The 137,500-nt window shown below is 38.8% G+C and overlaps 4 protein-coding genes across 5 annotated transcripts in view; 3 read left to right on the top strand and 1 right to left on the bottom strand.

Annotated features, from left to right (window-relative positions):
- The window catches only part of slc30a6 (solute carrier family 30 member 6), a 22,019-nt gene extending 5,186 nt beyond the window's left edge, over window positions 1-16,833 (top strand). The window contains exons 1-12 of one of the 2 annotated variants that reach the window (XM_058795990.1): window positions 1-2,432; window positions 5,872-5,914; window positions 6,191-6,256; window positions 7,398-7,478; window positions 7,793-7,828; window positions 9,693-9,787; window positions 12,352-12,400; window positions 12,485-12,604; window positions 14,577-14,679; window positions 14,781-14,828; window positions 14,975-15,043; window positions 16,174-16,833. The exon at window positions 1-2,432 is cut by the window's left edge and continues 618 nt beyond it. In XM_058795990.1, the coding sequence (XP_058651973.1) occupies window positions 2,426-2,432; window positions 5,872-5,914; window positions 6,191-6,256; window positions 7,398-7,478; window positions 7,793-7,828; window positions 9,693-9,787; window positions 12,352-12,400; window positions 12,485-12,604; window positions 14,577-14,679; window positions 14,781-14,828; window positions 14,975-15,043; window positions 16,174-16,698 (1,242 nt within the window). In that variant the 5' untranslated portion in view covers window positions 1-2,425 and the 3' untranslated portion in view covers window positions 16,699-16,833. The remainder of the gene's footprint in view (window positions 2,433-5,871; window positions 5,915-6,190; window positions 6,257-7,397; window positions 7,479-7,792; window positions 7,829-9,692; window positions 9,788-12,351; window positions 12,401-12,484; window positions 12,605-14,576; window positions 14,680-14,780; window positions 14,829-14,974; window positions 15,044-16,173) is intronic. The other variant, XM_058795989.1, reaches the window with a different exon arrangement.
- A 21,560-nt stretch (window positions 16,834-38,393) lies between these two features.
- foxg1d (forkhead box G1d) lies at window positions 38,394-40,872 on the bottom strand. Its single transcript, XM_058796053.1, has one exon. The coding sequence runs from the start codon at window positions 40,753-40,755 to the stop codon at window positions 39,802-39,804; it is 954 nt and encodes a 317-aa protein (XP_058652036.1). The 5' UTR covers window positions 40,756-40,872; the 3' UTR covers window positions 38,394-39,801.
- Window positions 40,873-48,391: 7,519 nt separating this feature from the next.
- Window positions 48,392-99,663, top strand: LOC131552409 (inactive phospholipase D5). The gene is made up of 10 exons (XM_058796179.1): window positions 48,392-48,481; window positions 73,107-73,237; window positions 87,712-87,889; window positions 88,018-88,126; window positions 90,237-90,364; window positions 90,558-90,755; window positions 91,652-91,788; window positions 92,404-92,572; window positions 97,271-97,361; window positions 97,466-99,663. Exons 1-10 carry the CDS (start codon window positions 48,476-48,478, stop codon window positions 97,687-97,689), a joined length of 1,371 nt encoding a protein of 456 aa, XP_058652162.1. The 5' UTR covers window positions 48,392-48,475; the 3' UTR covers window positions 97,690-99,663.
- A 1,829-nt stretch (window positions 99,664-101,492) lies between these two features.
- cfap36 (cilia and flagella associated protein 36) lies at window positions 101,493-118,592 on the top strand. The gene is made up of 10 exons (XM_058796553.1): window positions 101,493-101,834; window positions 105,469-105,533; window positions 105,625-105,723; window positions 107,887-108,001; window positions 110,667-110,754; window positions 112,246-112,351; window positions 115,618-115,705; window positions 116,891-117,012; window positions 117,243-117,380; window positions 118,266-118,592. Exons 1-10 carry the CDS (start codon window positions 101,732-101,734, stop codon window positions 118,347-118,349), a joined length of 1,008 nt encoding a protein of 335 aa, XP_058652536.1. The 5' UTR covers window positions 101,493-101,731; the 3' UTR covers window positions 118,350-118,592.
- The last annotated feature ends 18,908 nt before the right edge of the window (window positions 118,593-137,500 follow it).

Raw genomic sequence — 137,500 nt, 5'->3', positions numbered from 1 at the left:
AGTCATTTAGCAGATGCTTTTATCCAAAGCGACTTACAAATGAGGACAATAGAAGCAATCAAAACTAATAAAAGAGCAATGATATGCAAGTGTTATAACAAGTCTGTTAGCTTGAACACTTAGCAAGGTTTTTTATATATATATATACACAAACAAAAATCTATACTGTTTAATGCAAAAAAAAAAATATTTACATTATAAAATATTATTAAACATTACAATTCCCCCAATCTGGACAGTTACAGATGTTCTCTCACTTAAACAACTCTCAAAATAAAGTGTATTTAACAAAACAGATGTCATTTCCCTCTGTTTATAAATGGTCATTTTTCCCCCTAACCTTATGAAATATGTCATCTTTCACATCAAATTCTTACATTGTATCAATTAATTCAGTTAAAATAATAAGAAACTGTAAACTGCATCTCTCCTGCAGCAAACACAGAAGCTGCATCTGAAGTGGCATTAGATGCATTTACACACTGTTCAATGAAGCATAAATGCATTTATGCCACACAATTTCAAATGCAAAAATAATTAATGTTTTAAATATTTTATAAACATACAAATAAGATATGTTGGGAAAAATGCAATGATAGTTTTAAATATGAAACTAAACCAGTAGGTGGCGTGGATTCATTCAGTAACAAAACACCTGTGTGTGTTGCTCAGAGACACAACAGTTCTGCTGTGGCTTTGACCGGAACTATTTTCATCAGTGAAATTGAGCAAAAACAGTCAATATTGTGTCTAAAATGTAAGTCACTTCATTTGACAGCTTGTTTATTGAACTACTATTGCGTAAAACCACATTGCAGTTGTGTTGAAACATTTTGGTCGTGCAATGTTGGATACCTAAATCATATAATATAATTTTTTTTCTCGTTTACCGCAGTATGCATCTATAAGTTTCTGTGTGTGCTGTTGCACTCATTTGTTTTGTTTTCTGCACGAGTCTCTCTCACACACTCACTCAGGCTGCGCGAGCATCATCTGGCGTGACATCTATACGTTATCAGTCGCCGTAAGTGTGACGTTAAAACAGACCGCAGGGCTTGCAAAATCTCTGGCCCGACGTCCCGGGGCTGTTGTGTTTTCCAGTCGGGCTACCAAAATGTATCACCGCCTGCCCGACGGGCTCCTTAAATACAGACCTCCCGCGGGTCCTTAAAAACTCTGAAAGTGAGTTGTATCAAAAATAAGGCCAAGAGTAATTTTATGGCTCAATACTGTATGTTACTATAGACACTGTCCAGCCCCGCTCATTCTGTGTTCATTTTACTTGTGCGGCTCTTAAAATGGGTCATAAATTGCCTTAAATATATTTTTTAAAATTCTGCAGATACCCTGTAAATAGTGAAATAAAATTCCTTCCTTCATATTTGTTGATATTTGTGTATTGAAAATATTTTTGATTGACATTTAAACTCCTATCTGATTTTCTATATTTAAAAAAAATAAAAAATAAAATAAAATAGTAATTTTTTAATTCTGGCTAGTTAAATTAATTTTCGGGCTTCCAAAATCTGAAGAGTACCTGCCCGAAGGGCTACCAGGGATTTTGAAATTTTGCGAGCCCTGGACCGGCAGTCACCGGCGCGGGCGATCATGTAGAAAACCGGCTAATTCCGGTCCCTGGCCGGTCGATCGGTGCATCATATTATTGTTAAGTTCTATTATAGTAAAATGTACTTCTCAAAATAAAAATATCACAGTGCATTGAAACACGTAATTTTTTTTTTAAATATCACAATTTATCTTCCACGTTTTAATTTGACAGTAAATCTCTGTTGTGCAGGACTGTTTGCCAAACAATAAAAGGAATTGTTCAAATTTAATTTGGTTACCTTTTAAAAGATCACAATTTTTTAACACAAATGTGCATCAATTCATGAAATATAGAATCCAGAAAAGTTAGAACAGACAACACAATTTCTAAAAAAAAAACATTGCGTAGTGCACTATTATTGTTATTGTTTTAATACATTTATTTTTTATGACTACATTTGCTGAAATGTGCTAAAATCACTGTAATGCACTGCGTCTTGTTGCTGAATGTGATGTTTTGTAAGTTTCTCTGCTGATCTGCTCTCTCTCTCTGTCTGTGTGTGTGTGTGAGAGAGAGAGAGAGAGAGTGTTTGTGAGTGTTTCTTTGTGAGTGAATGCGTGAGCTTACGAGTGTGAGTGGATGTGTGTGTGTGTGCGTGTGTGTGTGTGTGTGTGTGTGTGTGTGCGTGTGTGTAGTATCACTGCGCACCGCTGTGTCTTGAGCAGGAGGAACGTGATACTCATGTATTGAGCTCTCCAGTAAAACCGATCTTAATGTCAATGGCCACTGCATGTAAGAAGCACCTTCAGACCTCCTCTGTCCCACAGACGGCAGGCGCAGCCCGCGACCATGATTTGAGGATCAGACTCTGTCTTAATGTTCGGTGAGAAAGGAACCAAAAAATGATGTGTAATGTAGAGAATGATGAGCTTGGCTGTGTGCGTTCACGAGAGCGGCAGTTCTCATGCTTAAATCCTGAGTTCGTTGATACAGCCCAAACTGAGCAAGACTGTTTGAGCCACTGTTCATAATAAGACCCGTAATATATAATAAGAAAACAAGTCAGGTCAAGTTTGAACTCATGCTGAATAAACCCTAGAATTCATCCGATAACTTTGATTGTCCAGTGGCACAGTTAGAATGAGCAGCGCAAGCTAACTGCATGTAAACCGATAGCTGTACGACTGCAAATAATGCACTGCGCTCACTCCAGTGATTCATCATGGTTTAAATGATAGGTTCACCCCGAAACTGAAGATTAGCTGATATGTAAGCCATCTGAGATCAGGATGAGTGTGTTTCTTCATCAGGTTTGTAGAGATGTGTCTCTGCATCAGTGTCTCAGCAATGGATGCTCTGCAGTGAATGGGTGCCGTCAGAATGAGAGTCTGATAAAAACATCACTGTAATCCACAGCACTCCAGTCCATCAGTTAACATCTGGAGAAGACAAAAGCTGAAACTAATCCAGCATTAAGACGTTTTTAACTAAAATGTGAGTCCATAATCCATAATAACGCTTCCTCAGTGAAAAAGAGCATCTGCTGTTGTCTCTCACATTAAAATCCAGCCGCATATCTGTTTAGAGCTGTTTTGTCTTGATCTGAGCAGATTTCTCTCCTGATTCAGACTTTTCACTGGAGAAAGCGTTATTATGGATGTAACTTATGTGGAATGTGTCTGTTCTGCGCATGTATCAGATATTTTACAATCAGTTCAACTGTAATGTGATGCATTGGTTTTGTGAAGGTCGACAAGTGAATGTGGGCATGTGCAGCGTCTCGTAGATCTTGCGTGTGTCTGTAGATGCGTTTGCTGTGTGATCTGAAGCAGCTCGCAGTGTTTCGTCGTTACTGTTCCCTGCGACGCGAGCGTCGGGATGAGCCGCAGTAAAATCCCTCCACGCGTCGCTGTGATACGAGTCTGCTGTGGTTTGTGTTGTAGGTGGCTGTTGTGTAAGCGCAAGGTTTTGATGTGATCGCAGGGCAGGATGTTTTTATCGTGCTGCTCGGCCGTTATTTCTTGCAGGAGAAGCAGTCTCAGTTTACTTCCTCCCACCGGTTTCCATTTTCCCGCCAGGTGTTAGTTTGTAGTTTGTCAATAAAGCTTTTAGTTTACATCTGGAGCTATCTATTGTTATTTTAATGTGCCGCGTTGACAGACACCCGAGCCGAGCCGCTCGATACGTGTTCCAGAACTCAATGACAGCTGAGCGCTGCAGTTTGCAAATCTTTTTTACCGAAAGTACCAGCTAGCAGAGAAAGCCGATACTCGCTCTGGGCCGCTGCGACTGTGGCCGCGCTCGCAGGCTCCTGAGCGTTTCGCTTGTGTTTCGGATAACCGCTCGGCGCTGAGTGCTTTAATGGGGCCGAGCTCCCGCGAGGCCTGCAGTGAGACGGCTGAAGGTCAGGGTTCGAGGACGATCAGATGTGTTTTGATGCTCTGGCCTGTAGATGTTATTAAATATTCAGCTAAAGATCCTGGCTTGGTTTACCACTGCGTCTTCATCTCCTCTTCTTCTTCATTGATTAGGTCTGTAAACATACACAAGTCACCATAATCTGCACACTGTGTGCTACAAGATGTGTGTCTTCTGCGTCCCAGCTCTGGGATTTATTCACGCATCTGTCTTTTACCCAGCACACGCGTTTCTTTCAGTCTTGTAGGATTTCAGGTTTGGCTGTTTGGACTGTGTGGATGGGCTCAAATGCTGTGCTTTGTGAATGACTGAACTCTGGTGTATTCATACCTGCAAACTAGTCGCCAGATTAATACCCCGCTAGTCTATACCGATACCGATACATCGATACAATGTCGATGCCGATACAATGCTTCTAAACTGAACTTTAAAATTATGAAATGTATTAAATTATGAAATTACTAAGAGTAAAATGGGTAATAATACCCACTTAACTTTATATCTGAAACACATTTTTACATTCAATACGCCTTAATTGCAACTTATCACATGATATTTTTGTTTACACATGGTTACAGTGTTTAAGGTTGTGGTAACCATGGAAATCTACTACAAATAGTTGAACTACGGTCACTTTAGTAAAGCAATTTTCATAAGGCCTGCCAGGCTGTTGCATGCATAAAATACAACCTTTTTATTCTCACAGTGTATGATTTATATTAACATTACAGAATAGAACATGATCAATATGAACTTTTAACGTTCAATTTAAATAAATGTAATTGCACAAACTATGTAGGCTACAATTTCAATTTGTTTATTGTGAAATAACTCAAACATATGTTTTTCTGTCCTCTAAGCATTGTTCTGGGCTGCCGTTCCTAAAAACATCAATGCTTTCTTATGAAACGCAGCCCTGTTTGAATGCGCTGTCAGAAGTGAACGCTTTCTGTGATTGATTGATTCTGTCTTGAAACATTTGCATGTGTTCAGATGAGCAGGAAAATATTCTGTCTTACACAATTATTTGCTAACATAGGTTATTTGTCCAATTCAATGCATATTGTTGATTAATAACCAGCTGCTTTTATGTAGACTGTAAACATGTGCTCACGTCATTATTAGGGCTGTAATACGAATACAATTATTAATCTGTTCAGTTATATGATGTGCCGATTAATTAATAAAATTAATGACAAATAAGTCACACAATTTTGGTTGAGAAAATACCCCAAAAGATCATTTAAAGCCATTATTGTGTTAGATGAGAAAAGCATTGAATAGACACTACAAAAAGTAGCTGTAGAAAGAAATCATTTGATTCAACATTGAATTTATTACGCATTAATTTTTAAAGTTATTATGTGGCCTAATGTTGTTTTCAGAAGCCGCATCTGAAGTGGCATTTAGGTATATTTACTCAGACTGAATGCATTTATACTTCAATTAGAATTGCATAAATAATGCTGTGAGATTAATGTTTTTTGAGGAATATTGAAATCTGACTTTTAAATGAAATGAAACTAATCAGTGACTCAATCGATCTACAGCCCAACTAAGTATGTTTTTCCATATATGCATGGCGTCGCCACAGCTTGAATCTGTCTACAGGACATTTGAACTTTGTGTCAGTAGCCTACCTCAATAAGACAAGGCATCAGTTAATATGAATTATATATATATATATATAACAACACCGTGCCATTACGGTTGTTATATTGGAGTTGAATGAGTTTGTCACGTGTGAGGTTCTTCTCATCTGTTCTCTCTGGCACTTCTGTGCACTGATCCTCCAGAAAGTGAACGTTTGTGTCACGGGATATAAATGACATGCTGGTTTCTCTCACATGTGTTCACGAGTGTGTGACAGTGCTGTTTTGAACATCCTATGTCTTCTGTTTCAGCCTTAACCGCATACACATACCTCACCATCTTCGATCTCTTCAGGTGAGTGTCATTAAAAGCTTGTACAATTGTGTTTAGCAGATACTGATACTCAAAGACTTTACTGCTTTCTTTTGATTCACCTGTTACCCCAGTGATTCACAAACATCTTAGACTTATAAAGACAGTATATCAGTGTGTCATTAGCCATTAGTGGGCTTAAGTGTTTAAAATCAGCTAGATGCACTTCAAGGCGATGCTGCATAGAGTTGTGTTGCATTTCATTGTTCATCACAGTGGTTGTTCAGCATCTCATGCTAGTGTCTTTGGCTCTCACAGTTTGATCACCTGTCTGCTGAGTTTCTGGGTGACCATGAAGAAACCCAGTCAGGTGTACTCCTTTGGGTAAGAACAGCTCATACTTCAGATATCAGTGTGCTTGGTTTTTTCTGTGATTTTCTGAATTTATTTTGTGAATTTCCCTGAATGTGACCTGCACTTGTTGATCCGGTCTGTCTCGTTGCTGGTGAAGCTGGTGTTGTACACAGAGTTGTCTGCATTTTGAGTGAAGAGATCGATCTGTTTAATGTGTTGTTCGTTTCTCTTCAAAATTGGTGGAAAAAACAGGAAGTAGGCCAATCTCTGCAACTCTTTGGTGTATTTCCACAATGTCCTGATATCACTTTTTTTGGTGGCAGCATGTTACCAGTCAAAAGTTATAGATGATAGTAATGTATTCTTAGTCTTTAAATCGGTTTCTTAATATTATCACCAGGGGCCAGTTGTTCAGAAAGTTTAATCTGGATCAGAATGATCTGGGTTGGGAAATCCCATGTTTTGCTATCCAGGATCAGGAACACATCTCACTTTTGTGCCGGCTTTTCAAAGCAAAATCGGATTGGATCACCCCGATCCAGATACACACTTTTCCAGATTTCCAAATCTGGATTCCTAGTGCTCTACGGAGCCCCTAAAGGGACATGATGATGGAGGAAAAAAAAAATAAATCCCAATGTTTTGCATTCTAGTTTTGCATTGCATTTACACAAATAACTACTTCTGACTGCTCCCTCTCTGATGATTGTGCCAATGTCGTTTACGATGAGTGATTTAAAAAAAAAAAAAAAAACTTTAAGTTATAATATTTTTGTTTTTGGACCAGTTTTAAAGTTTTATTAAATTTTTGTTCCTGAAATCCACTCTTCTGCTGGGATCAGAATAATCAATTTTTTTGGGATCAAAAGTATCCCAATCTTACGTTATATATAACATTTTGAACAACACAAATTTCGGATTTAATCCAGATCAAAACCAAGATTGTATTTTGTGATCTAATCCAAATTCAGAATCCTTTTTCTTTTCTTTTTTTTCTTTTGAACAACCCATTTTCAAGATTTGATCCAAACCGATGACCAAAATCTGATCAGATGACACTTGAACGACTGGCCCCAGGGCTTCAATGATAAACCATCTGGTCTTCCAGTGGATGTGCCAGTTGTGTGTGTAATGTCAGGTGTTTGTGTTGATGTGTGTTTTGTGGTCTCAGCTTCGAGCGTTTTGAAGTGCTGGCGGTGTTTGCCTCCACTGTGCTGGTTCAGCTGGGCGCTCTCTTCATCCTGAAGGAAAGGTGAGATCCGTGTGTCTCTGCAGAACTTGATCCCGTCGATATTTCGCTGCTGTGGGAATGCAGTGACCCGACTGACTCGCGTTCACATTCGGCTGATCCACACACACGCATATGAACGAGCTTGCTGATGCTGGTTTGGTGGTTTCTCCTCACCGTAGTGTTTCAGGAAAGGCACTGGCATGATGTTATGAAGTGCCTCTGTTATTCAGCATAACCTCACAGATTTGCTCCATTGTTACTGGATTGAGTTGTTTGTGTATTTGTCTCTGTTTGTGTGTGTGTGTGTGCTAACTGTGTGTTTCTTCCTTCCTCAGCGTGGAGCGTTTCGTAGAGCAGCCCGAGGTGCACACGTGAGTACTACAATCACTGACCTGATCCTCACACAAACCTTTCTGCATTTTTATAAGTTCATTAACATTAGTTTTTCTTTTCACCATATGCTCTCCACAAGTTTCTACACACATACACACACACACACACACACACACACACACACACATACACACACATGAAACTGAAAACATGACTAATGATGAAAAAGTACTGCATAAGTCCCATATAAAAAGTGGATTGGCGATGGCAATGTACATATTATACAGCTTGTGCCCATTTCTTTTGTGGAACAAGTTTGCCCATTCTTTTTATCACTATGTCAAAAGCATAAAATTAGAGAGATGTCTAAATTAGTGGAACATCATTAAAGATGAATGACACGCCTTCATTGAAGCTCATACCCTGTTCTGGTTTGGTCGTAAGCAATTTCGCACTCGCACCAACGGGCCTGACGCCAATTTAACATACACTGAATCAGACAAACTGCCACTGACGTGTGGAAAAAGCTTGGCACTTGGTGTTTCCCAGCCTTTAGACCTCTGACAAGCTATCGAAGTCCAATCTGAGGCTGAACATGACAAACCTGCCAGTATCTCAATATCTGGGAGAAATGTTTGCCCAGTAGGGATGTAACGATATTATCAATATCGTGTTAGCAAAACTGTCTCGATATTATTGTGGTCACATGAGGATATGAAACGATAGGTCTTCTGGGCAAAAAGTGTAGTTTTTAAAATATATTTGTTTTGGGTCATTATGCTTGGCACAGTATCTGTCGAATGAACTAAAACCCGAAAGCACAATAAGGCTTAATCTCTTCATCAAGTCTGTTTTCGAAGCGAAGCGCACACTTCGTTCTGACGATCAGCTCGTGATCCGGTGGTTTTGTAGTCAGATGTGGTTTTGTAGGCATGCTGTCACTGAAGCTGGAGATTTCCTTCAAAATAAAAGCTTAAAGTGCAGTATGAATTACTGACAGCTAGCGGTTTAAATGCAGACCAAATTCAAAATATCTCTTTCAAGTCTTGAAATTAGGAAAGTTGTATTGTAATTTCCCTGCTGTAAAGCAAAAATAATAGACCTATGAAATACTCATTTTAATTTATTTTACAGTCCAATTGTTTTACAATATATGGCAACTGCTGTCATTGTTGGTATTAAAAGGGGAAGTCGTGGCTTAATGGTTAGAGAGTCGGACTTGTAACCCGAAGGTCACAGGTTCAAGTCTGAGGTCCGGCAGGGATTGTAGGTGGGGGGAGTGAATGTCCAGCGCTCTCTCCACCCTCAATACCACGACTGAGGTGCCCTTGAGCACCTAACCCCCAACTGCTCCCCGGGCGCCGCAGCACTGCTCTGGGTGTGTGTTCAAGGTGTGTGTATGTGTTCACTGCTGTGAATGTAATTTAGACTGAGACAGTATATCACAAATAAAAAGAGGTTGTGTTCCCTTTAAAGTTCAGGTACACTGATTTTTTTCTGACTTAGGTTTTCTTAGTTCAGAACATGGGTTGGAGCTCTTAATTTTGAACTCTCAAAGTGCACTAGATAGAATAATTTAACTTTAAAATGTATAAAATTATAATTTTTTCCCAATTTTTCATTTTTTTTTTTTTATGTATATCGCAATAAATATCGTATCGTGGACTTCATATCACAATATTATGGTATCGTGAGATTTTGATATCATTACGTCCCCATTACCCAGTCCTCCATACAGATGTAAGAGACTAATAGATAAAGGACGCAATACCATCCACTTTTTCCACAAAAGACAATTGAAATCTTGTATTAAAAAATATCTACAGAAATTCAAAGTCAAATTTACACTGTTCATCCATCTTTGCTGAGCGGTGTGTGTGGTTGTTTCTGTGTTTGTTTTAGGGGGCGTCTGCTGGTGGGAACATTTGTGGCTCTGTTCTTTAATCTCTTGACTCTACTGTCTGTCAAGAACAAGCCCTTCGTCTTCGTGTCTGAAGGTAAGATCATTTCCACAGACAGCTGTTTCTAAGTGTGGCCGGACCAGACCCGGCGCTACGGGCATTGCCCCCCAGAAAGAATTTGTGCCCCCCCAGTTTTCTTAACCAACTTTAATTATTTAGATCGGGAATAGATAATTATTTTGAGGAGCATGTGCGCATATGATGCATTTTGATTTGCGCAGATCGATCAGCGTCTGACTTGAAGCAGTGCGTGTCAATACTCACCGTATTTCATGTCGTGCTTTAAAATGGTAACAAACTCTTGTAAAAATTCTAGTTATATTAATGCTATCAGGGACGCCTGCAGGATTTCTTCCGAGGGTACGCACTTATCAGAATTACCCGAGCCCATCTTCCCCTTCTCCCAAAACAGCTTATAGCCTACTAGCTACTGTTATTAAAATAGTTCAGTTTTGTATGTAATGGAAAAGTGATTGTTTCATTTTTTTTTTTTTTCCATAAAGTTAATTTAGAAAAAACGATTGGAGTATTTTTTGTTCTTTATTCGTTAAATGCATTTTTTTAAGCAAGGACCAAGCAGTCAGCGGCAGCAGTGAGTTAATCATAGCCTGTGTTTGATTAATTTAGCCGTATCAAATCATAACGACTTGCCTAAAATAAAATCTTTAGATATAAAACAGTTCAAACATATCCCAATGTTAGTTTAAATGCTTAACCTATATAAATGTGCGCTGTTAGACGCATATCCAACAGTTTGTGTGGAGAGTGTAAGATCGCAGGACATGGAGGCGCCAGCACGATCACTTGCATTTTTAAACTTAAATTAGGCATACGCCATCATTTTTGCTACTTAAGGTAAGAGTAATACATCATTCGGAACTTTAAAGGATCTACTTTTATTTGTGTGCACTCACAATATCAACAAAATGTTGTGCTTTTATAAAATAGCCTAAATAGGAAAACTGAGGATGCGCTTTCTGCCGGAAACAGGAGAGCTTCACAATGATGAACCGAAACTCAGCGAAACTGACTCTCAGATATGACAGATATATCTATAGAAAGCTTTAAATTACCATTTTGAAACGAAATAATTAAAATCGAAAGCAAAAACTCTTTCATTATGTAATTCGTAAAGATGCTTTTCTCTCTAAAGGCACGTACAATGAGGAGATGGCCAGTCATTTTTTCCATCACGTGACACCGTCTAAAATATTAAAAAATGGAAAAGCTTAAAACAGGCCCGATAATAATTTGCTTTTTATTTTATAGTTGTATAAAACACAAATTATAATGGCATATGTAAAACTTTGCCCTTTAATTGTATAGCTGTGTATATTTTCTGATATTTGTGTTGCTCTGTCCTGAATACTGTTAAATTTAAAGGATTATTTTAACTAGCTAGTTGTAGCCTACTATTTTTCATTAGTTTTCTGAATACCGTTAAATTTAAAGGATTATTTTAACTAGCTAGTTGTAGCCTACTATTTTTCATTAGTTTTCTGAATAACGTTAAATTTAAAGGATTTATCATCAAGTGAGAAAAACTAAAAAAGCTTTTAGAAATGTTTATCTGTGTTTATAATGTAAGTATATATCAGCATTTTACATTAGGCTATTCATGAATGTAATAATAAAATGAGACTTGGCCTTAGCCTACCTTTTTTTTTTTTCTTCTTCTTTTTGGTCACTCACAAATGCGATTTTATCAAAGTTATTTTTAATCCATGCAGCAAACATTTAAAAAATCTCTTTAAAAATGTACTTTAAAAACTATTAACTTTTTTTATGTGTGCGCACATGCGCTGTGTCTGTTTTGTCATTGCGCAAATAAGTAGTGGCGCCCCCCCATGGGATTGAAATGCCCCCCCAGGTATAACATCCTGGCGCCGGGCCTGGGCCGGACACTGCTGTTTCTGCACTGTTTGGTCCGTGTCAGATCTGAGAGCCTTTTCATGAGTATGCATGACCGTTCAGCAGTTGATTTTATTCCAGATGTCTACAGGTTCAGTTCTACAGTAATTTAAGGTTCAGTGATGATAATTCACAATTCAACCCTACATCCTTCCAGTTACCAACCAGACACAGTTTCATAATGAATATTTTTACGCTTCTCATAATAACATAAAAGATCTATAACATTGTGTTTTGCATAATTGTGTTGGTAAAGCATGTCAGTCAAACTCAAATCAAAATCGATTTCTAATGAGGCACCATTTGTAAGCTGAAGGTCCATCACAATCCTGTGGAAACACTGAGACAGACTAGACTGGAACTGAACCTGCTTTGGTTAGTCTCCTGAGCACATTTACCTGACGGTGTAGAAACCTGTACTGAAAGTCATGTGCATGACAATCAGCATGCAACAAGACATCAAGTGAAGTAACAATATACTCTTTGAATTTTCACTACTTAAGTCAACCCACTCATGTGCTGTTGTCCACGCAAAGACAAAAATATGTGTATGGACATGTCTGAAACAGAACACAGGACAGACTTCTGCGTGCAAACCATAAAGTCTGTTACTGTGTGTGTTGTTAGCTGCTGTTAGTGCTGTACAGACGACTGAGGTGTGTGATCTGTGTTTCTCTGTGTGTCTTCAGCCGCGAGCACCAGCTGGCTTCAGGAGCACGTGGCAGACCTGAGCCGGAGGTAGCGCATGCTTCTCACTCTGTATGATGTACGCCGAGTTATTCAGTGCAGATGATGCATAGATGTGTGAATGTTTGTGTGCAGTCTGTGCGGACTCATCCCGGCGCTCAGCAGCATTCTCCTGCCCAGAATGAACCCGTTTGTGCTGATCAACCTCGCTGGAGCTTTTGCTTTGGGCATCACATACATGCTCATCGAAATCAAGTGAGGAGACCACACTGTGTTATGTATGATGTCCAGTCACAAACAACACTTATTATCTGTCACCGCTACTGTAGCAGTTCTAGCAGTACATTTATTGCTGTAACTGTACATCCCTACCACAACAGTGTATTTTTACTGCTGCATATATTATTACTTTTACTACTAAATCTTTAGCCCTATTCAGACGATAATTGTTTCTCACGGGGATGTAAGTTATTTTCACTATTTACAGGGGGTAATCGGTCATTTTATTGCCGTCTGAATCCAGAATGTCGGTGTTTATCTCTCACCACCCACGTAAAAATCTGATGAATCCCTGAATTACCTACTGTTTTTGACAAACACTAAGGTCGTAATTTAATTGCCGTCTGAATCCACATCTCTGATTTACGAGAAGAAATAGATATAAAAATTTATTTTGTCCACTGCTGAACACCGTACTTTTGTACTTTGCTGTAATTTGCATACATATTTATTTCTGAAATGCTGGAAAGTATTTACAAGAACAATATTTCATAACTGCTCCACCACAGCGAATGGCAGCAGAAAGAGAAGAAAAACATGTAAACATTCAAAACGGGTCTTTATTATGGCAGCAGCAGGGTATGCAATACAATTTTAAAATGTGTATTATATACAGTTATATACATAACATTATACACAACTATAGTGCGTCTATTTTCCTATTTTTAAACTGGAGATTTAAATAATCAAATAATAAATAGGATTATATATTATAAAATACGCTTGGAATAATAATAATAATACATTTTACGCAAGTCATTTTTAAAATACATTTTACACAATAATAAGAAAAAATTGGTAAATAAAATTTGTTTTATTTACAGCAGACAGTCATGTGACTGGCCACGTGAGCAGCGTGTACCTGGGTTCGTAGGATCACAGAACTGGCTTCTCCATTGTGAATAAATCACCGCCCGAATCCATGAGTTTTTATAACTGAGACGCCATGTACATTTATTTTTACAGACGTCCACATGAGAAACAATTACCGTCCGAATCAGGCTTTAGCCTATAGTTATATTCAGGGCTCCAGACTGTGACCATTTTTCCTGCCTGTGTGACTAGTTTTGTGAGCGATCGCACTGGTGCAACCACCGCGTTGTTCAACTCATAAGCGTTGCCATTTCTGTTGCATATGAGAAACATCACACGGCAAACAAAACTGCGAGAATGAGAATCATTCAAATTCTGCACAGAATTCTCTGTCATAAACAATGCTGACATACATCAGAAAACCAGAAGTATTAATGCTAACTATAACCATGGTGTTGTGGTAGAAATAGTCAAATGTTATTACATTATTAATTTCAGGGTTTGTACAACCTTTTGAGAGAGAAATTCAAGCACTTTTCAATGACTTTCAAGCATTTCGCACAACTGTTTCCAGCAATTTAAAGCTCTGAAATGATCCAATTTGAATGTTTTTTTTTTTAATAGGATGACCAAAATATACTTTGTGGTAAACAAACACTTGTGTAAAATTTTAAATTAAAAAAATACATCAATTCACAATTATAACCAGTAGACGGCAGCAGAGGAGTGCTTATTGGCTTATTAGTCATTCATTTCTACTTTTTTTCTATATTTTGAAATTATAAAATCATTATTATAAAATATCATCCCAACTCAAATTTGTATAAACAAGAAATGAACATGTAATATTATTAGTAACTGTACTTATTAATGCAAAACAATAGTAATTTTATGATTAAATGGATCTATATTTTAATACCCCCTCACACCAGCCCCATGGCTACCAAATCTGCTCCTGGTGCCACCATCTGTAGCTCTCCAATGTTAGTCTGGAGCCCTGTATATTCCACTTCCACATTAGCACCTGTGTGGCGGTGCTAGCTCGTGTTGCTAACGGAGAGGCTCACTGGTGTGTGCTCTGAAGCTGAGATGATGCCACTGAGTCACATGATGATCTTGTGTTGTTGTTGTGCAGTAACTATAATGCGATGGACACCGCGTCTGCCGTTGCCATCGCCCTCATGACCTTTGGCACTATGTACCCCATGAGCGTGTACAGCGGGAAGGTGCTGCTGCAGGTGTGTTTCAGTGTGCGATGCTGTAATTAATCCTGTGTCGTATGTCTGGTCAGATGATCGGCTGGAACTGTCCTATCATGGTTGTTCTCTCTTTCCCGCAGACCACCCCCTCTCATGTCATCGGTCAGCTTGACAAACTGCTCCGAGAGGTCAGTTCATATACAGCCCACATAATCTATCACATGCATATTGACTTTTTGAAAATCTGCGGTGCACGTGTTCTCGATCGTGCCTCCAGTTCTTCCAGTTCTTACTTGGCAAGATCTTCAACTGATTGGTTCTTGATGTTTTTCAGGTGTCCACATTGGATGGAGTTCTTGAAGTCAGAAATGAACACTTCTGGACCATTGGCTTTGGCTCTTTGGTGTGTAGATATTCTTTCATGATGGCCTTTATTTCTAGCACACGTGTAGTGTTAAAGAATACTGGAATGATTTTGCCTGACACAGGTTTGGGGTTTGTACAAACTTGGATGTGGCCCTAAACACTTTGTACGTTTCCCTAATCAAACACACCTGATTCAGATCACCGGCTCAGCAATACAGACTCCAAGACCTGAATGTGTGGGAGAGGTGTGCACTGATGAGGGTCCTTCATGACCAATCTGAACACTTCAGCAGTGGCATAATAAAGCCAGTACACCTAACTACAGTCTCCCTCCAACCTTCACAAGGCCTCAATAACATTCCAGCTTTAAGAGCTTTTAGGAGCTGTTTTAAACTTTCTGACATGGCTTTGTTGAGTCAAAATTCCAACTACTTAACCCTGAAAAATATAACCATAGTTGCTGTTTAACAGTGCGGTTAATGTGCTCAGCATAATTTAATATATTTTTTATATTACGACATTGGGGACAACGAATATTTAATGTATTTATCCTTCTTGTCTCTGTATCTTAAGTCCAAGTAACCAACATTTTCAAGCTTCAAAATGTTGATGAAGACATTGTAAAAGTAATCTATGAATCGAGCCGTTCCAAGTCTTGTGAACGGATGTGATCGCTTTATATGATGAACAGATTAAATTTAGACCATGTTAAGATATAGATTACTTTCACGATAGATTTTCATTGGTGGGACAGAAATAAGAGGGACAGGATTTTTAAAATATCTTCATTTGCATCTTGAAGATTAACAAAAGTCTTATGCAAATATCCTGATAGTTCTCATGGTGGAACCACAGTGATGATGACGTAAAAGTAATTTAATCGCTTGATAACACATGCCTGAATCTGTACCGTAACAAACCTCTTTTAAGGACTTGAGTACTATAATGTATCATTTTCGCATTATTGACACTATTTGACACACCAAAATGTATAATTTTGACCCATACAATGTATTGTTGGCTATTGCTCCAAGTATAGCTGTGCTGCTTATGACTGCTTCTGTGCTGCAGGGTCACAGATAAGAGGCCTGATCACTCAACTCTTCAGTAAAAACGCTCACATGAGGCTTCAGATAGGAGACCTTAACTCACTGTGTTTTTGTGCAGGCCGGCTCCGTTCACGTCCGCATTCGCAGAGACGCTGACGAGCAGATGGTTTTGGCCCATGTGACCAATCGGCTGCACGCGCTAGTGTCCACGCTGACCGTTCAGATCTTCAAAGACGACTGGGCGCGTCACTCGCTGACCTCCAGCACCCTGCCCACCGGCTCGCTCAGCCTCTCGGAGTACGTGGCTGCGGCCGCCTTCCCTCCAGCGGGGTCCAAACCGCACGAGGAGTTGAACCCGGTCACGTCTACGCCTGCGAAGCCCAGCAGCCCTCCTCCCGAGTTCTCCTTCAACACGCCGGGGAAGCACATCCAGCCCGTGGTGTTTCAGACGGCCCATCAGCACAGGCCCTTCAACGCACCTCTCTCCTACGGGATGTCTCCCTACTCCAGCATGCTGAACCCCAGCGGCGGCCCTGCGACGAGGCCGGGCTTCGGGGTTCAAGGATACAGGACTCTGAATGCAGCGCCACACAGATACGGCAGCGGTCTGCCCTCGTCACAGACTGGCCAACAGAGACCGTGAACTGATCACACCATCATCACGCCGCTAGCCCACCACTACCCTGAGTATTTATTTTATCGGGACCAAGAGCAACAGTTTTATTTTCAATGGATTTTTTGTCTGTATTCTTTATTTGTATTAAACCGCTATCAGACATCTGTGAAGTCGCATTATTATTATTTTTTACAGACCCTGCGTCCCAATGTTCATACTACCCATCCTAAATAGTATGTGAGATTAGAGATTCTTTACAGATTCTAAAGATGTATTGCTCTTATCTGTATGACCAAAAATGAGGAAGTATTTTAAGAGCAAGTGAGCGCACCGGGCGCCTCCATCTATTTGTTGAAGTGTGTATCCGTGCACACTCTAATGGCTAATTTTGCCCACAATCCATTGCGCTTTGGCGAAAGATTTGGTCCAGAACTACAAGCACGAATAAAACGTTTTAAAAAAACTACAAACATCGCGGATGTGCCCGACCGACGGTTAGGTAGAGAGGTTTAGGTTACTAATAATAAACATTTAACCTGGTAAAAAAATATTTATTTAATGTTATCTGTGTTATATGTAATCTGCAACAGCAATGTGAACTTCTATAAACATCCGTTTGATTGTAAATGCATCATTATGCAGAAAATATGAGCAGAGTTCTCGGCATGAAAGACCAGTGACAGACAGATCAATGTGCTGCTGCTTTTCTCTCTGATACGGTTGGAAGTTAAATTAAATGTGGAGGATGTTAATGTGACAGGATGATTGACAGGCCAGTTTACAGTGACGTGGCGCGTGTAATTATGCAACGGAATAAAGACGCAGTTGTGTGACGTGATGGTATGTCCCAAAGCTTGCCTGCTCTTCTACTACACACTCAATAATGTGTACTTTTTCTTCACTAAAAGAGTACATACTTCAGGGGCGTAGTATAAGTTGGCACATCGGGACGCAGCAGATGTCTTCATTACGAAGTTCACACTGTCAGTTGTAGACCGCCCGCTAGAACCGGACAGAGACTCGCTGTCTCCAGCGATTTAATCCGTGTCAGTGTGAACAGGGTTCAAGAGTGCAATGTTTCATTTTAATAATCATTTTGTTTAGAGTTTGTCATCTTTTGTGCTCATAACTGCATTGAACATCACTTAACATGACCATACGGAGGAGCTTTTTTTATTACGTTATGTTTTCCCACAAATTACACACGAGAAATGTCCTTTTGCCAGGGTTGTGTGCCATTCAGGATTGTTCTGAGAGTGGCTTGTAAATTTCTATTCAATGAATCCAATTTCTGGTTCAGAATCATTAAATTATCATTAAATTTGAATATAAAGAAAGTAAACTAAAAAGAGTTTAAGTGAGAGTGGTGACCAACTTCAGTCCTGCAGAGTTCAGCTCCAACCCTAATCAAACACATTTGAACAAGCTGCTAATTAAGGTCTAAGGGTTACTAGAACGGCAGGCGAGTTTTGATCAAGTTTGGAGCAAAACTCTGCAGGACTGTGGCTCTCCAGGACGGACGTTGAGCACCCCTGATATACACGCATGAATTGATTGGGAGACGATTCTTCAATTCTGCATTTTGTCCAACCTTGTTAATTCTATCCACTTGTTCAGCTGCTCCCGTTAGGGGTCACCACAGCAGAATTAGCCACACAGCTACTACATGGACTCCATTGTTCAGTGTCCCATTCACCCAACCTGCATGTCTTTGGATTTTAGGAAAAATCTGGAAACCCACGCTGACATAGGAAGAAAATGCAAACTATACATAGAATCTCTCCTGACTCAGCTGGAAATCAAACTGGCAACCTTCTTGATTACACAAACTAATTCTAGATTTCCAATATCAGTTTAAAAAAAACAAAAGTGACCATTCACGAAGTCATTGTAGATAATGATCTACACATTAAAGTGATTTTACTCTATGAACTGTTCAGTATGAGCAGAATTGTTTTCTGCATTTTTCTCCTCAGTTTTATCTGTAGCTCTGAAAAAAAAGACACCACTCCAAATGTTTCTTTAATCAGCATCTCTACATGAATGGTAGCCACTCCATTCCAGTGTCTGTTGAATTCTAGCACAGGCACACCTTATTCTGCTTGATGAAATACTGATTAGGTGATCACCTCAACCAAATCTTATTTAATGAGGAAAAGTATAAAAACCACTGCTATGGTCATCACTGTCCCTCTTGCAATAGGACCAGCTGGATGGCAAAACAGTGCTAGTAGTACCTCAAAAATAATTGTAATCAAATAATAACTATTGCCCATGCCAAAAGAGTTGAAAAGAATAGTTTTTAGTGGGGAAAAGAAGGGTTCAGTTCTGGCTTTATTGGAAGAGGGATACAGTGAGCGTCAGATTACTTTCAACCTTAAAATTTCAAAGACAGCAGTTCAAAGGTCAAGCTGCAGGCATTGGTGACAACAAAGCTACAGGCAGGCAGAGGGTGAAAACAACTCTCCACTGACCGGGATGACCACCAACTTATTCAAATGTCACTCAACAACTGTAGGATGACATCAAATGAGTTACAAACATAATGGCAAACGGCAGCTGGAGTGAAGTGCACAGCACAGCGAGGACGATTTGAAACAAGCTCCGGGCTGAAGTCGTGCAAAGCTAGAAAAAAGCCCTTAATCAATGAGAAGCAAAGAAGAACCAGGCTGAAGTTTACAAAACACCATAAGGATTGGACCATAGAGGACTGGAGTAAGGTCTTCTCTGATGAGTCCAATTTTCAGCTTTGCCCAAGACCTGGTCATCTGATGGTTAGACGGAGACCTGGAGTGGCTTACAAGCCACAGTGTCTTGCGCACCCTGTGAAATTTGGTGGAGGATTGGTGATGATCTGGGGGAGCTTCAGCAAGGCAGGAATCAGGCACATTCGTCTTTGTGAAGGACACATGAATCAAGCCACGTACAAGGTTGTCCTGGAAGAAAACTTGCTTCCTTTTGCTTTGACAATGTTCCCCAACTCGGATTGTTTTTTTCCAGCAGGACAATACTCCATGCCACACAGCCAGATCAATGAAGGTGTGGATGGAGGAGCGCCAGATCAAGACCCTGTCATGGCCAGCCCTGACCTGATCAGCCACACCTGAACCCCACTGAAAACCTCTCAATCAAGAGGAAGATGGATGCTCACAAGCCATCAAACAATTGAATTGTTTCTTTTTATTTTTGTGCTAGGAGAGGCATCAAGTCATCAAAAGCCATGTGGAAGACGTGGAGAGCATGAAAGACACATGAAAACTGTGATTGAAAATCAGGGTTATTCCACCAAATACTGATTTCTGAACTATTCCTAAGCTAAAATATTAGTATTGTGTTATTTAAAAATGAATATCAACTTGTTTTCTTTGCATGATTTGAGGTCTAAAAACACTGCATCTTTTTTGTTATTTTGACCGGTTGTCATCTTCTGCAAACAAATGCTCTAAATGACAATATGTTTATTTGGAATTTGGAAGAAATATTGTCAGTAGTTTATAGAATAAAACAAAAATGTTCATTTTACTCAATCACATACCTATGTAGAAGTAGTAAAACCAAAATCTTTTTGGATATGTGACAAAATAGATGGCTGCCAGCTTGTCAAAACCTGAGCAGTCTGACCTGAGGCTGTGGGGATAAGCTCATTTTTCTCTAAGTCAGTAAGGCTTTGACATTGGGATGAACAAAGGCTCCGAGCACAGGATTGGAAACAGGAGTCATCAGTCAGTTAGTACATCACTCTTCACTCCTCCTAACCATGTTTGGCTTCTAAGAGTCTCTGAATGACACTCCTCATACTCAAACCACCAGAGATGGAGTCCACCTGAATCAGTTGGAGAGTACCATGCTATTCAGATATATCTTCAGCAGTGCACATCCAGGAAAGGTCAGAAACGGTGCGGGTACATGGATACTTTTGGATGATGACGAGTGACCAAGACAAAAGAGCTCTCACAAAAGCCAAGAAAATAAATTGTTTTAATTCATCAAGAAGGCTATGGCTTCAAGAACATTTTCTAGATGTTCATAGAGACAGTTGGCAGAATCATTTGTAAGTTTAAAACGTATTGTAGCAAATCAGCTCAAAAGGGAAATGTATATAAATAATTACAATTATTTATATCAGCTGCCAGTAGTAACTGTAGCAGAATTAAATTGCCATCAACTGATCGGTTCGTCCAGCGAACATTCAGTGGAAGTTCATATCAACTCTAGGAAAGGATATTTTCGTGGCCACAGAAAATACTTTCATACAGTATTAATGCATTAGAGCATGTAGCAAGGATCAAAAAGAGACATAGTAAAGAGACATTAATTTGCAAGGCAGAATCAGAAACTTGCACACAAGAGTTTTATTAACTAAACACTAACACAAACCAGTCTAACAAACAAAAATATACATACACTCACGCATACATACAAAAGGGGAGCTAAAGTGGACAAATGAAGCCAATAGAGAAACCAGAGACTGCAGTTATGGAAAAGGAGTCAGTAGCACCTGAGTTAAAAACCATCTGTGCTGTTTTACAAGGAGGTCAACAGCTTAAACTAAACCTCTGTTTCGTTTAGTTAAATGTATGATACTTGCATTGCCTTGGTCGTTGATGAGTGTCCAGATGCAGTCTCGGATGAAAGTCTTGATGGTTTCAAGGTTTTGGACTTGCGATCACATTCTTCCTGGTTTGAAGAGTGATGAATTCCCAAGATGTTCTGACTCGATGGTGATTGGGAGTTTCTTCCCAGGTGGAAAGTGAAAAAGAGTTAAGAGACATCAGCTGAGATCCTTGGATCTTTGTTGAATGGAAAGTCAAGGCTGAAGCCTGGTTCAAACTTAAGGTACAGAAGACTTCTAGCTCACATCCTCATCTTCTCAGTATCTAACAGAACCGAAGACTGGCGAGGCGGGTCACTGATGTGAGAGCTTTATCTGTTATAGAGGTCACACCTCCGGGGAGTCAAAGAGCCAATGGTGAGGAGGGAAAGTTTACGACTCTTTGTCTCTGAACATGGTAATTTGCATATGCATTTCGACGGGGGTTAATGCAAAAACTACTAAAGATTCTCAGGACACTAATATGTTGCATAGGTATCAACATGTAATATTCACTCTTGATTAGATCATCCGAAGACTAATTCATAGATACTAAACATGGCATAGTTAAGGTTACATGAACGGGTGGTTCTATCGTAAACATGCATAAAACATTATACAATACAAAAGACAATATACAAGAACAGTAGTAATATACACAATGACCTGAGGATATGTGATAGGAAGGTCAAAGAAAAATCTGTCTCTGAATTAATGAAAGAAGTTGTTTCCTATAGCAGTATGTGTCTGTTTTAGAGAGAAATGAGTAGGGGTAATATTCTCTCTACATACTTTTAGGTCGTAAAGTTCATCCAATCTGGGTGAGGTGTCCTGGTTGCCATGGTAACCAGGGGCCTGGTGTCCTTCACAGACATCCTGGTACCCAGTATGTTTATTGGGTGAGGGGTCTGTGACTATTTGTTAACCTAATGCATAATTGATTTGTTAAATCTAGTGAAAAATTGTCTGATTGGTCCGAATGCTACAGTATGGTACCACAGAAACTATTTCAGAGCAAAAAAAACAAAGGCAAGTAAGATGTCTGATCAGAGAAGCTGAGAAATGCCCTCAATTTACTACCAAAGGCTTGCAAGATGGCCTGATGAAAGGGAATTTCAGTGCAGACAATAAGAACACCAAACAAGCATGGCCTTCATGCCCAGACACCTTGCTAAAAGCCACTCTTGGCCAAGAAGTACATACAAGGCATCTTGAATATTCTAATATGAATTTGGATAGGCCTGTGGATTTCTGGAAGAATGTTTCATGGAGTAATGTGACCAAACTGGATTTTTCTGGACCCATGGGTCAGTGGAATATGTGAAGCAAAATAAGCAAGGATTTATGAGCAGAAGAACATCCCCATGGTCAAATATGGCGGTGGACCAATCTTGTTATGTTGGTGCTCTGCTGTTACAGGAAGTGGACATCTTGATTGTGTGACTGCAAATATCAGGCATTTTAGATTATAATGCCTTCAGTATGTACAATGAAGCTTGATTATCATCACACTTTCCAGCAGGACAGTGATCCCAAGTATGCATCCAGATCTACAAAAGTTGGTTCAGGGTTCAATCTATGTTCTTTAGTGGCCTCTGGATTTATCTATTTGGATTTTTCTGAAAATCTTTGGTGGAAATTGAAGAAAGCAGTATGGAAACCAAGAAATATAAGTATAGTGTGAGAAGCTTGTCAGCACTTACAGGTAATGTTTATTGGAGATTATAAAGCTTAAAGGATCCTCTACAAAACTGAGAATGTAGACTGTACAAAAAACTGTACATAATCTCAAGAGAAATCATTTTGTCATTCATGTCATGTATCTAAAAGTCATGGACATTTCCACCACATCTCAAGTGAGCATCTGAATCATTTCTAGTGGCCCACATGCAGACCAGATTTGTGTCACCTTACTCTTAACTTGGGGAATGTGTGTTCTGTTTTCTGCTTAATATTCTTTGAAAGTCCACAAATTCACACATTCTGTTCGATCCCAACCTATGTGAATGGCCACTAATCCAGCACAGGACTCAGATAACTCATAAGGGAAAATTTACTAGTGTACATACCAACAGTTGGCTAATTAGGCTAGTTAGCTTCGGTAGTTAGCACCTGCTGGTAGATGCTATAACTACAAGCTCCTGTGGGCAAACAGCACCTTTGTCCCTTTATGGTAAATCAAAAATATCTCTGTATTCTAAAAAAAATTAACTCTTTTGCATGCAGTGTTGTAAATTAAAATTGCCTTAGACATTCAATATTTGTCAGCGGTCCACTTAGGTGTTGTGTTCTTTGTATGTGGATAGCAGTGAAGGGTTTTTCAGTGTTTGGGTGCTTTGGTTTGATGAGGTCAATCAAGCATCATTCATCACCTAGAATTAGAGACAAAAGCTTTAGTGACACACATGTTCCCGGTCAAACATAGAGTTTTTATATGCATGAGTTTTAAGAATGAAGCCAGATAACAATCATCAAGTATTACAATGCACTAAAATTCACAAACAGTGATGAACCAAAACTGTGATTTGCTGAAGTGTGGTGTGAGTGTGTATGGGTCTTTGTGTGTCATCAATTAGACCGCAGCGTTGTATTTTTTTCGGGACTCTTTTGTGTTTGGGAGTGAGAGGGGTTTGATCCTAAAAGGGCCTGACACATTCACTCAAAGGTCACATGAGGCCAAATCTGCTCAACTGACAAAGGTTGAATAATGCAGAGCATAAATCTGTAGAGATAAGTGAGGGTATTTCTTATATTTTTTATTGACTATATTAATGCTTGGCTTACATTTACCCAGCATGCTTTTAATGCTTCAAAAGCATATTGTGCACTGCTCTCTTCTTCCACTTGAGAAATCACATGAGATTCACACCTCATGACAGAATTTTGCTTCCACACCATTAGTTAATTTAGTAAGAGTCCTTCTCCTACATCCTCTTTCATTTGTCTTCAGTCTTTCTTCTCTTTTAAGCTTTAAAGGGACTCTTGCTAGTAACTCAGGAGGCAAAGAATTCTGGGAGCTACTCCTGATCTGTGTCACATAAACATTGGCCCTGTGTCCAGCAGATATTAAGATTAAGATGTGAATTTGGTGATCTGATCACATGTGGTCATTGTTAAATAAATGTGGAATCGGGCTAAAACATTTTGTGATTGGATCACTTAAAACCCACATATGAAGGTAGTGACCACACAGCATGTGAAGTGTAAATACTCATCCATACTGAATGCATCCCAAACCGCAGTACAGCCCACTTACCTAAAATATGATTGTTCACCAAAACAAGTGATTCAAACTTTGCTGGCATGTACCAAAACACATGAAATACATTCGAAATTACAGCCTTACTCCTTATTATCACGCCTCCACCAAGCTCTAATCACCCACACTAGCAGCCTAATGAGAGTACTCATCAACGACACTTTATGGACTCAAGACACTCACACCTCATTTTGTACCTCATTTTGAAGCCAATGTCCTCTGGAGGTTGCACTTGTTGGCCACCTATGTCATCAAGTTTGTTTCATTTTAGAAATTGACTCATTTTTTGTGAGGTGTTAATTATTGTCATTTTTCTTTCTCTGTAATATAATGGTTACTTTCTGAAATGAGGCAGCCTCAGTAATGTATGTGGCCGAGAAATGCGACCTCCGGAGGATTCAGCCTTCCAAATGAGACACAACAATTGACCTATCGGTAAGCCCCTCCCCTCGAACGCAGACTAGCCAATGGCAGTCGAGTATCAGTTGCACAGGGAGCGGAACTCGGACATCTTTAGGTTTCAGCGCCATAGAGAAACATCGGAAGATCGCATCGGTTTTATGGGGATTATGCTTCAAAAAAGGAAAAACGATGTGCCTGGGGTACTCGTAACACTGATTCCAGGTATCCTGAGAGGATGGGCGATATAATTTATTTTATTACATTTCCTGAATCCAAACAAAACAGAGCAAAATGTCCCTAAGTATTCACCCCAATTCAAATGAAGACAAAAACGTTCATTTTCTGGTTGTCATACACTCATTAAGTTACAGTTTTCATCTGCTCAACCAGAACGTTAATGTTATCTTGTGCTTTAGCAAGGTATCTCTGGCTAAAACTAGCTAACGTTAAAGTTAGTGAGTCCATGCTAACGTACAAACCTTAATAGCGGACTGTTCTCGAGTCTTGTACAGTGTAGGTCAAAAACACATAAACAAAGGTCTACATTTCAGAGCCTCTCCATATTAAACTGATTAAATGTACATTAATTTAATCGTAAGTTACCCTGCAATACATGAACAGTGTTGATGCTGCATGTTGTCATCCGCGATCGTGATGACTGACCATAATATGAGACTTCTCGCATTGTGATCTAAACCCTCGCTTCGAGTTACCCACCGTATTTATTTTTAAATATTTTATAAATCCCTCCATGCAATATTTAATTCCCATTTGGTGGCCTTCTGTGTCCACAATTGTGCGAAAACATCATGGGACAAGGTTTTCACACTGCAGCTGTCATTGAAAGACAGTGAGCAACTCCATTTGTTTGTCCGAGGGAGCAACAGTAACTAAGGGGGGCGGGGCTTACCGATAGGTCAATTGTCTGGTCTCATCTATACACACTCTAAAGACTACACAAACCCCTCTGCACTTACCTGCACGACCTAAGTTATTCTCATTGCTATTGTTGATCTGTTCACTCACATGTTCCATTGCCTAACCTGGCTTAACCCAACGGGAGCTCTACCAGACTGCTGTCCAGAATGTCACTCCCTGGAGAAATATGTGGATGAGATTCTGGAGCTTAGTCATGTGGTACCCTGGAATGACGGCACCTTGAATTTGTGTTTATGGCGTGGGTTGATCTCCTCTTTTTACTGGTGCCTGTGGGAGAAACCAATTACACACTATCCCAGTTCATAGATTATGCCCTATGGTTGAGTGGTTTCTTGTTTACTGTTGGAAGATTAAGTTTTGAGTTCATTCAGTTTTCCTGAAACCTCCACAATCTTCTTCAGTCTTCCCAGAGCCACCAGAGTCAACTCCAGCCCCAGAACTCATCCCGGGGTCTTCCCCTGTTAATCCACTCATCAGATACAATTCTTGACCAAATGCAGTCTCTGAACTTACTGCAGCAGCTTCCTCTGAGCTCCCTGTACTCTTTGGGATGACCAAGAGGTTTTCCTTGCTCTCCCAAAGTCCCCTGATCCGGTGAGCATGACTCCACCATCATATTCCCCATGGATGCTCTGCCCACTTAGCTTGAATTTTCTGTCTCCACAACACTTCCAAGGTTTCTCGTTCCTCCAGCTCCACTGTGCCTGCCTGTGCTGTTGACTTGTTCTTCAATACCTGCTTTCCCTGGGACAAGGATCAACTCCAAATGCCTTTTACTTGTTTCAATCTTAAACTTGTTACATTCTCGATGGTTAAGCATACCACAGCTCAGTTTCCCCTATGCCAATGCAATCTGTAGCATTCATCACCGTACCCACTCCAATTCTGAAGGTGGCATTGTCCAGCACCAACCTTCCCACTCCTCCCATACCTGAGCCCACACCTTCCTTGAACCCAGAGCCAGAGCCGACACCAGTCATGCACATTCCTCTAGAGTCCCGGTGCTAGAGCCTGCCACCATGTCTATCGCTGAGCCCTGGATGCCACAGAGGCAGGTCCTTCTCCCTACTCTTCGAGCCTCTTCCTCTTCTGCCAGTCCTGTTCGGCTGCCTTGATGTCTAAGTCCCATCTTGAGTCCTTCCTCTCCCTCTAGTCTTATCCAGCCTCCAAGCTCATTCATCTCTGCTGGTCCCATTCAGCCTCGAAGCTCCCTCGCCTCAGCTGGTTCCATTCTGTTTCCACGCTTCCTCGCCCCGATTCAAGAAGTCACCCAGATCCCACTGTCTTCACTGATTCTGTTCAAGACCTCGGCTCCTCTTACCCCGCTGGCTCTGTTGAGCTCCCAAGTTCTGCCCTCAACCTCAGGCCTCCAAGCCCATGACTCCATCTCAGTCTGTAGACCCACTGGCTCCACGCTCCCTTATCTCCTTTGTGGTCCATCATCCCTCCCGCTTCGCCAGACGCCCTCATACCCTGGACTCCACCTTCCCTCTGGCTCCAACATTGTCCTTGCTCACTAGGATGGATGAATTACATGTCAAAAAGCTGTTGTCAAACATTGTTCATCAATTGAAAGTATTTTATTGTTAAATTTTTTAAATGTAAAAAAAACAAAAAAACAAAAGGCACAAATTTATATTGTCATATTTGGCTGTTTTGGTTTATTGTGATTTCTTATTTAAATGAGCGGCTTTGCAGCTTATCTAGCAAACATCTGGCTAAATGTAAACACGTGCTGTGGAGCAGCCAGTGTTTTCTGAGTATGTTTATGTGCTGATGTCCGGGTCTTCAGTCTGGATCAGCAGAAATAATAATCGAGCACCTGGCTCAGGTTTATTTGACGATCTGCACTGAGATCACATTCCCTTTTATATTCATTTTTGAGGTGAGATAATATGATAACATTTGATTAAATATCACAATTTGTTGCTTTATTCAGTCTGTGGTGTAATGTACCTGGACCACAGCTACAAGCAGAGAAGAACATGACAGAAAACCGACCTCGATGAAGGTCTGTGGCAGGTCTCACTATCACCTCTTACTCCTTTTGCATCCTATGTCCATTTAATTTCCTGACTGTACAGTTCACTACAGAACCTCCATAGCAGCACTGTCAAGGTGTTTGTCCTGGTTTTCCCTGGATTCACTCAGACTGCATGTCAAAATGACCAGTATGATGAAAACCCTTTAATGACCTCCTTCTCGTCCGAACAGCAATCTGATATCCAGCTAGCAAATAAGAATTAGGCCTGTCACGATAACAACTTTTTGTTGTGCGATATATTGCCCCAGAAATAATTGCGATAAGCGATATTATTGTCATTTTAAAGACCATTTTATGCCACTGAATATATAATCATAATGTAACAGCATAATAATGCAAGAAGGCCTACACGCTTCCAAATGACAACAAGCTTTTAATTCTTAAGAATATTTAGATCATGGAAATTAAGTATCAAAATATTAGATACCTTAAAAAACTTGAATAAATAGTAAATAAACATTTTCTAACAAAAAGTGCAAAGTAACAAGTAGGGAAAAAAGAGAAAAATGCACAAAGAACTTGTATGGAGATTTTTCCATCTACAGATTTTCCCCTGACCTTCTTTTCTCTGTAAATTAAGGGTGCACAGTATTACTGAAAAACACAATCACTACTTAGCAGTGAGATGTACGCATGTACAAAGGCACAGATCCCTAAACAAGGCCATATCATTTTTTTGTAAAAACTTTTTTAAAATGTGAACTAGCACCTCATGACAAAATCCAGGAAAACAATCCACGTTATGTACGAGAAGCTGCAAAAGACACAGGCACATGTGGAATGCAAAAAACATGGTGACATTAATTTTTAAGTAAATATAATGGGCGATATATTGCGTCACCAAAATATATTGAGGTCATGTACATATATTGTGCGATAAGTCGATATATTGATTATTGCGACAGGCCTAATAAGAATTCATCATTTCTGTTTCTGATTGGCCGAAATTTCTGCAATGCTTCTACATTATGCCAGTTCTAAGATCACAGATCAGAGAAACAGAGCGCAAACCTGGTTCAGTCATCTTTGGAACATAATGACTATTTTGAATAGATAACTGATTGCTGTGCTTTATAATAAATCACTGTGGATTCTCTTAAAAAAAAAAATAATACAAATGTTTTAAAAGCCTCCCTGTTACATTCTAAATTATTGAGCTGTATATGTGATACATGTGATTAATAAATACAGATAAAGACTGTAAGAGAAACCCGTTTCTGCCTAAACCATATGGTTAAATAGACACAACTGACATATTCCAAAGCACTGCAATTGTGTATTTAAAGTGAATGCATTCACTGAGTATCACTGAAAAACAGTCAAAAAGGTTTTGGCTTTTCAAACATATGTTCATTCTTGAAGCCAAATGAAAAGAATGTTGTTTTTTTCCTGATACTGTGAAATATTTCATTGAAGTGTACACACAGACATCACAGTGTATGTAAATTTGTGTAGTTCTGCGTCAGTCTGCAGTGAGTTAATGACAATCCGGTGAATCTGGTGATGGGATGCTGCTGGTCTGGCATAGACCTGACAGATGGAAAAGCTTATAGGAATGATAATGGGGAGATCATGTGGCCTGCGCTTCCCACTTAACATTTGAAAGCAGCGAGACCAGAGAATTATCTTTCACAAGTGGACCATCACAATGCAGGCAAAGGTAAATAAAATGCATTTGTACAGGAGGGACGTGAATGCAGTGAGACGATGAAACCCTTATATCACTCGCAGAGAAATGTGATGGTCTAAAGCTAGCGATGATAAATGAATGGTTCTTTGAAACATGGCTCTTCAGGGAAATATTTGCAACCATTAGGGATCAGTTCTGTTTGTAGAGGTTCATATTTAGGCATGTAATCTTCAGCCACTGACTTCCTGAAACTGACAGGTTTTATGTTTCTCTTCTCTTCATCTCTCTCTTCTGTTCCTGCCAGGATTAAATGTAGCCACTGTTTGCAGGTGTACATCTCTCGAATGCACAGGTTGCTGGTTAAAACTGCGGGTAACACTGCATTCAACCAGGGTGTTATATACAGTAATGATCTCTAAGTCCAAGACAAAAAAATGACCCAGAATGAAATGTTATGCACTGCAAAATGTATTGGAAAATAAAAACACACTACAGTTGAAGGGAAACCTTTGTGGATCTTGCCAAAAAATAATTCAGCTGATGTTCAGATACAATAACTGACTCTGGTTGGAGTACAGTGATTATACAGTATCTGGTGCGAAAGGATCATTTATAGATTACTAGAATGTAAAGGAAGAAACAGAAACTATGTGAGACGTAAGTCACCGTTTATGGTGAATTGGGAAACACCAAATGGCTTAATGGGACATTTCATGACTAATTGTTCCCATGTTACCATTGATGACTGTAGCTGCAAGTATGTAAAGCTAGAATGAAGCTGATCTAATGCTCACGAAATAATGGAAATGCATGTTGTGTGATTTAGAACTGATCAATTGTAATTTAGTGCTCTTTAAATGTGTTTCTAAAGTGGTGGTTCACCAAAATGAATTGTTAGAAGCTTTTCAGAAATTGCACATTTTATGTCTATTATTGCACCACTCTACTTAACTCTAAGGACTAACATTTAATTGCTTATCATTGTACAATATGACCTACCTCACTGCAATGTTTGACTCAGCAAATGCTGCACACATTGTCTGTTGTTAGTATTGTGCTACTGTTAGATATGTCCCTATTTTTGTACTATGATGCTCTCAGAAATACTGTGTTTCGTTTCTCCCTGTAGGGAGGAATGACAATAAAAAGCACTTGAACTTGAACTTGAACTTTTTTCACAATACTTTGGTATGCCTATTATAATGAATAAAAATAATTATTGCATTTTAATATTTTTTAGCATAAAATAATGTCTTATATCTATTTTGTCATGTCCATGAGGCACTTCACTGAGTTTGTACTTTTAATGTACTTTGTACTTTTGTACTGTAAATTATTAACAAAATGTGCATAGAGTCTGTATAATTTTTTGGCAACAATGTAAGCATTTATTTGTGTTAAAAAGCCAGATATTTTATAAAAAACAGACTTTAAAGTTATGTCCCTCAGTCTGAACTCAACCCCGTCACACTAACAATAATTTGCCCATAATAATTTAGTCTCCACACATGTGACACCGTTTGCCAGAAATGACATCATTCAGGTCTCTTTAATAGTGCAGAAAATAGTTACTAGTATCATACTTTTCATTCATATTTTTTAGGTGTATTATAGTCGGGGAGGGTACTATCAATCTTAAACAGCTCAACCCCGTCACATAAAATTAATATGGAAAATGATCATTTTTCAACATTTTATTTTAATCCATAAGTATATACAATGTTTTTGGAAAAAGGAAGACAATTACGAATGAAAGCATTTCTTGCTGATTACCATCTGACATGTTAAGGACTAAAACAATAACATTGTGGTTTTAGTTAAATTTCTAAATTAATTTTTTTTTTTTTTTTTTAACAAAAAATAAAGAGACCATAGACACAATTTGGGTATTTTTAGCTTCAGTCCTATAAAAATATGAAAATTATGATAAATGTTACATTTGTTATCATTAAAAGTTGCTATATGGGGGACATATGAGCAGTAAAATCTGTTCTGTGCTTTTCAAACCAATCCCATTTTGTCCATTACGGGGTTGAGAAGAAAATGTGTCCAAATCTGAAAAAAAAAAAAAGAAAAAAAAACTAAAAATGATCTTTAATGCCTGAGGTGGGAAAATATGATCTTTTGGAGGTTTGATATGTGCCTAATGTTGTGGGGTATTTAGATAACAAATCATATGTAGTTGAAAAAAAAAAAAAAAGTATGAAATGTTACCTAATCCAGGAATGACCCATATATAGAAAGAATTTAAACAAATAAAAGGCTTCAGTAGTTGTATTTAACGGACACATTTAATGTGTTTTCCTTATTTATACATCTAAAATGTAGTTTAGGGAGGAAACCTATTATCATTTGAAATAGTTTAAACAAATTAACATCAGCAGTGACATTTTTAGGATTAAAATGGTGTAATTAAATAATCTTTTTTTTTTTTTTTTTTACTGTAATTTGAAACCTGGACTGGTTTGACGGAGATGATGTTCAGGAGAGGGTTAATTATGAGGTTAATTGTGCCGTGGACATCAGTGATTATTACTGATGAAAGACACGTTGTTCTGTAGACGGTCTGTGAAGGGTCCGGATGCGGGCAGCCGCTACGGTTCTATATCTATATCAGTTTTTGTTTGTTTTATTGTTTTTATTTCACAAGGGTTTGTTTTTCTCTCATTTGCAGTGATGGATGGACCCAAGCCTTCAATGACGTGTGAGTAACGGCAACATTAACGTTCTGTGTCCGTGTAACAGAGATTACTGTCACAGAACATCGCTGTTTGCTTAACCTCTTCACGAGCGCTCGGGCAGGAGGCAAAGGTCAAAAACACAGCCCTGTCGTTACCCTGATTACTTCACGATTCGTCAGGCACACCAGGGACGGCTGAGACTGAACACCGACGCGGCTACTGACAGCCCTTCACAGCACACCTGACACAATACACGCGACGCTATTCCAATGACAATTCAGACTAGAGCGTTTCCACTCGCTCTCTGAACTCACTGTCCTCCAAAACCTGAGTGATCAGGTCAGATAAGCCACAGTAATGGACTCTAATCGCATCTCATCTGGAGGTAAGTGAGAGGCTTCTTGAGATCTGTGAGCACTATTTCTGCACTCAGAATGCGGTGTGAGTAAAGAGTGGAATCGTCTTCATATGGGTAGGTGATTGATTGGTGACCAGCGGGATGAGAGTGTAAAATACTCTCAACTATTCCAGCGGAACCCATTCAAAGGCCAGATTTAACACGTGGAAATGGTTTTGTGAGGAGACGACGTCTGGCTAAAACACTCTCTGTAAGCCCTGACATGAATGACTCGACCATAAGAACTTGAGTTGAGAACTAATTCAGCCAAACCACGTCTAATAGTCAGTCATTCTTGAGAAGTGGGACAAGACAGGGTGCAAAATTGAAAAAAATAAAACCTTGTTCTCGGACAAATGAAACTACATGTACGTATCTTGTACTGAGCTACTGAGCTCAACCTCACAACTTTTCTCTTTTTTAACAAAATGAGCTTTTTACCTTGGACTGTGTAATATAATTTCAACTTTATCTTTAACAGCATTCGAGGTGTTTCTAACATTTCAAAACACATTCTCGTGTTAGGAGACAGATTACACTTTCACACGTGACCAACAATTCCACAACAAATATAAAATATCATAATGAAATATTATCAAAATATGTAACTGATGGAGTTGACAGATCTGACGGTGGTGACGAAAACCTGAATTTGTAGTAATTTCAACTATCAATCAATCAATTAAAACAAACACAACAAACATTTAACACATTTAACCCTCCGGCCCTCTTCGGTCAGTTTTGACTGAAAAATTTTATATTTTGAAATGTAAAAAATCTTAGCTTCATCGGAATGAGATGACACTTGGTGACTTTTGTCACATTAGCAATATGAACACACACAAAAATCATGGACATGATTCGGATATGTTAAAGAGTCCAACAAAAAAAAGTCACACTTGTCTTCTTGGAAATATGAAAAATGTGAAAACTCAGTGAATCTTTTGGTGGTACAAACTACAAATCAGCCACTGGTCAGAAAAAAAGTGTGCAGCAATCAAGGGGTGACTGTCTAGAATATCAGGAGTGCAAAATACACACACACACACACACACACACACACACACACACAGCCTACATGTATACACACAAATGAACTGGTAAAACTGCAACAGAGCAAATTTTGAAAATATGTTAACATTAATTGAATTACATTGAATAAAATATCAATTAATTACAAAATGTTTATATAAAGTGTTTTGAATTATCACTATCTATTCCTTATTTTGTTGTTAATTATCAAATACTGAGTAACAAAAATGCTTTCTATGTTCCCTTTTTAACAAGATTTTAATGTTTGACTGTAATCATAATGTAAAACCTGATACTTGTCTAACCAAAAATATCTAAACCTTGACAAAAAGTAGTCTTTTAGAATGTCTAGATATATATCTAATAGCAAAACCTAAATAAATTAAGAAATTATGTCTAAAAAACAATGGGAATCCAAAAGCCTCTGTATATATCTATATAGGGTATAATATATAAGAGGTTACGCAACATTACACAAGTTTTTATTTTTTAATGCCTCCAGATGGACCAATTCTCACTTTAAAAAAATGGATTTTAAATGCCTTCACTCTATTTTAATGTGAAATACTGCATTTATTAAAAAATAGTAAATAAATAAAAAAATATATATTAATTCTAGTGGAGAAAATAGCTCATTAAAATTGTATAAATATTACATAGTATTATAAAATTCCCTAAAAATCATAAATAATAATCAAAAAATATTATTGAACAAAAATATATTACATTGAAAAGTTACATTTCAAGGCTTCGGTCACTTTTGACCGCGAAGGAGACAAGTGTGACTCCTAAACGAAGAGGGCCAGTTAAGTATTTTGATATATCATTGGAACACAAAATCTGACGGTGGTGACAAATTTGGCATTTCTTTCACAAAACAAATAGAGCACCTGTAGTAGCCATTTTCTTTTCTGTTGATGCTAGATGCTAATGGACCTGCTTCAGGAGAATAAAATGATCTAAATATTTCAAATCATTTCCTCAGAAATTGGAAGATGGTGTTGTCATATCATGGTTGTGACCAGGAAATATTAACATTAGGATTTAAAATATTCTACAGCTGCACCAGAACCTGTCTGACAGTGATGTGCTCTGTGGCGAGGGGTCCTTCAGAGCGACAGCTGCCCCTGATATTCCCTGACGATGTCTGACGGTGCTGACAAAAACTGGGGACACAACTTTGAAACCTTATGAAACACGCATGTGTCACAGAAAAACAACCTTGCTTTGATATGAGACATTATTAAGTGTTGCTTTTCATAAAACAAAAAACAAATATCTGTATCCATGTTATAGCATATGAATGACTCTGTGGACACACTGTTTTAGATGCAGTGAGAAGACACTAATGTCATAGATTTCACATAATAATGATCAAATTAAATTGAAGGGGATAATTGTGTTAAATACATTCTATTATTAATTTTTAAACCTAATAGCAGCTGCTGGACATGTTTTGTCCCGTGCCTCAGGAATGACTGATGTAACACCAGCCAACGAGAACATCAGTCCAGCTTCCACTTCCGCCATTTGATTGTAAATCATGTAATTCATGTAGAAATAAAAAAAGTGAAATAGGCAGATCTATTGTACTGCAGTGTGTTGATGAGAGAACAGCAGAGTCTGAGGCCGTACTGTATTTCCTGAAATCAGCAGTAAATGACCATCAGATGACCAGAGGATGTAGTTCTGATGTAGACATAATAGAGTTTGGACATTGCAGTGCAATTTTAGTGATCCTAAATGTGATGTTAAATAAAGGTTCTGTGTTCAATGAATAAAAAATACAGCAGAGTGGGTTTAATTGTCACTTTTACTAGAGTTAATAGAGCTGTTTTGATTGCGTGTGAAGTCACAGAAACACACTCGCTCCGTCCTGATGCGTGTGTTTCACACACTCAGTATTGTGTTGTCATGTACGCTGTGTGCCACTGAATCCACATATAGTGTCTTAACTGGGTTGCATTGTTGCAGTGATCTATAAAGAAGGTTTCACTCGTGTGCGCTTGTGTCTGTGATTATCATTATTAATATTTAAATCTGTCATAGACTTATTTTGCATTCCTATTAATTGAATATTTGGTCTCTGCACTTCTATGTACTTACATTTGAAATACTATATTTTATTACAGTATTTTGTATTTTTAATAATTGTGTCCTATTACATTTTAATACTAAGATTGCATGGGATATTTCCTGCAAATTTCCATTATTTGTTCTTTATTCAGTGCTTTTATTATTTTAACAACACATTCAGCATGTTTTAGTCATTATAAAGCAAGCAAACCTTTCTTTAACTTGTTTTACAGATGAAATTTATATAAATACGGAAATAGAACACGGAATCATTTATTGATTATATTTCTAAAGTGCAACGCTCATATAAAACACCTCTGTTTAAGAGACAGTTTCTAGTTTTGCATTTCTGACTTTTTGTCAGCACATTTAAAATCAAAATGCATGTCTCAGAATTCACATCAGTATATGTTTCTGGAAGAAAACTAATTTTGTCCTAACTGTATGAAATGCTCATTTTAGTCTTTTATTAGCCAATGTAATGTCATGATGAACACATTATTAGGTTCCACATTCTATATAGTACGTGATGATGGAATTAGTGTCATATAAACATCATACACGTTGAAGGCAAGCACGTTTTTGTTGATAATTATTTCTGTTTGAAATGATAGTTTCACCTGTGTGATTTACACAAAGTTGTTGTCTCAAAATTCAAAATGTGATTTTTAGTGTAATTATTAGTACTGCTGTAAATGCACTCATGAAGCAGAGCGGCTGAGGTGGAGCTCGTGAACCCGGAGCCAGCAGAAGATAAGCGTAATTAGAAGTGACTTCCAGTGCCAGTGATCCATGCAGGTTATTAGTGTTGTCACGAAATGCTGCAGATGCGGCTGCGCATGCGCATGCGCTCCGCTCCTCTCTCAAGGTCATCTACAGCCTCTCTCCACACGCTGAGGAGCTTTCCCTACTGAATGACCTGAAGAGGGCAAACTGGACAAATAAAAACCTGTGCAATCCGATCAGTGCATTCAGATGCTTTAAGAGGGAGCAGCACAGATCAGAACGTCCTCTGCATCCATTAAAATGCTTAATGCTTAAACGGTTAGATCAGCATGATGAACTGATGCATAACTCACTATCTGACACAAACAGAGAGACAGCATGAAGACCTGGGTATATGTTTTATGAAAGTGATTTGATATCATAGCTCAGTCTTAAAATCTTAACTTACACTTTAAGTAATGATTGAGCAGCTTTCACTGCTTTTTTTTCATTGGTGTGAAAAGGTTTCCAAAACCAGTAGACCAAGTAGATGCAGTTTATTGAGTAAACCTGTCAGGTCCAAACATGCTGAACTAAAGCTGGAATATTCATTAATATCTCCAGGAGTTTGTTAAAAAATTAAAATAAATAAATAAAGAAGGCTATTGGCAAACGTTTTCATTTGGAGGCACTGAAATCTTTAAAACATTGTGGAATATGGCAGCATAAAACAAATAATGTTGCTAGTGGTAAGAACAGGCTTGAGAGGCAGATTAATGGAAGATGTTATTAATGCTCAGATGTTATTGCAGCACCATGTGACCAGTGTTTGCTCTTTGAATGGAAGTTGAGATTAGAGAGCAGCGAACTATATTATTATGGAATATGGAATTACCTGGAATAATTATTAGCCTATTTTAAACGTCACAAACAGGAAGCTCCGTCCTTGTTTCTCTGTGTTCCTGCACTTCACAATAAAAATGTCGCTCTTAAAGCGAGTTATTTAATATAGGCCTAAAAACTGCGTGATGGACCCTGATGTGAACTTGCCGTGTAAACAGTCATTATAATAGGATTATAAATTATTATTATTAATATTTGTTAATCGTTAGGGGGCTTATTTTGCACACTCTGAATATGGAAATGCGGCGCGTGCCATGGGAAGGGGATATTTTTAATTAAATGATCAGTTGCCTCTGTACATTATCGCATTAAATTATATAGGCTAGGTATGATGTTGTTTCCGCTGCAGTCAGTTTGCTGGACTCTGACCCGAGCAGCGCGCGGCAGCAACAGCATGGAAATCATTCCTTGAAAATTAAATTAAATCCACTGAATGATATGATATTATGATAATATATTATTTGAATAAGCCGTACAGTTTATTTTTATGCTTTTTATGTAACGTTAATTAATCTAATTATAATTTGCTTAATTAAAATGAGTTTAATTTAATAAATAGTCTATTTTATTTTCTTTGAAATCAAGCTACTTTACAAAACGCTATTTTATTTATTTGCTTTTGTTTTTTCAGTCACTGGATTTACGTGCTCTTCCAACTAATCAGGTGCTAAAACCAATATATCTAACCTATAGCAAAAAATAAATAAATAATAAACAAATAAATAAATAAAGTACATTCAATGCAGGGGACTGAACAATAGAGTCTAATAGTTTGTTCTTATTATTTTATTCCATAGCCTACTTTAATTCAATAAATATATTCATAGGGCGCAGAACCTTTTTTAAGCTACTTTTTAAAATGTTTTTATACCCAAATCTATTTGGCATATTTTTTTAAAAATATGTTTACATTTTTCGAATATGTTAATTTTCGTCAAGTCCATATTCTCACGTATCATTGAAATCACCCGTCTTTGAGTCATGCTTTGTCAAATGAAAAAAATTAATAAAACACATTAAACACAATAAAATACATGATACATACATGCATCAATTCCATCATTTACCCTCATTTCGTTCAACTACGCTAATGACATTTTTGGTGTTCGACACAATAATGTCGTCGTATAAAATTTTGATCTGTAAAAGGAGAAAAATTAAAACGTTTTGGGCTTGCTGAATTAAATCTTCATTTCAAAGCATTTATTTTCGTTCAGCTGTTTTAGAGAAACTTTATAATTATTTCTGGCCAAGCACCTGTTCAAAATTAAATTACTTTAATGAATGCATTTTATTTTCGCCGTTTAATTAAATTTGCTCATATTATACATTTCGATTTGAAAATAGAGACACTTTAAAGACAAATTCCCCTCTTTTTTTTTTTCATTTTGACAAAAACATTTATTGTTTTTTTTTTATTAGTACAAATTCTTAATTCATGTAAATACAAAAGCGCTTTTTTTCAGTGCTAAACAAAGAATCTCTTTTTTAAAAGTGCAAAACTTTAAAGCAATAATGTCAGCTTAAACTGGATTCCACCTCCACACAAGTGAGTTTGACTTTCTGTTAGTGTTCATTTTGTGAAGTTATTCGTCTCAGACAGCACGCGTCGTGAACTAAAGTGAGGCTCAGGCCGCTAGTGTGCGGAACACCAAGTGCTTCAGTAGTTTGCATGCATTGCTAATACATTGAAGATTCTTGGATCATGTGCTTATTTAGAATTTATTCGTTTCGTTTATTTTTCAACTGGACGTTAATTCGTTCGTCTATTTAAAATCATTTGGCTGCAGCTAATGTTGCTACATTTTGTAAAATGAGGCCTAGTAATTTTAACAAGCCTGGGTCCAGTTTCACAAGTGGTCCGAGGTTCTCTCAGTGTATTTATTCATTTGAAAAAGACAAGAAGGAAGACAAAGCGAACTTGTAAACTCTGGGACGCCAAGAAGTTGTTTTCATACATGAGCTGCTCATAAACAGCAGGCCTAATGCAGCCGTGTGAGCTCCACATCAAACAAGCCAGACTTCTTCACTATTTGTGTGAGTATGAGTGGGACCTGAGACAATGGAAATAAATAAAAGCCCTGATGTGCCTCTCTGATTCTCTGTCGCTTACTCTCAGACTCCCAATTAAGTTATGACCAGCAACAAATATAATTTCAGCAGGACTGCTGATTAATAGATCATGGATGGATACATGACATCAAATACAGTTAAGAAATATAATATAAATTAACTCGACTTCGAACAGCATATAAATAGTCTGCAGTTAAATTCGCATTATATAACCACTAGTAATTTCTCCATCAAAAGGTAAGAACGCTCGCGCTTTCCAAGCGCATAAAACTGCGTATTATATGCACGCCGAAGTCCATTTCTGCGTATAAATACCACGATCTGTCGTAAAACTGTATGGAAGCATTTGGTCCAGGATTGTATGATTTCATCGCAACGAAATCACTTTTCCCATCACTTTAAAAAGAATCTGGAGAGACTCTGTCTTGGAGGGACAAGACTCCAGGTAAGCCGCTGGAGACGGCAGGTGAGAACGACGACAAAGTGGTCCTCAGGGAGTCGGTGAGTAACGTCTGCTGACAGCTGAACGCGTTTTGCTGCAGGGCCGGTGGGTGCAAGTAGGCTGACGGGACGGATAACGAACCCATCCCGTAGGAGTTCGTCAAACCGAGAGCCCCGCCGGAGCTCCCCAGAACGGGCCGCGGCTGGACTCCGGGGACGAAAGAACCGTAACCTTGATTCAGAAATCCGTGCGGCGTTCCGTTGTAATGCGGATGGTGTAAAGATAACAAGGGCGATATCTGCCAGTATAGAGGATTATTCGCCGTCTCGTTTATTCCCAAACCCAACGGGGAAAACCGCAGTCCTCGTTTGATAGCCAGCTTTCCTCTGGAAGTCGCCGAGCGTCTCCGGAGTTTGCCGGTCGTTCCGCCGATAAAAACATCGTCGCTCGAAGGGTCCAGCATCCAGTAGTTGCCTTTGCCGGGGTCATCATAATGTCTTGGCACTTTTACAAAACATTTATTGAGACTCAGATTGTGTCGGATGGAATTCTGCCAGCCCTGCTTGTGCTCCCGGTAAAACGGAAAGTTCGTCATGATAAACTCGTAGATTCCGTTAAGCGTTAGTCTCTTCTCGGGGCTTTGTCTAATTGCCATCATAATCAGCGCGTTGTAGCTGAACGGCGGCTTGTCGAGCTTCGCGGTTTTGCTCGGTTCTTCCGCAGCGTCTTTGACTCTCTCCGCCGGGTCCGTGTCCTCGGGCTCCGCCGGTCGCTCGGGGTCCGACAGCAGCTGGAGCTTCTCTGCACGCGCCGCGTCGTGTTTGTGTTTGTCATTTCTGGATGGAAGCAGCAGACTCTTGATACTGAAGGAACTCAGCTTTTGCAGCGCCGTTGATTCTTTCTGATCCATGTCGCTTTATCAAACTTTTGAAAAATAAAGCTCGGGCGCTGTCAGGACATCATATGAGAGGAGAAGAGCCAGAACTGGGAAAAGAAGTTCAGTAATTAAGGTGGTTCCTTGATATGGTTTCATCACTGAACGAGGGAGGAGCCTCGATCGGATTGTTTCAACAGCTGATCCTGATCTGATGCACGGTTCCTACAGGCTACGGAAGTAACGGGCGACCACAGTTTTAGCATTCCATCACAAATACTGCAACCTACCCAACACAACTGCACTTACACACACACACACACACACACACACACACACACACACACAACTGCACTTACACACACACACACATTTACACACACACACAACTGCATTTACACACACACAACTGCACTTACACACACACACACACACACACACACACACACACACACACACACACAACTGCACTTACACACACACACAACTGCATTTACACACACACACACACACACACACACACACACACACACACACACACACACACACACACACAACTGCACTTACACACACACACACACACACACACACACAACACACACACACAACTGCACTTACACACACACACACACACACACACACACACACACACACACACACACACACAACTGCACTTACACACACACACACACACACACACACACACACACACACACACACAACTGCACTTACACACACACAACACACACACACACACACACGCACGTTGGGTTTCCATGTTTTATGGGTTCATTCCATAGGCGCGATGGTCTTTATTCTGTACAAACTCTATCGCCCTACACCTTACAGAAAACTTTGTGCATTTTTAGATTTTCAAAACACTTAATTCTGAATGATTTATAAGCTTGTTTCCTCATGGGGACAAAAAAAAAAAAAAGTCAAGTGAATGGTTTATCCTGCCAACTGCTCACTAATGTTTCCGAGGACATTAACTTACAGACTGCAATTTATTGTGTTACACTAAGGTCAAACTGGATTTATGACATTTATTCTCCATGATATTTGGATGTATTGATCATGGTAAAGTTGCATTTTAAGTAGTGCTTTCTTTGATTTTAACTAGCTTATGTTCATGTTTAGATTATTTTTTCAGTGTAAGATCTTTTTCATTTTATTATTATTTTTTTAGGTCGTGTTCTTGGTATCTACTTTTATAAGGTAATCCGTCTTTGTGTGGTTTAAATTATTTAGTGTGGAAACTGAGTTTCAGGGCATTTAATTCCTACTCCTATACTATGAATCATGTAGCTGACTGGCTTTCTCCACATCTCTACATCACGAGATCCTCGTAGAATAAAACTTATACCTTGAGTGTTGACAAGGTATAAATGGTATCAACAAACTGCTTCTGAAATGGCTTTTGAAAATTCAGATTTGCATAACAGGAATAAATAACATTTTCGAATATATTCAAGCTTAGTTTGTTCAATTGTAAGCAGTTGTGTTATATAAGCACAAATGAGCTGAAAATGTGTCTCACTTTAATGATTGTAGTGCCACAAATTAACAAAAGATAAATAAATAAAATAAAATGTGTAGAATAAAAATGTTTACTTGTCATTTTTATATCCATGTATTTACCAACAAACACACAGTTGGAGAGACCTGCAACATTTATTTAAAACATTAATAGTAAAATTTAATCATATTTAATTAATTAATTAATTCACTGTTTACCAAAAGTTTCCCACATTTACTGACTTCACACAGCTGCCACAGAATCCAAACTAATTATTAGGCTACTGTATCTGGATCATGAAAATACTTGATTGGTTTATTTACTTATTAATTGACTGCAGGCTAACTGTTTCGTTTAACATGCAGCTTCAGCTATGGAGTCTCATCCTTCATAAACTCAAAAGAATAACAAGAAATTACTTCTTTATTTAAATTTTTTTATTAAATAGCCTTTTTTTCAATTCCAAGGCAGAACCTTCCATAACCTACTTCACACTAGGAAAAGTTATGCTAGGTTCCTTTACATGCCCCAGCTACTTTTTTGGTGAGGATGTTATTTCCAGGTATCTATATTGATTTTTCCCCAGTCAGATGTACAAAGAAATTTCCTAGCCAAAAATCACATTGAGATATGCATAATTAAAATGCGGATATCTGAGATTTGACAAAGAAGAATTCCAATCTATTATCAAATATGAAACTGTAACTAGTCAGAAATCAAGTTTCAATAGAATTGCCTACTCAGAGAGTATGTTATTCTGGACGTGTCCAGTGGGTTTTGGCTAAATGCCTGAAATACAGCCTGTGGTTAATACAAGCTCAAGATATTTTCATAGTTTTGACATTTATAAGCAATTTCATGTCAGAGTTCATTTCATTGCATTTTTCATTGAAAAATGTGAGTGTGGCAAGCAGTTTTCGAGATTTCATTATTTCCCCATTTAAATAGACAGCAGTTGGTCTTGGATGCCTGAAATACATGGCTGCTTTATTGTGTCATTTTTATGCTTTAAATAGGGCTGTCAAGCAATTAAATTTTTAAGATCTAATTAATTACATGATTAATTGACTTAATCTCATTAATTAGATTAATTGGCACATCATGTGCTGATTAATTAAAGATAATTTAAAGTCATTATTGTGTTAAATTAGAAAAGCACTGAATGACATTATAAGTAGCTTGAGAAAGAAATATTTTTAATTCAACATTCAAAACAATGAAATATGAAATGATTTTTAAGAATGAAAGAAATGATACTCTAAATCTGAAAGTAAAAGCATCAGGTAAATCGCTGTCTTAATGAGTGAGTCATTTATTCATTCATTCAACTGATTTGTGTCTTTATGAATGGCTCACTGAATCATTGGCTCAATCAATTCGTTCAAAAATGTGGATTCATACCGCTGTGTGTATAGGTAAGATTTTCACTGGCAAAACTGCACAAAAACAGACAATAGTTACAATATTGTGTCTAAAATGTAACACAATATTAACACATTGTTTATTGAGCTATTATTTTGCCCTCATATCTTGAATTTTAGGCTCATATATTCAGTAGCGTGGGGCCCCTCGTGAGTTCTACCGATGGGATGAGCTCATTTCAAATTTGATGCCTGCTACAGGTCTCAAAAAAGTTGGCACGGGGGCAACAAAGGGCTGAAAAAGCAAGAAATTTAGAAAAGATTCAGCTGGGAGAACATCTAGCAACTAATTAAGTTAATTGACATCAGGTCTGTAACATGATTAGCTATAAAAGGGATGTCTTAGAGAGTCTCTCAGAAGTAAAGATGGGCAGAGGCTCTCCAGTCTGTGAAAGAGTGCGTGAAAAGATTGTGGAATACTTTAGAAACAATGTTCCTCAACGTCAGATTGCAAAGGCTTTGCGAATCTCATCATCTACAGTGCATAACATCATCAAAAGATTCAGAGAAACTGGAGAAATCTCTGTGCGTAAGGGACAAGGCCGAAGACCTTTGTTGGATGCCCGTGGTCTTCGGGCCCTCAGACGACACTGCATCACTCATCAGCATGATTCTGTCATTGACATTACTAAATGGGCCCAGGAGTACTTCCAGAAACCACTGTCGGTAAACACAATCCGCCGTGCCATCTGCAGATGCCAACTAAAGCTCTATCATGCAGAAAGGAAGCCATATGTGAACATGATCCAGAAGCGCCGTCGTGTCCTGTGGGCCAAGGCTCATTTAAAATGGACTGTTTCAAAGTGGAAAAGTGTTCTATGGCCAGACGAGTCCAAATTTGACATTCTTGTTGGAAATCACAGACGCCGTGTCCTCCGGGCTAAAGAGGAGAGAGACCTTCCAGCATGTTATCAGTGTTCAGTTCAAAAGCCAGCGTCTCTGATGGTATGGGGGTGCATAAGTGCATACGGGATGGGCAGCTTGCATGATTTGGAAGGCACTATGCTGAAAGGTATATAAAGGTTTTAGAGCGGCATATGCTCCCCTCCAGACGTCGTGTATTTCAGCAGGACAGTGCAAAACCACATACTGCAGCTATTACAACAGTATTGCTTTTTAGTAGAAGAGTGCAGGTGCTGAATTGTTCTGCCTGCAGTCCAGATCTTTCACCTATAGAGAACATTCGACGCATCATTAAACGAAAAATACGTCAAAGACGACCACAAACTCTTCAGCAGCTGGAAACCTATATCAGGCAAGAATGGGACCAAATTCCAACACCACAACTTCAGAAACTCATAACCTCGATGCCCAGACGTCTTCAAACTGTTTTGAAAAGAAGAGGGGATGCTACACAATGGTAAACATGCCCCCGTCCCAACTATTTTGAGACCTGTAGCAGGCATCAAATTTGAAATGAGCTCATTTTGTGCATAAAACTGTAAAATTTCTCAGTTTAAACATTTGTTATGTTATCTATGTTCTGTTGTGAATAGAATATTGGCTCATGTGATTTGAAAGTCTTTTAGTTTTCATTTTATTCAAATTTAAAAATGTCCCAACATTTCCGGAATTCTGGTTGTAGAATTCACAGGCTGTAGCTCCCTCTAGTGAGCAAACTGTAGGTAAGTACGTAAGTGTTGGTGGAGTGCTGCTGTAGTCACAGTCTACTAACCGTTTTAAAGATGATCTGAAAACATTTTAGACGCTCCTCTTCTCAGGTCAAGTCAAGTCACCTTTATTTATATAGCGCTTTTAACAATACAGATTGTGTCAAAGCAACTTTCCAATATCAAAATAGGAAAATAGTGTCAATAATGTAAAATGACAAGATTAAACATTCAATTTTCAGTTAAAGGCATTTCATTATTGAATTCAGTGATGTCATCATCCAGCTCAGTTCAGTTTAAATAGCATCTGTGCAATCATGTAGACGATATCACTGGAAAATAAGTGTCCCCAACTGAGCAAGCCAGAGGCGACAGCGGCAAGGAACCAAAACTCCCTCCGAGACAGAATGGAGGAAAAAACCTTGAGAGAAACCAGACTCAGTCGGGGGTCAGTTCTCCTCTGACCAGATGAACCAGCAGTTCAATGCCAACTGCAGCAAAGTCAGATTGTGTCGAGGTCCTCACTGGGGATCTGTCTCCGCTGACGTTCAGGGCTGTAGAGGTCGTCTCTAGTTGCTGATCCACCATCTGATCTGGATACAGTCTGGATCGGGTGGCTACGGTGATCTTGGAATAAGAAAGAAACAGACTAATATTAGCGTAGATGCCATTCTTCTTACGATGTATCAAGTACATCGGGTGTTATGGGAAGTGTTCTCAGTTCTGGCTGACCTCATTAATGCAGCCTAACAATCAGGTGACAGGTGTTACACTACACAGCAGCTAGTCTAGTGATGAGAGGGACGAATGCGCTACAGGAGAAAAACACAGTTCCTTCACTGATTAGATGAATTCCACTCAGGTCTTATAACTGTCAAGTATTTCCGAACTGTAACGCATTAGGTCAAGCTTCTTAGATATGTCAACAATAATTTAATGTTAAAATTATTATAGATAGAAAGTATTGAAACTTGCTTATATTGTTTTTTGTTTTTTTTAGAAACATGACAATTTAGTGTTTAGTCAGTTGTATCATTAGATTGTTGCTGATATTTTTTAAATTATGATCTTTATCTGTATTATGATCTTCACAGTGGAGTTTTTCTGTACTTTCTCTGCTGTTTTACTGTAAAACGTCGCTCCGAAGGGCCCTTTGAAGTGGCCAGCTTTGAAGCATGATTGTTTTCAGTCCGAGGTGTCCTTCAGAGGCAGATGTATTTCGATTGTAATGCAGAGCTGATTTCACACAAAGACAGACTTCATCACAGAATATTCTCAGTTTACAGCTAATGTGCTGCTACTGACATCTAGTGGTTAGACTGGCGAAGTACCCTATCATGACATACTAGTTTGTTTTAAAAGTATGAATTTGTATGAATTGTAAGATGCCCTGATTTTAAGAGTCTATACTGTAATTCTTCTGACACACTGTACCGTTAGAGATGGAAAAAACTGCAAATGAATGTAAAAACAAATCAAAGTTTGCTGGATGTCAGACGGTGTGCACTGGAGGAATAAGAGGAAGTTTGAGAGCTTTTGTCTGTGATCTCTGTCTCTCAGAGAACAGCGCTGCATGCAAAACAACCATCCACTGTAGATTAATGGTGTTGTCCTGTATTATGTAAACCATCAACTGATCCCATATTAAATTCTCTATGTATGATTTACAAACTATAAATAACACAGATTGGCCAATAAGAGCTCAATATTCCAACACAAGAGTTGTCAGGGAATTGAGTAATTACTGTCTCGATGTGTAGTGAGGCAAGGTCCTTTCCGGTGCCCGGATTCATGTGCACCATACAATGATTGACAAGCTTGGGAGCTGACTGAGACGCACCCCAAACAGCGGAGGTGATTTTTCAGTGACATCAGCACAACTTTCATTGTTAAACCAGTGCTGACTGTCTTTATGAGTGAGCAACTGAACCATTCCTTAAACTAATTAGTTCAAAACATTAATTCAAGTAACAAGTTGCTGAAACTATGTGAACTTTGTTATGCACTATGTGAATAATTGCTTATGTTTATGTACTGTTTGACACATTTCTATCATTTAAATCCAAAACCATGAAAAGTCAAACACAAATATTAAATAAAAAAAGTATGTATATATGACTGTATATTATGTAAACATGAGCTGGCATCTTCTGTATTTCCAGTTTGCAGTGTAGATCATTTATTGCAACATTTACCCTGATGCTCGTGTTTAAGACCAAATATTTATGCTACTGCCCAGTACCCACTGTCCAGTTCCTACAAGAAAAATCAATCATCTTTTAATTAACTATTGATGAACACATATTAAAGTATTACACAGAATCTGTTTCTGACTCCTAGAATAATTAATCTGATGAGTGCTGATGTGTAGATGAGCAGAGCATCACACACACACACACACACACACACACACACACACACACACACACACACTCAAGTCAAGTCACCTTTATTTATATAGCGCTTTTAACAATACAGATCGTGTCAAAGCACTTAACAGTATCAAATTGGAGGATCGAGTATCAGTAATGTATAATGATAAGATTAAACACTGATAAAAGCATTTCATTATTGAATTCAGAGATGTCATTGTTTAGCTCAGTTTAGTTTAAACAGTTTACTCACACACACACACACACACACACATAAACACACACACACTCATTTACTCACACACACACACACACACACACACACATTTTATGTTACGGCGATGCCAGCCATAGCTTTATTGCTGTACTTTAGGGTAATTTACAGAAGTTTTCTTTCTTTTTTTTTTTTTTTTTTGCATTTAATGTAAAAGATGTGTTTATGTGGATTTACTTTTCACAGATTTTCACTTTACACTGTGGCTTTTTAAATTTTATCAGCTCTTGTGATTGATTAACCTTTGTGCTGAACTGATGCTCTGGTGCGCTTCTGAATGAGTGTTTTTGTAAGTTCTTGTAGTGGGTCTGTGCTTGTAGGAGGAGTTTGAGCGCAGCTGGTCTCTCATTGGTTGGACTGGCTGGAGAGGTTGTATCTCACACAGGAGGGCTGGAGCGATCATATACAGAGGGTGGAGTGAGGAGCTGCTGGAAAACTGTGCCTTTCAATCTGAGACATTCCCAAATCAATAAAGATCTGCAGACCTACAGCTGCGTCAGTCCCTGATCAGAGCCCGGAGTTCAGCTTCATACGCTGCGCAGAGACCCTCAGAGTCCATCATGAAGGTGAGTGTTCACACATTAATCAAGCGCATGTGGAGGCAGCATCACACGCTCAGAAAGGGCTGCAAAAAGATCTGATGAAGGTTTTCATATCGGAAGTATTGACTGCCAGTTTTGCAGCTTTCAAAAGAGAAAATACACAGAATGATCTACAGTTTAAACGGCTCATTTAATTTATTTCTCAAATCAAGTAGTCAAACAGCTGGCTGCGCTGTTCGGCAGTGCTCTCTCACAGTTCACCTCCTGTAATCTCTTCTAGATTTTAATTAAATGTGCATTATGGTGAAGAGTAGTGTGATTGATGAGGTGTTAGTGTGAGACGATGGGTTTCATTTGATGGAGGCTCTGTTGTGTGTTTAAGTTACAGTTGTTTCTTAAAGGTGCAGATTGAAGACTGTTCCAATACACCAAACCTGGTAGTAAATGGAGGGAGGATTCTACAGAATCTTCTACAGACAAGCAGAAGCGCTTTCTGAACATGTAGTTGTGAAACATTGCAGCATTTTTATTTGGGATCCATATTGCAATAGAAGTGAACAGGATCATTTGAAATTAGAATGAATGTCAGCGTATGTGATTGTGTTTATGAGACTGAGCCTTTCAGCTTCATATACACACACACACTGATCTGGACTGTGAGATGATCTCACTCAGGGCAGAACATATTCCTGATTTACTGATCAGATACTAAATCAGGTTATGTTTAAAAATGACTCCTAATGACTCTAAAACTCATAATGATGAGAACAACAGATTAGTCATAACGTTTTCCCAGTGGCTGGCAACTGTGCTGATTCTAGTTAGTTGTGGTTTAGCTGACAGTGCAGTTATTTCGAGTTTGGTCCTCCTGGAGTAAGGTTTGTTAGTATCCCATTAGACGGATGTCCTCAGTCTTGCCATTTAATTGGGGTCAGTGAAAAGCTGGTCTGTCCAGGGCTCTGCAGAGAGAGGTGATGAATGCAGCGGCGGCAGAACAGCCGTGTAACACAGCCTCGCTGCAATCATGAGGGATCTCAGGTGCGCAGCCATCATTTCAGAAGTGAGGGGAACAGTATGTCAAGTGCAATATTGCATTTTTCTGACCTCTATCTAATTGACAGGCTTTATTTTTAAAACAAAAATGTAATATGTTTAAGTGTTTTTTTAATCAGCTCTTATATGTGAAGTTTCTTTTGTTTGTTGCTGCCTATTGGTTGTTGAAAAAAGTTATGTAATGATAAAAGAGAACCCTATTAATTTAAGACCCATGTCAGAATGTTTAATACATATCTCTGCTTAACAGTAAATAATGTTAACTGCTACATATGCACATGTTCATTATACTGTGGGTGTTGTTTCAGCTCAGCCTTTTCTATTGAATTATAAAGTAAAAATGGCAGGGCTAAACATGTTTTCAGCATGGTATACTGGCAGTACACTACTAACCTAAACTGCTGCACAGCATTTGAAGTAATTATAGCAACCTGCGGTAAGTCAGTCTTTTTACTTATAAAATGAAAACGGCCACTTCTATTAATATTTTGTTTATCATTGTAAATGCGGACTGGGACATGCAAGTTACAAAATGGACAAATTCAGCTTTTATTAAAAGCGCAGGGGATGTAATCTAATCTATGTCCATTCATTGATGGGGGTTTACAGATCAACGCGGCCATCATAAACTCCTCACATTTGGCCCAGAGAAATATGATGTATGCATGTGATGAAGTGACTACACAAAGTCCCTCTCTCTGAGTTTTGGTCATTGCACAGTATGAAACCAGAAAAATGCACTATGCACTAGAAAGTTTAGTCCAATTCAATGTTTTGCAGAATGAGAACATCCCCTTAAATAAACAAAAATATAATAGTAACAGCATGTGTGTAAGAGGAAGACTGAGACGAGAGGCGTGTGGATCCATCTGCAAGGTTTTTATTAAAGGCGTGGTCATAAACAGGCAAGGGTCAGACAATAGCAGACAGGTATATTGGGACAAGACAAAAGAGTAATCCAGTAAACAGGCGTGGTTGAACTCCGACAAACAAAGTCCACACAGGGTAATCCAAAGGGGTAATCCGAAACAGGTGATAGTCCAAGCTAAAAGCAAACAAAGTCCGAACAGGGCAGCACAAGAGAATAATCCAAAGACAGGCAAGAGATCCAAAAAACACGACTAGACTAAGACTAGGAACTAAGACTGGAAACTAGAACAAGGAAATGGCTTCGTAGAGCTGCTGACAATAAACGTGGAATAAACGCTAACAATACTCAGCCCTGAACAGTGGTTAGGACCTCGTATTTAAAGTGTGTGTGATTGCCTGCAGGTGAGACTGCAATCTGCATGGGAAATGTAGTCCAGGGTGACGTGTAACAGTTTGTGTAGTGTGAGAGTCCGTGTAATCGGAGGGCGACCTCTGGTGGCAAGTGGACAGAAGGCCACGGACAGGATTCATGGCAATGTGTCTGGAACACCATCAGAAGTAGTTCTATAAAAGAAAGAGGGGTGAGGCTTTATGTTCTCTCACTTCCAATATATTTTCTGCTATGTGTATTTTTGGATGGAATCCCCTGCAATTATTTAATTTACTAGTTTTTCGTTTTAATTTTATAGTGAAAGAAGAATGTAATTGGGTTTTGTATTTAATTTCTGTTGAAGATCTGATTTTCAATTGTGAAAATTTAATATGTTTCAATGACACAGTACATTTGCTATTAATCCGGCGGTTAAAAATACATGCTTAAATACACTCAAATAACCCCAGTTAAAAGTAAAGAGCACTTGATTGCACTAAAAAAATACTTAAATACAAGCAAGTACATTTGTAGTACATAAACAGTTTTGTGTAGCTTCCGCTATCTGTCGTACACGCCTTCACGAGAGACTGCCTTTCCGGCAGATGACGTAGGACGCCGGCGCAGTGCATACGCGTGTTAGTCTCGCAAAAAACAACGTTTGTTTACAGGAGCAAAGGAAGCAAAGTTTCTTTATTTTAGCAAAGGAAAACCAGTCTCCTCTTGGCTTATATCGAAATCCTCTGACATTTTTATTTACAAATCCTCGTTTTGTGCTTCTAATTTGTGACCGGCGTTTTGTTTTGTTCTCTCTCTGCGCTCGTCACTAATCACGCAACGCCGACGTCCTACGTCATCCACCGGAACGCTTCCGCGTACGACAGTTAGATAAGTGAAAGAGAAGTGTTTATTATGTTTGAAATATGGATGTTTATCTTACAAAAATGCATGGATTCGCTACAGGAGGCCTTTATTCACCCCCGGATCCATGTGAGGCACGATTCGCGCACTTTATTTTCTATGAATGATGAGTATATTTAAAAGTGTATGAAAGATTGTTTCAATTGTACTACAAGTGGTAACTAAAGACTTTTAGTTTTTTTTTACAGAGAAAATACAGTATGTTAAAAGCACATTTTAGTTCATATTCATGGTGTCCCAAAATAGCACAGTTGAGTACACTTAGATGTTCTTAAGATTATTTTAAGAAGAACTAAATAATAATTCTTAGTATATTAAGTACAAAATTAGTGCTCGAAAATAGAGCACTTTAAGTACATTATGGAAGTGTACTAATTGTACTGAAATAAAGTGTACTGAACTGCACGGTTTTTTCACATGGGACGCAAAATAATTTAGATTTAATTAAATTAAAGAAAAGCTATTATTAGGGTTCATTAGGATTAAAAAAAAAGTCATTCTGACTCAGCACTGGGCTCTTTTAAAGGGGTCATGAAATGGAGAATGAAAAGATTCTTGATATATGAGAGGTTACTCTATGATAAAAAACATACTGCAAGCTTCTGATCTCAAAACTAACTCCTCAGTTTAAAATATGAATTATTCTTTTGTAGCCTTCTGAAATGCCGGATTTGAAATGTGGAGAATTGTGATATCATGGTTCTGCTCGACACAACCCTTAACATGTGTGATTGTATGCAATCAAGGAGGAGTGTTCTGAACAACTCATGTCTGTCCATCAATCACAGGAGCCATGCTGCTATTGCATGAAGATGTCGAGTAAGACCGTCAAACTCAGACATTGCTCAGTCAGTGGATGTAAAGAAACTGCTGCTTCAAAAACTTTGCATAGCCTTCCTAAAGTTCCAAGCATTGAAATGTTTGGCGGAAGTTTATTTTTAATGATGAGCCTGAGCGACTGAAAAATAAAAATCACATTTCACAACGGACTGTTCAACAAAGGTAAGTGTCATGGGTTGTAGAGGAATGAGGAATACAAACATGGATTCATACTTCCAAGAAGACTTTACTGAGAACACAGATGTAGTACAACATAACACTAAACAATAACCAACAAAGGATAGACTAGAATAAGGAGTATGTGGTAAATGAGGGAACTAAACGGGAACAACTGGACAAGGATTAACTAATCAGAAACCATGGCAACTAATGAGAGCTCATAACAGACAGGAACTAAACTGAACATAAAGGGCTGGACAATAAGGACTGCCCTATGGCCCGGGGCCAGCGTGAAGGACGTTCGGGACAGTAGATGGATTTGTCACTTTCCCGATCGGGCCACTGCAGTGTCGTCATGAAAGTTTATCATTTGCATGTGTTTTTAAGCCTTGTTAATTTAAAAGTTCAAGCGATAAAAAAGCATTCGGGCGCGAATGTGTGAACAGCACGCTCACAGACTGCCGCGTCTCAAACGTGCACGAGCCGCCTGAATGGGTAAATACCAAGCTGCAACTTCCGGCTCTCTCTTGAAACCAACACGTGCAGTCAAGATGGCGAGGGCCGTCTCTGCCCACTTTGAGCTTCAAAAATATTCTTCAGAAACCTAAGGGTGACGTCACGAACACTACCTCCATTTTTTTCTACAGTCTATGGTAAATACATACAAAATTAGCCTTTGTCAAAATTTAATTTAATTTATACAGTGGAGTACAGATGCACCGATCGACCGGTCATTTTTTGTTTTATTTCAGACTATCTTCTGTTCTGTGCTTGCACAAACTGCACTGCAATCATTTTCCAAAATGCCATTTGTGTGGAAATATTACGCTATTGGACGTACTGTAGTAGAAAAATACTGTAGCAGACAGAACAAGATCACTGTTCATGATGCACTAAAAAATATAGGAAGAAAATCCAAATGTTGAATTTTACATTAAAAAGTTTCTGAAGGGAACTGGCTGTTTTCAGAAAAGTTTACATTTCTTTTCATCTTGTCTCCATATAAGTGCATTTAAATTATGTTAATTATTAGTGTTAATAGAGTGGGGGAACTATGATGTCACTTTCTAGGTGAAAACCCGGAAGCGAGTGCATTTTAGCGCTTCCGGCTCCATCGTCCAAGAGTTAATGGTTTTTTTGAATGGGATTTTGGTTAAATCCCTTAAATAAGGTCCGTAGTTCACACAAGCTCAAGATACTTTCACGTTTTATTCTACGGCATTAAAAACACACCAGTCACAGCACACTCATGATTTTTTTAAGCTGTTACGTTTCTTAAAAAAGATGGTTGCTAACAAGCTGCTAAATCCGATGCCGAACAGTTTATCAATTTACAGTATTTTCCAGTTGTAGTATAATTTATTAATTTAATACAATTAATTTTAGAAGAACCAATGAATAGTTTCCCGCATTTTATATTTTTGTTCGACACTGTTTTTTTTTTTGCTTTGCCCCGAAATCCTTTTCACTGAATGTTAAAAATAAGTTTGAAACAGTTGTCGGGAGCGCGCTGGTGGCGACGCTGAAGGCGAGCGACCTTGGTGGTGTAGTTCGTTTATAGCCTAAGTTTAGCTTTTCAGTTCTGGCGCTTTTATTTTGGCTTCAGAATTCGTCAAAGTTATATTATTTTGTGAAGATTATCTTGATAGACAAAACATGTACGTTTCATCAACTATGATTGAACACAGAGCTTATTTTTTGCGATTATCCAAAAGCCTATGGAAAAATCCCATTGGCTTTTTGTCGAGGAACCAGTTTCATGCTAACCACCGATCCGCCTACAAAGTGACGTCATAGTTCCCCCACTCTATACACGCAGCGCTGCTTTGTTTAACAGTGGTAACCAAGAAAACGCTGTATTATTGCTGTTAAGCGCCACCTGCTGTCAGAGAGAGAAATTGCGTCTCACTCAGCCCATCTGCTGTTTTGCGCAATGTTTTATGCAGCATAATTTTACAAAGCTAAAGTCAGACCATTCTGTTTTTGCTTCAGATTTTGAAATTATAGAGTCTAATGTAAGTCAAAGATTGCATATTTTTGTTTTGACTGATTCATCATTAAAATGCAGTGGTTGCCTCTAATTTCAAATGGCTATGAAAAATAAAGGTGCAGAGTGAAGAATATGCAAATGTTATTTAATTGTGCTATTACTTGTAATTTGTTCACGTGTTCTTATTTACTGGAGGTTCACTTGTCTTTAATAATGTTTTAACTATGTTTGAATATATTTATGTATAGCTAGTGGTTTTTGCTGTGGTATGAAAATTGAAATCGAGAATTGTAAAATGTAAGGGTATCTAAAATATTGGAGTCATATAAGCTTATTTATTGAAATACAAGATAACATAGATCAAAAGCAATGATAACAGCAACTATTTTATTTTTTTGTGGCAGGGCCAGCAGAAAAAATCCTTAATGTTGAGCCCTGACATAACCATTATATAACATATACTTAACACATACTTAAAATGAAAGGAATATTTCACCTTAAAAATGAAAGTGAGCAATGACTGTGGCAGCCAACAACAGCACAGCTTAACCCTCTGCACATATTTATATTTAGTTTTATTGAAGAAGTTTCAATTCAGTCAATCTTTGTTACCCCATTTTAAGAAGGATTTCTATGGAGACCGGTCGTAGATAGACCGGCGGATAGCAGCAGCGGCACATAATATCCGTTCTGATTGGTCAGATCGCCTGTCAATCAAGCTCTTTGCGAATTCTGGTGGAGGTTCAGGAGGACGGACACCTGGGAGGAGGATGACAGACAAAGTCCAGGGTGGAGCTGATGGAGGGAGGAGCCAAGAGAGAGACAGAAGAAGCCAGGGTGGATCAGACGGAGGGAGGAGCCAGAGAGAAGACAGGGGGGAGCAGGAGCAGGAGGAGCCAGGCAGGACCCAGACCGCAGTCATGAAGGCAACCCACAGTGGAGCTGATGGAGGGAGGGGCTTACTGGCAGTAAGCAGCGGCAAAGGGGCAGAAGATGGCAGAGGACACATGAGAGGAGGTGGGAGAGGGAGGCTGGGCAATAGTACAGGATAATCCGGAGATTCTGGGACGGTGTGTGCTGCCCACACACACCAAATAGCAACTCCCATCACCGGGAGAGCAGCAGATAGGAGGACGACCTCCGTGGTCGTGACAGGACAGGACAGACAGACGATTCTAGACAGGTTGACAGTTCAGTACAGACAGACAGTTCATAAACGGCCTCCTTGGCCATAACAGGACAGGCAGAGATTTCAGATGATGACTGAAGACTGGGTACATCCAAATAAAAGTCTATTAATTACACTCTTTATTAATCTTTGTTAATAAAGATTAATAAAAATACAGTCGTTCATTGTTTGTTCATGTTACTTCACAGTGCATTAACTAATGCAAACAAACACAAATTGTGATTTTAATAATGCATTAGTAAATGCTGAAATTAACATTAACTAAGATTAATAAATGCTGTAGAAGTATTGTTCATGCTTAGTTCATGTTAACTAATGTTGTTAACTAATGTTAACTAATGAACCTTATTGTAAAGTCTTTAATAAATCCAAACACAAGCATAATCCACACAAGGGAGGAAGGAAACACATGTATCAATCGACGAGACTGGACAACACAAACTGAACAGACTGAAACTTATATGCACAAACCAAACGAGACTAATTAATGAAACACACCTGAACCAAATGACAATCAAGGGAAAAATAGGTCAATAAACACATGAGGAGAGAAAACAAACTAAAAGAGTTGTAGTTTGCAGAGTTTAGATGCAACCCTAATTAAACACACCTGATCCAGCTAATCTAATCATTTAGGCTTATTTGAAAGCTACATGGTATGTGTGTTGGAGCAGGGTTGGAACTAAACTCTACAGGGCTGCGGCCCTCCAGGAACTGAGTTTGACACCCCTGGTCTAGAATGTCCATTCGGTGAGTACATATTTACGCCAAGTTTATTTTTTATAAATCCGGATATGTGGATGGAAAATTGTGTACGCATGTTTCTATGCCCATTTTGTGTGTACGCAACATTTATAAATGAGACCCTAAGTCTTGACAAATCTATCTACACTAATGAGGATGCAAGTATGACCATCCAAAGAGGGCAGATCAGTGATAAAATACACTCCTAGGTACGACCAGGGACACCAAGGAATGGGCAACGGGAGGAGCTTACAAGACAGAAGATGGCGAGGATTCTTTGAGATGGCATGACCCGAACAATCTTCTCATGTCCACAGTCTTGCAGCGGTGAGAGCTTTCAGCTTTAGGAAGATTCTTGAGATTCTTATGGTCAGTTAGAATAGTGAAAGGATGCTGGGTTCCCTCCAGCCAATGCCTCCATTTCTCCAGGGCCTACTTTACGGTGTGCAGCTCTCTACTGGGGTAAACTTCTTGGAGATAAAGGCACACGGATGGAGTTTTGGTGGTGTCCCCTGCTGTTGAGATAGGACTGCTCATACCCCAGTTGTAGAGGCATCGACTTCCACAAGGAAGGACTTCTCTGAGTCGGAGCAGTTTAGAAGCAGTGCAATGGTAAATGCTTCTTTGAGCCATTGACTTGTGTGGTGCCTGGAGTCCAGGATTTGGGCCGGCCTTTAAGGAGATTGGTGAGTGGATGAGTGATGGTATTAAAATTATGAAACAAAGATAGAAAACTGAGGAAACGTTGTAACACCTTGATTGTTGTTGGGATGGGGCAGTTGTGGGCTATCTCAACCTTCCCCTTGTCTATCCAGATGCTGTCTTTGCTGATGTTGTAACCAAAGAACTGACTGGTGGTTGATGGAACATGCACTTTTGGCTTTTAGGAAGAGCTGAAATTCTCAAAGGCATTGAAGAACCTCCAAAACATGCTGGCAATGTGTGGCCATATTCCAGGAGTACACCAAGATGTTATCAACGTATACCAACACAAAATGATAGAGGTACTTCCAGAGCACTACATGCATCAAATCTTGAAACACAGTGGAGCGTTGACCAGGCCGTACAGCATGACTCAATACTTGTAATGCCCTGTAGGGGTCAAAAAGGCAGTCTTCCTCTTGACCCCCTTATATATCTGCATAAGGTTATAGGCACTTCAGAGGTCCAACTTGCTAAAGTTGTTCAATGCCTGATAATCAATGCAAGGCCTCAAGCCTCCATCCTTCTTTGCCACAAAGAAGAAACTTGAAGCAGTAGGGGACATTGAAGGGTGGATGTAACCCTGCTGGAGTGCCTCTTCAGTAAACTCCTCCATGGCCTACTGTTCAGGGATAGAGAAAGGATATATTTTGCCATGCGGCACTGGTAAATCTGTGAAATTTGCCTTGTTTTTGTGAATTTCTGTTAATGTCTAGTTCAGTTAGAAAACTCTTCGTTGCTGATAGGCTGGTTCTGACACACCTTACACTGTATCAGTTACTTCTCATCCATCCAAGATTCCTTTTAGCACTCCAGGAAAGATGAGCACAAATGTTTTTTTTTTTTTTTTTCAAATTTGTATTAATTTGTACAAGTATGTTTATCCTTACATTAGTTGCAAATTTGTGCATTGGTTGTAGTCATCCCAGATCCATTTGGCCCTGCAGGTAATTAATAAATACCCATCTTTTCCAATCAACATGCAAGGACTTTCTAACAATCTTTCTAAGCATCCAAATTATTTTGTTCTCCTGCATGGTTTCCTGGCTGGTCTCAAATTCATTCCATACTTTTCTCACATTTCAAAAGGCCTCTTCACACTTTTATATCCAGACTATTATATTTATCCAAACCAGATTCAGACCTGCAAGATCTAATTTCTCTCAATGCTGGCTGTCAGTCTGACATGCTGTTTTGGGGCCTTTTTCTTGATTGGAATGGCTTATTTTTCTTTTATAACAATCAATCGCATTTAACATTTGAAATCTTCATAGATGCAGCTCATTCCATAGGTTTTGGTTGGATATTCAGTAACAAATAATTTGCAGAGAAGTGGCTGACCGAAATCCTTTTGGTCTAGAAGCTTTCATCAGTGTACTGTTCTTCCTTATAATGGATTGGAAATCCATGATCAGCTCATGGTTTCGCCTCCAAGCTGAAGCAGCTATGTATTTGTACCAGGTTAGACCCCAGGCCTATACCAGACACTCCTTCAGGATCGGAGCAGTCACCACCACAGCTCCCAAAGTTTCTATAATGAAGAGGGGCAGGAGGTAATCTCAGGCATGCATTTATTAAGCCTTCTACACACTGCACGATTTTAGCAGACCTATAAGATCATTGCAGATCACACTGTGCGACATGGATCTAATAAACTTGGGTATGACATGCATGTAGACTATACGATGATGACACCTATTGACTCGTAGGCTACGACGCACGTTACTATAGAACAATAAAACATCATCAGCATGCGCTAATGGTAAACAAAACAGCATGATGAATCACACTTTGGCAATTGTAGTTTTTATGTATGCTGAAAAAAAGCGGCAAAAGAGGAAGGGATAAGAGCTTGAGGTAAGCAGATTTATGTTTCCACTTTAATAGTATCCTCGTCAGAGAGAGTTCCTGTACTGCTGCTGCTTTCCTGCTTTTTGAAAGTCTTTTTTTCTTTTTACCTCATGTTCAGGTGCTGCTGCTCTGCAGCTCTTGGAAGAGTTGATGAAGTGTCAGTGGTGTTTGCCTCTTTCTTTGCGTGCAGTGATTTGATCTCTTCTACTGCTCTGTCTTTGCAAAGACTATAGAATACCCGAGAAGTGTCACTCGTATAGTTTTGAATGGGGAAAAATGCAATGCTCAGTATGCCCGCTCTATTGAACGAAGCCTCACCTTCTGAGCAAAAGAGCCAATCCCTAATCTGTAAATTCATCGCGTCACTGCAGCTGCCGTTAGAAGTCCCAGTTGCTATAGAAACAGTCAGTGTTCTGAGACGTGCGCTCAGGACTGTGCATGCGCACTGGCTGGTCTAACCCGAGAAATAAGCTTTTTTTAACACTATTTGAACAAAATAAACAACATGATACAGTTGTCGTCAGATTTCATTGGTGATTTCAAATAGGAAATTTAATCGTAAGTTTGGCGAACAGTTTTGGAGACTTTGATGTTTCCCCATTCAAAGAGATAGGAGTTGCACTTGCATGCCCAAGTGGTGTTTCAAAGATGGCCGCCGAGTGACATGACTTGCTTTAAAGGGACTTTAGTCTTTGATGGCATCCACCTTTTCATTGTTGATGCAGGTAGTTGTAGAGCATGGATCGGAAGAAGTGAAGCTTTGTGAAGCCAAGAGAGTACTTTTCACTTATGTTAGAATGGTTATTTTTTTATGTCCTTGGACAATGTAGTCACTTTCTCCCTCCGCAAGAATGGTTTTATTGAAAAGATGGAGGACAAGGCATCTATGAATTCCTAAATGAGCTTAACACATTGCTTACTGACTCCAGCACATCAATGCCCTGCCAGTTGGGCACTAAATGCTTTGTTTTCTTGTGAGCTTTCAAAACTTTTGACTTTTGGCCCCCTCATGCTCAGGCCATCTTTAGATCATCTTTTGCCACAATTCTCACCTAGTAAGTGTCTCTGTTGTGAGCTGGTGCTGTGGCAGACTGAGTTCATCCTGAGCACTATGCAGCCAACCATTCGAGGTTGTTTAATTCACTTCATGGTAGGACTGAAATAATATTGCATGGAATAAAAAGCATTTCTGATTGGTTAGTTCTGTGTGGTTGAAACTGGTACACAACCAGGTACACCCCTGGTACACCCCTCCTCCCAAAATAAAAAAATAAAAATAAAATTTAAATATACAACTTTGTGACTTTTAAACGTGTATTGGACTGGTTGATCCTGCACTTCTGATCATGGCTTCTGACGATGCTTCCATCTTTGTGGAGCTATCCTTGAGTTTGTTGCAACAATGTGGATCAGTCGAATTCTTACATGGATTATACTTTATCTTATCTGCCATCCAGTGAATGCGATATTTCAATATACTGCGGCAGAATTTTTCTCATAGCGATATGAGATATTATCTATTATCCTTAGCAGAAGTACATCTATCGTGGATATCGACGGTACTATATTTCAAGGACACAGATCCTTGAAGGTCCTACGATCGTTCTGGTCGCGCATTCTGTGTCTGGTAAAGAAGTCAAGGTGGTAAAGGTTTTACCTTTACTGCGGGCTGTCAAAAAAATGTTGCGTGGGTCCCACTGTCCCACAGTCCCACAGCCACAATTTGGTGCATATAGAATAATGGAGTTACATAAACACTAGGCTTGCTGTTGTAGTTGGAGATACAAGGTGTTTGGTCAAAATTATAGGCTATTACTTGCCTGCCATGGCATCTCCACAACTGTCATTTTGCTTTTATTTTAATAGAAATAAAAATAATTTAGTTCAGATGGAAAACGTACGCTACACTAAACTGAAAACGTCTGCTCTGCTCCATTTTACAGCCAGGATTGCCAGGTCTGCGTGTCAAAACTTGTCCATTCCAGTCAAAATCAGCCCAATGAAGCACAATGACCCTATCCCAAATATCATAACTCAAAATGTTGTTTACATACCTAAAATACATATTTTACAGTTACTGTTATGCACATTGATCATAACCACAGCTCAGCAGTGGCCCTCCTTAACAAAACTGAACATCTAGCGCAGTTCTATCATATAGAATGCAAAATGTTTGAATACAAGCATTTCTGTCAAATGTTGGGTCAAAATTGGGGGATCATCCCACAGTAATAGTTTAAAAGAAATGTTGATTAATGTGTGTTGTCCTTATAAATAAATATAAAAAAGTAGCCTAATTCTGTTGGAAAAAGGCGAGCTGCAGGAGTCAGGAGTTGTAAGATGCTTCCTTTACACAGAGTGCGTGTGATCGCGAAATCGAAAGTGAAAGGAAACAACAAGCACTCATTCAATAGCGGTTTAAATACCCCGCATATTGATAGCAGCTCCCTGATGCACGAAAATTCTATTAGGGGGCCTATACAATATGGCGGGAGCGGGCGGGACTGGACACAAAAATTGCGCGAGCGGGTGAGAGTGGGACACACACATTGTGCGAGCGGGCGATAATGGTCAGAAATTAAGCGGGACCGGGATCAAGAAAACAGTCCCGCGCAGGACTCTAATTTGAACGATCTCACTTTTTGTTTATTCAATACTCGCTCGTTGACAAACAAAGGACCTCTTATTTATGATCTTCTGGACGATAATAAGTCCTCTGTTTGACTGAAACATGGTAACATCCTCATGATTTCTTGTAACTTAAACTGTTCCTCCCAGGTTTGTTTACACCTCTCAACCCCCGTGCCTCTGGCCGAGCAGGATGACTTACTATACATTAAAATGAGAAATGGAAAGTCTCTTCCATAACTGTGCCTTTGTATTAATCATTTGAGTCCATTGTTTTACAAATTAATGGGCCTGTTCCTACTGTTGTAACCACTGTTTATCATCCACCCAGAAACAATACTGATTTTTCCATGAGTTCTCTGTATTTTTAACTTTACTGCGTTCTGCATCTTACAAAGTTATTATGTTGGGTGATTTTAATATTCACGTGGACATTGTCAATAACACTCTCACCAGGGATTTTATATCATGCCTTGATAGTTCTGAAACAAAAATTTGCTGATTTACCTACTCATTATTAAGTCCATATTCTTGATCTTATTTGTTGCTCTAGTGTAACTCCTTTTTAACTGTCTTGTAATGGACCCGCCCATATCAGATCACAAGGTAAAATATAATTCAATGTTAACTTGCTGGTTGGAAAAATCAACATGGATCGTTCCATCTCATTTCGGAATATGATCGATCTGTCTGCTCCTTCTGATGGACTTGATCATTTCTTCAGGAGAGATGCCTTTTCTACTCCAGACGACCTGGTTTTCTATTATACTGTGCTTGATACACTTGCACCTTTAAAAACTCGGACTGTCAACAGATACTATTGGAAGAGAACTGAACTGAGCTGGACGATGACATCACTGAATCAACAATGAACTGACTTTAACTGAAAAATCCTCTTTTTAGAGCTGCTTTACAGCAGAATTGAATTTTGTTTGCATTATTGATACACTATTTTCCTGTTTAACACTGTAAAGTGGCTTTGACACAATCTGTTTTGTATAAAGTGCTATATAAAGGTGACTTGCTTGATTCAATTAATTGATTAAATGTAAATATTTGACGTAAAAAACAACACATATACGTTTAATAAGGTAATCATAAAAACAAATCATGATTGACTAAAGAAAATCATGATAAAATTTATTCTAAATTTACTAAAAAATATATGCAAAAAAACTGAAAACACACTTACTGGCTGTGTTGGTAAACAAACGTTGTATAGCAGCAGAGATCTTGAACATGCAGCAGTATTGGACACTTTGGGAGTGTACTCGGGGGTTGCTAGTTTTGCTGTACTGTTCAAGGATGATAATGCATTCAAAATGTTTAGATGCAGGAGTGGCTTTATGAGCACTAGGAAGAGATCAAGGCATTCTGGAGCACTGAACTCCACATCATCTCTCAAAGAGCTTGAGGCTGTTCTGCATGAGCAGTGCAGCAGTGTGCCCCTACATGAACACCAAAAAGCACTGAAAATATGCTAAAGGCAAAGAATGGTCCTGATTCTTATTTGGTCTCTGATATTTATAAATGTTTATATTCTTTGTGTTTTTAAGCTAAACAAGCTAAACAAATTAAACGGTGATGCATGCCCACACACACACACACCCTTCTATATGTTATTTTGAGAACATACACACAGTAATATTGGTTTCTTCTTTTTCATTGTTTCAGTTGGCATATGTTAAACATCTCTCATATCAATAATTTTTGTCCGGCGTCTTTCATATTAACTAAGGTCCAGTTAACTTCATAAACTTCATTTATTACTCCAATGAGTGTCTTGCACTATGGTAGTTTGGGCTTTCTTCAGCCAAAAAGAGAATACATCCAAAAGATAATTATTCCTTGTGCAACATGAACAATTCATATTTAAGGTTACTGCAAAGCCAAGTCTCTCAAAGTCAGCTAATGCATTTCCTGAGTGTGACGCACTCCACGCAACAAGTGGAGAACAATAATGAGATAGGCAGACCTATGTGCATCATGCTTGCAAATGTAGGACACAACAAATCAAACGCCATTTGCCATTACATGGATTCTGATTGGAAAGATTGTATTTATGCATTCATTTTGTGAATTTGTGCATATCTATTGGCAGTGAAATGTGGTTTGCATGTATGCTATAAATAATTTCATCTGAGGGTTCTCAGATGTATTTAGCATCCTCAAACACCCCCAAAGAACTGGGACTGGTTGCATTATACAGTTTTACAGTTATGTTAATTATTACATTTGCAAGGAGGAGTGGAAGAAGTGTTGAGGCGAGGGGCACAGAGGAGCAGGAGACCTCTATGGTGGAGTCAATTGAGGTCCAGGGGCGTGTCTAGAGGGGGGGCACGGGGTGGTACTGGCCCTCCTCAAAATATCTGTCAATAGTCTGCAGTAACGTGTAAACGCTAAAATATTGGGTTTAATAATGTTAGCGTTCTGACACTTGGAATTTTAAGATGTAGAATAGTAAACACCTGTTTGTATTGAATAAACAATAAACTTGTATTTTTTATTTTTGTTTGCTATGTCCAAGAACAGCTTCACATTTAAATGATTTTGTCTTTAATCAGATGAGAATATGGCTATTAAATATACTATTTGATGATTAAGGTTTTGTTTGTTTGTTTGTTTTGTTTTTTTTTCTAGACAGAATTTTGTGTAAAAAATTAAAAGGGGACAACAGCAGCAATACATTCAAGGTTTCTTCGAGAAGAAACCATGTCAAAGACAGGTAGTGCAGTGCAGGTCAGAGCCAATCCACCCGGCAGGGTCAAGTTGGCCAACAAATTAGCAGGTCAGAGCCAGCCAGAGAGGGCCAGTGAGGACTACACCAGCAGCCATCTACAAGTGCATCTCAATAAATTAGAATGTCGTGGAAAAGTTCATTTATTTCAGTAATTCAACTCAAATTGTGAAACTCGTGTATTAAATAAATTCAATGCACACAGACTGAAGTAGTTTAAGTCTTTGGTTCTTTTAATTGTGATGATTTTGGCTCACATTTAACAAAAACCCACCAATTCACTATCTCAACAAATTAGAATATGGTGACATGCTAATCAGCTAATCAACTCAAAACACCTGCAAAGGTTTCCTGAGCCTTCAAAATGGTCTCTCAGTTTGGTTCACTAGGCTACACAATCACAGGGAAGACTGCTGATCTGACAGTTGTCCAGAAGACAATCATTGACACCCTTCACAAGGAGGGTAAGCCACAAACATTCATTGCCAAAGAAGCTGGCTGTTCACAGAGTGCTGTATCCAAGCATGTTAACAGAAAGTTGAGTGGAAGGAAAAAGTGTGGAAGAAAAAGATGCACAACCAACCGAGAGAACCACAGCATTATGAGGATTGTCAAGCAAAATCCATTCAAGAATTTGGGTGAACTTCACAAAGAATGGACTGAGGCTGGGGTCAAGGCATCAAGAGCCACCACACACAGACGTGTCGAGGAATTTGGCTACAGTTGTCGTATTCCTCTTGTTAAGCCACTTCTGAACCACAGACAACGTCAGAGGTGTCTTACCTGGGCTAAGGAGAAGAAGAACTGGACTGTTGCCCAGTGGTCCAAAGTCCTCTTTTCAGATGAGAGCAAGTTTTGTATTTCATTTGGAAACCAAGGTCCTAGAGTCTGGAGGAAGGGTGGAGAAGCTCATAGCCCAAGTTGCTTGAAGTCCAGTGTTAAGTTTCCACAGTCTGTGATGATTTGGGGTGCAATGTCATCTGCTGGTGTTGGTCCATTGTGTTTTTTGAAAACCAAAGTCACTGCACCCGTTTACCAAGAAATTTTGGAGCACTTCATGCTTCCTTCTGCTGACCAGCTTTTTAAAGATGCTGATTTCATTTTCCAGCAGGATTTGGCACCTGCCCGCACTGCCAAAAGCACCAAAAGTTGGTTAAATGACCATGGTGTTGGTGTGCTTGACTGGCCAGCAAACTCACCAGACCTGAACCCCATAGAGAATCTATGGGGTATTGTCAAGAGGAAAATCAGAAACAAGAGACCAAAAAATGCAGATGAGCTGAAGGCCACTGTCAAAGAAACATGGGCTTCCATACCACCTCAGCAGTGCCACAAACTGATCACCTCCACGCCACGCCGAATTGAGGCAGTAATTAAAGCAAAAGGAGCCCCTACCAAGTATTGAGTACATATACAGTAAATGAACATACTTTCCAGAAGGCCAACAATTCACTAAAAATGTTTTTTTTATTGGTCTTATGAAGTATTCTAATTTGTTGAGATAGTGAATTGGTGGGTTTTTGTTAAATGTGAGCCAAAATCATCACCAAATCAGAACCAAAGACTTAAACTACTTCAGTCTGTGTGCATTGAATACATTTTTTTAAGTTTCACAATTTGAGTTGAATTACTGAAATAAATTAACTTTTCCACGACATTCTAATTTATTGAGATGCACCTGTATCTTCAGCAACGGGTGAAAGTCAGAATATGAACATTTTTTACAAAAAGTTCACTAGACACAAACACACACACACACCATCCGTTTGGACAATAAAAGTTGGGAACAAGTATTGTCTGATCAGTGGTTTTTATTTATAAAAAGAGAGATGAGTTGTCTTGGCACTTGTGCAATGCCATTTTTATGTGACTTTTACATGACTTTTCCTATGTATATTTTCCTATTCCCACCCCCCGGCTAGGTCTAGGTCCCCCCTGTGCCACCCCATTTAAAAAATCCTAGAATCGTCCCTGGTGAAGATCATGGTAGAGAAAAACCACTAAAATCTGTGCTTCACAGTTTCCTCATGACAGCCGTGACATTCTGCACATTGTGTTCCACAGTGGTGATTTTGTGATGTGTGCTCTGGAGTTTGTGGCCTTGCAACGAAGTTCAGCTCAAGCACTGGATCCCATGTCTGGTCTAATGCAGCTTTAATTGACTTATTGATCACAAGCTTCCAGCCTTAAGTCAATAACCTGCTTTGAGGCAGACAGTCTTCTTCTACCAAGCTTGTCCCTCAATGAAGCATATGTTGCTCTGGTTGTATATATTAGTTAGAACGAACATGCTTAACATACAGAGCAGATATGTCAGAAATAAAGAGAAAATCATTTTGCGTTTCATCAAAGCATTGTGTTACATGGATTTATGAGGAACTTCTTAAGGCATAATGGTATTTAAACTGAACTAATGATATTTCATATTTTCTGTTCCCTAACTCTAAACATAAGCCTCACAGAAAACATTTTGCATTTTTCTTAAATGTTACTGTATGTCCTCATAATGGAGGTAAACAGTTCTGAAACCTAAGTACAAACTATGTATATTATGAGGACACAAGCCTAACCCTCATTATGTAGGCCAAACCCTTACACACACACACACACACACACACACACACAGACTGTGACATCCATTTGCACTTTGTGAAGTATTGTTTGCCTGGTCTGCAAATCTGATATTTTTCATTGATGTGTCTTGCCTTGTTTCTGGATTATCTGACTTGTCTCATTGTTTACCCTCTTGGATGTGTGTTTTTGGATTTAGTTTACAGATTGGACAGTTTTCTTGGTGTTTGACCTGGACTGTGTTACCCAGATTAAAAGACTGTGATTTGCCCTGGCCTGTTGCTAAAAATAAATCTCTGCAAATGGATGCCTCTGCTTTCCCTGAGTCTGCTATGTTCCACACACACAGACGTAACGTGAATAAGTCTAATTAGTCATTAAACTATCACAAAACAGTAGGTCATTTTTGAATACAATCAATCAATGTAAGATTAACAAAAATGTCATAATAATATTTTACATTTATTATTTTATTTTTATTTTATTTATTTATTTTGCGGAGGCTAATGTAGCTTTCCCACTATCTATTATTATTGAGGCACAGAGGAGATAAGGGTTGTAATTTAATTCTGCATGCTTGAACATTATGAATGATTTTGCCCTACTCAGACTTAAACATCCTGAATCTCAGCCTCAGTCATGCTACAGTAATACTGCTCTAAGGCAAATCTGTAGAAAAACTTAATACGAGGAAGAGAGACAAGCTGCAAATCTCCTATAAAAATTTAAGAGATTCTCTCAGTAATTGTCAGCATGCAGTCAAAGCTGCAGGAACAAAATATTTCTCAGAGTGAATTAATAGAAATACACATTGCCTCAAAGTTCTGTTTAGTTTACCCCTAAAACCTGTGAAGATATTTTACATTTCTTATTTAGAGCCATTCAAAGCACAGAGGCAGCTGTGTTAAAGGAGTAAATTATTTATTAGTAGCTGTTGAATCTGGGCTCTTTGTACTTTTACATTGTACTGCATTGTTGATCACCAATAATCATATAGTTCTGGTGGCATAATAGCTTTCTATTATTTATAGCTACACATGAGTTGGCGGAATGACTGTAAATAAAGAGACTGGCTGTTCAATTCCACAATAATTCAGCTTCTGGAAGCCACCATTAAAAGGAAATCTTTTTTTCTCATTAGCTCTGAACCAGTAGTTGGTAGTTGTTACATCATTCTGCAACTCACTGCAGAACAGAATGTATTTAAATTAATGGCATTACTGGAAAAACATATGAAAGATGGCTAAAGACTCAGCTGCTTGGATTGAGTTGGGCAGGTCATTCCACCAGCTGGGAATAGTTCAGGTGAAAGTCTGTGAAAGCGATTTTAAATTTTTTTTTGCCTCTTTTGGATGGCACTATAATGTAATGTGCAGAACGCAAACTTCTGGAGGGCACATAAGTCTGAAGTATTGAATTTAGCTAAAGGGGTGCAGAGCCAGTGGTTGTGTTGTAGCCTTTTATGTGAGTGACTATTGATAGCCAGTGCGAATTGATGAACAGAGGTGTGACATGAGCTCTTTTCGGCTTGTTAAAGACTAATCTTGCTGCCATGTTCTGGATTAGCTGCAGAGGTTTGAACTAGCTGGAAGACCTGCCAAGAGAGTATTGCAATAGTTCAGAGTGGACAGAATAAGAGCTTGAACAAGAAGTTGTGAAGCATGTTCTGAAAGAAAGGGCCTGATCTTCCTAATGTTGTATAAAGCAAATCTGCAGGACCGGGTAGTTTTAGCAATGTGGTCTGTGAAGTTCAGCTGATCATCAATTATAACTCCAAGGTTTCTGACTGTCCTAGAAGGAGTTATGGTTGATGCACTTGCTGGATTCAGATATTGTGATGAAGTGATGGGTTTGATGGAACCACAAGCAGTTCTGTCTTGGCAAGGTTGAGTTGAAGGTGTAGGCAAATCCAGGGTAGGCAAAGAACACAGAATCAAGATACACAGGCTAGGATCTAAACAAAGGAAATCTGGCAAAGAACAAGACTAGATACGACTCGGAACTAAGACAGGAGAAACTAGACGAAGCTAAACAATACTCGGCCCTGAATAGTGGTTAGGGCCTCGTATTTCAAGTGTGTATGATTGCCTGCAGGTGAGACTGCAATCAGTGCAATGAAGCATGGGAAATGTAGCCCAGGGTGACGTGTAACACTTTCTGTAGTGTGAGAGTCAGTGTAATCGGAAGGCGACCTCTGGTGGCGAGCAGACCGAACACCACAGACAGGATTCATGACAGAGTCCCCCCCCCCCCAAAGGAGCGGCTTCCAGATGGTCCAAATATTATACAATCCAGGAGGGCGGTGGAGCGGCGGCGGAGCGGCGGCAGAACAGGGGGAGGGATGGAGGGCCAGGTCCATGTAGAGGTGCAGGAACTTGGGACTGAGGCAGGACTGGCGGAGCAGGGAAATGAGGCGGAACCGGTAGGGCAGGTGGAGCTGAGGGCCACCACAGCAGAGCAGATGGGTCCAAAGATCCCCACGGCGGAGTAGAAGACCACCAGAGCAGGACAGAAGACCACCACGGTGGAGCACACGGAGCAGAAGACCACCTAAGCTGAGCAGACAAGACGGACAACCACTAAAGCGAGACTGAAGACGACCACGGCGGACCAGAAGAATGAGGGACCCATGGCAAAGACTGGGACCTAGGGAAAACTGGGACACAAGAGACAGACAGTGCATTCACTAATATTGGCCCCCTTGGTAAATATGAGCATCTCCATTGAGCATAAAAATCCCCATTTCCACCGTCAGGGCAATAATTAAGAAGTTCCAATCAACTAAAGATGTTACAAATCTGCCTAGAAGAGGACGTGTGTCTATATCATCCTAATGCATGCTGAGGAGGAGAGTTTGAGTGACCAAAGATTCTCAGAGGATTACAGCTGAAGAATTGCAGAGATTAGTTGAATCTTAAAAATATACCAAACATCCCCCTACATCACCACATGCTGTTCAAATGGGTTTCAAGAAAACATTACTGGCTCATTCAAAAACAATCTCGCATATTCAGTTGTCAGACAGGACTGGAACTTCAAATGGCACTGGCTTCTATGGTCAGATGAAACATAAAAAAAGAGCTTTTTGTCAGCAAACCCACCAGATGGGTTTGGTGCAAACAGGGCTAAAAATTACTCCATGTCCACGTTTAAATATACTGCTGTTGTGGGCCTGTTTTTCTGCCGGAGGTCCTGGAAGTCTTGTTCAGATACATGGCATCATGGATTCTATCAAATACTAACAGATAAAAAATCTAAACCTGACTGCTTCTGTTAGAAATCTTATAATGGACCATGTTTGGATCTTCCATCAAGACAATGATCCAAAACAAACATCAAAATCAACACAAAAATGTGTCACTGAATGAAAAAAAATTAAGCTTCTGCCACATCCATCCCAGTCCTCTGACCTTAACCCTATAGAAAATGAGTGGGTGAACTGAAGAGAAGAAGCACTAACATGGAGCTGGGAATTTAAAGGGTCTGGATTGATTCTGGATGAAGGAATGGTCTCTTATCTCTTGTCAGGTGTTCTCCAAACTCATCAGGCATTATAGGAGAAAACTCAGAGCTGTTATCTTGGGAAAAGGACGTTGCAATAATTGGGTACCAAAAACTGTGGCGATAATGTGAACTAGAGAAAAAAAAAAAAAGAAATTCCCCCCAGTTTCCATTGTTTTACTTCAATGAAAGGTTATAATTTTGTGTATTTTTTTAATGATAGATCAAAAAGATAAATGATGCAGATTTATTTAAAGTATCAGTAGCTTTGTAAGGGCCCGACGCTGGGGGGGCCCCCTGAGGGGGAAATGTGATTTGCCTGCATTTCAGCCCGGGCCTGACGGCCCCGACTTTTTTCCGCCTCTAGGGCTGGGCTTCGGGCCATTTTTCACGTTATAGTTATATATACGGGCCGGGCCTTGGGCCTGTTTTAGGCCTGTTTTCTCCTTATTTTTATATTTTAGACATCCATCAATTTAGTGATGAAAAAAATTGCCGCGCTGGTGGAAACAACACAAGACCGAGTCGAGACTGTGAAGAGCGGCTCAACAGTGTTTAGTGTCCCGCAACAGCAGAGAGCGCGCCGTCAGCGCAGCTGGAGAGTTCTGCATTCAGATACACGCAATACGCTGAAGCTTGCCGCAAAGCCCCAGCAAAAGTAATTACCATGAATGTGTCCGGGGGAAATAGTAAGGAGATATTGAAATTATTTACTACTAAATATTATTTACTAGTGTTTTCAGTGTCAGTGTCGCAAAGATGAAGATGATGATCCTGACTCACCGTCTCCTCATTAGACATGCCTTTAGAGAGAAGTGCATCTTCACGGATTATAATGAAAGAGTTTTTGTTATCGATTTGATTTATTTCGTTAAGTAGTAATTTAAAGCTTTCTATAGATATATTTATCATGTCTGTGAGGCATGTATTCGCTGACTTTCGGTTCATTTTTGTGAAGCGCTCCTGTTCAAGACGAGATGGCAGAAAGCGCATTGTTTTCTTAAAAGCACGCATCATTGTTTTCTTTTTTGATTTGTGAGCGCACACAAATAAAAGTAGACCCTTTACAGTTCCGAATGATGTATTACTCTTACCTTTATGAGCAAAAATTACAGCATAAGGTGTTTCCACTGAAAAAAATGCAATTGATTGCGCTGGTGCCTCCATGTCCTGCGCTTTAGCTTCCACTCTCCGCACAGACTATTGGATGCAGCGCACATTTATCTAGGTTTAACGTTTAAACATTGTTATATGCTTGAACTGTTTTAGTATATCTAGAGATTTTATTTTAGGCAAGTCGTGATGATTTGAGAAGGCTAAATTGACCAAACATATAGGCTATGAGCAGCCTGCCGGTCTGCAGCTGGCCGCTTGGTCGCTACTTTAAGAAAGAAAAAACTTATTTAACGAACAAAAACATGCTCCAAACGTTTTTCTAAATTAACTTAATAAAAAAAAAGACGGGCTTGACTCGGGCCGGTAATTCTGTTAAACTGTTGGACACGTGCCGGGTTAGGGCTGAGCGTCTCGGCTAGGGCCTAAGTTTGAAGCCTGTGCAGGGCTCTACCGGGGACGCGATCACGATTTCTACCGAGGGGGGTTCTTCTTCTTTCGGTTCATTTGGAACATGATCTGTATGGAGGGGGGAGACCAACAACCCCCCCCTCCCCAATCACAAATGCAGACATGGTCATGTTTACGCGGCACAATGCAACATGACGCGTAAAAAGACAGTATAAGTCATGTAAAGGCCTTTTCACACCAAAAGTGAAATGAATAAGCCTCAGCCATTCTGGATTGCATGAAGCATAGAATGCAGGAGAAGAAAGTTCAACACTCTTCAGCAAAAAAAAATGTCATGTGTAAGTCACTTTTGCTTATTAGTATGGTTCAATTGGATCATCGAAGGTCGGCAGCAAAGATATTGGTTAATAAAATGGGATTAAATGCATAAAAGAAATTTGTGTTCTTTACTACATTTAATTATTGCAGGTTTGCATCACACTGTTTTCATTAATTTTGAGGAATACTGAATCTGTTTTTGTGCAGGTGAGATGAATAAATGCATGTTCAGATTAGTCTAGAACTACAGTAAGATCATGTTCACACACAACGCCTCTGCACTTACTTTACGATTTCTCTCAACATGGCAACACCAGAGCTGTCAGTCAATACATGGACAAAGAAAGTAACTTGCATTACCTATTTGAAAAAGTAACTCAGATATTTTATTGTAAACTAAAAAGTAATGCGTTACTTTACTAGTTACTTGAAAAAAGTAATCTGATTACGTAACTTGTTACCCCCAACACTGCACAACAGCAGGTAGATTTAGATACTAACCACTCTTTTACACTTGTACATGCATGGATATGCATAGATAGACTTTCAAATTATAACTGAATTGTTTCCTTCTGCATATAGCCAGGGTTTAAATGTCTATCTCCAAAGGCAAAGCAGCTGTCCATATTCAAATTCTAGCTCTGAATGAGTGTTTTTGCTTCTTCCTCTTGTTTTTTGCAGTCTCAGCACAAATGCATTATGATCTTTGCGCTGGTGTGCTGCTGTGCTGTGCTGATAGCACTAATATTCTCTGCTGTAGATGTGTGGGGGGATGACGAGGACGATATCGCTGAAGGAAAATGTACCTGCCGGTAAGCAAAACTCACCCATCACACCTAACACGTGACAATAGACTCATTGTCTGAATAGCCTGAAATAAAGCGTATTGGAACAATTTAGTATTTTTTTTAATTCTGCTTAACTTTGCTTAACCTAATTGTATAATTTTATTGATTCACAATATTATCTATATTCAGAGAATGTGTCTTTACAAGTTTATTTTCAATTACAGTATTGACACATTTATTTTTAATGAAAAAGTGGCAAAAATCTTGAATTAATCTTGTTTTTAAAGATTGTTAGATATTTTAACTGGGTAAAAAGAAAGAAAGAAAGAGGTAAAAAAATCTTACTTTTTAGCAGTTCAAATCTTTCCAAATTTCCTAGAGTCAGCTATGCAAATGTATATCCGGTCTGCATTTATGCCCAGTAATCTGTATTTTTGCAGGTTATGCCATGCATTCTTTTATTATTGTTGGTGTTGTTGTTGTTGTTGTTATGGCCACTTTCAATTAATTTTGAATGGACCTTGAAATATTTATATTAATATATAGTATTTATCCACGTGTATTATTCATGAATGCATTTAAATTGTGTGTAGATGTTATTGAAATTTTTAAACAATTTTTTGTTATCTTGGCACATGCTGTATGTAATGAGGAAATGGGAACAGAGTCACAAAACAGTCTTTAAGCAGCAGTAATGTGGATGAGCCGGTGTCTGCTGCACATAATCCTGCAGTACTAAGTTAAAAAGGATTTTTTCATAGATGCAAGACTGGACTGCTTGTTGATATTAATGAAGGATGCTATACGAATATAGTGCTTATACAAATGGAGCTGACTGTTTGACAAAGGAAACATAAATAAACTAATTGGAAAAATTTGAACACAACATAGAGGACAAAGCTGACAATAGCAAAGACAAACTGCACTCTTTAGAGCAATATACATCTAATATATAATGTTGGTACAAAGCTGTATGTGTATGGATCCTATGAAAGGACTCCTTGGGGCAAAAGTCTTCTAAAATAGCATATTGGTCATTAAGACAAAGTTGCCAATGATTATATTACAATATAGCACCATACTGGGCTGCTATTAAGCCAGAGGATGTTGTCGCTCTGCAAAATGATGCACAATTCTGAGAGCTTTTCTAAATTCTGTGAAATGCATTCAGCTGGACACATCCACTAACATCACAGCTACTATCTATTAAGTTGTGCATGTGATTTGTCTGATGAGCAGAACAGAGAAAAAAAAAGTTCAGTGATTTAGTGGAATTTGTCAAAAAAGCAGGCAAGAATAACCATATCCTAGATACCCTAGATAAATATCCAATAAATATTCTAAATATCTGAGACACTGTGCAAAGACAAAAACCTCAGGTAAGACAAAAGATGACCCACACTGTAAAAAAATTAAACATAAAAAAAACCCGTGAAATGCTTGGCAGCACAAGTTGCCAAACATTTACTATTAATGGAAATAATGGTTAAAGAATGTTTTTTAAAAAACGGTCAATGAAGCAGCTGCCAATCAAAAACTGTAAAATTAAGGTACAACATCCTATTTTTTCTTAAATGTTTTTTTCTTTTCTTTTTTTTAACTGTTACTTTACAGGTATTGTCTGGATTATCATTGTGAAACATTCTCTGTGAAACTTTTTTGCAGTTAACCATCAGCTAACAACAGCACACATGCAAAAACGAATAACTATCACTGCATTAGCAACTCCATAGTTACTGCCTTTAAATAAAGCACCATGCAGCATAACATCAGTGTTTCTTGGTCTTCTCCTGGACTGAAGCACAAACTCTACTCTTCAGCTCTGTAATGTGTGAGCTGGTATTAAGAAGTGCACAATGAAGAATCAGAGTCAAATGGGGTATTTAATAAAGAATTCAGGAGTAAATCCAACATACAGCTTCACAGAATCCAAAACAACATTAATAGCGGACAAGGAATTAGGGGAGAACACAGGACTTATAAACAGTGAACGTAATCAGGAAGAACAGAAACAGGTGCAGTCATTAATCAAAAACCATGGCAACTAATAAGGGAACACATAAATGAGAACAGAGCAACTAAACCAAAACAGATCATGACCGTGACAAGCACAATGATAACCCACAAAACTCTGACAACAGAAACCCTTTAAATTCCAAAAGAACATTGAACACTAACAGATCTCTCTAGATCTCAGCATCTTCACTTATTACAAACCAGTCTGACTTTATTTTTTTCATTAAAAAAAAAAAATTCTTATTGAGAATTAACAGAGGTTTAGATGTTGATGTTTTATTGAAACGAATAAAGTTTGAAGTCACTGTTGTGAAGACAAGCATTTGCTTTAGTTGGGCTTCTGACCCTTCACTTTTTAGCAATAATTTTTCTCTGGCTTCTGTAACTGTGCGTTTCTATAGCACATTTGTTATAGCAAAACCTGCGAGAAACATTCTGATCAGATGAAGTTGTTTAAGTACTGATGATGATCTTGTCATCATATAGTAGCCTGATTCACTAACATCATAAGAAATGTCTAATGTCCGAGCATGTTAAATTTATTAATTTCATTTTGTTGTAGTCTTAGAATTTTACTGCTTGAAATGTAGCCCTGCTTTGATATTTTGAAGGTTTGTAAGTTATTTAGAGAAGAGCATGTAGAGTCACAGTCATCAATAATCTGCATATGAACCTCAACAATGGTGACAATCGGCAAAATATTCAGATCTGCTCTAATCGTCACAAGCTTTTTGTTGATTGTCACCATTGTTGAGAGTCATGTGCTGATTCTTGATGTTTGTGTGAGTCAAAAATTCCGTACAATGTTAAAAAAGTGAATCCCTGACTGTCGTAACATCACAAGACCGCTGTAAAAAAAAAGAAAAAAAGTAACATTAAAAGCTAACAAATTCAGATACAATACTCATGATGTGATCAGGATAATATATGATGACTAACTCATCAATAAGTAATCAGGTTTATCTGATCAGATTTTTCACTAGCAATTTTTGTTATAACAAATGAGCCTTAGAAACACAGTTATAGTAGCCAAAGAAAAGCTGACATTATAAAGTCAAGGGTCAGAAGCCAAATTAAGCAAACACTTATCTCCTCAACGGTGACTTCAAACTTAATTATTTTCAATAAAACATTAAGGTCCCACTTTATATTAGGTGGCCTTAACTACTATGTACTTACATTTAAATTAATCATTTGATACAATGCACGTATTGTGTACATGCATGTTTTTACATTGTACTTATATTTTTTAAAATACCTATACGTACTTACATCTGTAATTAATTTCTGTAATTACATTTATAATTACACTGTCAACCCATCCCTTACACCTTAACCCACACTTAAACCTACCCATACCACCAAACCTTTCCCTAACCTTACCCATATCCCACCTCAATAACAGCAAATGTGTTTTGCAATACAATATGAACATAATAAGTACATTGTACTTATTTTTTTTATGTAAGTACATAGTAGTTAAGGCCACCTAATATAAAGTGTAACCAACATTAACATCTAAACCTCTGTTAATTCTCAATAAGACGGTTTGTATGAAAGAAATAAAGTCAGACTGGTTTGTAATAAGTGAAGATGCTGAGATCTAGAGAGATCTGTCAGTGTTTGAATGTTCTGTTGCTGCCAGTAATGTGACGTTTACTTAATTAATTAATTAGTTAATTGGTTAATTTTACAGTGAAGGTGTTTGATTGTAATAATTTAGCAAATGCCTGTAAATTAACAGTGTTGTCAGCTTGTTTAAATAAGGAGATTTTATTTTAATTTTGAGGTTTTTGTTTGGCACCCTGTGCTGCCAGTCATTTGACCGTTTTTTGTCTTTTGTTTTTCAGTGAAGGTGTTTGATCATAAAAATTAATGAAATACCTGTAAAATAACAGTGTTTGTCAGCTTATTTAAATAAGGAGATTTTACTTTAATTTTATGGTTTTTGTTTGGCAGCTATTGCTGCCAGTCATTTGACCATTTTTCATCTAACGGTTTTGTTATTGTATTAATTAGAGATTATTTTTGTAATTTTACATACATTTGTTTGTAATTTAAGAAAACAGAAAACATACTGTATAAAAATACAGTAGTTTTTCTATATAAAAAATGTGAATTACTGTAAGTTGTCATTAATGTCATAAAACTTAAAATAACAGCCAAGTAGTTAATTCAGAGATCATTTTACAGAGTTTTGACTGCAATTCAAAATAAAAGAAAACAACCTGAAAAAAAAGTTATTTTCCGTAAAATTGATTTATTTTATTTTTTTTACAGTGCAAAATGTCCGTAAATAAAGAACTGCCACAACAATTCAACATTTCAGTCTTATAATGTATAACTGCACTTCCTGAAGTTTATATGCAAAACAAAATCCCTTTTTCAGCACTGCATATCAGGAGGATAGGCCATGTGTAAAAGTACATTTCCATAACTAAAATTGAGGATCTGGTAGTGCAACAATACAATGTGGAAGACCATTGTGAAATGTCTATTGAAGACAAATGGTATCAATGCAAAGTGCACTCGTCCCTGTCAGAAGATTCAAAACAGATCTCTCCTTCTTTCTATGACATTCTACAAAGGCCATTCTAGATTCATGGGAAAGGTCATCAAGGCCTTACAAGCACTCTCTTGGGTGTTCTCCTGTGTTTTCTCTCACCTGTCAGATGTTAATAGCCAGAGATGCGTGCAGCCCAAGAACACTGATATCCAGCAAGTGCAGCACCAGCATTTTTAGCATTCTTATGGCTTTGTAACAACCTGAGGGTGAGTAGATGATGACAGAATTTTTAATTTTGGCTAAACTTTCCCTCCTTTAAAAGAAAACTCTCGGAGGATAATACAAGCTTGACATTCAATACCCCCTCAGATGCACACCATGGCAGGCCGGGTTCATTGCGTCTGCATCAAAATAAAGACTAGTACAATTGAACGTCCCATTAATAAATTACTGCTACAGTTGGAATTACTGCTACAGGACATACAGTACACAGCTAACTCTTCAAATTACCTGACTGTAGGAACACTATATATATATATATATATATATATATTTGCAATGAAAGAAAACAAGTAGATAGAATAGAGAGTGGTAGCATCAGAGGGTCAAGTGTAGATGGAAGAGATGTGTCTTCAGGCGTTTCTTGAAGCGGGCTAAAGACTCTGTTTGGATGGAGTTGTTCAGGTCATCGGTGTTTTATGTATAAAGACTATGAGAAATTATTTAATTGTGCTGTTAATTTCACAAACTGTCAGTTTAGTTTTCATTCTCATGGACTTTTAGTTTGCTTGTGTGCTATTTCCTGTTGTATTTGTTCACGTTTTCCGCATCTTTGTTTGTTAGCATGGATATTCATTTAATTGTCACAGCTGTTCATATTTGAGTTCGTCATCAGTGTACAATAGTTCTTTCTGATCCTCGAATCTGATTGGCTGATAAGAGTGTGACATTAGAGTGATAACAGAGATCCTCCAACCGTTTCACTGTTTCACTCCGCTTGCCGTATTTCTCACAGTTAGTGTCATGGCAGATGCCCAAATCCACTATAATTTAAAAATAATATTGTTTTTGTGTCATGGAATGTTGTTTTAAGAGTATTATTGCACGTTGTTATTGCATAATGGGGGGGGGGGTACATTTAACTGTTCATAAGGTGGATTGCCTGGGGGAAGAAACTGTTCTTGTGCCTGGCTGTCCTGGTAATTGGGGCCCTGTAGCGCCAGCCAGATGGCAAAAGTTCAAAAAGGGGATGACTTGGATGTGAGGGATCCAGAGTGATTTTCTGAGCCCTTTTCCTCACTCTGAATGTATACAGTTCTTGAAGGGTGGGCAGGGGGGCACAGATAATCCGTTCAGCAATCCAAACCGTTCTCTGTAGTCTTCTGATCCCTGATTTTGTAGCTGAGCCAAACCAGACAGTTATTGAAGTGCACAGGACAGACTCAATGACGGCTGAGTAGAACTGTTTCAGAAGCTCCTGTGGCAGGTTAAACTTCCTCAGCTGGCAAAGGAAATACAAACTTTGTTGGGATTTTTTTACAGTGGAGTTGATGTGAGTGTCCCACTTCAGGTCCTGAGAGATGATGGATCCCAGGAACTTCAATGTCTCCACTGCAGTCACAGTGCTGTTCATGATGGTGAGTGGAGAGAGCAGGGGGGTTTCTCCTGAAGTCCACGATCATCTCCACTCTTTTGAGCTCCAGATTGTTTAGACTGCACCAGACAGCCAGCTCTTTAACCTCCTGTCTGTAGGCAGACTCGTCACCGTCCTAGATGAGGCCGATGAGTGTGGTGTCGTCTTCAAACTTCAGGAGCTTGACAGAGGGGTCTTTAGAGGTGCAGTAGTTGGTGTACAGGGAGAAGAGCAGTGGGTAGAGAACACATCCCTGAGGGGCACCAGTGTTGGTGGAGCGGCTGTTTGACATGAATTTCCCCAGTCTCACTAGTTGCTGCCTATCGGTCAGAAAGCTCGTGATCCACTGACCGATAGAGCTAGGAACAGAGAGCTGGGTTACTTTGGTCTGGAGGAGTGTTGGGATGATTGTGTTGAAGGCTGAACAAAAGTAAACAAACAGGATCCTCACATAAGTCCCTGATTTGTCCAGGTGTTGCAGGATGTAATGCAGTCCCATGTTGACTGCATCATCCACGGACCTGTTTGCTCGGTAAGCAAACTGCAGGGGGTCCAGTAAGGGTCCAGTGATGTCCTTCAGATAAGCCAGAACCAGTTTTTCAAATGACTTCATGACGACAGACGTTAGAGCCACAGGTCTGTAGTCATTAAGTCCTGTTATCTTGGGTTTCTTTGGAACAGGGATGATGGTGGAGTGTTTGAAGCAGGAAGGGACTTCACACAACTCCAGAGATCTATTGAAGATCTTTGTGAAGATGGGGGCCAGCTGGTCAGCACAGGGTTTCAGACAGGCTGGTGTCACACCGTCTGGGGCTGGTGCCTTCCTTCTCTTGTTCTTCCTGAAGACCTGGCACACATCTTCTTCACTGATCTGAAGTACAGGAGTGGGGGAGAGGGGGGTTGCTGGAGTTATTAACGGTTGTGTAGAGAGATGGTCAGGACGGGTGTGGGGGGTTTCAAATCTACAATAAAACTCACTCAGGTCTTCAGCAAGTTGCTGATTCACCTCAATGCTGGGGGATGGTGTCATGTACTTGGTGATGGCTTTCAGGCCTTTCCACACTGAAGCGGAGTCATTGGAAGTGAACTGATCTTCCGGCTGTTTAGCGTAGGTCCTTTTAGCCACTTTAATCTCCTTATTCAGTGTGTTCCTGTTCTGATTGTACAAGACTCTGTCCTCTTTGGCCTGACGAAGGTGTCTGAGTTTTGCTGTAAACCATGGCTTATTATTGTTGAATGTTACATAAGTCCTGGTGGGAATGCATATATCCTCACAGTAACTGATATATGAAGTTACAGTCTCTGTGAGCTTGTCCAGATTGGTGGCAGCAGCCTCAAAAACACTCCAATCAGTAAGGTCGAGACAGGCTTGTAAAACCCGCTCTGTCTCGTTGGTCCATCTCTTTACAGTCTTTACTACAGGTTGAGCAGATTTAAGTTTTTGCCTGTAGGTTGGTATAAGATGAACCAGGCAGTGATCAGAGAGCCCCAAAGCTGCCCGTGGAACAGAGTGGTATGCATTCTTTATTGTGGTATAACAATGGTCCAGTATATTACTTTCTCTGGTGGGACATGTAACATGCTGTCTGTATTTTAGCAGTTCACATGCCAGTTCAGGCAGTTCAGTTGTACTCTTAATAACAGCTTGTAAGACACAACCAACAAATGCACTGAGTAGCGCTGTCAATGGAAATCACTCTTAACAGATAAAAGTATAGCACGGCAAAGATAGCCTATCGCTTTCCTCATCAGACATTCAAACTAATGTTTTATTGTGAATATGAGATTGAGCTGAAGAATAAATGCTGTATCAGACACAGGTAATCACATTCACTCAGTCGATCTCTCTCTCTCTCATAATACTCTACTACACATAATACACAGCTTTTAACACAGTAATACAATAAGTTATGCACAAAAGAGGGATTTAAAAGACACTCCATTGTTGTTTCTTATGTACTTACACACTTGTGTCGTCAAACTGTGGTATAAACACAATATGTATAAGGATGTGAAGGCTTGGCCGTCATTAATTTTTGTAATTTTCAATGAAAAGAAAACTGAAATTATTGTTTTTAGCCCATCTGAATTTTCAGATTCCCCGAAATTGGATTTGGGTGGGATGTCTCTGTGTTTGAAATCATGGGTAAAAAACCTGGGATTCATTTTTGATGATGGCAGTTTGACCGTCAAATACATTTAGTTGTCAAAGCTTGCTTTTTTCAGCTGCGTTTGCTTTCTAAAGCAAAGCCTTTTCTTTCTTTTAAATATTTTGAAAAAGTAATTCACGCTTTTATTTGATCAAGGCTGGACTACTGTAACTCACTTTATTTTGGGATTAGTCAGACAGTTTTATCCCGTTTGCAGCTTGTTCAAAATGCTGCGGCTTGACTCTTGAGTGGGGTTAAAAAGAGGGAGTATATTACTCCTATTTTACGCTCACTACATTGGTTGCCTGTTCGTTTTAGAGTGGATTTTAAAATTTTGCTCCTCGTTTATAAATCTCTAAATGGTTTGGCCCCTACCTATCTCTGTGAGTTACTGACTGAGTATCAACCCATTAGATCCCTTCGGTCTTCCAACCAGGATCTATTGTTTACCCCTTAATCGAGGCTTAAGTGCAGGGCAGATCGTGCTTTCTGTATTGCTGCCCCCAGGCTTTGGAACGCCTTGCCACTATCCATTAGACAAGCTTCTTCTGTTAATATTTTTAAGTCAAGGCTAAAGACATTTTTATTTTCTAAAGCGTATGGCTGATGGGATGTTTGTATGATTTTATAACGTTACTGTTTGCTTGTTGTGTGTTTTTCAGTTTTTAATGACTTACTGGAAAGCACATTGGTCGACAGAAGTTGAAATTAATTGTGCTATATAAATAAATTGTCATCATTGTCAAATGTCAATATCACACTCGTAGACGTGAGATATGGCTGTATATCGGCACGCTGTGATTACCTATGGCCGAATCACAGCTGTGTCGATATACAGCCATATCTCACATCTACAAGTGCGATTTAAGTTCCTTAGTTTCTTCAGTTCTTTGTCAGTTGTTGTTTGTGTTTAAGTATGCACTGTTATGCGTGTGGACTTTACTTATTAAAATTACCTTAATTTTGAAACATTTGACTTTTCGTCTTTGGATCATGCTAGTATGTGAGAGTAGTAAATAGTCTTATGAACTTTAATTCTTCTAATTGCATGGAATGGTATGGCCACTTAAATATTTCATTTAATTTTGAATGGACTTCAACATTTTTATATTATTATATGATATTAATTTGCTAATATTATTAATTTATGTATTTATATTATGTGTATATTATATGTAAATAATACACAAAATATAATGTATATGCCTGGTGGCACATATTTAATAAAGAACATGAACATACTAATTTTGTCTAATTTTGGAATACTGCTTGTTGATATTAACAATTATATTTTTGACATGGTTGCCAATCAATAATTGAGTTACAGGCCTTAGATATAGGTGAAATACTGGGTTGCAGAATATAAATAATACAAGCAGTTGAATAACAGATAGTTTCATTTAAGGGCGAAAAATCTATCATCTGAATTTATATACACTGAACAAAATTATAAACGCAACACTTTTGTTTTTGCCCCCATTTTTCATGAGCTGAACTCGAAGATCTAAGACTTTTTCTATGAACACAAAAGGACTATTTCTCTCAAATATTGTTCACAAATCTGTCTAAATCTGTGTTAGTGAGCACTTCTCCTTTGTCGAGACAATCCATCCACCTCACAGGTGTGGCATATCAAGATGCTGATTAGACGGCATGATTATTGCACAGGTGTGCCTAAAGCCGCGGTCACACTAGACTTTTAGTTCCTTTGACTTCCATTCATATGCATGCAAATGTATTAGTCCGGAAACGCAAGCCCGTGCGAAAAGTTTGCGCATTTCGCTGCGTTCCAAAGTTCAAGCTTGGTGAACTCTGCCCTGCGAATTCACATCACGTGACACCGTGTGACCAACGGCAGATCAATACATAACAGCATGACCTCCTTTCTGAATTAAAAGAACATGAATTTAAAACTGCAGCGCTGCAGGAAAGTGGAGTAGATTGCATGTTTTTACATTTTAGATGTAAACAAACATTTACAATTTGTTACGTGTTGAATTTAGGTTTTTAAAAAGACGCTGCACAGCGTGACGTCATATCATGACTGCGGCTTTAGGCTGGCCACAATAAAAGGCCACTCTAAAATGTGCAGTTTTATCACACAGCACAATGCCACAGATGTCGCAAATTTTGAGGGAGCATGCAATTGGCATGCTGACCGCAGGAATGTCCACCAGAGCTGTTGCCCGTGAATTGAATGTTCATTTCTCTACCATAAGTCGTCTCCAAAGGCGTTTCAGAGAATTTGGCAGTACATCCAACCGGCCTCGCAACCGCAGACCACGTGTAACCACATCAGCCCAGGACCTCCACATCCAGTATCTTCACCGCCAAGATCATCTGAGACCAGCCACCCAGACAGCTGCTGCAACAATCAGTTTGCATAACCAAAGAATTTCTGCACAAACTGTCAGAAACCGTCTCAGGGAAGCTCCTCTGCATGCTCGTCGTCCTCATTGGGGTCTCGACCTGACTGTAGTTCGTCGTCGAAACCGACTCGAGTGGGCAAATGCTCACATTCGATGGCGTCTGGCACTTTGGAGAGGTGTTCTCTTCACGGATGAATCCCGGTTTTCACTGTACAGGGCAGATGGCAGACAGCATGTATGGCGTCGTGTGGGTGAGCGGTTTGCTGATGTCAACGTTGTGGATCGAGTGGCCCATGGTGGCGGTGGGGTTATGGTATGGGCAGCCGTATGTTATGGACAACGAACACAGGTGCATTTTATTGATGGCATTTTGAATGCACAGAGATACCGTTATGAGATCCTGAGGCCCATTGTTGTGCCATTCATCCACAACCATCACCTCATCTTGCAGCATGATAATGCACGGCCTCATGTTGCAAGGATCTGTACACAATTCCTGGAAGCTGAAAACGTCCCAGTTCTTGCATGGCCAGCATACTCACTGGACATGTCACCCATTGAGCATGTTTGGGATGCTCTGGATCGGCGTATACGACAGCGTGTTCCAGTTCCTGCCAATATCCAGCAACTTCGCACAGCCATTGAAGAGGAGTGGACAAACATTCCACAGGCCACAATCAACAACCTGATCAACTCTATGCGAAGGAGATGTGTTGCACTTTGTGAGGCAAATGGTGGTCACACCAGATACTGACTGGTTTTCGGACCCCCCCCCCCGGACCCCCTCAATACAGTAAAACTGCACATTTTAGAGTGGCCTTTTATTGTAAGGCACACCTGTGCAATAATCATGCTGTCTAATCAGCATCTTGATATGCCACACCTGTGAGGTGGATGGAGTATCTCGGCAAAGGAGAAGTGCTCACTAACACAGATTTAGACAGATTTGTGAACAATATTTGAGAGAAATAGGCCTTTTGTGTACATAGAAAAAGTATTAGACCTTTGAGTTCAGCTCATGAAAAATGGGGGCAAAAACAAAAGTGTTGCGTTTATATTTTTGTTCAGTGTATATATTTAGCAAAATCATGCACAGTGTAATTGAAGTCCGGCATTCTTTTAAAATTTGATTCTATTGTCAACAATGAAATGGTAATTAAGATGCATCAGTGTCATTTTGCTTTAAGTTCACTTTTAATACACCTGATCTTAGAAAATGAATGCTTCCCCCTTGCAATTTAGTATGATGCACAGTTCAGCATAAACCAAGAGAAACTGAAGACTAAGATTCTCCACGATACCTTTGAGCTCATATGGATCAGTTCACTATGATGGTCTAGGTCTGCTGGCGAAGCAGATAATGGCACCTTCAAACAGTGTGCTGTGACTTTTGCCATGAATAGTACCCAGAACAAGTTGGTCAGCTCCTTGTAAATGCCACTGTTCTTCTAGGTTCTGCCGTGCTGTCCAAGCTTTCATCTGCAAACGTTTTGCACTTTCTCACCCAGCATTTTTTCTCTGTGTCATCACAAAGCAATGCAGCGACTCTGTGGTCAGCAAATTCATGTCATTCTTCTGCAGTTGCAAACATTAGAGTTCAAGGCAGCCACTTGAACGAACAACACTTTTTCTTCACTTTCTCTTCCGCTCTACTCTACTCTCTTCTGTGAACTGCTAATATTGTTGGCTCCTAAATTGCTAACGGTGTTCCTCATTTGTGAGTCACTTTGGATTAAACCGTCTGTTAAATTAATATATGTAAATGTAGTGGTGTTAAATATCTGCAGAATTCTTCCAAAGCATGCTCATAGAGTCACTCTGGCACTTCATCACATAGATGACAGAGCTTTAATGAGAAGACATTTTGAAAAATGTGTTGGAATGATGTTTACTAATTACATGACGTATTAGGGGACAGGCTACCAGACAAGCTAATGCCCTCTTTTTTTTTCTTTTTTTTTAAATGCATTTTTAAATGTAATTTTTATGTATTTTTTATGTAAAGTTCAATATTAAATACATTGTCATAAGACTTATATTTTTCCTTCCTATTGTTTTGTTTTTAAACTCTAAACACATATTGCCATGAAGGAAGCAGTTTCTCCTCTGGTTTTATCAATGCACCAATTATCAGGTAAAATCATATAAGAAAGGTGTGTCTGTTTTTTTTTATGGTTAACTTGTATGGTCTTAATTATAAGGGTTTGTAAAGATATGATTTAGAGAGAGTATTGATTTGGAGCAATTTAGTGTTGGACAGAGTGCGGGTAATGTGTCCTTTTAAGATATTCTATTTCACAGACTCGATATACAGGCACTGTAACAGGATAGGAACTATGATCAAATCTACATGCTTTAGCAGTGAAAAAAAAAACATTAGCAGGCACTTCTCATCTGAGGCCACTTTCAGTACAAGTGAAATCCCTCTGGAGCCACTAACGATGCTTTAAGTCTTGGAGTTCAAGTGATGGTGGTAATGCACAACTGGGACCTCAGTAAATCTCATTTCCTTAACTGAACCCAGGACCTTTAACAGCCAAAATCCTTAACCACTAGACTACCACAACCCTCCTGCGAATTCTGCTTGCATTATGTCTACTGCCTGCAATCTTTCTCAAGTTGAGAAGATGATTGAGTAATATAAATTTCTTAAAGCTTATGGGTCAGAAAGCCAGGATAATGAGTTTTATATAATGTTGTTTTTATTATGGAGGGGGAATCTGTACTTTACTTCTGTAGTATTTTTGGAAACAAAATGTATTCATGTAACCATTGTTTTAAATTTGATTTAAATGAGATTTTAATTAAGACACAATTAAAAAAATGAGACATTAGTGTCATTTAGGAGAACATGTTCACTTTACAGGGGCTCCACTTTACCTTGGATCTTTCCACCGGATCATGGCAAATAGGCAATGGGTGCAACCGATTTCTTCGCTTCACGAGCCCACGTGACCAGGACACATGCTTAAGGCAATGCTCGCAAGCCACCATAATATACATGCATTTATGTATGTATGTGTGTAATCATAATCATTGTTCACACTATTATTGTATTTATTATTGCATTATTTCCATTAGTATGCAGTATGCTGTTCTCTGTTGTGTTTGTAGGCCTGCTGCATCTTGTCATCAAGGTGTTTTGTTTCTCTTATTGATCTGTGTTTTCCATGTCTTTGTGATCTGATTCAGTCTGTTGCAGCCAGATAAAGATTTATTGTGCTGAATCACTGTCAGGATGATGCATACACAAACAACTATATGTAATTTTGCAATCTAGTAAAGTCTAGGAGGTGTCACAATGAAATCTTTGTGCAAATAATGCTAATTTATCAGTTATGTGTACCCATCCGGTTAAGTCTGACATCACATGTCACTGTTTCCAGGTCCATGCTCTTTCAGATCCCAAAAGCAACATAGCAAACAATTTAAAATGTTAATATATACTCACAACAAGCTTAGGTAGTACTGAAAAATCACCATCCTAACCAAACTGTCAATTGGCCACACAGTGATTCATATTTTCTGAATCTTTAAAATATTGGTGTCTGGGACATCGTTAGGCCAGAGACTGTAGTATACACTGAGTTTTAAAAACTTAGCTTAATGCTGTGATATAAATGAATAGTGCTGATAAATGGCTGTTGAGTGTTCTCGCTTGAAACTGAATAGAGGTTTGGACCTTGAAACAGTATTATAGGTCAGTATGTCACAGCTTAACAAGCGGATAAGCCAATGCAAATCATTGGAAATCATTACCTTTGTAATATCCGCTCTCAGTGAATCCTGCCTGCACTTGAATATAGGTTCTCTTGTGTTCACAGCGTTGTGCTTGTTGAGAATATTCCTGAAGATCTGTCCATTCCACATGAGGACACAGTTTCACTGGCCGCCGGTCTCCGTGAGCTTTTGGATAAAGCACATCGATCTGTTGAGATCGTGTCACCATGGTGGGCACTGAACTCTACCGAGTATGAGTCAAAACCTACCCAGGTCAAGCAGGTAACACCCAACATAATGCAGTGTCAACACCTCATCTGATTACGTCTATGAGAGTTTCTTTTAAAGAGAACTAGATTCGTCCCAATACGACTGCATTTAAATGTGACTGTTTCTTCTGTCATCCTCAGGGTCAGATCTTACTCCATCAGTTGATGAGACTGCAGTCTCGGTCAGTCAGTTTGAAGGTGGTCAGTGGACTAACTAATTCTTCGGAGCTCAAGGCACTCACTAAGAGTGGTAAGTATATGATATTATTTAGCATCCACTGTCTAACAAAACCATCTTGTAAGACTCTCTTTGTTTGGACCAAGAGTAAAGAAGAAAAGGCAGAGGAATTTGATTACTTTAATAACAGGTTACTCCATTTGTGCGGAACACTCTAATCCAAAGGTGCCCAATCCTGTTCCTGGAGATCTACCCTCCTGCAAAGTTTAGCCCCAACCCTGATCAAACACACCTGAACCAGCTAATTCATCTTTTCAGTAGCACTTGATAATTACAGACAAACCTGAAGTCTGCAGGAAGATCTCCAGGAACAGGATTGGACTCCCCTTCTCTAATTATTGACCCAAGTAAACCTTCAATCAAACCTGCAAGAAATTTTAATAGAGCAATAAATTAAGTTCACAACGCAGATTCGGCATGAGCCTAATCATCCAGTCCTGCCAATCATCATTTCGACCGTATATAAGCAGCAGTCATTGTTCCGTCCAAGCGACTATTCTTCCGGCATCCCTCCACCACCCCTTCTCCTCCTTTAAATCCCTTCTCTTTTCATCCACACCGTATCATCATGGGGGTTCTTACTCTGAGCTTGAGCCGAGCCTCGGGTTCGAGCCTGCTTCGCGGACAGCAAGCCAAGTTTGTTTACCATTATCTGGCAGGGCTGAATGGGCAGGCAAACTCGTGAAATTAAAAAAAAAAGATGATGAGGGGGAACAGTGTGTACCTACTCTTTTTAGATCCACTCCCAGATTTATCCACGTCTACCTCAAGTTCCCTCCTTGAGCTTTTTTCCTACTACTCAGATTCTCCCTGGCCCTCATCTGCTCAAATACTTCAGATAGCTGAAGACAACAGGCTTTGGAAAGATTCCTGAAAAATTAAGAAAGACCACTGGACACTCAAGAGCAGAAGACTAGAGAGCAATGATAGGAGATAAAGCAGGGAAACCGGGACTACTGAAGGTATGGGAGAAGTAGTGAAAAGTGGGAGAAGTGACATGGTATAGCTAATTATAGCTGAAAGGAGAAAGAGACAGAGAAGGAATACTCGGGGTTTCGGGGAAAATACTGGTGGCTTTACAGACTACATAGAAAATTTGGGATGAGCTGTAATCTTACGAATAAACCCCAGGGATTCGAGATGGGACATAGGAGAGGGCATGAGTGGGGTGTCTGGAGGGGTAGAAAGTCAGGAAGACCGCTGGAATCTTGCAGGACTCAAGAAATCAGGAGAAAGTGGAATCATGCCAAAACAGTTCAAAGGGTCTTTGTATTAGTACCATGGGTTCTTGTGTTTTGGGATCCCACCAAAGTAGCTTATACTGGCGTAGTAGCATATTATATGTGAGAGCACTGCTGTACTGAGGAGGGGATCCAGGAGAACATCGCCCTGTTGAAAAATCCAGCATATGCTGATTAGGTATGTTTTGAAGCATGGCTGCTGGTTTAAGCTGGTCCTTAGCTGGTCATGAGCTGGTTTAAGCTGGTCCTGAGCAGGAGCTAGTTGCTTAGGACCAGCTAAGGACCAGCTTAAATCAGATCAAACCAGCAGCCATGCTTCAAAACATACCTAACCAGCATATAACCACCTTAAAAGTAATTTCCTAATTGTGCAATGACGTCAAAAAAAGACATCAAAAAAGGGAAGTTGCTATTGAAGACCTAAAGCTGCACTAGAAAAAAAAAAAAAATCTGTGTGAGCTCTGATTATTGGTTTGTTTGACTAGAACTGCTATGTGATAATCAAGGGTTTATGTAAAAACATGTTCTACTACACCGTACATCATTCATTCAAGTTCAACATGAAATTTAAAACAAATAATGGTGTAACAATCTGCAGCAAAACAGCCAAGAAATTGGTTGCAAATGTCTATAATATTTATTCTTTCTTCTAAGTCGTACTTATTCAGAGAAATACAGTAAGTGTTCTTAATGACAGCTATTTGTAGTACAACTGTTTACACAAATGCAGCTGTTAAAATACAAATAAAAGCATGCATGGTTAAGTAGTTCAGTCTTTTTCCTTTATGTTTGGACTCTATATTGGCTGTTGATGGCACTTGGTGTGAACGATTTGAGAACCAGTGATTCATAATTGACTGTTTTGTTCGTTTATCCTCCAGGTGCAGAGGTGCATTACCTGAACATGAAAGCCCTCATTAAAGGTCAGCTCAACTCCTCCTTCTGGGTGGTGGACAGGAAGCACATGTACATAGGAAGTGCTGGAATGGATTGGAGGTCACTGTCTACGGTAAAGAACAACTCTTTAGTTAAAAGCGCATTTAAAAAAAAAAAAAAAGGTGGGTTTTTTTTTGGCTTTACTAATTCTTTAGTTCATTTGATTATTAATCTGTATGTTGGATTTATGTGATATGGCATGTTCTTCATTGTGTTTAGTAATATTTCATTCATCTGGTGAGTGAGGTGATGTGTTATTTTCACAGATGAAGGAGTTGGGCATCATTATTTATAACTGCAGCTGTCTGGTGTCGGACCTGCACAAGATATTCAGCCTCTACTGGCAACTGCAATATAAAGACTTTTTGCCGTCAATATGGTCCAAGAAACTGAACGCTCTCTATAACAGAGACAACAACCTTCAACTGCATCTGAATGACACTGAAGCAAAAGCATACTTTTCAGTGAGTTGAGTTAGAAGTGTTTTGATTTTTCATCTAACCGAAGTCTAGTGGAAGCAGAAACATGTACTGGTGCACAGAAATGATCCTTCATTTGATTTGTCTGTAGACCAGAGAAACAAGCGCGCTGCCACCTTTAGAACTCTGTCTTTGTACACCCGTTTTTGCAGTAGCTATAGCATTGCTGTTGAAGAGTAATTAGCTGATGAAATGGATTTACTTATTGTAGAGTTAACAAAAGTTGTCTTGTGCATTGTTATGTTTGAAATGGATGTCACTAGTGTCACTAATTTGTAAGACTTTACCTTCACACTGTGGAAATACAAACGGAAGACAGAAGACAACGAGTGCATGCGCTCTATAGGCACACTACAGTAAATAGAGCGGAGAGAGACAGGCTTAGAAATGCAGCATTTCAGCACCATTTATAGAAGAGAGATTTGGTATTATAAATACATAAAAACATATAGGTTTCCATTGATTAAAGGTCGCATTGCTTTTAATATCCTTTTCAATCAATGCAGTCCTCACAGAAAATTAACAAGAATCATTTATCAGTGACTGCAGCTTCTGGTATAGCTTGACAGCTGCAATCGGTCGCCTGCCTGCTTCACACTTGATCAAATACCTGACTGTGAGATGGGTTATATTTCAAAAGAGAGATGAATCATTGCCGCTGTCATGGTCATGTACTGGACACGCATGGAATACAAGTGGCAGTAGCAGTGAAACTGACCAGGTGTTGATCATAGTTTTCATGTGGATGTTTCATGTTTAGAGACTTTCTGACCTCACTGTATGCAAATACACTGCAAGTATTACTTCATAGGACTGATAAAGCTGACTAAATTGGGCACACATGTTGTTAAATAATTTTTTTTTACCCTTTGTTGTGCTAGAGTTCTCCAGATGTTTTTTGCACAAAAAAACGGACAAAAGACCTCGAGGCCATTAACAGAGTCATCCAAGAGGCTGAGACATTTATCTACATCTCCATAACCAACTATCTACCAATGCTCAACCACAGCCAACCCAGGTGAGTCCTGTGACATGACCAAAATATCTAACATTAGTATTACCATGTAACACTTGTGATTTAAATTATGCTTGCAAAGAAATGTGTTCAATCAGAATACATGGCTAAGATATATTTGCACCAGCATCAAGCAATAGGCTAATTAGACCATGCTAATCTCAAAGTGGCTCTTGGGAACTTGGGACACAATTATTTTTAAATCCAGTCATCTGAATAGTAAATGTCATGTTACTCTCATTAATTGACTGATGACATCACAAAGACACAGTCTCAAACCCTTTCCTAGTAATTACCCTAAGCTGAGACATCAGAGACAGCGGACAGGAAAAATGTGTTCATTACACACATTTAAGAGCCCACAAAAGACATGTTGTGCTTGCATACTATAAGAAATACCAATTTTGTGATATATAAATACGTTTGTCAGAATACCTGCTAAATGTCCTTGCAGGAAGGAAGAAGCTTATTTAGATCAAATGTTGTAGTTATGACATCTACCAGCAGTTCTAATGGGATCGTGCTCACAAGCCAAACCTTGACTACTAGATTTATAACACTATTGATAGTAGTAGCAGTATAGTGCATTACTGATGTTTACTCTATGTACTTTAACAGGTACTGGTCACGCATTGACAACATGCTCCGAGAAGCCTTGATTCTGAAAAAAAACATCAAAGTACGCCTGTTAATAAGCCGTTGGGAGCAGACTGAGCCGCTGACGCTGAACTTCCTGTGGTCTCTCAAAGCACTGTGCACAGAGTCAGTCAGCTGCTCAGTGGAGGTGGTGAGTGTGCATTTATCAAAGATTACCAAAGATTTACATGGAATAGGGTCGCTGAGGTTCTTCAACTATTGTTCACTTGTGATCGTTGTTTAACATTGTACAGCCATCCTCAAATCTGATCAAAAGCACTGGGACTTTTCTCTGTTTGTATCACTCCGATTGTCTGTGTTGGTTTCAGACCGACTGTCAGTCTGTGTATCCGTGCATGTGATTTTACAGCGACTCAATCTGCAGTTTACATCATTGTGCCACTAGGTGTCTGTCTTTAGGACCGAGTCACTGAATCAAACTAATTATTCAAAGATGCTGATTTATTTAGGAACCAAAAAAGTTCTAGATGTGTCCAAAACAGCAAACTTCCATAATTTTAAGAAAAACAGTGCATGTGATGAGTGGTATATCAGATTTATTTGTCTTCATGAAACAGTATATGAGCAATACCTGGATGATTTACTATTTCCTACTTGTAAATCTAATGGACAAGCGGTCTCCTGCAGGTGCTCTTCTTATAATTTAAATACATTTGATGTGTTTCACACAGTATCCACCAGGTGGTGCATAGAACAACATACTGTAGCTCAACGCATGGACAGGACTAGCCAAGGTGTTGCTGGAGTCAATGAATATGTAATAAGAATGTGTGATATTGTAATGAACCTCACTGAAGTCTATGCACTACATCCGTCAAAATACTTCACAGCAATCGATCGTTTTTTTACCCAAGGGAAACACTCTCTTTATTTCAGTTAGAAAGAATAAAACTCATAATGCAGATACAGGTGTAAGTACACTTGATGCATTAAAATAACTAAAACTGAACTAAAAATGAATAAAAATTATATAGGCAAATAAAAAAACATTAAAGTTGACAAAAACGCAACAAGATTACTAAAACTTTAAATAAAATTCAAATGAAAATGGAAAATATAAAAAGCATGGGGGCAGGGAAAAGAACAAAGAACAACGCACAACACCCCACATCAATTCATCTGCACACAATGAGCTTTCAGGTTCAATACATCAATAGTGCTCCATATTGGAAACAGCACACAAATCTACATGGCACACATAAATAAGGCATTTTACCATGTTCACAACCCCCGACTCCCCTCCCACACCACACACTCAGCCAGATCACTCATTCTTGTGCACACACACTAATGAATTAACACACTCCCCCCTCCCCAGGCCAACAGGAGTTATCCGTGGGGGTGAAGAGCATCCACAGAAAACACACAGTCAATCAGGAGAGAAGCAGTAGTGGGGCATAAATTACCAGTTCATTCACAAAAAATCCATTCATATTCAAGTCCAATAAGGGCAGAATCATATTTGTCATCTGCAGTACCTTTATGAAGAGCCAATTTGTAACCCTGGACCCCAAAACCAGTCATAAGGGTTTAAATACAAGTTTATGTCACAATAACACAAGTAAAAATGTCTGTGTGTCAAGTATTCACTGAGTTTTCGTTCATTGTAGTGAAGTGTTTCAGAAAGATATTCGCAGAGACGCATGAAAGCGCACCCTGTTTGTTTTCTTAATTTATTTAACAAAAGCACAACACTTTGTTGATATTGCGAGTGTAAACAATTAAAGTAGACCTTTTACAGTTTCAAATGATGTATTAATCTCAGGGGCAGACTGGGACAAAAGGTGGAAAATCTCTCGAACTTCCATTTTCCTTCTTAGTCTCATAGTATAGACCTACATTTATTTTAGAAAATTTTAAGTTTTACATTAGGACCATATATTATTGTTTTATCTTGCCTAAATGTCAAAGTTAGTACAATAATAGCTACATCTTGAATATATCTTTATGGAAAAATCTTAATACTGAATATGTTTTTGCATTAACATGAGTCATGTTTTGTTCTAAGGAAAATGAAACATGGTATTATTAGGCCTATGGTAAAAGTATAGTAACCATGTTTTTTTTGGGTTTTTTTGGTGGATTGATTACCATTTGTATAACCAGAAATTTACTACAAATACCATGGTAAAACTATAGTGTAGCAAAACCATTGTTTTTGTGGTTACCATGGTTTAACTATAGTAACCATGGTTTTTGGTTTTATTTTTAGTAAAACCACTGTTCATTTTCATAAGGGTTGTGTTGTTGTCTGCCTTAGATCCCACTAAACCTGTTTTAAAATGATGTGAATATTTGTCTGCTAAATTCCTACTCTTTACAATAGTAATTATGTCCTTTTGGTAATTTTGCAGTAATTAACTGCTACTGCTAACATTTGCTAGCAGTTTAATGCTTAACTAACTAAACAAAGACAAAACTACAATAGTCTATTTCCATATGTAACTGACCTGCATTTGAAGTCCTGAACAGGACAGTTTAGCCTCTCTGCTGCACCTGGGTTCTTCCACTCGAGTCATGCATCCTTTTGGCGGATGCGCGGATCGTGCGCGAGGTGAATCACGTTGCCAGTCAAGACTAACCGATTCATGATTTATTAGAGTTTTATTATTGAACGGCGGATTTGCAAATAATCACTTTAGTATATTCGGCAGGCAACAAAAACAACAACAACAATATTTATTAAAAAAAAAAAAAAAGTGTAGGGCAGCGGGCCAAATTGGCTGCCAGGCCACCTGGAATTCTCTCGGTGCTCCCGATGGCCAGTCCGCCCCTGACTCTCATCTGTACGATCAAAAATGACGAAACATTTTAAGTTATTTTTGCTGTTATCAGGAAAAAAGTCTGAAAAAGTTGAAGTGATTGTTCAAGTTGTTGTGTGTGTGTTCACTATCCACTATTGGCTACAGGTCACACCACTTTTAAATTTGAACAAGCCCCGCCCATGACTGGTAACAATCTCTGCCTAATTAGCTTAATTCCTCCCCTGAGTGAGCCACTATTCAGTCAAGAACAGTGAGTAATTTTCTGTTTTTCTTGAATTATTTACATATCAACAGCATAGACAGCAGTAGGTATTGCTGCTGTCACTTTAATACACAGATCTAATATACACGTGCGATTTCTTTCCCAGCTGTTTACATTCACAGACAGTGTTTGTGTGTATATGACAGTTTAAGCGCAATAAGATGCAAAAGAGAATTTAGTATTGACATGCGTTGCATCACAGCCGGCTTTCTGTGCGTTTCACGATTTTGGAGAACTGCAATGTCACGTGAGCGTGATAAATAAAGATCTGTTGGGTATTTTGAGCTGAAACTTCACACACACACACACACACACACACACACACACACACATTCTCAGTGTTGGGGAAAGTTACTTTTAAAAGTAATGCATTACAATATTGCATTACTCCCTAAAAAAGTAACAAATTACATTACTTAGTTACTTTTGCATTATTTTTTAAATCTGGGTAGGAATTGCTTGTTTGTTTTTAATATAAAAAGTTATATTTTTAGCAAATGTAAAAGCCCTTTCACACCAAAAAGTGAAATGAATAAGCCTCAGCCTGAAGGAAAAGTAAATACAAATCTGTACAGAAGAACACAGTAGAAGAAAGTTCAACACTCTTCAGCAATAAAAAAAATAAAATAAAATGAAGCACAAATGTTCATTTACCTAAAGTAATTTTTGCTTATTTGTCTGTTTGAATTGGATCATCGAAGGTCAGCAGCAAAAACATTGGTTAATAAAATGGGATTAAATACATAAAGGATTTCCGTTATTTAACCTATTCAATTATTGCAGTTTTGCATCATATTCTGAGTTTGTATTTCACTGTCTTTCTTCATTTTGAGGAATATGTGAATCTGTTTATGTTTTGTTGATTTTTTGTTTATTTGTTTGCGAGTGAGATGGGTAAATGCATTTTTATATTTAGCCTAGAACAGTAATATCATGTTTACAGGGCACCTCTGCACTTACTCCCAATTTCTCTCAACAAGGGGACAGAAGACTTGTCAGTCAATAAATGGGAAAACAAAGTAGCCTAATTGGCGTTACTTATTTGAAAAAGTAACTCAGATATTTTCTTGTAATTTACAAAGTAATGCGTTACTTTACAAGTCACTTGAAAAAAGTAATCTGATTACGTAACTTGTGTTACTTGTAATGCATTACCCCCAACACTGCACCTTCTAGGGACACCTGAGACTTATGTTACATCTTGTAAAAAGGGGCATAATAGGTCCCCTCTAAATGATGGTATTATTATTGTGTTTTTAATGCTGTTATTTGAATGTTATTAAACTTCTCATTTAGAGCACAGCACTGAAGCTTGCTTTTCTATTCAACTGTGTACCATAATAGCTTCCTCATTTGTTGTGATATGAAAATGTGATACGGTCATAGACACAGATAGCATCAGCTAAATGAGCAGCTGTGCGGATCCCTGCGATCAGAGCTAACAGCCACTGGCCTCGAGAAGGAGTCAAATCACTGAATGAATCTGAATAAATCTTTTAAGTGCATAGAATTCAATTAAGTGATGATGAATCAGAGGGACAGATCACCACTTGATTTCAGGCAAGATATAGAAGTCAATGGCAGTTTATTTGAACAGATGTATCAGAAATATGATCTGCTACAGTCTATTTTTCATTTGTGTTTATGTCCAAATACAACATTCATTGAGTAATCTGAGACATGGATGATTCTGAATTATCAGCTTTTGTTTCATTAGCTGTTAATGTCTTCTATGGCTGGACTGCTGTCACTTATACGGACCGAAACTGATGAAGTATGTACTCTGTTCTTCTTTTTGTAGAAGTTCTTCATTTCACAGAAGCAGAGCAATGGACAACTCTATGGAATGAATCAAAACAGATACATGGTGACAGACAGATCTGTGTATATAGGTGAGAACATCCTCTGTGTTGATTAAGTTGTTGATGTGATATTGTGAGGAAAAAAACATGTTTGAACAATTTCTTCTCCTAAAACCATGTTTCTGGGCTCTCAGGGAATTTAAACTGGGTGGGCAACGAGTTTGTCTACAGCGCCGGTGTTGGTGTGGTGATCAGTCAGCAGGTGGACCAGAACAACTCGACTGTAGTTGAACGGATGAAAGCTGTCTTTGAGCGAGACTGGCATTCCCACTACAGTAAAACACTCCAGCCAGACAGGATCCCAGCATGCAGCAAGCACACGGTCAAAGAGCAGCCTGCGGCAAGCGGTTCTCTCTGAAAACTTGTTTGAAAATCGCATGCAAATCTTAAACTTATCAATCAATTTGTTGGCTGTTTCCTTTCAGTTGTACCAAACACTTTGAGTTCACACAGCAAGCAAGACTTTATATCGAAACCATGTTTTGAAGGTAATAACTACTTTGCTATATCGTTTGGCCCTGATTTCACCTGGAATTAAGATGCATTTTCATGATGCAATCACAAGTGGTGCTATCAGACTCAGAGCTGTCGTCTTTATTCGTTTCATTCGCCTCCTTTAGCCTATTGCTTGGAAGCAAGGTAACATGGTTTGTCTGCTTTGACTGTATGTGTGCACATTACTCTGCACTCCCATGATTATAAGTGCTCACAGGAGATGCATTTGAGACACAAACATCTCGGATGGTACACACAAATGCATCTTAATGCCACATGGAAATGTTATATGAATTGTTTTAAGATGTTTGTCTCTGCTCAAGTGTTGCGCTGAGACTTTCTGTTCTAAAAAGAAAAAACTTTTTACCTTTATTAAGGGAAAAAATGTTTTCAATTTCACTTTCATTTTTGTATTCATAAAATTTAGAATGTGCTTCCCGATATTTTTAAGCATAAAATGGTGAGGCATGTTTAATATGCATTATCAAGCACTGTATTTGAAAGTTAATTTCATAAATCATTTTTACAGGCATGTTTTTACAAAATCTTTCTACAAATGTTCATATATCTTGATTTGTTTTGCTGATTCAGTATATATCTGCAAGGTGATTTATGATATGCAAATAGTGTATGCTGTTCTGTGTCAGCCGCACCACATACGCTGTGTGCGTCCAGTGGATATTCTTCAAAATGGCGCTACGCTGACGTGGAGGAGACAAATTGTTGAATAAAGTTATTATTTTTGTTTTCTTTGCGTGCAAAAAGTATTCTCATCGCTTCATAAAGTTCAGATTGAACCACTGATGGCAGATGGAGTATTCTGACGATGTCTTTCATACTTTTCTGGGCCTTGACAGTGTAATTTACATGGCAGTCAACGGGACAGTCACAAACCTCCCGGTTTTCATCCAAAATATCTTGAATTGTGTTTGAAGATGAACGAAGCTTTAAGGGTTTGGAACGACATGGGGGTAAGTGATTAATGACAACATTTTCATTTTGGGGTGGAGTAACCCTTTAAAGGGTTTGGGGGCAGTCGTGGCCTAATGGATGGAGAGTTGGACTTGTAACCCAAAGGTCGTGGGTTCGAGTCTCAGGTCCAGTAGGGATTGTAGGTGGGGGAGTGAATAACCAGCGCTCTCTCCACCCTCAATACAGGTGAGACCCTTGAGCAAGGCACCGAACCCCCGACTGCTCCCTGGGCGCCTCGGGTGTGTGTTCACGGTGTGTGTGTGTGTTTGTTCACTACTCACTGCTGTGTGTGTGCACTTGGATGGGATAAATGCAGAGCACAAATTCCGAGCATGGGTCTCCATACTTGGCCACACGTCACGTCCTTTCCTTTCCTTATATATCACAAACCTCTTTAGCATGAATACAAGCATGCAATGCCTAAACTCTAGAAACATAACCATGAAAATACTATTCAGTATATATCCACTTAACACCAGCCTCGATAACTGAAGCTGTATTAATACTCTTTTTTTTTTAATCATAGTTGTTAATCCTCTATGAAATATGCTAATGAACGGACTTTCATGAACTAGATTTTAATCGAACACCAGTGTTCACCAACAGCATTAAACATAGTAAAAAGAGTCTACGGTACTGTCACGTGTCTGCTTCTGTTTAGTTCTGCCCTTATTTAGTACTTCCTGTTCTCGTTTAGTTAATCTTTGCTCATTTACCTGTTTTGTATTCATCATCTCGTTTGCTCCTTTGTTTGCCTGCCTTTATAAGTCTTCAGTTTCCTTTTCTTCTTTGTCCTGGATTAATGTTATTTTCAATGGTCAATGTGTGTTGATGCTTATTAAAGACTCCTTTCGTTTACTCCTTCGTCGTGCGCTGATTTCTGCAACCACATACCGTGACAGGCACTTCTTGTTAATGATTTCTGGATTTCACTACTCTTACTTCCTTCTGAAATGTAGACAATGAATCATTAGAATTTCAAAGGAAATCTGGAGCTTTTCCTTTTTGTCCTCCTCTACAGATCTGCCTCAGAGCACAAGTTATCATCAGTCCAGGGCTCGGATAGTTTTAACGTCTTTACAGGAGGCATTCACACAAGTGGAGATGAGCCTAAACAGAAGTTTAATACGTCACACTGACTGACATCCGCTGATTGAATCGCATCACAAAAAGCTAAACAGCTGTGATTTGTTCTTTTCTGAAGTATTTGACTCTGCTATCATGTAATTGTGCATAAATATTTACACACACAATGTGAGATATACAGTATCTGTCACCACTCAAATTAATGCACAACTCACATTAACTGTAGACTCCAATACAATCATGGCCGGACTTACGATTGGGCTTGAGTGGGCTCCGCCGGGGGCCTGCCTTTGCCTGTTTACGTGTGTTTGACTTGTTCAGTTATATGCAAAATCGCAGGGTGCCGGGGCTTTCTCAGTGGCTGCTCCTCGATTAGGGAACCCTCTTCCAACGCATATTAAATCTTCCCCGTCTGTGGATGCTTTTAAGTCTAGTTTGAAATCGTACCTTTTTAGTAGAGCTTTTAGAATTGATTAGAGGGATCAGGTTTTATATTTGAATGTTTATGTGTGACTGTGTGTAATGATGCTGGAAACTTTGGTCAACGGCAGTTGTTTTAAATGTGCTATAGAAATAAAATTTGTATTGTATGCCAGTCAGAAATTATTAGCCGCATTTCCACTGCGCACACTGAGGCTAATAGCTTCCAACTACGACCTTCGAGGCCATAATTAAACAGCATAAACTGGTATTTAGTATTATTTCACATAGAAGGACATGTATTGATCGTGTCTGCGCTGATTAGTTTATCTCATGGCTACTTTGAACAACTCCATTAAACTTTTAATGAGTGCATACATAAGATAATGATAAATGTGTGAAATGTTTACGCCTCATTCCATTACATTTCATTATATTAATATTCCACTAAATTATGTGATCTGAAGTGTTTTGAGTGCTGTCTCCCGTCTCACTGCCATCACACATGGGGCAGAAATATCATCAAAATTATATATTTTTTTAAATAAATAAAAATGTATTTAATGAGTTTCTGTTTTTATAACATCACACAAACAAGAGTACGTTTTTTTTCTTTTTCTAAATATCTGCACCATCACAAATGTACAATAAACTACAACTTAGTGAACTTTCAGACAAAAAATGCAACACATCTTGCTTATTGTATTATTTAATGAGTATTTAATACTAGCTACAGCTAAACTTTGACTAAAGGCTAGATATGTTGCAAAGTATATTTAAATTGTGTATTTTGTGTTGCTCCATAGTGATGTTCTAGTTGAGGACATTTGTAGTGTATAGGGCCCAAACATAATCTCAAGCCCAGGGGCCCCCGGCCCCCTATACAATTATAAATTATTTAATCACTAATAAATCTTTCAATGAGTAAAACTGACTGTGTCTATAGTATTATAGACTACACAACATTATTATATTATTTTCAAATTAATTTTTTAATTATTATTATTTTTAATTATTGTCCCCTGGACCAGTAGGGTACTCTTATAATAAAGTAGTGGTGGCCAGGACATATTTTAAAAAGATGCGATCTAATCCTGTTGCCATGACAGCTTTGAAGAACCAACCAATCCAAGATCGAGCACAATCGTCAACAATCAAATCCAGTTAACCGAGTAGCGGACCCCAGCACCGCAGTCTCGCCTCGCTCCGGCGCTGGAGGTGGCGGTGCTCAGCCGAACAATCTGGCTCGCGTCCCGGCGAAGAAGAAGGAGGAGTGACGCCCGCAGTGACGCATCGGTTGCTACGGCTGCAGATTATGTTGCACACATCCGGGGTGTCCGCGGCTCGCGCGCTCGCGTGTGTTAACGCACTTCTGTCCACAGGCGCGGAGTAAGGCGTGCGGCGATGAGAGCGTCTCTCCAGTGATCATGGCCGATGACAGCGAGTGGGTGCCGGAGAGCATCGCGGGCTACCTGAGCAGCCCAGACTGGCTCATCCCACTGGCGGACTTCATGGAGAACAAATGCTCAGGTATTAAACGCAGCAGTGACGCGCAGAACGTGCGCATTTGAGCTTCTTCACTAATAAACCTCAGGCTTCGCTTGGTGAGAGATGAGCTGTGCGTTACGCGTGCATATTGTATGGCAAGCCGTATTATCTTAAAGGCAGGCACGCGCCAGAATTTTTTCTCTACGCGGGCTATAATCGATATTCATGACGTCAAAAATACTTCTTGACAAAATGTCGTTTTAAAAAAAATGAAAGCAGCTATGGTACACACCTCATTTAACAGAAGTATAGTTTTAAATTTTATTTGGCCAAAGAATAGGCATATTCAACAAAACCGCTTAATACAAGACAACGACAAAAACCTTTTGCATACAAAGGTGAAAGACTTCAGAACTGGACAGCACGCGCTCAGCATTAAAGGGTTAGTTCGCCCATTTAAGACATGAAGTTGTATGCAATCCTTACCAGCACTATAGTGCATACACACTGACCCACCCTTTAGTCACCTCCCTGCTCAGAGTTCTGGCCGCTGGAAGTTTTTCAAGATAGTACTCCCGGGTAGTTTCCGGGGCCTCAAAACTGTGCGTTTTTACGTGAAAAAATTATTTGCGTTTCAAAGCTTGATTAATTTACATCACAAAAAACACGCCTGACAAAATTCATACCTCAGTTTTAATCGGCACTATTTTCTTTCCATTTCTATCAATCCGCGCTGCTGTCAACGTCAACAGTGCGCACGTTCAGATCAGCTGTTGATAGCGCGACTCGCTGACAACATGTCTGACTACGAAACTTCTGATGACGAAACCAATTTTAGCACAATGTCAGAAGGAACAGATGATGATGAAAGTAATTTTCAGCTTGTTTACCGTACAGTTTAGACATTGGATCATAAAGTTAGTAAATAGAGCTTACCCGTGCTACTGGTACAGCAAAACTCTTTAAAATCATTTTTTTTCTTTTTCCTCCTTGGTTGGGGATGTAATCGTCTTCGCTGAAGTGAGCACTGCACACGGAAATCCTTGATTCTCGATATTTTAGCTCCCGCAGAGTAGCCGATGGCAACCAGCCAAAGCTGTCTCGTAGCTATATCCGAAACTGGAAAACGATGGAATCTGAACGGTGATCCCGGCACATTCTTGTGGTCACAGCCTGGGAATTTACAAGTTCGCACCATTGTTCATTTTCTACTTTTTATGTCGTTGTCATTCGATTGTGTAAACACTATGGAACAGCTGATCTGAGCGTGCGCACTGTTGGCGTTGACAGCAGCGCGGATTGATAGAAATGGAAAGAAAATAGTGCCGATTAAAACTGAGGTATGAATTTTGTCAGGCGTGTTTTTGTGATGTAAATTAATCAAGCTTTGAAACGCAAATAATTTTTTCACGAAAACGCACAGTTTTGAGGCCCGAAACTAACCGAGTACTATCTTGAAAACTTCCAGCGGCCAGAACTCTGAGCAGGAGGTGACTAAAGGGTGGGTCAGTGTGTATGCACTATAGTGCTGGTAAGGATTGCATACAACTTCATGTCTTAAATGGGCGAACTAACCCTTTAACAAAACAATTCAGATGTATGCATATAGGGCTGCACGATATATTGCATGCGATTGTCACGCTTCAGTAAAGCCGGTTCCGTGATTAGTGGTAAATCTCCATCAGTTGTTTTCAAATGGAGCTGCATTTAATACACAGTGCCGTAGTTCACCGACAAGCTACGCAATTCGCGCTCGGAATCGCAGATGAATCGCCTCTGTGTATTAAATGCTGCTTCATTTGAAAACAGCTGATGGAGATTTACCACTAATCACGGAACCGGCTTTACTGAAGCGCGTGACAATCGCATGCAATATATCGTGCAGCCCTACTTAGAACTGAGCATACTTTACACTTAAATTAAACTTTAAATAAACACCACATTGCAATCTTAGTGATTATGTAATTGATTAAATGTAGCCTAATGCAGGAAACTGCGCTCACGTGACGCCGAGGTTACTGTGTGACAGATATGTGCAAACAACAGGACAGCACCCATGCACTCAGCATTATTTATTTAACATGTATACATTTAACATCTTTTGTTGTTTGATTAACATTAATTACGCAGACAGGTGTCTAATTAGGCTGCTATCCCTTTTTAAAATCCCCCAAATAGCCCCCCCTAGCCCCGGTGTAGCGCTGTCACTGCTTAAAGGGGTGGTTGATTGCGATTTCACTTTTTTAACGTTAGTTAGTGTATAATGTTGCTGTTTGAGCATAACCCATATCTTCAAATTTGCGGCGCTGAAAGTTCAATACAAACGGAGATATCGTCTTTTAAAATTCTGGAAGTTTAATGCCTACAAAACGGCTCGTAGGGACTACAACGAGTTACTGAAATTTACATAAACCCCGCCCCCAGACACATGTAACAAAGGGGGCGGGGCCATGTTGCGCCGCTTAAGAGAAGAGGAAGAGTTGTTATGCCGTCAAAACTAGGGGTGCACGAAAAAATATATTCATATATGAATCACAATTCTGTCTTCTAACGATTCTAATGGATTCACAAGCTTCAAAATCAATGTTCTAAAGCAGCGGTTCTTAATACTGTGACCAAAATTGTCATGGTTATCCATATTTTTGTTAAAAATGTGCTTGAAATGTTCAAAAAATACTGACATTTGTTTGCATAATCACTAAAACAAAAACATTGCCAATGATGTCTGGATTTTAAATGACAACATGACTGACAACAGTTTGTCTAATAGCATGTTCAAATATCTAATGTAAATGTTCAAATAAAGCTTTGAAAAATTTCATAAAAAGGTAAACCTCACATTTCAGCCTTTAAATAAAGAAAAGGGTTAAAATGTCAAAATAATGAATTATTATATGTATTTTATCTGCTCTGTAAATAATTCTAGATAACTTATCTGAACCGTTTAAATGTGTAGAATCCACATAAGCTTGTTTTTCATCAAAATTCACAGCAGGGCATGCAAATTCGGTCCAGTTTTAGTCCGGACAGAAACTGCACACAGGCTGAATGTGAATGTAAGTCTCTGTAAATCCAGTCTCTGACAGCAGGTGGCGCTGGTGGAGCAGCAGAACTACAGCTGTTTCCTCCGTGAACAAAGCAGTATTGTGATTAAAACACTACTTTATTAGGTATTAAATGGAGCGAAGATGAAAACAACATGCCATCAAATCTTTTCTGAAGACAGTCAGAACCTTCAGAGGTAGATTCATATAATTAAATCATTCATATATTCATTTGTATAATTCCCTCAGCACTCTTTTAAAACCTCGCAGCTCTTCCGCCATGTTTTCACACAAAAAGAAAGTACTCCGCTGCTGTGACTGTTACTTAACACTGTGCTTTATGCTGGACAGAACTTATTTATCCTCAGTTGTTCAAATCACGGTAATCGAATATGGTTATAATGATAATTAAAATATGAAATGGTAATACTAAACTTGGAGAATTTTATCATGATTTATGGTCAAACCAGTAATCGTTACATCCCTAGTAAGAACTCAATTGTAGAGCTCTCTAATTGGAATTGTTACTAGTAAAAATGCAATTACGACGAGTGACACTGGGAATATTTAAAGCTAAAATGGCTTGCCATAATATTGTTCATATGTTGGTGTGTTTGGTCGTGTGGTTTCAGTGTTTGATGATGATGATGAGAATAAGCTGACGTACACGGAGATCCATCAGCAGTACAAGCAGCTGGTGAGAGCCGCTCTGAAGCACTCTGAATGGCATCTGGTGAATGAATGCGCTGCTCTGACTCTGTTGTGATTGATTGGCATGTGCTGTGGAGGTGGAGCGGCTGCTGGAGAACTACATGCAGGAGGTGGGCATCAGCGAGCAGCAGTTTCTGCACGCCTGCTCCTCTTTCAGCAAGACGAAGACTCTACAGGTAAGAGGCCGAGGGTAGCGCACCTTCCTCTGGTGACTGATTACTGAGCGCTATGGCAGGGTTTAGACGCTGTGTTGCTGACCGGATGGAGCTTGAGATGGGCTTTTCTCTCACATTGTTTTTTGCTCTGTGTTCAGAGGAGAAGAGTTTTCCTGCACAACCGGAGCCTGTAGTTTCAAGACTGCATTTCTAGGACCATATAGTTTTTTTTTTTGTTTTTTTTTTATTTTATTTATTTTTTGTATCCCAGATAGCACACGTATGTCTGCAAGATCATCTGCTGTGTACAAACATCTGACAGACGTCTGTAAGATGTCAGTTTTACACACATTCTAAATCATAAACATCTTAAAGACATCTAATAAACGTCTATTTTACATCTGATAGGAAACGTCCTATAGACGTATTGAAGATGAGCAAACACTCTAAAAATACGTCTTCCAGATGTAAATGCAGACGTCAAATAGATGTCTCCATGATGTGTGTGTGCTGTGTATGTGTGTATTAGCGGCTCATACTATTTTATAGCACTTGCTATTCAATTCTGTATATTATTATGTTTTAAGGAAATATGAAGTTGTTTAATTGTAGCCTATATACTTAATAATTATCACACCGACCAGACCTTGAAGTCGTTCCGATCACAACAAACTCAGAAACCTGTGTCTTGTTGCTTGGAGATGCATGACAAATGAAAACGTGTTCTAAGATCGGCTGAAAATATCACACGTGTGATCTCCTCCGACTGGGTGGAATCAAAGTCTGAAGCTAAAAAATCAGTGTGACCATCATACACTATGAGATTTTCTATGGAATCTGTCAAGTCAAATCTACAGACTGGCTTTGACTTTCGACTTCTCCAGAAAGTAAATCGGCAGAAAATCACGTAGTGTGTTCCAGGCTTTAGCCGCAGCGCAGCGCTTCACGTCTGATGTGTGACACGCATAACACAGTGCAGTAAATGGTAAAACAATTGCGCTACATATTAGTGCATTAATAAATAGCAGTTCACAACATCCAGCAGCACAATGAACTGTTTTGTGCAGCTAAATGGAGATTGCTGACACCCCCTCAAACACTCAAGTTCAGCTCTTACATTAAAAATAAGATGGAAAGATAAAAAATGAATAGTTTGCATGGATCTAGCCTTTGCATCAGTTTGTTTGGTGTTTGAATCAGGTCTCCTCTGTTGGAATAGAATTGGCTGGATGGCGCTGTCCTAGAAATGCGGTCCTGAAACTGCAGTCTCTGGTTGTGCAGGATACTATTGGTTCAGGGCTGAACCGGTCTCCGCTTCTGGTGTCTGGCCTGAGAAGAAGCTTGAGTGCTGAGACGCATGCAGGTTAAGGCAGTCGACGGAGATTAGTTAACTGGGTTAGTGAGACAGTAACTCCTGTGAGATTGACCTGGGCTGGAAACACCGGCCCTGATCGGCTGACGACGCAGCACTGAGGTCCTGTCACACCAAATGCAGATATTCACCGTAAACAAGAGTTACTGTGTTTATTTGAGCTCTGTGGATCACACGTCCAGGGACGGTAAAGCTGCTAGTTTTTTACTGAAGTAATTACCGAGTTATTTGCTTGAAGTATTCAGCAAGCATCCACACTTTTGCTTTCAGACACAATCGACCCACATCAATATTTTCAGTCTCTTCTTTGCTCACATTACACTTTGCACAGCGGTATTTCACTGCTTTCCTCTTCACTGTTACATCTTCCATCCTTTTCACCAAATGTTAAACTGAGAATGAAACTAATTTCTATTTAATGATTTCTATAAAATCTATTTAATGATGTTTCCATTGGTCTTTCCTCTGTTTTTTGTAAGCCTTAAACATAGTTCATATTAATTCTTGAGTTGTGCCGAAACTGTGCTAGAAGCGGACGTCTCTTTCTGTTATTGATCCTGTTGATTTTCAGTGGGAAGATCAGCCTCATCGTCATCTGATCACTGGATCAGAGTTTAGTTGACTAATAATAATGCACCCAATACTGACAATGAAATCCTAACGCTTTTCCCTTTGTGCAGCATCCTCCGTCCATGTGTATGTGTCTTTGGTTCTGCATGTGGACAGAAACAGCGTTTGTGTGCTCTCGGGTCGTGTGAGGTTCCTGCTCTGTCAGTGACGCGATGGCTGACGGTGTTTTCTTGTTCGATCAGGCTGTTTTCCAGCCAGTTCTGGCTACAGATGATTTTCAGATGTTTCGCTCTCTGATGGTCCAGAAGAACACGGAGCTTCAGCTGCAGGCTCTGCATGTCATCAAAGAGAGAAACGGTATTCAACACGTCCAGATTCACACGTGTGATTAGTTCAACTTCATTACATTTATTACATTTGACATGGCATCCTGGTCTCGCTCACATAAAACCAGCTCCCATTTTTCAGTAGATGGATTAAATATGGAAGCCTGTTCTGCCATGGGATAAAATAAATAAATAAATAGTCGCTTTTTTCTTTAAATTCTGATATTTTTATTGCAATTCTGACTTGAATTCTGAGAAAAGTCAGAATTGTGAGATAAAATTTATGTCTCAAAATGTTGAGAAGAAATTGCAAGAAAAAAGTCGGAGTAAAATGTCTTCTTTTTTTTTTATCCCATGGCTTCCATAAGAGTCTGTCAGTGGCTAATTTGTTTATAAATTCAGGCCCCGGCTGGATATTTAACAAAAGTCATTTGCACTCTTTTTCAGAGGTTTAATTATAATTAAAACAAGTGAAACACTAAGGTGTTAAAGTTTACTTTTATATTATTATTATTATTATTATTATTATTTATTTGATTATTCAAATGTTTTATTTACGCTGATGTGCATCTTCACATTGATTTGATTGTGAGTGAAGCAGAAGTTGTGGCAAGTCTTACACTATCAGGTCATACATGTGACCCTGGACCACAAAACCAGTCATAATAAAAAAAATTTAAATTGAGATTTGTACATGCATATACATATACCTGGAAGCTGAATAAATAATCATTCCATTGATGTACGGTTTGTTGGACAATATTTGTCTGAGATACAACTATTTGAAAATCTGGAATCTGAGGGTGCAAAAAAATCAAAATATTGCGAAAATCGCCTTTAAAGTTGTTCAAATGAAGTTCTTAGCAATGCATATTAGCACTAGGGATGCACGATATATCGGCTACCATATCAGTATATCATGGCCGATATATTAAAGCCGATGAATAATGCATTATTTCCTGCAGAGGCACTTCAGATGTGCACTGTTCGCCATGATGGTTTTTAATTGCTTGAAATATTATTAGAATCACTTCGAAAAGGAAAATACAGTGAAGAGCAATATGTGCAGGGCAAGTCTGTCATATTATAATGAGAACATTACTGTAAAATAATGAATGGAATCTTTGTGCGCCTGTGTTTTAGCGCGTTGTTACGGGAAGAGCGCATCCACAATGGAGCTATGACTTGCACAGTTAAGTTCGCTTGTGCATTTGCAGCCTTTTGTGCAATTGTGGGTTGTAATATTGTGTTTATTTTATGCATATATATATATATATATTTATCTCATAGGCCTATATAATTCGTTTGGTTAAGCTAATAGAGCGTTAATAGATCGCTTCTGTGATCATCTTTAGCTCAGCGCATGCAGCTCAAACAGCAACGCACAACATTAATAACTATATGATTGGGACTGTCATATATATAATATTATAATGAGAACACTATTATTATAAAACATTGTGAATTGGTTTAATTTGTCGTGTTTCAGCGCGTTGTGGTGGGAGCGCATCCACAACAGCTGTTTAGCACATAACTGAGTTCACTTGTGCATTTGCGTCTTTTTGTACATGTATAGAAGTTGTAATATTATGTTTATGTTGTATAAATAGCTGATTAATCTCATATGTTTCGTTTCCTTGAGTTAAATAAGCTGCCAGCAAGCTTCAGTTTACCAGTGTTCAGCTCTTAAGTTTCAGCGCACGCAGCTCGAACAGTAATGCACAACATTAATAACAATGATTGGGACTGTCATATATATATATAATATCATAATGAGAACACTATTATAATAAAACGTTGTGAATTCTTTGGTTTAATTTGTCATGTTTCAGCGCGTTGTGGCAGGAAGAGCGCATCACATCTTATTAGCGCGTAACTTAGTTCAAGATCTTGCGCATTTGTGTCTTTTTGTGCATATATAAGTTATAATATTATGTTTATGTTGTATAAATAATAAACGCTTCAGTTTACCGGTGTTCATTCAGCTCTTCAGCAGCGCTAAAACATGCTGCTATTTGAAACAGTGGTATTAATTTAACATACTACTTTTTCAAAATCATTGAGATATGAATAACCACCACTTTTATTTTTCTTATTATTTTCATCAATAATCTGGTTTAATTAAAATAATTTAATTGTCAGTGCAGAGGCTATTCCGTTTAATTTATCAATGGCACATGATTTTTTTATTTATTTTTTTTTACATGTAATGTTGTCCAGTGACTTGTTTGCATTATTTAAGCATTGTTTTATTTATTTGTAAGGCTGCTTTATGTTTGATTTATGTTGAAGTGTTTAATGGCTTTTAATGGTGGGACTTTTTTTGTAATCAGGCTCTCAAAAATTATATAAAAAAATTGGATTTAGATTTATCGGCCAATATATCGGTTGTTGGCTTTCATGTATAAAGAATTATCGGTTAGCGGTATGAGCCCAAAATTTTCATATCGGTGCATCCCTGCATATTACTAATCAAAAATGAAGTTTTTATATATTTACAGTAGGAAATTTACTAAATATCTTCATGGAACATGATCTTTACTTAATATCCTAATGATTTTTGGCATAAAAGAAAAATGGATAATTTTGACCCATACAATGTATTGTTGGCTATTAATACAAACATACCTGTGCTGCTTATGACTGCTTCTGTGCTGCAGGGTCACGTGTGTGTGTGTGTGTGCTGTGTGTTACAGGAGGGCTGCCCGAGTGTCTGACAGACGGCGTGGACGTCGTGAGTGAACTCGAGCAGCAGGAAATGAAGATTCTTCAGGAGGTTCTCAGGTAATTTCACCTCATTACCTGCGCTGACATCAGATGTGCAGCTTATATAACGAGCAGGTTTTCCCGAGCGCTGGGTCTCTGACAGACATCAGTCGCAGCATGTGTCGTCCTGCAGTGGATGTTAAACGCATCCATTCATAACACATGGAGTTTGTTTTGTGAATCAGTCATAAACTTTGATCTGGCGCACAGATGTGTTCCAGGACTGCTGTGTTACAAAACCTTTAAAATGCTCTTCTTTTTGAAAATAGCTGAGACCCAGTTAGTGACGTCCTTACTGCGAGGTTACTTCAACTTGTAAAGGGATTGATAAGCGTTCACAGTAAGCCACTGCGAGACCACTGGCAGGTAAGCAGCTTAACGTCCCACCGAAAAAGAACGGCGTGATATTCTTAGTGTGCTGGGTTACTGTCCCAGCGCCGCCGGCCCGGTTCACAGGCACATGACCGCAGATCAGTGCGGCTCTGTCCCGAACTTTCTGTTTCTAATAATTAAGATGCTAACGTTAATGAATGCCATTAAGAGATCAGGGTTAGCTACAGATCACATTGCTCAGGACAAAGGTTTGAATCCAAACCTGGATTTAGAAGCTCCTCTGGCTCTGCAACTGTGACCGCCAGAGACTGGATTTACAGCAGATCATAGAGGACTTATCATTCTAAACCTGTATGATTTTGAAGTCTATTCCGGTCACTGAAGCAATTTGCAACATAAAATCAACAGAAATGTATTAATCTCTATGTGGTTCTATTCCATGTCCTCTGAAGCCATGTTATAGCTGTGGAATGAATGGACGTGAATGTTTAGCTAGTTTTTGGATCGTGACTGCTTCGTTCAGTTTCTCAGCGATCACACTCCTGCAGTCCAGTGCTTTTGCCAAGCTATTTCAGACGTCACACACCTGGCTTGCCTTCGTCTCGTAGCGATTGGCTGCTGCCTAGCGTTTTCACTTCTGGTTTGCAGAAGCAGCAGCACGTGATCGAAGAGAGTTGGGCGTGTGATTTCACTGCAGTACTGTATATTTCACATATTTATATTTACATACTCACTTTCTCACCTGTGTAATTATATGTCAGTGTATTGTAAGATGTCCTTGTTACGTGTTACATGTACTTACTATTATAATAACACTTAATTATGCATAATTACATGCAAGTAACCCTAAGCCTAATCCTAACCATAACCATATAGTAAGTACATGTAGTTAATATTACTCAGTACTTAAATGTGTAATTGCACTGTAACAAGGTCAGAAGTAGAATAAAGTGTAACCGGGAAGTTCAGTGTTTTTTACTGTAGGTGCGTTCCGCTCGACTGTCCAGAGTGAGCGCGTTTGCTCAAGTTCAGCAGATGTTGCTGCGTAGGGAGCAGTGAGCGCTGTTTAGGGATCCTGTCGGTCAGAACACAACTTGTGGCTGATAAGCAGCACGTTAACTGTGTTCAGTGAGGTATTGCGGTATCAGCTGTGCTGTATTGTTTGTGTGTCTGCAGGAGGTCGAAGGAGGAGTATGATCTGGAGATGGCACACAGGGTGCAGGAGAAGGAGGAGCAGGCCTCCACCTCCAGCAGTCTGTCTGAGACTCCTCCGTGTGATTCTGTGAGTCTGACGCTCATGCAGTGCATATTTCACAGTAACAATATATTATCATATACTGTAGATAGTTTGCTGGAGGGATTATATGAGTTCTATTGTATTTGTAGACATGACCAGAGCCACTCAGATGCATGTGAGCACTGAATTCTGTTCACTTCTGCGTCTATTTGTGCCTGTAATGATGCATACGTGCCACATTATGTCAAAATGCATGTCTCTGCAGGGCTCGCAAAATTTCAAAATCCCTGGTAGCACTTCGGGCAGGTACACTTCAGATTTTGGTAGCCCGAAAATTAATTTAACTAGCGCAAATAAAAAAAGACCATAAATGTCAATCAAAAGCATTTTCAATACACAAATATCAAGGAAAGAGTTTTATTTTACTATTTACAGGGTATCTGCAGATTTTTAAAAATCAATTTAAGGCAATTTATGACTGAGCTGCACAAGTAAAATGAACACTGTATGAGTGGTGCTGGACGATATCTATGGTAACATATTAAGCCATAAAATGACATTATTTTACAATTCAGATACAGGTTTTCACAAAAACACAAATCTTATAAAATGGTATTTTAGCTTTTAAATCATTTTTATGAAAAGGGATAAGTCAAACATATGAATTATTATATAAATTTAAAACATAACTATTACTAAATTGTTTAGATTTTTAGAAGGCATATTAACTTCTTTCACATTTACAACTGTGTTTCCTGCGTAAAAACATGGGTCGATATGCCCCGAGGTTTCCCCGGTAACAGCTGGACACAAGCAGCACCGCGCTCATAAACGCTGCTTTATCAGGCATTATAGGCAAGATTAAATTAAAATGCCAACGATACGTTTCTGAGGACAGTCGGTTCCCTTCAGAGATGCATTCACATAAAGACATTCATGCCGTGTTTTGACTTTAAAACGTGCAGCGCTCATATTTATTCAATGACGTAACGTTAATTGCCTTTTGAAGTTTTATCCAGCCATATCGCGATTCTTGCCTTTCCACCCCCTAAGACCTCTTGAAATTACAATTAAGACTTTTCTTATACCATTTAACATATTTAAAACTTTTTAAGGCCTTAAAAACTCCCTGCCCTGTATGTAAGAGAGCCCGTCGGGCAGGCGGTGATATATTTTGGTAGCCCGACTGGAAAGCACAATAGCCCCGGGACGTCAGGCTAGCGATTTCGTGAGCCCTGCTCTGCGAGTATCCTTGTAAACACAGCTGCTTATGTCTTAGGTGAAGGTAAACAACTGAGAAAGAAAATGGATGTGTAACAGTATAGGCTATTGGTTCACAGAGGTTTAATGTTCCAGCTTTCTGTGTCATGAATGTTAATAAAACAACAAAACACAGAAAAAAAAAATCACTTTTGTAACTTTAACACAGATTTATTAGATTTAATTTATACACTGAAGACTATGCAGTGTTATTTTACATTTGATTATCAATTTCTATACCTGAAAAATATAAAGCACTGTTTATTTCACTTGTATCTTTGTTCTATTATATTTGTTTATTGTCAATGCTGATTTATTCGCCTAAAATCACCCCAATCATCGATTATTTTTTCCAAACAGAGCTATTCAAGACAACTGGTGAATTTATTTATTTTTTCATATCGCAATATATATTGCAGAAAAACAAAATATAGCAATGTGAGTTCTTTCCAATACCGTGCAGCCCTAATAAGTAGTAAGAAAACCTGATTTTATATAGCTCCTTTCAAGAACAGATGTCTCACAGTGCTTCTCAGTAAAATAAGAAGAAATAATAGTAACTTTGCTAAAGTTTTAGATCCCGATGAAAATCTGTTCAGGGTTGGAGTACAGTGACATCCAGGGCTCAAACTCCCCTGAACCGGCTGATCGAGGAGTTCAGGATCACTAGAAGGTTTCAGACCAAAAGCAGTAATCAAATATGAACAAAGAAAATTATTGTTCTGTTGTATTTATATAATATAATAAAGAGTCCTGTACATTTTGAGGTTGGTAGTATCAGTAGTATTCAGAAATTGAATAATCAAATGTAAAATAAAACACAGCATTGTCTTTACTGTATGAATTAATCTAATTCTAAATCTCTCTATTCTAATTCTATTCTTAAAAAAAAAAAGTCATTTTGACTTGCACTATATTCATTTACTAACTTCTTGTTTTCTTTAAAAATAAAAAATAACACTAGCCTCTCTATTCTTTTTGTATTCTATTTGTTTTTTAATTTATTATACAATTAACAAAAAGCAGAAAAGGGCCTCTAACACTAGCTTGCTCTATTCGTTTTCTATTCTATCTGTTTTCTTTTTATTTATTATACAATTTAAAATAAAAAAAACCCTTGCTAGTGTTCTGAGTTAATCTAACTGAGGCTTGTTATAGCACTTGTATATCGTTGCTCTTTTGTTGGTTTTGATTGCTTCTATTGTCCTCATTTGTAAGTCGCTTTGGATAAAAGCATCTGCTAAATGACTAAATGTAAATTGATTCTTTATGAAGATTCAAAAGTTATTCACACAAGTATGTAAATAAATAATTTGATATTTATTTATCGTGCTATGTGATCTTTAGACAGTGTGCGAGTAAAATCACCTGAGAGTTTGAATTAACGAGGCTTATAAATGCATGCAAATAATAAACAATCGTGATGATACAGATCATAACCATGAAATCACCCACCTCTAATCTATATGTAGAGCCGCTGCAGTGCTGTGAAGTGTTCTGACCTTACTAGCATGTTCTGGCCTTCACCCTTGCTCGGAAGCTTTAGTGATGACAGTAATGTTGCTGCTAGAGAAGAAGAGGATGACTGTCTGATCATCATCTGAACATTTGATCATAATGTGTGTTTGAATCCTTTACTGAAGTGCACTTGCTCATGTTGTGTCTAGATAGATGAGAGGATGGAGATCGATGTGTCTGGGACACATTCAGGACTGGTAATAAGTCCACTTCATGTGTTCTGCTCACCTCGGTTTTGCTGGTCCAGTCACAAAATGTTTTAGACCCTGTTAACGGCAGTGAATGGGGAGAACCTTCAGCTTTACTGAAGTTGCATCTGAATCTTTAAAGCTTTAAGAGAACTGCCATGAACTGTCACTATCTGATCAAACACAAACAGGACGTACGTTTCTCGTTTTGTGTTCTGGGAGAGAAGGAGGGTGAACAGCAGGGTGTGAGCTGACCCTTCAGCAGCAGGTGAAAGCAGGATCGTGTTCTGATGTCCTGCAGATCTGTGCTGCTCCTGATGCCTCGTGTCTTTCTGCTCTCCACAGACCAACGGCACGACAGACGCTAAAGAACTGAAGTTAAAGGAGTCTGAGTCTGCAGCCGTCAGGAGTTCAGCTGCAACCACACCGTCATGTGAGTGTGTGTGAGTGTGTGTGAGTGTGTGTGTTTTTGTGAAAAGTCAGGACATAGATGTGTATAATGACGAGGGTATGGCAGGTATTACAAGGTGAAGGTGATCTCAGGACATTGACCCATGTCCCCACTTTTCAAAACGCTTATAAATCAATCAGAATGAGGTTTTTTTGGGGAAAGTTGAAATGCACAGTCTCCTGTAAGGGGTAGGTTTAGGTGTAGGGTTGGTGTAGGGCAATAGCACATACAGTAAGTACAGTATAACAACCATTACGCCTATGGGATGAACCCACTTTTCACAAAAACGAACGTGTGTGAGTGAGTGTGTGTGTGTGTGTGTGTGAGTGTGTGTGTGTGTGTGTGTGTGATTGCATCTGACCTCTCACAAGCTCACATCTGCAGCACATCTGTTGATGACAGTGTGAACACTCACTTACATAGTCTTTTTTTTTATACATTTTGTGTTTTTAGTTTATTTTAAAATAAAATGACAATTTATTTAGATTTTGTCCATTCTGATTTTGTAGACATTCTAACTAAAAGTATCTTTGCGACTCCATGTCAGCCAGCAGTCGTTAGAGTATTAGTGACTGTCTGCTTAACATCTGCTAACACTTTATTTTGCTGCACATTCTATTGACTAGAAGTAACTTTGAAAAGTATGTCAACTTACTCTACTAACCCTGGCCTTACAGTCTACTAATACTCTGAGAGTTAGCTGACAAAGTTACTTATAGTTAGTTAGTTGTCTAAAGAGGACTATCAAAATGGTTTAAGCCTCATTTGTAAGTTGTAATGGATGAAAGCATCTGCTAAATGAATAATGTTCTTTATGGTAATTTACAGAAGAGCTGCTACTGCCATTAACATGGTCTTTTTCCTTCATTTGTTGATATGTTAAAAAATAATATACATGTTAAATAAACCACATAAAATAAAATAAAAAACACATAAATTACCTAATTCTAATGAATGCATTTTTCATATTATGACCATGCCATGGTTTCATCAGAGGTTCAGAGCTGTTTCAGACATGTGAATGATTTGCATCAGATTGAACAAGCATGAACAAGACCCCTTTCAGTTTGAACAGCATGACTCCTTTGAAAGCGTTATTCACACACTGTGTCAAATGCAGCTACTGATGTGACGAGAGTCTTGTGCTGTTGTGTGTGTTGTGTGCAGGTAAAAGTAAAGCTCTCCCTGCAGTGAGGGCACCTGTCAAGGGTTCAGTGTCTGCCAACCACACGCCGAGCCCAGAGAGTCCGAGAGATGAGGACACACAGAGAGACTCCAGAGCTCTCGCTGTAAGACACTCTCGTCACTAACACTGCCTGTGTGTCCACACGCTCACACCACGCTTTTCAATATCAGAGGCATGTTTCGGGAGATTCTTTCACCTGACTAAACTGCAACATTAACTTTTTTTTTTTTTTTTTTCAGCAAGTCTGTACTGACTGAATTTTCAAAACACAGATGGATAGTTTAACAATACCCTTTGGTGTGTGTGTGTGTGTGTGTGTGTGTGTGTGTGTAGGATGAGGCGGCGTTACAGCAGCGCTCTGAGTATCTGAAGCAGCAGAGAGACAAACTGCAGGCCCTGAGGAGAGATCAGACCCAGAAGAGCCCGGCTGACGCTCCTCCTGCGGCCCCGGAGCCCAAACCCGCTGCACAGGTATCACACCAGAGACACTTCCCTTAAAAACAGCCGTGTGTTTATATTGTGTCTGTGCTGCTCGTCTCTCACACGTGTAGCGGCACGCAGCTGGAATGTCAAACCCGCGGAGGTAGCGACACACATGGGAGGATCTGACAGCAGGAAATATCTAGATTTTTCATTTGAACATCATTAAATGGTGTATTTGCACTTCTGAATTGGTGCTGGGAAACCTTTTTTCCCCACTGCCTCATTTTGGCTGGTCTCATGAAACAATTTCGATACAGTGATTTAAAAAGCACCAATAATTTGCTACCTGTTGGAATTTCTGCTTTTCTACAGCACCGGACATGTTCGGTTCCTGCTGATAAACGGCTGCTGTCAAACGCTCGCGTGCGTGTTTGTGATTGTGTCCTGAAGAGTGTCGGATGTACATGAATCAAAGCACATGAATCCACTCAGAACTGCTCAAAGTTGTGCTCTCTCTCAGGTCCTCTCGTTCTAGTGTCAGCTGGTGAAAAGAGCACAACAATTCTCAAAATTAACCAGTTTTCTCCTACAATTAACATGAACTGATAACATCTCAGGAAATTTAGCTTAGTGTTTCGTTATTCTTTATGGCACAGTTGAATGTGTTGTAATTTGTCTGATAATTTGCAGTTTTTTTCTAATTGTTGATTCCTTATTGATTTCAGGAATCAGTATGCAAATATACAGAATTCATGATTACGTGTAAATTTTTATGTTAGCAATTAATCTCACCTAACATGATTTTGCAATTAATGACAGCTGGAAAGCTTGAGCAGATCCACTCTACTAGATGTCATTCCACTGCTGGTTTTGGATATTCCTTCTTTTAAATAATCATTTTAAATAATTTCTTTTTTTTTTTCATATTCCAAGGAAATCTCTGTTGAAGAGAAGAAGAAATTGCAGAAAAGAAAACACCTGGCAGACAAGCTCAAAGAAGAAGTCATCAAGAAATGAAGCTGAAGTCATCTCTGTGATCGTAGAGCAGGAACAGACTGTAAAGCCGCGACGCTTCAGCAGAGTCTTACTGCGGCAAAACACAGAAAAGAAAGACATGGATGAATACAATTTTGTATATTGTTTAATTTATATTTTTTTATGTACCTGTAGGTCTGCCAAACAAATATTAGAAGGTGATCACGCATTACTTTATATAAACCCCAACAGCTGCAGCCCTGAGAGATTGATTGTCATTCTGCCGTGTCTGTAGCAGCAGTGAATTGCACAGGTTAGAGGTCATGGACACTCACACTGGACTTGTGTCGGACATGTTGAACTCCATGTTGACTAATTATAGACGTGTGCCCAAATCTCTTTGCATGATCAGTTTATTGACACAGTGAATGCAGTAATTGTACATGCGTCTTTCTGTTTGTTTGTTTGTTTCTGCAACATGTTAAAATCTTTACTTACTGAATTATTGTTATGCATTATGGGGACAGTCACATACTATACATATACTCAAATATGCTCATGTTTCACTATGTAAATTCATGAAGTGTGGACAGGTGTTTTATGAAATTACCGAATAAAGTATCATTTTTAGTCATTAGAAAGAAAAGTGTTCTTCATGTGTACCATATACTGAGTGTTTTATACAGCATGGTCCGTGCAGTTAAGTCAAAATATCGCCAAATATCAAGTGTTCATGTTAATCGTTATGGGCAGAGTGAAGTAATTAACAGTGGAAATAGAAGCCAGGTCCAGTGTACTTAAAAGGTCAGAGGAACCACGTGATGACAGAAGTCAAGTCACCTTTATTTATATAGCGCTTTTAACAATACAGATTGTGTCAAAGCACTTAACAGTATCAAATTGGAGGATAGAGTGTCAGTAATGTATAATGATAAGATTAAACACTCAATTTTCAGTTAAAGGCATTTCATTATTGAATTCAGAGATGTCATTGTCTAGCTCAGTTTAGTTTAAATAGTATCTGTGCAATCAAATCGGCGATAATCGCTAGAAATTAAGTGTCCCCAACTGAGCAAGCCAGAGGCGACAGCGGCAAGGAACCAAAACTCCCTCCGAGACAGAATGGAGAAAAATACCTTGGAGAAACCAGACTCAGTCGGGGGGTCAGTTCTCCTCTGACCAGACGAAACCTGCAGTTCAAAAGTTTATATTTCTATTATTTATTTTGTTGCAATTTCTAACAATAGTAGTATTATGTAGTTAGGTATTTTATTATATTTTAGTTATTTTGTTATTTTTGGGTGATATATCTGGGGATATATCTCTGGGGGTCATCTGGGTGTCCTGGTCTCCGCTGACGATCAGGGCTGTAGACATCATCTCTTGGTGCTGATCCACCATCTGATCGGATACGGACTGAGAAACAGACTAGGAAAGAAACAGACAAATATTAGCGTAGATGCCATTCTACTTACGATGTAACGAGCACATCGTGTGTTATGGGGAGTGTTCCCGGTTCCGGTTGATCTAATTAATGCAGCCTAACAATCCTTTAACGGATTTGAATAATAGAAGCGTATTAGTGTGTTATGTGTAAGCCAGGCTAAAGAGATGGGTCTTTAATCTAGATTTAAACTGACAGAGTGTGTCTGCCTCCCGAACAGTGTTAGGTAGACTGTTCCAGAGTTTGGGTGCTAAATAGGAAAAGGATCTGCCGCCCGCAGTCGATTTTGATATTCTAGGTATTATCAAACGCCAGAGTTTTGAGAACGCAGCGGACGTGGAGGACTATAATGCGATAAGAGCTCACTCAAGTACTGAGGAGCTAAACCATTCAGGGCTTTATAAGTAATTAACAAGATTTTAAAATCTATCCGATGCTTGATAGGGAGCCAGTGCAGTGTTGACAGAACCGGGCTAATATGGTCATATTTCCTGGTTCTAGTAAGGACTCTAGCTGCTGCATTTTGGACCAACTGTAGTTTGTTGATCAAGCGTGCAGAACAACCACCCAATAAAGCATTACAATAGTCTAACCTTGAGGTCATAAACGCATGAATTAACATTTCTGCATTTGACGTTGAGAGCATAGGTCGCAATTTAGATATGCTTTTGAGATGAAAAAATGCAGTTTTACAGATGCTAGAAACATGGCTTTCAAATGACAGATTGCTATCGAACAGCACACCTAGGTTCCTGACTGATGAAGAAGAATTGACAGAGCAGCCATCAAGTGTTAGATAATGTTCTAGGTTACATGTGGAGTTTTAGGTCCGATAATTAACACCTCTGTTTTTCAGAATTTAGCAGTAAAAATTACTCGTCATCCAGTTTTTTATATCGACTATGCATTCCGTTAGTTTCTCAATTTGGTGTGTTTCACCGGGCCGCGAAGAAATATAGAGCTGAGTATCATCAGCATAACAGTGAAAGCTAACACCATGTCTCCTGATAATATCTCCCAAGGGTAACATGTAAAGCGTGAAAAGTAACGGCCCTAGTACTGAGCCTTGAGGTACTCCATACTGCACTTGTGATCGATATGATACCTCTTCATTCACTGCTACGAACTGATGGCGGTCAGATAAGTATGATTTGAACCATGCTAAGGCACTTCCACTAATGCCAACAAAGTTTTGTAGTCTATTCAAAAGAATGTTGTGGTCGATAGTGTCGAACGCAGCGCTAAGATCCAGTAGAACTAATAAAGAGATACAACCACGATCAGATGATAGAAGCAGGTCATTTGTAACTCTAATGAGAGCAGTCTCAGTACTATGATACGATCTAAATCCTGACTGGAATTCCTCACAGATATCATTTTTCTCTAAGAAGGAATATAATTGTGAGGATACTACCTTTTCTAGTATCTTTGACAGAAAAGGGAGATTTGAGATCGGTCTGTAATTAACTAGATCTTTGGGGTCAAGTTGTGGTTTTTTAATGAGAGGCTTAATAACAGCCAATTTGAAGGTTTTGGGGACATATCCTAATGACAATGATGAATTAATAATAGCCAAAAGAGGATCTATGACTTCTGGAAGCAGCTCTTTTAGTAGTTTAGATGGAATCGGGTCTAACATACATGTTGTTGGTTTAGATGATTTAACAAGTTTATACAATTCTTCCTCTCCCACAGTAGAGAATGAGTGGAATTGTTCCTCAGGGGGTCTATAGTGCGCTATCTGATGCGATACTGTAGCTGACGGCTGCAGGGATACAATTTTATCTCTGATAGTATCGATCTTGGAAGTGAAGTAGTTCATAAAGTCATTACTGCTATGCTCTTGGGAAATGCCAACACCTGTTGATGCTTGATTTTTCGTTAATTTAGTCACTGTATTGAATAAATACCGAGGGTTATGTTTGTTTTCTTCTAGAAGAGACGAAAAGTAATCAGATCTAGCAGTTTTTAATGCTTTTCTGTAGGATAGGGTACTTTCCCGCCAAGCTAAACGAATTACCTCTAATTTAGTTTTCCTCCAGCTGCGCTCCATTTTCCGGGCTGCTCTCTTTAGGATGCGAGTGTGCTCATTATACCACGGTGTTGGACTCTTATCCTTAATCTTCCTTAAGCGTAAAGGAGCAACCGCATCTAAAGTGCTAGAAAAGAGAGAGTCCATAGTTCCTGTTACATCATCAAGTTGTTCTGAGCTATTGGATATGCTGAGGAACTGAGATAAGTCAGGAAGATTATTTATAAAGCAGTCTTTTGTGGTAGAGGTAATGGTTCTACCATATTTGTAACAAGGAGTTGGCTTTACAGCTTTAGCTATATGGAATATACAGGAGACTAGATAATGATCTGAGATATCATCGCTCTGCTGCCAAATTTCAATGCCACTGACATCAATTCCATGTGACAGTATTAAATCTAGAGTATGATTTCGACAATGAGTAGGTCCTGACACGTGTTGTTTAACACCAATAGAGTTTAGAATGTCTATAAATGCTGATCCCAACGAATCTCTTTCATTATCAACATGGATATTAAAATCACCAACGATTAGGACTTTATCTGCAGTCAGCACTAACTCCGATAGAAGATCAGAAAATTCTTTAATAAAGTCTGTATGGTGCCCTGGTGGCCTGTATACAGTAGCCAGTACAAACATCACAGGGGATTTATCATTAACACTTGTTTCTTTAGATAGCGTTATATGAAGCACCATTACTTCGAACGAATTATACTTGAAACCCGACCTCTGAGAGATACTGAAAATATTTCTATAAATTGTAGCAACACCTCCCCTTTACCTTTTGGACGGTTCATGTTTGTAACAGTAATCTTGGGGTGTAGACTCGTTTAAAGTAATGTAATCATCTTGTTTTAGCCAGGTTTCTGTCAAACAAAGCACATCTAGTTTATGGTCAGTGAACATATCATTTACAAAAAGTGCTTTTGAAGAAAGGGATCTAATATTCAATAAGCCAAGCTTTATCATGTGTTTATCTGTATTATATCGGTTTTTTATTTGTTGAACATCAATTAAATTGTTACTATTACTTTGGTTTGGATGTTTTCTGTATTTTCTAGTTCGGGGAACAGACACAGTCTCTATAGAGTGATATCTAGATGAAGGAGTCTCTATGTGCTGAGAGTTAACTGACTTCTGTGACGTGAGGCGGCTAGCAGACGATCGGTTTAGCCAGTCTGTCTGCTTCCTGACCTGGGCTCCAGTTAGTCAAGTACAAACTCTAAGACTATGTGCCATATTTCTAGAGAGAAGGGCGGCACCACCCCAGGAGGGATGAACACCATCTCTTTTCAACAGGTCAGGTCTGCCCCAAAAATTCTTCCAATTGTCTATAAAGCCTATGTTATTTTGCGGGCACCACTTAGACATCCAGCCATTAAGTGATGACAGTCTGCTATGTATCTCATCACCACGGTAAGCAGGGAGGGGACCAGAGCATATTACTGTGTCTGACATCATACTTGCAAGTTCACACACCTCTTTAACATTATTTTTAGTGATCTCCGACTGGCTTAGTCAAACATCATTAGCGCCGACGTGGATAACAATCTTACTGAATTTACGTTTAGCATTAGTCAGCACTTTTAAATTTGCCAAGATGTCAGGCGCTCTGGCTCCTGGTAAACAATGGACTTTGGTGGCTGGTGTCTCTATTTTCACGTTCCGTACAATAGAATCGCCAATAACTAGAGCACTTTCATCAGGTTTCTCAGTGGGTGTGTCACTGAGTGGGGAGAACCTGTTTGATGTTCTGATCGGAACGGAAGAGTGGTGTTTTGACCCGCGACTAGGCCTCCTCACAGTCACCCAGTTGCCCTGCTGCACGGGCTCAACCGAAACCGAACAATGTACAGGACTCCCTGAACTAGTCGCATCCAAAGCAGTATCTACAGCCCTCACATTCTTACTGTCCTCAACTAAAGTTTGGATGCGTGTCTCTAGTTCTAAAACCTTCTCTGTCAGCCTAACTATTCCCCTGCTTTTATCACATGTGAATCCCTCGCTGCTGACAGAGACAGATAAACTGTACATGTGGCAAACAGTGCAAACAACAATAGCAGGAGAAGAAGCCATTACCCACTGTGACTGATGAATGATACCAACTTAACTTACCACTTACCACTGTTGTTTGATGAGCTCTTTAAAAAACGGAGCAAGGAAAAAATAAAAATAAAAAATAAATAATAATAGGCGCGAATAGAAATGCAAATGGAACCGCGAGAGTGGTTTTTAAAGGGCGAACGATCAAATTAGTTAGATTAGTTTGAAAGATAACACCAGAAATATGGTGGGAATTAAGTTATATATTATCACTTTAGACAAAAGGGAGTGAAAGTAAGGTAGAGATTCAATAAAATGCGAAGGTACACGAAGCTACAAACACAAACCTCTCAGCAGCACAACAGACTGAAAGGTCAGAAGGTTGTGCTCGAGGGACGGTTGCTGACAGTGTGAGCTGGGTCTGTGTAATTTTGCGTCCAAAATAAAATCAGGAAAATGTGGTTTCTTCTTTAATGGTTCTAACTCAAAATTCATTCATTTCATTAAAATGCATTAAAAATATATACAGTTTTTTTTTTATTTTTTTTATGTATATAAATGCTAAATTTAATTTTTAGCATGTTTAGCGTCTCTATACAAACACTAAAAGCACCCAAAGCACTGCCAGTGTAGCTACTGGTAACCATTGCTTTAATAAAAAGTTATGGCGTTAGTAGCCTATACCGACTAGAAAGGCATCAATATTTTTAGGATCATAAATCTACTTTCTCAAAATATCTTGAAAACTTTTCTTGCCTAAAGACATGTATGATATGCTCATTACATATTTAATTCTTTGCATTTAATCAGCTGTTTGTATCCAGGCCTGGTTCTACGGGAGCGCTAGAGGGTGCTAAAGCTTTGTGGGAATTTAGGACACGGGAGCTACAATAGAGACTGGATAGTATTTAATATATACATTTTATATTATTTTATTTTATTCAAGGCAAGGTTCATTTATATAGCACGTTTCATGCACAATGGTAATTCAAAGTGCTTTACATAAAAGGAAGTAAAATATAATCACAAAAATGAAAAACAAGGAATTTAAAAACTTTTCAAATGATTTAAAAATTGATTTAAAATGAATTAAAACAGTTAAGAATAGAAAATGATTATACATAAAATACAGTGCAATCAGTTTGGACATAGCACAGTGCTCATTCAACAAATGCACAGCTAAACAGATGAGTTTTGAGTCTGGATTTAAATGTGGCTAATGTTTTAGCACATCTGATCTCTTCTGGAAGCTGGTTCCAACTGCGGACGGCATAATAGCTAAAAGCAGACTCCCCTTGTTTTGTGTGAACCCTTGGTATTTCTAACTGACTCGATCCTAATGATCTGAGTGGTCTGTTAGGTTTATATTCGGTGAGCATATCTCCAATGTATTTAGGTCCTAGGCTATTTAGAGATTTATAAACGAGTAAAAGTACTTTAAAATCAATCCTAAATGTAACTGGAAGCCAGTGTAAGGACCTGAGGACTGGTGTGATATGCTTAGATGTTCTGGTTCTAGTCAGAATCCTGGCAGCAGTGTTCTGGATGAGCTGCAGCTGTCTAATGGTCTTCTTTGGAAGGAGACCATTACAATAATCCACCCTGCTGGTGATAAAGGCATGAACAAGTTTCTCCAAGTCTTGACTGAAAACAAAACATGTAATTTTGCAATGTTTTGAGATGATAGTATGCTGATTTAGTTACTGCTTTGACATGACTACTGAAACTAAGGTCTGTCTCCAGAATTACCCCAAGATTTTTGACTTGGTTTTTAGTTGATTGACCTCTAGAGTCAAGGTATGCATTCACCTTGAGAACTTCATCTTTGTTTCCAAATGCAATAACTTCAGTTTTCTCTTTGTTTAACTGAAGAAAATTTTGGCACATCCAACTGTTAATTTCATCAATGCATTGGCAGAGGGAGTCAATGGGGCTGTAGTCATTTAAAGGAGTCATATGATGCTTTTTCCAGTTTTCCTTTCTCTTTGGAGTGTTACAAGCTGTTCATGCATAGATAAGATCCCCGAAGTTGCAAAGACTAAAGTCTCAAAACAAAGAGATATTCTTTATAAAAGTTAAGACTCGTCCACACCCTCCTAAAACGGCTCATTCAAACACGCCCCCATATGTCTACGTCACAGTGTGGGGAGATTTGCAAAACACCGCCCAAATGTATACGCAAAGAAAGGGGCGTGATTTTTATTCTCGCTGTAGTATTGTTGCTGCCGCCGAAGCCATGTCCTGGAGATGCTCTTTCATTGTGAAAGCGAAAGTACTTTGTCTGGACTTCCAAAAGTGGACACAACTAGAAATCAGTGGTTAAGTTATATTTACAACACTGTTCCAGAACAGTTCAACCCAAATATTTGAGTGTGTGCAACGCATTTTACGGAGGACTATTTCCTGAACCTGGGACAGTCTGGCGCTTCTGACTCACAGCCTGTAAGTACGTTTTCTTGAGGTATTCGGCCAATCACAACGCACTGGATAGCTGGCCAATCAGAGCACGCCTCGCTTCTCAGAACGATGAGTTTTGTAAAAATTGACACGTTTCAGAAAGGCGGAGCTTAGAGGAGCATAGAGGAGATTAAACCGCATAAACACATTGCATTATACCAAATACACAAAATAATGTTCTTTTTAGCAACGTCATATGACCCCTTTAAGGCTAGGTAAATCTGGATACCATCTGCATAGCTGTGATAGGCCATTTGGTTCTTTCTCATTATTTGACTCAGTGGGAGCATATACAGGCTAAACAAGAGCGGTGCAAGAATTGAGCCTTTGGGACTCCGCATGTCATGGACATCCACTTAGACTTATGCTCTCCTCTCCTATACTCACATAATAACCTCTCCCTTCAACTTAATGGTTAAGGCTTACTGTATCATCAATTGCCATAGCCCGTCTCATGGCCGGCGTGAAAAACAGGTGCTTTTTCTGCGCTAGAAAGGGCAAAGTGTTGATTTACCATCTGTGAAAAGTTGTATTTTGCTGTTTTGTGAAAATCTTTGGTGGCCAAAATACTGACATACACAGAATCATATATTCATCTCATTTACTGATATTTTTGGATTTTTCACACCCAACATTCTTGCACACATTCAAACACAGCAAACATGGTGGCTACCCCTCCCCCCTAATTAAATTTTGTGGAACCTAAGGCTCCTCCAGACATCTCAAATCCAGTATGGCCACCAGCAGTGCGACCTCTGATGCCTCCAGAACCTCCACCTTGTGTTCCCGCATTCTATAATATCCCCACTCCATTCAGCCTTGTGCATTCTGGGCCCCATATGTGAATATCTTCTCCTGCTCTGGCTGGCAGCACTCTTGTGGAAAGCTGTGGGCACCACAAGTAGCTAACATGCAACTTTGCACTTCATCTGAACATGAAAGTCTTTTATTTGAGTTACTATTTGAGTTCATGGGGAAAAAAAAAAAAAAACAGTGAATGATTTTACCCAGAAAGAGAAGGTCGATTCTTCCCACCACAAGAGTCAAATTGCTTAACCTGCTGCAAAAATGGAGGATAATAAGAGTCAACTTTTCACTGTGTTGACCACTGCTAAACTACAGGAGTCCGAATTGGACAAACTGACCAAAATATGAAAAAAATTATCACAGATGAACTCCAAAAGGTGGAATCTACCTTTGTGTCGGAAGTAAATTTCATGGAGGGTCAACTCCAGTCAGAGGTTCAGCAGGACATCAGAGCTGTTCAACACGCGCTACTCCAAACAAGTCATGATCCCAGCACCACCATTACTTCAACCCTACTCCAGTGATTCCTCCAACTTTTTCAACCCATCTTCCAACATCTTGAGTTAAAAGTGGCCATATCAAATTAACTTTTCCCACATTTGGAAGGCCATCAGAAGATGCAGATCCACTACTTAACTAGATGTTAGGATTTCTTGACCCTACATCCCCTCACTGATGCAGACATCCTGGCTACCTTCCAAATGGTCTTACATGGAACAGCCTTTGACTGGTGGGAGGTCTGACATTCCAACATAACCACCTGGAGTGAGTTTGAGGCTGCATTTCACTCTGCTGTCCTTTCTGAGTAATATTTGGACGAACTGGCTGAACGTGTCCATACAAGAATTCAAGGTGAGAAAGAATCTATTAGAGATTTTGCATTCTCCTACTGAGCACTTTGTAAAAGATGGAACGCAGGCCTAATGGATGCTGAGATTGTGAAAATGATACTTAAGAACATCAAACACTACCTTGCCGGCCAATTGCGTAGTCAGGCGAATACTATGGAGTTGGTTAAAGAAGGATACCAGCTAGAAAAGGATTATGCCACAAGAATGCAGAAGTCACCATCTACCACCACGAAAGCCTCAACCTCCTAAAGCCCTAATGCACCAATGACAGTACTTCAGCAATTGGTAGTTCCCATCAGCAATGGTGCCTGGACTGAAAAAAGCCATCGTGGATACTGGTGCAAGTTACACACTCATCCACGAAAGTCTCATGAAGCAGCTCACATCACCAGACCAGCTCCATCCATGGTCCTGTGGTCTATCTAGCAAATGGAGAAGCAGAGATTCGGATGGATGAATACCACCATACCAATTCATGACCAAGCTTTTACTTTACCTGCTGCTGTTCTTTCATCTCAAGCCCTCATCTGCGCTGTAGTCCTGGGGTTGGACTTTATTTACTTCAGTGGGATGCAGTTTGATATCATTGATCAAAAGTATTCTTTTAAGCTTGCTCCTACAAAAGAGTACCCCTTTCAAACAGGTAATGCAAATGTTCCAATTTTAAGTCCAGAACAAGAGAAACAACAAGATAAGAAAACCACACAAAATCTTTCCTTATTGAGTTCTATACCCCCTCCATCCCCTCTATTACTAATTCAGCAACTTGACAGTATGGATGAAAAGACAAATGCTGTGGCAGAAGCTTATTGACCTCCTGAGGGGAAGCAACAGCTACTCCAAATCCTGGAAGGCAGTCCTCGAGTATGCACTCTACGTACTGGACGAACTGATGTTCTCCAGCACCACATTTATACCACCAGCCAAGTTCTCATTAAATAATGACCATATCGTTTGTCCCCCATAAAGCAGCTTGCCCTCGAGGAGATGTTGAGGGAAGGAATAGCTGATCCATCGCACTCTGTTTGGGCTCTACCAGAGATCCTGGTCCCTAAAAATTGTCCACAACAAGAGAAACAACAACATAAGAAAACCACACAAAATCTTTCCTTGTTGAGTTCTATACCCCCTCCATCCCCTCTATTGCTAATTAGCTGCTTTGACACAATCTGTATTGTATAAAGCGTCATATAAATAAAGGTGACTTAAAAAGATGAAAAATCCAGATTTTGTGTGGAATACCGAAAAGTCAATGCTATGTCAGAAAGCAATGCTTACCCTCCACCAAACTTCATGGAAATCCTGGAATCCCTATCTGGAGCAGCCATCTTTTCCACCATCGATCTCAATAGTGAGTACTGGCAGATGACCCTGGACCCCAACAGCAAAGCCAAGACTGCCTTCATTACTCCTGCAGGCCTATATCATTTTAATGTCATGCCATTTGGCCTCAAAAATGCTCCCACAACCTTTCAGAGGCTTATGGAGAGAGTTCTGGGGGAACTAAAGAGAAACATCTTACCAGTGTCGGGCAAGCTACTTGAAAAATGTAGTGAGCTAAGCTAACAGTTACTCTTCTTTAAATTAAGCTTAACTACACTAAAGCTACAGCCCTGGGAAATGTAGCAAGCTAAGCTACGGCAACATGGCAAAAGTAGTTTACTACATCCAAGCTATTTAAAAAAACATTTTTTTAATTCTATTGAACCAACATCATACCAAGTCAATGCTCTCTCAGTGATCAATAAAACTGTCAGTCAAGCAGATAGACAGGGATGTTCAGTTTAATTGTTTATTCAACAGCCAATTTGGCAACATAATCAGTATCAAATACAGGGCCGGATTGACCTCAAATTGTGACATAGGCAAAATAAATTTTTGCTGTCGGCCGGAAACCTCCTATTGGTAGTTGATATTGTGGCTTTATTGTGTACAGATACATTTATATAAATGGTAACACTTCACAATAAGGTTCAGTAGTTAACATCAGTTATCTGGTGTAACATGAACTAAGAATGAACAATATTTCTGCAGCATTTATCTTAATGTTAATTTCAACATTTACTAAGGCATTATTAAAATCAAAAGTTGTTTGTTAACATTTGTTAATGCACTGTGAACTAACATGAACGACTGTATTTTCATTAACTAACATTAACAAAGATTAATAAATACTGTAACAAATGTATTTTAATGAAATAGTATTGTATAGTGTTACCAGATGTTTAGGCCCACAGATAGGTTATGTTTATTTGCATCGTTGCATGTGTCATTAGATATTAATATAAACATTTCACCAAAATCAAGTTCAAATACGAAGCATTGGACCAGCGAAGGTTTTTTTTTTTTTTTTTTTTCTGACTCGTGTCCTGTTTTCCCCAGTTTTCTGTCATTATGTGGGCGTTCAGTTTTTTTCTGTTATTTGGCCAAAGTATCATAATATGAAAGATTAAGCGCTTCGCACGAGCTATTTGGCTGTGACTGACAACACATGCTAGAGAAACTCTTCTCCACTCCTCAAAAACAAAAAACAAACAAAAAAAGCATTAGCTTTTGTTTTTTGAGTACAGAAACCGCTGTACTTATTCAATCAACAGTTCATTATTTACCTTCAGACTGCAAACAAGCTGAGATGTGCGCTGCACTTCATTGACGAAAGAGGCGGGAGGAATAATGAGGTTTGACTGACAGCTTGAGGAGCCAATGGCGTTACGAGCTTTAGTGTCTGTGGCGTCACTTACTGATCCAGGATCAGTGATCCGTAGCTGTTTTATTTCTGATTTGAGCTTGAGCTTCAGAATGCATTTTTTGGAAAATGTAAGGTTAGCTTTTGTTGACGCTACCGCGCTACTTGATCAAAAAAAGAGCTTAACTACAGAAAAGCTATTTGATTCAGAAAGCAGTGACGCTACCGACACGCTACTGAGAAATGTAGTTAAACTACTAGCGTCACTACTTGTAGCGACGCTACTGCCCATCACTGCATCTTACTGCATGAAAAGACGTGTATACGGACCAGTAAACTCCTGTACTCACAGCAGAATTTTGGACAAATCCGGTCCAAAATTGTATCAATTTGGATGTATGTTACAGAGTTATTCTTCCATGCAACAGCCATTTGTTGGCATGGCAAGTAATCCCATGAAAACATTTTTTTTCAGGGGACATTCACACCTTTGTGCCACTCCCCTTTTGGTAATTTGTGTTAAACTGGATAGGTTGTTTTGAACCTAAACCCACCCCTAAACCGAACAGCTATTGGGCCACTGAGCACACAGCCTTTCCTCAAAAGTTATTTAACTGGTAAATTAATAAACACTATATGAGATTATAATTGCGCTTCAGAGCACAGTTCTAGCAGCGTGACTTCTTCTTTGAAAATGTGACTTTACATCGGATGCTAAATTATAATCTCACATAGTGTTTATTAATTTTACGGGTCAGTTAACTCCGGCGCACCCGCTGACACCACGCTCGTGCGCAGGTAACGTTACTGTGAGTGTGGATGAACAAATCCTCAGGTTACACTGGGCTTTATCATGATATCAAAAGTAATTACTGATTGCTTTTTAATATGATAATGTTATGTAATGGTGCTTTCAATTGTTGATTTAATTATTTCAAAACTGTTAAATTACATAAAATAAAAATATTTAGGTGCCTTTATTGAGCTTGCATTTATCAAATATGTTTGATACTTAGTTATAATGTGAGTTTAATTGTATCAGCCACTTTTTGTGTAAAGTTACACTCAGTAATGTTTCAGTGTGCTGTAAAAGAAAACATTAATCTTTTTGTTTTTACTGACATAGTGCAACAACAACATTTATTTCACTAGAAAATACTTTTAATAATCAATCAATAAATAATGATTAGTCTGTACACTTTACATTAAAGTTCACTTTGACTGGTTACTAACGTTTATAACTCATTAATAAATGGTCCATTACATTAAGGTTCACAGGTAATATTGAAATTAAAATTTTCAATATTAATATCTCATCAAGTCAATGTTGTGTTTTTATGATTTTTCCCCCAAAATAAAATGTTATAATTTCATCTTGATAAACAAAATATATCAGTTTCTAATCATTGCTGTAGATAGGCATCATGAACTTTTGCAGAGAATCATGGGTAAGGTACAGAGTAGATTCTGGTAAGAAACATTGTAAGAAAAGTGACACGAGTCACAAGATACAAATGAGAAAACCAAAAATACAACAACCTTCAGTCTTACTATAATAGTACATTTTTGCTGCATCATGAAATAAATCAGGAATCTGGTTTAGAGTGAAATAAGTATTAATAAATATATTTATTAAGTATTTATAACATGTGAGTTAAAAATGGCTCACCACCTTTTTATTCATGCATTTATAACTGCTTATCAATGATTTATAATGCATTTGTAAATGAGTTATTAGTCATTTATGAACACCTTTATAAACCCTTTATAAAGGGAGCCTTAATGTAAAATCACAAGTGTTACCCATTTATGCAGTTTTAAGAGTGCTGGTATTGTGTATTTGTACTGTTCTGTGAAAAGTGATTGATTCAGCCGTCACACTCTAACAACTGACAACTTTCTGGACCTTATGCTTACTAAGAGTATAACATTACAAATTGACAACAAGATTTTACTATTCTACAAGAAAAATGTTTGCTGTTGCTTCCTTTCCTACGCCTTTGGTGAGCCATCTTTTGATGTTGGTTAAAAATGTTTGACAGCTTGTCATTAATGCATCAGGAGGCAAGATTTGTTTCTTCATTACCTGGAAACAGAAGGTCAGAGATCTTTCTATACTTTACCAAACCAAGAAAAGACAATGGAGGATGCTACTGAGGCTTTAAAATTACGCTTTAACCCCCAACAAAATGTTGTTGCTGAGCATTACTCCCGAATAATCGAAAATGGACAAAGAGGTGGGACGTGGGTGGAGCTGGTTGCTGAAACCTCTTGTTGAGCTCTTGTTGCATGATTAATTTCTAAATAATAAATAATTTAAACAAGTCCACACCTTTTCAGCACTAATTTTTGCATTTTAAATATTTACTTTAATGTAAATCGTGACACCAAAATTCTTACACCAAAAGAAGCTGGTGCAGGCTGTTAGTAAATCTGGCCCCATGTCTTCTAAAGCCAAAATCTTGATCTCCGCTTGATCTCCTCTTTGCTGTGTTCATTAAAGTTTTTTGAAAGAAGCATGAACAGCTCAAATGTTTCAATTAATTGCATCTTGTTTATGTTTGTTTTGTTTTTTGTTTTTTTTCCAGACATCTTTACAGTGCTAGACCTACAGTATATATAAAATACGCAGCTTTTCTTGTGTTTTAAATGTTACTGGAATACAGACTACAGCTACTACAGGTGTCTATATGTGCATTCCTGCAGGAATTATTTGAAAATGCAAGTCAAGTGTTTTGCAGTGACTGTAACTCTTGTTTTTTGTTGGCCACAGAGGAAATTGGACATTGGAGATCATATTCAGACAGCTAAGCACAAGAGGGGAGAAGGAGCTTCAGTTCTGCTGTTCCAGCAGAAAACAGCATAAGCAGAATTCCTTCATGTCTCTCTACAAAAAATGCACTCTACAGACTGCTGGACTGATGTGCACATGTTTGATGAGCAGGGATTTCATCAGTATTTAAATCCCAGTATGTCTTGTCAGTCATGCTTATTTATATAGCGCTTTAAACATTATAGTTTTGGTCAGTATATATAGTGTCCGTGACTGATAGCAGGTGAGAATGATTGGTAATAGAGAGAGAGAGAGTGGAGAGCAGGAGTGGATGCGGAGTGTAATGGAGACATGACAGACATTGGCACCCTTGCACATTCTGCAAATAATCAACAATGTCTTGCAGAAAACTGTTGAGATTAAAATATATTTTGGTATCCACATATTTATGTCTTCAGTGTGAAAAAAGAATCTTGTAATTGCATAGAAAACCAAAAAGGTCTCAGATACCTTGGCAAAAAAAAACCTCTCTCCAGAAACACCTGTCGCATTGACAGTGTCTGAACAGATTCAATAACATCAGGTAATTCAAATTACAATGTTTAATGCACTGAAGTTTCATGACAAACATTTATCTTGGCCGGTATCTGATCCACCTGCAGACACCCACATACTCTCTGTATGTTTCAAGCAAAGAAATACAAGTGCTTTCTCTGAAAATGTATGTGCAGCATGGCCTGATTTCTGTACGATGTGTGTGTGTGTAAACATTTTAATATTATTTTTAGGAAATTATTAATAAAAATGAAGCTGTTCAGGTGTTGTGCATATATTTACATTAATGCATATTGTGATTGCCTATTTATCTTTACATTTTCATAAACATGAAAGGTATGAGTACCAAAATGTTTGTACGCATACTTTATAGTTGGCATATGCATAAGAACATCAGTTTCTGTCTTTATTAAACCTGATTTGTTCCTCATATTTTACATTAAATAAAATCCATAGTACTTAAAATCAAATGTGATCATACAATTAATTTCATAAATGAGGCTTCACAACTCTCTGACATGATTGATCACAAGAAGGTTTTGGATTTTTTCTTATGGCTGTTTTGTTGAAAAAATCAAGACAAATGAGACATCCAACAGAACTAAAAATGACACAACCAAGCAAACAGATACTCGTCTGCTCAGAATCACTCAGAAACTGCATAGAAATGGCTCCGTACTGAAGAAAAGCACAGGAGCTTACACAGGCCAACACAATTCTCCTGATTACTGGCCGATCTAGAGTTCTCCGGGAACATGGTGCCATCTTGTGGAGTAAACACATTTAGTTCTCTTACACATGCTTACACTGCCTATAAAAAGGTTATAATGTACCATAAAAAGCCTGAGAAACCTGACTTGTCAGTTCTCACATGAGTGAATAGGACTGGAATAGAGCCGAGCAATTGTCACACTTCATTTCCTTTTGTAATGCATGTCCTTTTCAAAATTGTCACTGTTACCTATGTGTGAAAATCCTGTTCAGACAAGAGTTAACGCTTCACTGGAAATGGGCAGCTAGATGGTAGCAGAGTATGAGAAGAGTACATATGCTAATAGATGAAGTGAGGTCCTTGAGCAGGAACTCATGCAGTAGACCTCATGGTAAAAAATGAAGAAGCTACACGCCAGTTCCATTATTGAGTTTCAGTGTGTTTATTAAGGTAACACCACAGACAGGGCTTGATTTTATGCATCAGTTGTTGATTAGATCATGACATTTTGGTTAAAGATTACAAAGATTTAAAAAATAAATAAATAAGTTACAATGCCAGATAGGCTATTGTACAACTTTTTTTATTAAATATTTTCAAGGCTAAAGATTTATGACTCTGTATGGCCATGCTTTTCTTATTTTTGTTTTGTCTTTGCCTTTCATCCTTGATAGTCTACTGTACTAACTCTGGTTAGAGTTAGTACTCCTCTATTAAAGCTGATATATCATGAATCTAGTTCCACTGCTGCCAGGATCCCAGCGATCCCAGACAGCATACAATTAAAGGCAGGGCAGGTGATTTGGTTAGATTTTTTGATTTTGGTTACATTAAAAAACATGTTTTGTTATGCTGGTTGAAAGTCTCTTCACATCTCGATAGCACTTATTAAGTTAAGTGTCTAGAAGTATTTAAATGTATTTATATCATTTGTGGAAGGTGTAGGACCATAAAATGTTCGTCCAATCATATGGTTCGGTCCAAAGATTACGATAGGCTGTTATATATATTTTCATACCTGTTCACGCACACATGATACACGTCACGTTCCGTTACAGTATTGCAAGAACTGATGGCACTGTTATGCACTTTGTACTGTAAAGTTTTCTCACCAGTGAATGAGACATGAGCTCATCTGACAGCGGTGACGCAGGTTAGTCTCTGGTCTGCTTGAGCGCGTTCATGTGTTTTGGAGGACTCATGATAAGCTGTTAAATTTAATCCAAGAGTTGTCATTACTGAAATGCTTGCAAGCCAGTTGAAAATTTGTACTAATTCATCTGAAATTAATTTATGATTAAACTGTGATTGTTTTGAAAAGTGCTTATAATTCAACGAAATTAGTAATTCAATAATATTTTGTATAAATAATTTATTTAAATAGTGGATGTTGAAAATGTGTCCAAGGATTAATAGACCGTAGTCAATCTCAGAGTATACAGTACGTCTGAACTGACAACAATCAGTCCGATGATGTCAAGATCTGCTGTGTGTGTATTCTGAATATAGAGTCCACGGCAGCTATGTTTGAATGCTGAGGCTGAGTTTTCCTTTTCTGTACTCAACCTTAAAGTCAGATTTTTGCAGATGGAGAGCCCAGTGGATTAGACATCTTTTGGTTTCTGTGGATTTCATCACCCACTGAAGCTCAGTAACTACTGTGAAGAGTTGTAGTTTAAAATAGTGTTGCCATTTTTCTAATGCCAATACTACTGCAAGATAGTCTTTCACAGTAGCTGAATAATTCATTTCAGCTTTGGTTAAAGTTCAGCTGCCATAAGCTATATATGACTTCTTCCATACCTTTTTTTTTTTTTTTCGCTGTCAACACTGCACCCAGTCCTGAGTCACCGGCATCAGTGTAGACAACAAGCTGGAGGTCAGGATAACCCATGTCTTGTTGACACTGTGGTGACCACTGAAAAGAACATCCCTTTTTCTTCAAGACATTTATAGGCTGTGGTATCTGAAAGAAACTGGGCATGAACCGATGGCACCATCCTATCAACCTGAGAAACTGCTGAACTTCCTTAAGGTTCTTGGGTGGTGGGAAGGAACAGATGACCTCTACTTTGCTGGGGTCAGCAGAGATGCCTTTTGTGTTTTCCACATGTCCCAGAAATGTCAGTTCCTCGTACTTCACCTAGGACAGTCTCCATCAATCTCTGAAATGCCGCTGGAGCAATTTTCAACCTGAATAGCATGACTTTTAATTGATATAAACCAGGTGGAGTGATGAAAGCAGTCTTGGACTTGCTCTCTGGTTCCATCGTCACCTGCCTGTAGTCACTGTTGAAGTCAATGGTGGAGAAAATAACTGCACCGGAGAGGGATTCCAAGATCTCTGTGATATTAGGCAGAGGATAGTCTGGTAGCTCACACAGAATCTAAAGCTGCCACCTTTCTTTAGGACCAGGAAAACAAGCCCAATCAGAGTGTGAACGTTCTTTGCGGATGTTCTTCAACATATCTTTAATTTGGTCTTTTACTACATCTTTGTTTTACATTTAGTCATTTAGCAGATGCTTTTATCCAAAGTGACTTACAAATGAGGATAACAGAAGCAATCAAAGTCAACAAAAGAGCAATAATATGCAAATGCTATGACAAGTCTTGGTTAGCCTAACACAGTACATGTAGCAAGGTTTTTTTAGGTTATTTATATAATAAATAAAAAGAAAATGTAGATATAATAGAAATGAATAGAGAAAGCTAGTGTAAGAGACATTTTTTCTTTTTTTAAAGAAAACAAGCAGTTAGAAATGGCGAAATTGTGATGAAACGATGGGTTTGCTGGAACCACAAGCAGTTCTGTCTTCGCAAGGTTGAGTTG

Source organism: Onychostoma macrolepis, chromosome 13, assembly GCF_012432095.1.
Source record: "Onychostoma macrolepis isolate SWU-2019 chromosome 13, ASM1243209v1, whole genome shotgun sequence".
Lineage (NCBI taxonomy): Eukaryota > Metazoa > Chordata > Actinopteri > Cypriniformes > Cyprinidae > Onychostoma > Onychostoma macrolepis.
This window is presented reverse-complemented; position numbering and strand designations above follow the sequence as displayed.

Excerpts from the sequence above, each read along its gene's own strand:
- LOC131552409 (XM_058796179.1), top strand. Across the intron at positions 90,756-91,651 it reads AAGCAAAAGCATACTTTTCA|AGTTCTCCAGATGTTTTTTG; the intron begins GTGAGTTGAGTT and ends TTGTTGTGCTAG. Across the intron at positions 91,789-92,403 it reads CTCAACCACAGCCAACCCAG|GTACTGGTCACGCATTGACA; the intron begins GTGAGTCCTGTG and ends GTACTTTAACAG.
- foxg1d (XM_058796053.1), bottom strand. The coding sequence starts at position 40,755 with ATGGATCAGAAAGAATCAACGGCGCTGCAAAAGCTGAGTTCCTTCAGT.
- cfap36 (XM_058796553.1), top strand. The coding sequence starts at position 101,732 with ATGGCCGATGACAGCGAGTGGGTGCCGGAGAGCATCGCGGGCTACCTG. Across the intron at positions 101,835-105,468 it reads CATGGAGAACAAATGCTCAG|TGTTTGATGATGATGATGAG; the intron begins GTATTAAACGCA and ends GTGTGGTTTCAG. Across the intron at positions 105,724-107,886 it reads GCAAGACGAAGACTCTACAG|GCTGTTTTCCAGCCAGTTCT; the intron begins GTAAGAGGCCGA and ends TTGTTCGATCAG.